Source organism: Trachurus trachurus, assembly GCF_905171665.1.
Source record: "Trachurus trachurus genome assembly, chromosome: 8".
NCBI classification, from domain to species: domain Eukaryota; kingdom Metazoa; phylum Chordata; class Actinopteri; order Carangiformes; family Carangidae; genus Trachurus; species Trachurus trachurus.
The window spans coordinates 14,793,924-14,937,103 of NC_139905.1; the positions used below are offsets into that span (position 1 = coordinate 14,793,924).

The 143,180-nt window shown below is 43.1% G+C and overlaps 12 protein-coding genes and 1 long non-coding RNA gene across 15 annotated transcripts in view; 7 read left to right on the forward strand and 6 right to left on the reverse strand.

The window, feature by feature from the left end:
- Positions 1–4,744: 4,744 nt before the first annotated feature.
- On the reverse strand, positions 4,745–6,145 carry LOC310989956 (inward rectifier potassium channel 2-like; the record flags this gene model as incomplete). Its single annotated transcript, XM_083977154.1, has 1 exon — positions 4,745–6,145. Exon 1 carries the CDS (start codon positions 6,065–6,067, stop codon positions 4,745–4,747), a length of 1,323 nt encoding a protein of 440 aa, XP_083833280.1. The 5' UTR covers positions 6,068–6,145.
- Positions 6,146–9,895: 3,750 nt separating this feature from the next.
- LOC310989863 (inward rectifier potassium channel 16-like) lies at positions 9,896–19,724 on the reverse strand (the record flags this gene model as incomplete). Its single annotated transcript, XM_083977015.1, has 2 exons — positions 19,650–19,724; positions 9,896–11,082 (listed from the first exon to the last, which is right to left on the reverse strand). The coding sequence occupies exon 2, from the start codon at positions 11,054–11,056 to the stop codon at positions 9,896–9,898; it is 1,161 nt and encodes a 386-aa protein (XP_083833141.1). The 5' UTR covers positions 11,057–11,082; positions 19,650–19,724.
- Positions 16,042–17,660, forward strand: LOC310989533. The gene is made up of 4 exons (XR_014595542.1): positions 16,042–16,191; positions 16,414–16,502; positions 17,030–17,221; positions 17,641–17,660. It is a non-coding gene; the product is annotated as an uncharacterized lncRNA (long non-coding RNA).
- Positions 19,725–22,355: 2,631 nt separating the features above from the next.
- On the forward strand, positions 22,356–24,535 carry LOC310989864 (5-hydroxytryptamine receptor 3A-like; the record flags this gene model as incomplete). The annotated part of the gene is made up of 9 exons (XM_083977016.1): positions 22,356–22,431; positions 22,529–22,671; positions 22,875–22,919; positions 23,010–23,116; positions 23,206–23,375; positions 23,502–23,617; positions 23,696–23,906; positions 24,004–24,156; positions 24,279–24,535. The coding sequence occupies 9 exons, from the start codon at positions 22,356–22,358 to the stop codon at positions 24,533–24,535; spliced, it is 1,278 nt and encodes a 425-aa protein (XP_083833142.1).
- A 513-nt stretch (positions 24,536–25,048) lies between these two features.
- On the reverse strand, positions 25,049–27,887 carry LOC310989638 (Golgi apparatus membrane protein TVP23 homolog B). The gene is made up of 7 exons (XM_083976765.1): positions 27,845–27,887; positions 27,622–27,689; positions 27,388–27,532; positions 26,954–27,043; positions 26,335–26,460; positions 26,126–26,254; positions 25,049–26,039 (listed from the first exon to the last, which is right to left on the reverse strand). The coding sequence occupies exons 1-7, from the start codon at positions 27,854–27,856 to the stop codon at positions 26,013–26,015; spliced, it is 597 nt and encodes a 198-aa protein (XP_083832891.1). The 5' UTR covers positions 27,857–27,887; the 3' UTR covers positions 25,049–26,012.
- Positions 27,888–28,966: 1,079 nt separating this feature from the next.
- Positions 28,967–31,759, reverse strand: LOC310990668 (proton channel OTOP2-like; the record flags this gene model as incomplete). The annotated part of the gene is made up of 6 exons (XM_083978140.1): positions 28,967–29,137; positions 29,236–30,086; positions 30,184–30,329; positions 30,927–30,985; positions 31,081–31,217; positions 31,330–31,759. 6 exons carry the CDS (start codon positions 31,757–31,759, stop codon positions 28,967–28,969), a joined length of 1,794 nt encoding a protein of 597 aa, XP_083834266.1.
- Positions 31,760–34,044: 2,285 nt separating this feature from the next.
- Positions 34,045–39,241, forward strand: ush1ga (Usher syndrome 1Ga (autosomal recessive); the record flags this gene model as incomplete). The annotated part of the gene is made up of 3 exons (XM_083977423.1): positions 34,045–34,208; positions 37,871–38,324; positions 38,441–39,241. The coding sequence occupies 3 exons, from the start codon at positions 34,045–34,047 to the stop codon at positions 39,239–39,241; spliced, it is 1,419 nt and encodes a 472-aa protein (XP_083833549.1).
- A 3,278-nt stretch (positions 39,242–42,519) lies between these two features.
- On the forward strand, positions 42,520–56,158 carry LOC310989926 (E3 ubiquitin-protein ligase TRIM16-like). Of its 2 annotated transcripts, none has more exons than XM_083977089.1 (6): positions 42,520–43,112; positions 43,306–43,401; positions 43,515–43,748; positions 55,008–55,179; positions 55,425–55,499; positions 55,586–56,158. In XM_083977089.1, the coding sequence occupies exons 1-6, from the start codon at positions 42,699–42,701 to the stop codon at positions 56,119–56,121; spliced, it is 1,527 nt and encodes a 508-aa protein (XP_083833215.1). In that variant the 5' UTR covers positions 42,520–42,698; the 3' UTR covers positions 56,122–56,158. The 2 variants fall into 2 exon arrangements, with proteins under 2 accessions (XP_083833215.1, XP_083833216.1); XM_083977090.1 differs by having other exon boundaries at positions 55,008–55,176.
- Positions 56,159–56,575: 417 nt separating this feature from the next.
- On the reverse strand, positions 56,576–58,039 carry amn (amnion associated transmembrane protein; the record flags this gene model as incomplete). Its single annotated transcript, XM_083976447.1, has 1 exon — positions 56,576–58,039. Exon 1 carries the CDS (start codon positions 58,028–58,030, stop codon positions 56,576–56,578), a length of 1,455 nt encoding a protein of 484 aa, XP_083832573.1. The 5' UTR covers positions 58,031–58,039.
- Positions 58,040–59,616: 1,577 nt separating this feature from the next.
- On the forward strand, positions 59,617–62,032 carry LOC310989985 (proton channel OTOP2-like; the record flags this gene model as incomplete). Its single annotated transcript, XM_083977188.1, has 7 exons — positions 59,617–59,669; positions 59,908–60,311; positions 60,390–60,526; positions 60,632–60,690; positions 60,764–60,888; positions 60,974–61,776; positions 61,862–62,032. 7 exons carry the CDS (start codon positions 59,617–59,619, stop codon positions 62,030–62,032), a joined length of 1,752 nt encoding a protein of 583 aa, XP_083833314.1.
- A 1,319-nt stretch (positions 62,033–63,351) lies between these two features.
- hid1a (HID1 domain containing a) lies at positions 63,352–70,146 on the reverse strand. 2 transcript variants are annotated; one of them, XM_083977241.1, is made up of 19 exons: positions 70,046–70,146; positions 69,215–69,364; positions 68,206–68,376; positions 67,761–67,877; positions 66,959–67,065; positions 66,731–66,847; positions 66,216–66,423; positions 66,064–66,120; positions 65,835–65,975; positions 65,636–65,726; positions 65,390–65,541; positions 65,206–65,284; positions 64,860–65,024; positions 64,513–64,740; positions 64,278–64,429; positions 64,121–64,207; positions 63,925–64,016; positions 63,616–63,774; positions 63,352–63,527 (listed from the first exon to the last, which is right to left on the reverse strand). In XM_083977241.1, exons 1-19 carry the CDS (start codon positions 70,109–70,111, stop codon positions 63,464–63,466), a joined length of 2,403 nt encoding a protein of 800 aa, XP_083833367.1. In that variant the 5' UTR covers positions 70,112–70,146; the 3' UTR covers positions 63,352–63,463. The 2 variants fall into 2 exon arrangements, with proteins under 2 accessions (XP_083833367.1, XP_083833366.1); XM_083977240.1 differs by having other exon boundaries at positions 64,121–64,228.
- Positions 70,147–71,063: 917 nt separating this feature from the next.
- Positions 71,064–75,903, forward strand: LOC310989360 (protein VCF1). Its single transcript, XM_083976396.1, has 3 exons — positions 71,064–71,613; positions 72,157–72,274; positions 73,578–75,903. Exons 1-3 carry the CDS (start codon positions 71,597–71,599, stop codon positions 73,797–73,799), a joined length of 357 nt encoding a protein of 118 aa, XP_083832522.1. The 5' UTR covers positions 71,064–71,596; the 3' UTR covers positions 73,800–75,903.
- Positions 75,904–101,517: 25,614 nt separating this feature from the next.
- Positions 101,518–143,180, forward strand: part of bahcc1a (BAH domain and coiled-coil containing 1a) — a gene marked incomplete at its 5' end in the record, with an annotated part of 60,666 nt that continues 19,003 nt past the window's right edge. The window contains 10 exon segments of the mRNA XM_083976764.1: positions 101,518–101,693; positions 129,434–129,612; positions 136,667–136,792; positions 136,993–139,392; positions 140,216–140,330; positions 140,444–140,643; positions 140,769–140,927; positions 142,423–142,599; positions 142,602–142,621; positions 143,091–143,180. The exon segment at positions 143,091–143,180 is cut by the window's right edge and continues 256 nt beyond it. Of these exon segments, the coding sequence (XP_083832890.1) occupies positions 101,518–101,693; positions 129,434–129,612; positions 136,667–136,792; positions 136,993–139,392; positions 140,216–140,330; positions 140,444–140,643; positions 140,769–140,927; positions 142,423–142,599; positions 142,602–142,621; positions 143,091–143,180 (3,642 nt within the window).

Genomic DNA, 143,180 nt, shown 5'->3' on the forward strand with positions numbered 1-143,180 from the left:
AATTGAATCCAACAGCCTTCTAGGAAGTGCCGTGGTTTTTTTTTAAGCCTGTCATGGTGTGAGGCTTGAAGCCAGGCTGCAGGTGACAGTGTGGAAATCAATAACTTCTGAATCCTAAAATTCCCAGCCAAAGTGACCTGACTGTATTAGATCTTAGACTTCAGCAGGCAGTTCATTTCCACTATGTTGAGTTATACGCTAAAAAGGTCAAAGCCATCATCAAACACATCCCAGACTTGTATTGGCTTTCATCCTCAGAGAAAGCTCTGTCCCACTTCCAGACACGTTGAGGCAATAAGTTATTTTGACGGAGTGGCAATAATTGGTTAACGTCACTGCTACTACAGCTTTATTTTACCGTCAAGACTGTTGGAAGAAGAGTGGTGCTCTTCTTGGAAGTAACAAAAAATAAATAAAAATAGCGCAGTCGATCGCAAGATAAATGTCACATCTGGTGGACGGCTGGAAACATCTGTGTGAAACCTGGATGTGCCTCAGTGCAGCCGTGGACTCAAGTTTGATAACCTCTTTTAACATTTGTCACAGCAGATAGAGCATCATAATCACTGGCTTGACAAATCACACATAATATATTCAAGACAGAATATCAAATCCAGCTGATTTTGACTTACTTCCGCTTGATAACCCATGACCTAGATGCCTGAGAGTCGCCACACTCTGCTCTGTGACACATGTTGTCTCAATGCGTGGATCTCCAGATCTGTTTCAGCAGGCACATACATATGTCAAACATGCACCTGCAAAAGAGGAGATTTAAAGGAGTCACCGACAGTTCATGCAGAGTCATGTGTTGCAAAGGGCCGTCTCGGTGAAATGAGATAGGGGTCATGTCATCAGTCACTCTTGTGTAAAGAAACACAGCTCACTTTCTTTGTAAGAAAAGATGAAACTCACCTTTCCCCCTCTTTTTTTTTTGTTTAAATAAGATTTACAGTACTACTGTCAGTGACGCCGGATGACCCAAGCAGCACACACAAGACATGAATTTAGGCCAAACACATACAGTTAAAGCTATTTATAAAGTGACCGGCTGATGTGCCCCATATAAGACCAGAGTCTGATCTTTCCTCTGATATAATACCCTGAATAATAAATATGTTCAGGAAAGACTGCACACACTTCCTGCTGAGCGATAAATATGCCTATAATTCTAACACTCTTTAAAATTATGTGCATAAACTTTCGCTAAGTGACAGTCTCTGACATGAACCAGCTGTTTCTGAGCTTATACAAGGGGTAACAGGAGGACAAATGCTACACTTCAACTGGTCATATCTTTACTTTTATTGGTTCAAGCTAAAGTCTGAAGCATGGAATAAGTATCATACGCCTAATATCAGATGAATCGACTTCTGTTTCATGTGTTGCTTTACTCTGCAGGGGCATTGTTTATGTTTGTATTCACCCATCTAATCTGAAGGTCAAGCTTGTGAATAAGCCAGTTCAGGGGAATTCGCCAGAGAGACGTCATCATGAGCATCGACAAGAGCTCTCTGGCTGACGCTGGCTGTCAATTCCTGTCCCACAGTGCATCCAGTACGGAATAAACAGTCACTATCCCTTTTAGGTTAAATGCCATTACAGAGGTTGCAGGACTTTTGGTGCAATATTGCTGAAATCAAGAGGATTGGTTTAGCTGAACTTAATTAACCGAATACCCGCTGACACAGAAGCAATTTAAAGGCAACAATAACTGAATAAGGTTTTAAAATCAAGGCTATTTTGTGTGAATGAATTTAAATTTATTTTCTAAATGGAAAACAAACAGTCCCCATTTTTTAGTCCAAGCCGAAGCTTTGTGGCAGTTTCATTGGCTAATGTGGAAAAAGCCCCGAAGCAGCACCCACTTCCTATGTAGAACCAAATCAAACCGGCTCACTGCCTCCCTGCGGACGTGTCTGATCAATAGAATCTCCGACTACGTCTCATGGTGGCAGAATGCAGCTGCGGATGGAAACAAACTAAATTTTCTGACAGATGTGTCATACTGAAAACACTAGGTTTATGTGTGATACAACAATATTGATCACATCTGTTGCTTAATAGTGTTTTTATGCATGTTAATGCTAGATTAGAGGAGCTGCTGGGTGATCGCAGAGTGCTGGCTGCATCCTGTCTGGAGTATTGGTTTGTTACACAATCTGTGTGTGTCCCTGTGGTTTTGCAGACAGTTCGCCATCAACAAACACAGTATATTACTTAAATTGAAAATCTCCGAAAGAAGCAACAAGGCTTAACACTGCAGGAAAGGATCGGAGGTGGTTTAAATGATTCTTTACCAAGTCGCTTTCACATTTACTGTATTCATCAAGACACTCCATGGTGCACAATACACTCATTTTCCACAGTTTACCGAAAGAGATTGGGAAAATGGAATGAAGCGTTCTTTCCATTGCTGTCACTGAAAATGACTTCCAGCGGAGCCGAATGATATAGCACGGGGTCTCTGAGGACTTTCACAGAGCGAGTCAGTTTGGTGAATTAAAGGAAATGATGGTGTGAGCTCTGACAGCTAGCAGCCTGGAATTTGGGCCACAGCTCCAAAATTAGAGGAGCAGCATGTGCGTCCACAGCTAAAACAGTCGAGCAGGCCTCTGCTCACCAGCTCCAGATGTCACACATTTTGGGTCAAAATGCGAGTCCTTGGAAAATTTGAGCTCTGTGGACGTGTAAACATAGAATGACGGGTACTAATTGATGTTGAGTTCGCACACACGGCATCATCTGTTGAACCGGATTTGTCGATAACAGTCAATGCATCCACTTGATAATGATTTTGTCAAGTTTTTATTGAAAAAAAACAACAACATAAACAGTTTTCAACAACTGCAATATCAATATACAGTATTTGCATTATAATTTACAAAAGATAAAAAAAAATCTGTACAATCTCTAGAGTTTGTGCAGGAACGTGGGAAGACCCAGGTAGAAAAATAAAGACCTAAGACAGGAGACGTGTCAATGTGAGAGCAGATAAGATGTTTTAATAGCTTTCCTTACCAGAGAAGCAGTACACAGTGTTCTGGATTCCACTGATGTTATCCAAGCATGAATGTGTCACAACAACACCTATATTTTTCAAAAATAAAAACAACAACGCTCAATCTTTGTGTAAGACTGAAGTCAAGTGTGCTATCCCCCATTCAGGATTCGTGATTGTAACTGAAGTAATGATCATCAAGTGACCTGTTCTTGAATAAGACGACGCGAGGGCCCATTCAGAAATGACATGTAACTTCAAGAGACCCGCAGCGCTGAGAGGAGAGGGTTTAAATAAGATGTGTCAAAACTCAACTGCACAACTGCCATGCCAAGAACACTGATGCAAATATAGAGAGGAGACTATGTCGAAATCTACTCAAATAAATCATTGTCTCAACAGCCAATCACTGTCAGATGAGGAAAAGTTTGGGGTTCAAATCAACATTACAGTTATCTCTTAATATATATGTACAGATTTGGCTTTTGGGGAATAAACAGCTGTTGAATAAACTACTGCTATTGGGGAGGGGGAGGGGAGCAAGGGGTGGGGTGGGGGTGGGGGTTCTCTGGTGTGGAAGAAAGTGCACTAAAGCTTTGGAAAACACACTGACAAAATCATGCTTGTCTACATCTAAAAATAGCATTATAGGCTTTATCTGCAATCTTCAAAATCAATACTTTTAAAAGACAAATAATACATTTTGGCTCCTAGATTTCTCTCTAAACGTACAATATGTAACTTAGCAGCACGTATCATCAACATTCATAACCTCGGCTCAGGCTCGAGCTTCCTGTCACATTCTACCACTGAACTGTATTGCACATTAGAACATGAAGACCTGCAAGAAGTGGCAGTATACCGCGCAGCGAATCACCTCCGAATGCTGCTCCCTGTGACATCTTATGCAGTGTGTGCTCAGTCGAAGCCGAAACCTCCTGAGTGTCTCCTCCGGGACTGAGACTTTTGTTAAGGCACACGTTGCAAAAGATGCTATACTTAGATGATAGGTTGAGGAGCATAATGTTACTTGTGCTCGTAATCTGTGCAAGACGTCACTTTCCTACCTTGCGCCAAGACCGTCACACCGAAGAAGACAAGACATACACTTTGCTAAGAGGCCAGCTCATTAACAAACAGTAGGCTTTTTATCTGTGCAGGTGGTTTAACTCCTCAAAAATGACCTTATAGCCTTCAAAACAAGTTTGTTGAACTTAAAATGATTAAAAATGCATATGTTTTAGGTTGGCATTTGAAATCAAATCAAAACATTTTGTTTGATTGAATCTTTTCAATTCAAATTGAATATATTAAATTATTTTAGCCAGTCAAAATCTCATGTGACATTTAGGCCACAAAAAAACAAACCTATTACACGCTCAATGCAAAATGTGCAAACTGGGAATATACACTTAAATAAATAACAAATGTAGACAACCCAATTGGCTATTCTACTAACACATTTAGCTTAATAAAGGTCTTATGCACAGAAACAGACTGCACAGTGTGTAAGTATAGGCATCTGACCCATTTAAGCCTCATGCAACCATTTAATTTACCACCATAAACAATGTTTGTGCGCTCTTGGTGTCTTGAGCGTGAGCTTCTGCATAGAGAATTTCATACTCAAATCAGAGTCTTTTCCAATTGTCACGGATTATTGACAACAGCGATTAGGACCAAAATTCGAGCAAACTTCAACATACCCTGTGGTAAGCATTTATCCCTTCTTTATCATCACAGTCATATTTCTGATTCAGCCGTCAAAGGTCTTGATTCTAAAGGCAAAGAGTCCAGATTGCATTCAGAGTCTGACACAACATCTGTGTTTGCGTCCTCAAGTACACCAACCTCAACACCACTCATCTGCCTGTTGTTGTCATCCTCCTCCTCGAACTCCTCCTCCATCTCCACCTTTTCGAGGGCCACCTCGTTCTCGTAACAAAAGGAGTTCCTCGAGCTGGAGGCGTCAGACTTCCTCTCAGCGAGTTCTCTGGCGCTACAGTGGGGCGTGCTGGGAACCTCGTAGGTGTTGTCAAAGCGAGAGTAGTCCACTTTGTAGTAGTTCTTCTCTTCGAACAGCACCGGCTCAAAGCGGTAGCCCCACAGAATCTCGCTGGCCACATACGAGCTCCGACACTGCGTGGTCATGGCCGTAGCCTCGACCATGCCCTCCAGAATCACCACGATCTCAAACTCTGCCTGCTCCAACTCCTGTTTGTTCATCTCGTAGAATGGGCTGTCCTCATCAATCTCATGCACAATGGTGATCGGTGACACCAGGAAGATTCTGTCAATGCCACTGTCAAAGCCCACGTCAATGTCTACCTGATCCAGAGGGATGAACTCTCCCTCGGCCGTGGTGCGGGATTTAAGGAGCTGAGCCCTGACGTGGGCCTCCACCAGGTGACTCTTCCTCAGGTTCCCCACGCGCCACATCAGGCACAGTTTGCCATCCCTCATGGCCACTGTAGCATAGTGGCTAAACACCAGGGTCTCATTCCTCTTTTTGGGCTTGGCCATCTTGGCCATGACTGCACCGATGATAAAAGCATCAATGATGCAACCCAAAATGCTCTGGAAGACAACCATGAAGACAGCAACGGGGCATTCCTCTGTCACATAGCGATAACCATAGCCAATTGTGGTTTGGGTCTCCACTGAGAACAAGAAAGCAGCGGTGAAGCTGTTCACATTGGAAACACAAATCTGAGTGTCATTCTCTAAGTCCCCATAAGAGAGGGCGACCACCCAGAAGACGAAGCCAAAAAACAGCCACGACAGCAGGAAAGAAAGGCAGAAAATGAGCAGCATCCAGCGCCAGCGAATGTCCACACAGGTGGTGAAGATATCTGCCAGGTACCGCTGGCCTTTCTCGCTCATATTGATAAACTGCACGTTGCAGTGGCCGTCCTTCCTGACGAAGCGGCTCTGATGCTGGTGCTCTGTGTGCACCTTGTTGACATTGCCGTTTCCGTAGCCATTCGGGACGGCAATAGTGGCCAGCTTCATGCCGTCTTCCTCAGAGGACACAATGCTGTAGCGATGGCTTCGCACACTCCCCATCACTTCCACCTGGGAGGGCTGGGCCGATTCTGCTTTGGAAAACAGTCTAAGTTTTTGGTAGAAGCGTTGGAGAAACAGTTTTGAATGATCCCGGGGACAAACTCAAGCAGAAAATGTCAACAACAGGACCAGATCCTGCGGGGTAAAGGGGAGACTGGACCTGTGCTTCTGCAAGGCGTGCTGTGCACCTTTGGCGAGGGCAGGTCACTCCTCTCTGTTTGCTGGTTTGGACCTCATCAGTGAAGTGGGCTGTGGAAATTACAGAGAGAGAAAAACAGTTTTAAAGTAATTGGCAGCAACCGGAGCAAAGATCAGTACGTGTGGGTGTGTGGTTACTTGCTGTCTGAATAATGGATTGTATACTCAAAGTTAATAGCACTCTTCTTGCATACACACACGATGCACTAGCCTAACTGTTAATGAAGTACAGTCAGAAATAACAAGTTAATCCTTTGTTGGTGTATTATCAGTGAGAAATCAAATATGTTATTCTGGCACTTGGATAGCTGACAAAGCGGGAAAGGATGTTTACCCTGCTTAATGTAAGTATTAATTAGGCAGGTCAGTCCACAGGGAGCTGAGTCAAATTACAGATCAAGTTCGTGTTAATCCTGTGAGTCACTGAACACAGATACAGTACAAGCATCAGCTGTGTGCAGGTGTGTCTCTAGACTGCAAATAAAATGAGAAATACTAATATGCTATTATAACATTACTGTGTACTTACATGGCATGCACTATACTCATTTATGAAGTTTTCAATGCAACATGTTATACCTTCCTTTCTCACTTAAGTGTATAAACGTATAACATGTTGCATTGAAAACTGCATAAATGAGTATAGTGCATGCCATGTAACTGCACAGTTATAGCATATATGTGTGAATGGCCAAAATTCACAATTCACAACTTTAGCTGACACCATTACTCCATGGAACTAGATTAAATGAACCCTGCAGCTTTTCAGAGAAGAGGAAGGACAACTTTCTCTGAAAGCAACAGTAACCTTGCATCATATGTAATAGAGCAACAAGGACAGTTAAATTAGAAACGCTATTGACTTGGTGTGTGTGTGTGTGAGTGTGTGAGTGCGTGTGTGTGTGACTCGAACGGTCCATTAAAATGCAACACCACAGGCTACAAAAGGCCATGGTCCACCAGACATGCTCTGTTAGTGCCAAAATAACTCCCCACCTCCACTTTGGAAACTCATCTCATCTCATCATAGTGTCGCTGTTGTGTTCAAGTGAAAGGGCCGAGAAAATAACCTACATGAGTGGACACATTTAAAAATAAAAAGTCTAGGAGCGTTTTTCATGGAAATATTCTGAATGAACCTAATGCAATCGTTGAAAAGAGAACTTTTGCTTTTTCAACATGGGCCTTTTTGTGCCTGTTGTGCAAGTGATCAAATGGCGTACAGGATAAGATGAGCGGGACGTGGTCCTAAATCCGCCTGCATCATCTTTGCTTTTCACAACTGATGATGTCATTGCTGGGTCGGCCACAAATAGCAACCTGTCACGTACACTGTGGGGGACATGGGGTCTCCATTCATTCACAGCTCCAAACATGATGATTTTGTGCAATGAATGAGCTTCAGAGATTTTACATGGTGTCCTTGTCGCCTAAAAAGGCCTTTTACATTTATTATGATTAAAGAGAACAATTTGTTAACATAATCCTAGTGAGAAGGACCATTTCAACTTCCTTATTACAAGTACAATATCCAGTTTACATCACAAGGATGCTGTCCTTCTGGGTCTTTTATTGCAAGAGTAAACATCAGACTGCATAAAAAACAAAGTATAATTCATGCTCCACAGTTGCAAGGAGGTAAAGATCAAGAGGATAGCTGTATGTCCAACAGAAAGCCAAGAGATCATGTTTAATCTAAAGTAGCACAGAAAACTTAACTGTTACGTCGAGATACAATGCAAATCAGATTTCTAACTTGTGTCTTTTCACTGCACTGACGCTGACTGCATCCCTCCCTCCATGTCACACTTTATTGGCTTCTTTCTACATCACTTATTACTGCAGGTTGGTACATGGTGACAGACCAAGGCTTCCAGAGGCTGCACAACCTGTGATTGTTTGTTTTGCATGTGTTCTCAATTAGTGCCAACAGCTGAGGCAGATGGAAACTGGTTACATAAAGCTGCTCTATTTTTTATTACACAAATCAATAACTATGGCCAATCATATGGCAGATGGTGTCTTTTGTCCTAAGCTTTGACAACACTTGTTGTTTTATGAGAGTGTAGCTATTTTTCAGCAACTAAACAAAAAAAATGCATGAACTTGAATTATTCAGAGTTATCATTTGTACTCTATAGAGGCTCTGTTCTGCTTGTACACAGATATAAATTAGTTCAGATCAAGGACAGGGCCAGTGTAGATCATCCGGCCCACAAACTGCAGCTACCTATCTCCAATTATAACACCAATAATAATGAGGAAATTAATAACAAGACATATGTTGTAAAAAAAATAATAATAATAATAAACCATGTTTCCAATAATAAATATGTTTCATATAGCCTAGGGGAACAGATTTAGCTGTTTTTGCATTGTAGCCTACACGAAAAAAACAACCATCAGTTGCATTGTAGACTGTAGTTAGTATCACTCTCACTCAGAAACAGGATAAAATATCTCCCTCTTATTGCACCTACCTGTTGGTCCTTGCGGTACAAATCTGTCGTCTTAGTTTTATAATAAGTCCCATAGGCGCCATACGCACGCTCCCCCTCAATTATTCCCGCTGCTCTTTTGTTGTCTTCTCTTAGTTTCCCGTCTGGCGCTGTAAATTCTGCCATAACCCTCTCCAGCAACACTGAAGAAGATATTTGTCTTTGCAAAGACAGACTTTAAAAAAACACGTGTGCCTATCACCGCCCCCTCTGCCGCGGCGACGGCCAATGAGAAGCTGCAGCGCCTGTTTGAGGCGCTGAGCCCTCATACTGGTCCAGAGCCCTGTGCTGTCAGTCAGAGTGGAAGACAAAAGGAAATGAAAACCCCAGAGGCCAAAACCTGACGTTCAACCCGGAGATAAGCGTCAGTGTGAGTGGAAAACATCCCTGAACAGTCGTAAAACTGCATCTGATTAGTGAAATGAATCAGACTACTGACATTAATTGACCATATTTGGAGTTTAAATGTCATGAGAAGTGCGATGTCTGTCCATTTGCGTCTAAGAAACGACAGTAGGCTACAGAACTACTCTGTGAACTCCTGAGTGCTCAGTAATGTAGTCAGTGAACACATGGTGGCAGTGTAGAGCCACACTGGCATCACATAATATGATACAGTGTCAATGTTACTCATGATGAGAAGAAAAACAGATTCAGATAACAGACTTTTACATGTACAATGAGACTTTTATTTGACCTGCATCTGTGGATATGCACATTATTCACACTAAGCATAAAGAATCTCACAAATACCAGGTAATGAACACTTTAAAGTCACATATAAATATATTTACAAGAGCAACTAATACAGTGGCCCTGAGAGCTCAACACACTGCAACTTAAGAAAACACATGCAAAGACACAAATGTGTTGTTTGGTTCACTATAACATCAGTATCACATGATTCAGATATTATTGCACATGTACTGTCAGCTTAGCCTTAGTTTGTACATCACTTTTTTGTGTTCCCCAAAAAACACCTGTTTGGTTGTGAGTTTGTGCAGATGTGTGAGGTTATTTTCTGAACTTTTGCAGCACATTTGTCTCTTTGCATGTCTTATGTTCATTTGCAGTGCATAAACTAACCTCATTAGAACAGTCCACTGCACCATGGAGTATTTCTGTGATTCAGCTACAAGGAAGTTTGGTGCAGCACCTCTTCAGTGATGTCAAGATTTGCCCGGGAGGTGTGTCCGTTCCTCTTGACTGATGGTAAGGAGGATGGACGGTGGGACTCACCGCCCTCTACGGGACATCTCTCTGGGGCATATTCCTCTGCACTGAGCAGGGGCACCTGCACCCACGTGGTCTCGTTGAACAGAGCGTAGTTCACTTTGTCGTGCTTCTTGCCCACTTTGAACATCTCCTGGAAACGCTGACCCCAGCGGATGTCTGCTGGGGTGTATGAGGTGCGTGTCTGGTGGAGCATCCCCGTGGAGTCTCCGGTGTAGGTGAACGATACCACCAGTTCAAATTCAGCCCCCAGCAGGTCATCAGGGCCCAGGCTGTAAAGGGGACTGCCGGGCTCCAGCTTGTGAACAAGGGTGACTGGCGTTGCGAGGACAATGTCCCGGTTCTGGATTTCCAGGTCCTGATAAGACATTACTACAAACCCCAGTGGTTTTTTAACATAGCTGACCAACTGGGCCCTGGCGACCCCATCCAGGATGTGATTTCCCCTGAAGTCCCCAAGGCGTGGCGACAGACACAGCACCCCGTCGCGCAGATTCACTACTGCACAGTTGCTAAAACCCACAGTCTGAGCTCTCTTACGAGCAGATGCCATCTTAGCCACAACGATCCCAATGATAATGGTGTCGAGGAGGCAGCTAAAAACTGATTGAACTGTTACCACAATAATGGCCCCAATGCAGTTCTCAGTCATCCCCCTGTGGCCATAGCCAATGGTCGCCTGGGTTTCCATGGAGTACATGAAGGCCCCAGTAAAGCCACGCACGTTTGCCACACAGGGCGTGTTGTTGTCGACGTCTTCGGTGTCGCCATTCACATGTGCAATGAGCCAATAACAGAGACCGAAAAAGAGCCAAGAGAGAATGTAAGAGAGGGAGAATGTGAGGAACATCACCCTCCAACGGATTTCTACAAGAGTGGTGAAGATGTCCATCAGGTACGGGCTCCACTCTCCAGGGGCCTTCTGGAAAACCACAGGAAACCTGCCATCTTTCTGCATGTATCGGAGCCGCCTGTCCTCACTTCCGTTCTGCCTACCCAGAGTGTGGATGGTGGTACAGCCGGTATCAATGACGACCTGTTCACTGCTTTCTGTGCTCATTTTGTCCAGGTCTAGATCTCAGTCTTCTGTGGACAGACAGGGATGAGATGGGGAAAAAAAAGCATGATTAGGATGACCGCTGTAGTTTCAAAAATGAATAACGTGACAGTTCATTCATGCACAGAAGGGACAGCGTTTTCCTCATTACATGTGACTGAAATGTAAAAGGCTCGCAGACTTTGTTTGTTAAGCTGAACCCTTCATGTTTGAGCAAGCGGCCTAGGTCAGTGTGCGCCTCGGGCCCTTTAGCAGTGCCCGGCTCTGGTTGTGAAAAATGTTCAGCCGGAGCAATGAGTTTCTTAATGGTTGATTATTCACCAGAAGTTCCATTACAGTCTGGACACGATCCAAGTCAGTTGTGCTAAAAGCTCTCTTTAAAACTCTAATGCCCCCTATTATAACCAAATGTCTTTTCACCCATTCTGCTTGTTAGAATAAAAATGCTTCAACACTGAATAAGAGCTGTATAAGACAGTGGTGGAAGTGGAAGTTTGAAAACAGATGCACACACCATGAGCAATTATGAAAATAAAAAAGACAAAGTCCATAATTAAATACACCATAAAAAGAGCATGATATGTCTATGTAATGTATTCAACAGATTAGTTAATTTGGTAGTTAGAGCAATAGGAGACAGTAGGTGGCTGATTCAGCCTGCAGGTGGCAAAGACAGTTATTTTTGACAGATGCATTGGTTTCATTTTTCTATAAGGTGAATTGTTGTCCCTGCCCAGTTAAAGACCTTGTGATCTGTGTGACCTTTTGGAAGACAGTGAATGGCAGTTGATGCATCTACTATTTCAACATGACAACACTTAATTATCTTTTCTTTTTTAAAAACAAACTTATCCACAGATTTCAGAACTACATACAGTCTTTATTTTGTTTTTATTGTGTTGCTGAATACAGAGCAATGATATCAAAATGCATTTTAATCACTGGTCCATATGTTTATTTGGGATTCAAACAAAAGATTTCTGTGTTGTGACCCTTTGGGCACAATGTTATCAAGTATTTCTAAACTTTCTAAACTCTCTCGTATGTTCTGTTTTCACCTGTCACGCTATATCTGTCTCCTTCAGGTATTGATCTCAGCCCATGACAATACATATTTAGTCACAACAATCTGACAAGATTAATCCCAGTTTTGGGTTAAGGGATCTATTTTCTCCGAGGGGAAGAGCCTCTTTTTTTAATCAGTTTGGCTTATCTCTTTTGTTTTGAGTTTTGGCAAAGTCTGGATGCTTCCAGATGTGACCCAGAACAATGGCAGGGAAACAAACAAATATACAGCAGTATTTTCAACAACAACCCCTATAATCACATTGAGTTTCTAAGTTCTATAAGTTTTACCTCAAGCAGCTGTAAGGTAAAATTATCTATGAAGGTGTTTGTGTAATCAATGTTTACTCCACAAGTCCTTTGAAAGTGTGTCTCGGTTAATTAAGCAAAACCTCCAACTTTAGTTTGGTGCAGTTATTAATCTATTTTTGTGGTCATGGGGGTAAATTATTAGCCTCCAACCACCTCTAACAGCTTTCACTCCCAATGTTATGGCAAATGTCAAACTTTAACCACACCACCTTCTTTTCAAGAACACATAAAATACACCAAAGTAAGAACTTTTTTAAAGATCATTTTCTTATTTGGCACATCACTAATCTGACAGCTGCATGAGTCACTGATGAAAGGTTTGTTATCAGCTTTATGTTTCACTGTAGAAACCTGTGTAATTGTACTTAGTAATCAATCACTGTTTCTTCAAAGCAATGTCCGTCTTCACCAGAAGGAAGTCAGACTTGTATTTCAGATTTTTATTGCTTAATTGAGTTACATGAGAGCACATAGTTGATGTTTATCGCAGTTCTGGTTTTACACCCCACACTTTAATTGTTGGTGACTGTAAACTGTGCAATAGTGCACTCTTGTTCCTGTCAGTCAGATAAATGTCAATCCAAAGGGGATTTTACTCTAGCTTGAATGGGATCCTCTTGGTGGGTGAACAGTAACTGACTACATAAGTAAACAAAAACAGTCTGAAATTAAATGCAAATATAAGAAAATATGCACTGTCACGCATGACAGCGCTCCAAAAAATTAACTAACATCCCGTTGGACTGCATTTTTTTATGCTCAACATAAGAGACAAAAAAAAAAACAAGTGTCAAGTGCAATTCCTGTTTGTTTTTTTTACACTGACTATTATTCTACAATAATGGTTTGGCAAGCGCTAATAGAATTGGATAGATTCAAAGAGAAAAATGCATAACAGAAAAATAAAAAGTTACTAAGTTGTCGAGCATTTACAAGTAGGTGAATACTTCACTCATGAGCTGCAGTGCAATAAGTTTAAGACTGTCGCAGGCTGATATGCCTCTGAATCCACAGACAAGGACAACAACAGGCTATAGGACAATCAGGTCTGGGAAAAAGGTCACGGTGCACCCACCAGCATTGATATCGCACAGTAACCTAATGAGGAGGGAAAAGTACTGAGATATAAACATAGGGCCTTAATTTTTATTCATGATAACTTTTTTACTTTCTTTTTCTTTTCATTTGCATTGTTTCATATTTGTTACACTGTAAGAAATGTCCGTAGAAATTACGGTAAAAAACTGTCAAATAGCAACAGTAAAATACCGTAAAATCAAAAATAGTATATCACTGTAGTAAATACACTGAATTACCGTAAATCAAGATACAGTAAATAACTTTAAATTTTACGGTCTTACTAAGTAGAAAATATGGAATTTTACTGTGAATGTTGTAAAAAGTTCGCAAAATTCACGGTAAAATACCATAATGTCACAAGCGTGTAATTACCGTAAAATTGACGGTATCATTCTGTCTGAATTACAGATTTTGCTGGTGTTTACGTTTAAATTTACGGTACACAACCATTAAATCATACCATCATTTCTATAGAAAGTAGAATGTTAAAAAGTATGGTATCAGGACAGGCTGTGGTCACGTGGGCATTGTTCGGGTCGATGTGAAGCACTTAATGCAATAGAAAAACTACATGTTGTCAAAACAGAATTAAGATAAGATTAAGATACTAAGTCAAAATAACATGTAATTGATAGCTTTCATGTGACGTCACGGCCCGTATGGAACGCCCCCCTGGCGGTCAAAACAATCCACTTCCCCGCTGTCCGCGGATTAGGACAAGGCAGAAAAACACACACTGCTCCCTGCTGCTTCAAAAATACCGGTGTTATGGCCCAACTGGTGTCTGATTTAACTGGTTACCGTACCGAACAACAGCTGTGCTGCACTTCCGTCCGCAGATTTGTCACAAATTCACAAATAAAGCCGCAGTTCACATGTTACTGCAGCCAATATGCTTCTGTGAGTGAACCTGTTCAGGCAATCTACGGACAGTCAGCGCCACACTTCTCTCACTCTGCACAACACTGCACACTATGACAAAGCCTGTCATGTTAAAGTTACGAACTAATGGAAACACTCTGAAAATACGCTAAACAACACCGGTCATCGTCCTCGCCGCGCCGCGGTCGGTCCCGACCCCCGTTACCGTGTCGCTGCCGCCGCGGGCGGTGCTGTTGCCGGTGTCCGGTGGCGGGCGGTCCCGCCGGGTACCATCGCCGCCGCCGCCGCCGCCGGTTCTGCTGCTATCGGACCGCCGTCATCGTTGCCGTCGGTAGCGGTGCGTAGCAAAGCTCCGGGGGGAGGGGGGGCAGCTGGTCACCGTGCAGCCCAGCTAAGGGCTCTGGTTTGTGGGTGAGAGGAGCAGGGAGCCTGGGCTCAGTGGGCTGGAGCTCGGACTGTGGAGCTCAGCGGAGCTGCGGTACCAGGACGGTGTTCCCACACAGGAAAGTTACAGGTACATTTCTACCACTTCAATGAGTTCAGAAACATTATTTTAAGATAAAAAAAAAACTACAAAATGGGGCTTTTAATCAGAAACCAGTTGAGCCATAACACCGGAGGTATTGGTTGCAAGCGGTGGAGGATGATGGATTCTCCACCAGGTAAATGTAAACATCGCCCAACTCGAGCTTCGGCAGGGAACTGGTCATCTTAAACAGCTCGTATACAGCAGCTGGTGTTGAATATGGGCCACAAGTGCCCAAAACTTCAAAGCTGTTTTTATATCTTTCTTTCTCGGCCGCTGACAGATGATTTAAGTCATTACTCGGTTGTTTGTCCATAGAAAGTCCATTGTGGGGCCACTTTGGAATGTTGCTTTTTGACCGCCAGGTCCCTGGGAAGTGACGTCAGTGAAAGCTATCAATAGCCTATATGTAACATATATTTCAGAATAAATGTGCAAAAGAGTTTAGACATAAATATATATTTTTTAAAAATACAAACATCTCTATTGTACAAACATGTAGTCTCCATAACATACCTACACACAGTAAAAAAAAAAAAAGAAAGAAAAAAGGAAAAAAAGAAGAAGCTTGAGCTTGAGTCAGCTCTGGCTTGGGTGACCTACAGGAGACCCAGCAGTAACCATAGTAACCCATTTGTTGGGTCAACGGTTGGTTTGCTGCGCGCCACCAAGATCCGTTATTTTTGGCCGGAGCGCCGTTACAACCTGGTTACAACCAAGCTGCTCTGTTGTCAGCCAAAGACGACACAAGTAAAGTGGATTAATTTTATTTTTGATGGAAATGCCCCAGCTTCAGTCTGCAAAAAAGTCTGACTGCTTCAGCAACGAGTGTCGGTGGATCGGACTGGACTTTCTCAGGTTGGATCGATACCAACTGTCCGTGGAAAAGCTACAGATGAACTGTAAGTATTTAAAAATGAGCATGGTTTGTGTTACTTTGGCCGTTTAGCACATGAGCTAGGCTAACGCTAACGATGGCTAGGCTAACGCTAACGACCGTTATGCTAATACAGCTAACGGTCTATTGTTATGCTAATAACGATAACGGTCGTTATGCTAACGCTAACGGTGGATCGTTAAGCTAATAACGCTGACTACTATAGCATGAGACTAGCGTGAGAGACAGGACCTGAGAGTAACCAGAGTTTTTGTGTTTTCTAATCAGAGTAAAGTATGTGGAAGCTAGCACATGGAGATAGACGGTCTGAAGAGGAGCCTTGCTCTCATGGAGGTGCAGAAGTTCCTAAGGGAGGCCAACATCATTACTGTTAAGGTAAAGTTATGTGTTACTGTGTTTGTGTGGAAGAGGGAAAATACACCAGCCTAAAACTGCCTTGTTCAGATATCCATGTAGCTACTTCTGTCCATTATCATTATTACTGAAGTGTTACATGAGTTCATTTTGTGTTCAACATATACTATATTTGTACAGAACCATCCCATCCTTAGTTGTACACATTTTTAACACTACAAAATCATTTTACCTTCTCCTCAGCATGGTGCAGCTGGAGAATGCAAGGCAGCCTACTTTGCAGGAATGTGGCATGGCCAGTACATCTTCAGCGTTATCAACACTCAGCTTCAGTGAGTACATTTAAATTGATAGGCTTCTGAACTGGTGCTGCCATTAGCCTAAATGTTTTTGTTTCTTCATACCTGTCAAATATTTACATGGCCACATCAATAATTATGTCTCCCATTTATGTCTACTACCCTATTATCTGGAGTTCCTTAAGGATAAATCCTCGGAACTATCCTTAAAAAAAAACATCAAAATCACTGATTTAATGTCAAATCCAAAGGATTGTGTGTTTTCAGCTGTAGCCTCCACAGTTTCTCCCTCAATCTCTCTCAATCTATTAGATCTGCTAAATCTGTTAACTGTTTTAAGCGCCTCCTGAAATCATATTTATTGGTTGGCCTTTCTATTAGATTTTTTAAACCTACTCTTCATTCACCATTTTTTTTTTTCTGTTCCAACTTCTTTTATTAATGTTTTGTTTGTTGTTGTTGTTGCTGCAGGAAGCACTTTGCAATAGTGTGCTATATAATAATAATTATCATTATCATTAACAATGTTTTCTTTGTTGTCTTTCTTTGTCTGGTTGCAGAGAGGTTCATGCCAGTCCACAGTAAACACCTGATTGAAGACTGCTGGTGAATTTTCAAGCAGGAATGATGACAACACCTGCCCAAAGTTTCTTCAACATTGTACCATGTCTGTATGAGACTCTGTCCCACCTGTCTTCAGTCAAGTCTGGACCCAATGACTCAAACACCAGTCTTGTCAAGGCTAATTAGAGGTAAGCAATGGTTTATGTCAGTGTAGCAAATGAGTAGATGCAAGCACAACTCAAACTTCACTCAATCGATCTCCCACAAATGCACGGTGCCAACAGCTTCATACAAACATACAGTAGAAAAAAAATCAGTATTACGGACAGGATTCAGGATTTTGGCTGCAATTCGACAAGGGTGAAACAAATACTGATGATCATTTAGTCCTGAAAAGTGACAGTTTCTACCTTTTACACTAATACAATAAAATAAATGAAATACTCCTGATGACCTGCAAAACTATATTCCAGAGTGCTGGTTTCATTCTATGTATAGCTCATTGGAGCTCAGTTTAACAACAGAAGGCTGAATTTATCTCTGTAGGCACCATGCTCAGGCACTGCATCAATCTAACCTTTGCTTTGTTTCTGTTTTCTGGCTGCAGAGAGGATCATGCCAGTCTACAGTGGACACCAAATGGACAATATATCAGTCTTCAAGCAGAACTGGTGACTGCTGGATGCTTTAAGTTCCAGTTTCTTGAACACCATGTATATGTTAAGAGCCCTCTTCAGCCAAGTCTGGACTCAGTGACTCATTAGTGTTGATCAACACAGGGCAAGTGGCTCCTTTTTTCATTATGTTTATTTCTTCTATCATGGACTATCCTTCTTCATATGTATGGACACACACTGTCTTTTCAAGATGTCAACACTGCCTTGTGAGTATACTGGACAAGTTCTGTTTTTCACAGAGAATGTGTATATGCAAAGAGAGGTTCTTAAAGTTTATCAATTATAGTCTGTACTTTGGTTTACAATGGGCTTAAAGGACAATTCCAGGCGAATTCAACTCGGGGGTGTATTAGTCTCGCGCGAGACCCAGTTGCCGTGCTTGGTGTGTTCAGGTGCAGTAGGAAAGCTACAGTTTGTGTCATAAACACAGCAATATCAACTCTTTACTTGCTTCAAGTAAAAAAAAACTTCTCAGCGCATGTTTGAGTAGCCACCTGACGCTGTCTGTGGAAAAAAATGTACACTTGAAGCAAGTCAAGAGTTGGTATTCCTGTGTTTATGACACAAACGATAGCTCCAACTGCACCTGAATACACCAGCACTGCAACTTCGGGCTCGCGCAAGACTCTGGGAGACTTTGAATTAGATCTAGTTTTACAAACACGTCGGCTTGCTTGAAGTAAATAAACTTCTCGGTGCATGTTTGAGTCTCCATCTTACGCTGTCTGTGGAAAAAAATTGCGGCTTTGAGGGCTGTAAACAGCCTAAACAGCGGAACTTACATCCACTCCCATTCATTGCTGCCGTGGCGATGCGGGGACAGACGCAACTACCGCAAAACAGGAGCGATTAAACTGAAAATCTTCAGATTCCTTCTTTTAGACCTAAAATGATAGGAAAATACACCCCCGAGTTGAATTCGCCTGGAATTGTCCTTTAATTGGTTATTTCCTTAATAATTTACCATTTGCATTTTCTGACTGTAAAATCTACGCCAACAAACTGTAATTCCATTATGTGTTGTACCGTATTTTTTACGGTGAAATTCTGGCAACCACAGCTGCCAGTATTTTACCGTGAATTTTGCAATAAAATACCGTACTATATCTTACAGTTTTACCGTGTTTTTTTTTTTTTTTCACTGATGGACTGTAATTAGGTTTACAGTATATCCGTTATTTTTAAAAGAATTTACCGTAAACAGGTTTATATTATAACTGTTATTTTTACAGCAAATTACCGTAAACAAATAACAGTTCTCTACTGTGAAATTTACGGTTGCCAAAACAGCATACCGTAATGTGTAATACATTGTGACCGTATTTTCTACGGTAAAATTCTGGCAACCACAGCTGCCAGTATTTTACCGTAAATTCTACGGAATTTTTTTTACAGTGTACTTATCACTTTTCCTTCACTTTTTGAATCCTGTTAGGCGCTGTGTCTGTGAGTCTGTTAAAAGCTACTGACATGTAGAAACACACTGGACCAAAAGGCTTGAGCCTCATCTCATTATTCCCAGAGAATGACTTCATGTTAGCCTTTGCATTTCTTCTGTTATCTTTAAGTTCCAAGAATTACATTGTACATGGTCTTTATGTCCCTGCTGTCTTTTTTATAATGTTTGATTTTCTTTTTTCCTTCCACCTAATGCAGCTGAAACACTGAAACATGATATTTTTGCTATTTCTACTATATGAATTTCCTTCAAATACAGTAAGAAATATATAATTTGTCCCTAAAAGTCTTTGACCACTTATTACCATGTAGGCTATTGGCAAAGACTGAATAAACATGGTGTCAAAAGTTATCGTCATGTGCTACTTTTTTGTAGTAGTAGTTGTTGATCTCTCTTATAATTATAGAAAGTGGAAATTAATTTCCTGTATTCTTGCAAGAAGCTCTGTATTAACCCTAAAAGATCACATACTGAACTTACCTGCGGAGAAGAAATCAGAGGACAGCAGGTGTCAGTCACATCAGTTCTGTGTTGTCGGTTGAAGTCACCTCTAAGCTCAGCTGGCTGCAGAGTGCTGGGGGTCAGCCTGGTCCTGAGGCAAAGTCTCATTTCCCTCTGATATCCCTGCAATCATTTCCCTCTGAAACCCTATTGGACGACCTGGAAGAATTTATGACCTATGGAATATTTTAAAGGTTCCCCAGGACAAAAATACCAGACGTCCTATGACCACTTGTTCCAGGTGAAATATAAATTGTGCAAGTCAAACAGCTCTCCTCAAGTCGACGGAGGCAAAGACATTTTGTCAATTGACAGGTTATGCATGTTTGAGTCATTTCTCTTTGGATTTCTATAATTCATTAGACAGAAAGTTAACCATTGCTCCACCAGGTGGAGACGCTGTCACCTGCACAAGGATTTTCTTTGTCTCAATTGTCCTCAATTTGATTCTGATAAGACAAGGAAGATCACAGCTGAACCGCAGGAACACTCTAACTTTGTAACCACATTTATTACGGCCATAAGAGCATCCAAAGCTGTTAGAAAGAGGTCAACAACACCAAAACAACCTTGTTGTGCTTTCAAAAATAGAACATGACACCTCACTTCTTTGAAACCACCTGATTCAATGTGCATTGTTTTGTTTTTTTCCAGATGATATGTGAAGAAAGAGATAAGACACATTCCTCTGAGAGATAACCTGCAAAGAACAGTTCATCAGTCATTTACAGACAACAGCTATATAATGAATAAGTGAAAACACAGACAGACAGACAGACAGGGAATAGTATTGCTTTCTTTGCTACAAAATATAATAATACTCGACTGTGAAAGTTAGACTGACTGATGTAAGTGTTTAAAGCAACAGATAACAACATACAACAAAATACATGGCAGGAGATTCGTGTCTGGCCAGAGGAACAAGTGCAAGAGCAATATAACAGGAAACTAGAAGTAGAAAAAAAAGTCTGCTCTATAAACCTGCGCTATCAGCAGACAAACAACAGCAAAACAGCAATAATATGTTACAACTCTGAATGTCAGACTGTGACTGTGTGGGTGCATGTTCGGGGTTATGCAGTTTAAAGTGAGGACTTGGCTGTGTTGCCAGGGCTATGCTGAGGGGTGGTGGTAGAGGCAGGCGTTAGAAAACAGCCAGAGACGAAGTGAATGTGACTCCGCCACTGCAGTGTTAATAGAGAGAAAAATGAGGACAGGCTGTGAGCTGTGTGGAAATCTCATGAAACAGTAAAACAGCCATTTTCCAGTCAAATCAGAGGCCTGAGGGCGATAACCTCAGTGGTGGTGACTGATAATTAGTCACAGTTCGAAACAATGCCAAAAGTTCAGATAATGTACCAACCTGCTTCTTTGTTATCCCTTTTTTTCCTACTACATGAACACACCGTTGCCCATAAAGTTGGAATAAAATATATTTGTACCTTTTCCCATGACATGATTGTGACAATGTGATTTATTCTTGATAGATAAAGTGTAAACCTTTATTGACCAATCTCTTCCTAACATATCACTGTGAAAATTGCACATTCAACCTTTATAATGGGAATAAAAATAGGAATGTGTCAGAAAATAAAATTATTCCAACTCTATGGGCAACAGTGTGTATACAGTGGAGAAAATAAGTATGTGATCCCCTGCTGATTTCACTTACTTTACTTTTCACAACCTTTATGATGATATTATTTCTGGATTTTTTGTTGATATATTGTCTATATATGTCTATCTCTGTTAAAACAAACTTACTATAAAAACTATAGACCGTCCATTTCTTTCTGGGGGCAAACTTACAAAATCAGCATAGAAAAGGTGAATGTTGTTTTGACTTACTGTCTACTTATGTTTTTAAGTTATCTTAATTATTAACTTAGTGTCCTCTATCTGTTGGTCTTGGTTGTCTTGTGTTTTTATGTGTATTCAATGCACATATCCCTCTGCTGTGTGTCCAGTTATAATTTATTAATAATTAAATTATGATATCATTATGACTCACACCATCGTCCCCACACTTTTGAATATGTGGAATACATATCGTGACAGTGCAGGTAGTATCACGTAATATTTGTGTGAAATTGTTCATGAAAAAACAACAAAACCTGAAATAATCGGCTCGCCCAGCTGTCCATGCTTTTTTAATGGCTCATTCTGTGAGAACACACGCTATCCCTCAGATGCACTGAAACCAGTCTGGACTCTTTGTCCTGCACCTATGACTGGGAGGGCTGCCTCTTAGTTGAGGTAAACTCATGTCTCCACTATTGTCTGCTTCATCGCACTCTCCTGTAATGACAGCCACAGTCCCATTGTAACGCAGAGCACCACATCCAGCTATAATGACAAATAGCAGCTGGAGCTACCTGTGTCCACCAGCAGGTAAACAGACAGTGGGAGTAATTGCACTATTGTCCTGACTGTTTGCACACTGAGGGATATGCTGAGCTCAGTGTAATTAATCATATAAAGGGATTCTTATGCAATATCGTGGTCTATCCACATTGTCCTGTGGTACACTGATGGGTGTCGTGAGTATGTGGTTAATCGTCACATTCTCAGGCCTATTTAAGAGTCATGCCCAGCTGGAATCTGAAGAGAGAGAAGTCAAACTAGCTGGAAACCTGCAGTTACTAGTCATACATGAAGTCTATGGTAAACTGATTCAGTGCAGTGATGCTTTCAGGGACATTCAGAGCTCTTACCCACAGTCTGTGGAAGGCTTTCTTCCTACTGGGTTTGCTAACGGCTGGTAAGTGTAACTTACATTTTACAAAACATTATTCAAAGATGTGACAAATACTTGGAGATTTATTTAACCATTGGTTCACATTTGTCTTTGATTTTAGGATGTGAACATGTTCAAGCCTGCACAAGTCGCAGATGTCTGGCTGAAATGTTGATTGGTAAAAATTTCTCATCTCAGCCACAGTATGAAAACTGCACCCAAATGATACATGTGCCTTTCTTGGAGTACCAAACTCTGTCAGTTGTAAGTATTTTTGTATAATACTTTTGAGATTTCCCTGTTTTGTTTTGTTCATTTACTATAATTTACAAAAATTAGACATAACTGACAGTGATCTATTATTTAAAATTATTTCATTCTGTAATTTCACCTGTTAAAGTACCTCTGCTGACTATGTTGAAAGTATATTTTGACCTGATGAAAATGCATCATCTTTATTCTAATAGGACACAAAGAATCTCCGCCTGATCAGTCGCCTGCAAGCAACACTTGTAAGTGTCAACATATTTTCAAGCGAACAAAAACAAACAGATATAGTCTTCTAATCACTAATCTTTTTTTTTTTTGATTTCATGTCACAGGTATGGAGAGATCCTGAGCTGAAATGGAACACATCAGTTTACGAATACGATGCAGTGGCCCTGCCAGTATCCAAAGTCTGGACCCCAGAGATCCGTGTGACAAATGGGTGAGTAAGTTCAAGCTTCCACCTGCTATCGCTAATTCACCTCATGGACAAGTTGATCTGAAACATCTGCTGCTTCCTATTGCGTTTAGGATACAGACAACCATGCAGCACAGCTCCCATGATCTGCTGGTGTACAACAACGGCACAGTGAAACACACGGTGATCATAAAGGCTGAGGTGAACTGTGAGGTCAATCTGTTTAACTATCCCTTCGCCGCTGATAATTGTCCTGTCGCAATCCAGACCTGGTCTGATGACGGTGAGCTCAGCACATCACTTACAAAAATACCACATGATCCTCTGCTCTTCCCTCACATCATCAGTTCATTTATCAAATTTCCCCCAGTATTAGTTATTTATTTCCTGCCTCTCTCATTTCATTCAGGATGTGGAACAAATATGGTATTAGGTACCTTGAAGATGGCTGACAGTAGCCACGGAGACTGGCAAACTGACTATGTGGAATACCAGCAACAAAGAGATGATCGCAATTACATCCTGGTAGGTTCATAAACCTGAGGAATACTCAATCATTTCTACACTAATTTTCATTTTTTAACCACCCACCATCCTCCTCAGGTGGCACTGAGCATCAGACAAGTCAATCCCTTCATCACATTGCTGTTGCCCAGTATACTGATCGTCTTAGCCGATGTGGGCAGCTGCGCCCTGCCACTGGGAGGCGGTGAACGTAACTCTTTCAAGGTTACCCTCGTGCTCAGCTTCACCATGTTTCTCATCATCCTCAATGAACAGCTCCCTGGAGACAGCCAGTGCAGCCCCATCATCCGTCAGTAACCCCGGAAACACACACACACATAAATTCACAATACACCACCAAAATATATGAACAACGTCACGGCTTGACTTAAACATCTCTGCTGCAGGAATCCACTTCTGTGTTTGTCTGGTGCTCTTGGTGTTGAGCATGCTGGTGTCCTTGATTCTGACACGAGTGGCGAAAGATGGCCTCATTACCTGCCTCTGGTCCAAACGGTCGGCGCCAAAAAAGACAGGAAATAAGGAGAAAGAAGATGAGGGTGAGGAAGAATTGACTATTGAAAATTACATATGAGTAGCATTTTTGGTTTTGATAGAGAAATGTGCTCTTAGACACTCACTCTCTCTTTATTCTTGTCTTTTTATACTTCAATCCCCGCAGAAGAAAAACCTGACATAACTGTCATCAAGCTGAATGGTTCAGATGAGGACAAAGAGATGCTCAGAAAGGTGGTTAACTTCCTCGAAGGCATGGAGGCCAATAGCACGGACTGTGCGAGATATCAGAACTTTGCCAACACATTGGACAAGATCTTTTTCTGGATCTATTTCATTTTGGGTGCTCTGTATTTTTGTGCCATGACCTCAGTGATGGTAAAGCACAAGTGTGAAGTTAACCATTTTGATTTCTGGTACTAAAACAACTGATTAACTCTGTGATCAATGTGGAAAAAAAGAAAAGCATTCAAATGCAATAAGACTGATGCACTCAGCAAACCTTTACCATACCATATTTATTACATACATACTTTATCTTTCTTTCACTTATTTGTCTGATACTGTGATGCTGATTTGTCCTTGTATGTGTAATGCAAATGTGTGATAACGTATTGTCTGAATCACAATGTATACAGCATCTTAAATTATTGCACAATACTGGAACACTGGCACATATAGCAAAACCATATAAAATCCAATTGTAAGATATAAAGGAGGTTGTTGGATCTACTCAACATATATGTTCCTTTGTTGCCACCTTGTGGTTGAAGCTTCCACTGCAGACAGACGGTCAACTGGTGAATTATCAACTTCTACTTGTTTGTGCCTGACATAAAAACAAGGCAACTAATGACAAGAGAATTCACTTTCAAATGTAATAATATAACCCTAATTTAATTACAAATGATATAAATAAACAAATGGCAGCTCAAATCAACAAATATTGCCACTGGTGAAGGCTATGTTAGATGATCAGAAGGGTAGTTAGTATTGCTGAATTTATGATGATTATTAAATCCTAATAAAATCATCGGAACTCCACCGTGTTTAAGTGTTTTAATTCAGATCTGCTAAAATATATCCTTCACAATGAGCCATTATTGAGATTTACATTTCAAAAATTATGATAAAACTTTTTTTGTTCAAGACAATTTCTCAAAGAGTCCTGCTGGGCAAATAAGCACTTAGTAGTACAAAACGTGTCCCAATTACACTTATCTCAACCTAGAAGGTACAACATCAATTATAACAAACTACACCTTTTTTACCCCCATTTACAATAAAGAGTTAGCATAAAATGCACACAAAGACACTCAAACAGTACTCTCACTATATGAACCACAACCTAGATGTAATTAGCTGGCACAATAAGCTCAAGTCAAAAGGCACATCTCATACATTTGACACAAGTTTTTATGCTTTATAATTCAGGGATTGTGTATGCTGACATCCCCTTCTTACTTACTGTAATATTGGAGTGAAGTGTAAGACTGTGGTCTTGTGTGTGCATGCGTGTTGTATGCTCTGATTCATGATGTGATCTTGTGTATATGTAATTTATTCTCTGCTCTTGCTTGCAAAATAGATATTTGACTCAATATGATTTATTAAATAAATAAAGAAATATTCCTCTCCACAAACTATGCACTGATGCATGCATCCAAATAAATGTATTTCATTTCATCTCATAAACTACTATTTATTTTGTTTCAATTTGTAGAAAGCTTTGGCACCAACTCTTGAATTCGCCAATCAGTGAATACAGAGGGAAACATACAAAACCCATACACCCTCAGAAAAGACCAGCCCCCAACAAGAGTCCAGCAAATACGATGTATCGACCCCGTATTGTTCTCCATCTCAATGCAGATGCTTTTTCACTTCTCACTCGTTGATGTCAAGGTCCCAGTGTTTTCTTCATTGCCTTTGATAAAAGATAAAAACAATATTCAACTAACAACCCATTTTGAAAATAATGGAAGAAGGGGATTATCATTGCAATTGAAATACCTGTTTAAAGATCTGGGCGCCGAGGTAGTTCTTTGCTATGCTTCCCAGGTCAGACTTTCCACCCACCTTGCATCTCACATAGCCATATAAGTTGGCCCATTGTAAAACCAAGCCCATTATTACAACAGCCTGTTGGGGCAAACAGGACATAATAGGTGAATGGACAGTTATAAAAAATAAACAAACACACACATAAATTTAGAACTGACCAGCCATTTAATCCTGAAAGAGATGAGGGTGCTGAACACAAAGATGATCCAGAAGATGGGGCACACGATAAGTCCAAGCCAGAAGATCCGTGACTCGGCGCTGGATGTTGTGTTCGGACCGTGTCTCTGTGAACAAAAAGTAAACAAGGTACATGATAGTTCCAAGAGAGAACAAAGCTGTTGTTTTATGTTACCCTATCTCCAACTGTCTAAAAGGGTCATGCAGCTAAATTACAGGGTAAGAATGCTGAACAAAAACGCACAATAGTGCTTACACCACTGCACAGTGCAGTCAGTATTTGAAATTATAGATGCATGTACCATATTGTCCACAAATTGCACACATGAGATACAGTCGGCTCTGTGTTACTTTAAATGTCCCTCCATGTACTGAGAATGCTATTAGCCTACTTTACAGAGGAACAGGGTGGTTTGCTTTCAAGGTCATGATTAATTGTTAAAAAGAAGAAGAAGAAAGAAACATGATGAAGCTGTTTAGTTTACTTGTTTTTCCAGATGCATGTCTCACGCGTGAGAAACCTTTTATCTTGAAGTGAAAAGAGCTCTGTGATAATACCAGCCAGGTATTTTTGGATGTACATCATAAGGGTCTCCTTACCTCCTTTGACTCGAACACCCAGTGGCTCTTTCCATCTTCATCCACTTGATTCCACCACCGGAGGCCCACCAGCAGTCTGCCAGACACATTCTAAACAACACGAAAAGCACATCTGTGAATCAAAACCTGGTATAAATCACAATCAGAACATTTGCCTACGCAAAATGATCCCAGGAAAATAAAGAGAGGACAAGACAAGACAAGACCGACTTTAATTTAAGTTAAACTAATAATGAAGAAATAAAAACAACAAATACAATTGTGTCTTAATTGTGAGGATTTGATGCCTTTGTTCAGCTTTCATAGAGATGAGACAGTTGGTCAATGATCAGGAGGAGACAACACAAGCGCAGGCATGTGGCCCAGGCCAGGGTATGTTACCTAAAGGTCATGTCATTTATTTCGATATATAAGACTTAACCTGAGCTGCTCACCTTGACGGTCCAGAAGTCACATGACAGCAGGAGGATGATGGTGACCATGCAGCCGATGAAACCACCGCTTTGCAAGTCGCACAGTAAGTAAACCAAGATGGCACTTGTTCGGAAGAAGAGGTGGAAGAACGACACCAGTGGCTGCCTGAAACACAGATAGTCGTTTTATTTTTGCAAAGTTTAAGACAAACATTTTTAATTGACTGTAGCCGGAAACGTGGCAGCACATCACACCTAATTTTAGACTTTGTCTGCCTGTTGTGGTCGTCATCTTCCCCGAAAAGAGGAGCGTCGTAAGACTCCTGAAAAACATTAGCACGTTAACGTTAACCACGTTTAAACACCTGTTCCCTCGGCTTAGTTCATAAAGTCGTGAATATGTATCTCTTAAATATCGATCATTCAAACAACTATTCGTCTCTACATTGTCACGAAATTTAATTTAGGGACCATTTACCTGTGTTTGCATTTTGAGATGAACACCTCACGGAACTTCCGGGTGACGTGGTAGTAAACAATACCTTGTGCGAAGGACCCCAGGTGGGCGTGGCCGTAATGCTGCCTGTCTCAAAGGTAAGCCCAAGCAGATGTCGCGCGACTGTAGTAGTAATATCTAATTATGTGTGATTTAGAATGAAATGAAAATGAAGTTCTTTCCATAGACAGACCTAGTTGAAATGTTTTTTTTTTTTGTTTTTTTTTATTGGTTTGATTAGTTGTTGACGTGTAGCCTATTCATCATCAGGGCTGCTGCTAGCAATAGCTAGCCTACTTTAATTATTGATCAGTTTGTTTCCTTGTAAATCCTGTAGTAGCCTAGCTACTATGTGAAATCGTGTGAAATGCATAGACTGTATATAAAAGAGTTCTTTTTACAGTCTATGGGTGAAATGCCAGTTTCAGTTGAGCATGTTCAAAATGCCATAGCCTACTCAAAGTAAACACAGATTGTTTAGCCTACTTAAATATAAGACTAAGACATTGTCATGTAGGCTATAGGCTAGAACTATGGGATATTGAAATAGTTTATTCTTTATTTGTTAGAAATTAGGTTTTAGATTAGGCTAATTTTCAATCTATAAACCAATCAATCAAGTGACTAATTTTGCAGATCTAATAACCATCTAGGCTACATCTCAGCCACTTAAGCAGAAACCAGGTCTTTTAAAATACACATCTTTAAATCATAATAATTGATGGAACTATAAATCATTCCCTTTCATCCAATTTTTGATTTGATTTGATTTTATTGCTCGCCTTTATTTATTGCACACAGCATAAAAGTTCAAGATCAGTTTCACAATGAAAGTGTTTCTTTGTGGGGTGGTTTCCCACCTTACATAAATACCTTGAATAGCCCTCAGGTTATGCAAGACATCACAATATACAGACAACATTATGAGAGACATCACAGTGATGATAATTATCAGTCATTATCTAGGCTACTTCTCAAAGAGAGGGAAATGGAAACTACGTCATAGTAGCCTATGTAGCATCATCATAACAAAGAACAATACTATACAAAACAGTTTAATAATGTCACAGAAGTTGGCTTGACGTGGTTGGTCATCTTGCAGTGTTATGAGGTCAAATAGACCTCAAACAGACTGGCAACTGCATGCATGCGATAAAATATGCCAAAAGGAAGTCCAATATTGACAACAGCAGCCCACAAGTTGAATTTGTAGAAATTAGTTTCAGTGTCGTGGTCAAACTGGGGACGAGCACCAAAAGCTGGCATGATCCACAGCTGTCAGAGAAGGAAACAAAGGAGAAAAGGTTTAGTATTTTGTGATTTTTTTTTTTTAACAGGGAGTTTGAAGCAGTGAAGGAGAATGGTGTACTCACTATGATGTTGCCCATCAGCAGAAACGCACAGACCTCCTTCAACACCCGTCTCTTCCATGAGAGTTTGGGTCTATGCTCAGGCATGTGGTCATGCAGGCCGAGCTCTGTGGGTTCTGGGCTGGGCTTTCTGTCCATGTCTGATCCTTCAAGGCTGCTCAGCTCTTTGCCCGGCTGCAGCACGTATGGATTTGAAAGCACAGTGACTGGGTGCGCGTGCGTCTCATGGAAGGGCTCCCGATGCAGACCTTCGATTATGAAAAGGTTCTGCAGGCCGAGCTGGATCACCATCAGGATAGCCCAGGCCAGGTTTAATCTGTCCAGATAGCCTTTGGCACCACTTCCAACCATGGCTACGATGGTGAAATAACTGATGATGAATTGTCCCAGCGAGGCTCCGACCAGCAGCCCCACATCCAGGCTGCGTGTGGGGTTTTTCTCTGACACATGGTCTCTCTGGTCCAACTTGTAGACAGCACAGCCGATCAAAGTGGAAAGGGACATTGTGGTCACAATGACTATATTCATGACAAAGTGCATCATTAGCGCGTTGTCTTTCTTGTAGTCATCATCCTCCTTTTTCATTTGCATCTCATACACAATGAAGGTTGCCAGACCTGCCACCACTAGTAGGACTCCCAGGACGGGACCCAGGTATACATCCTTAAGGTGGAATTTGATTTTATGATGGACATGTGTATCTGTTATGCGACCCACATTTTTCCACATGACATAGGCCAAGGTAGAGGCAAAGAGACTATACTCAATATTGAAGGGGTACAGGTAGTAGTAGGCCTCCTTGAAGATGCTACACGAAGCGTGGCTGCACTTGCATTCATTATCTCCATAGCTTGCTGTAATACATGACAAAAAAAGAGAGAAAAGATTTACATTGTAGAATTTCTATTGATTTAGTGAAGATATTTAGGTTTCTCAGTCTGCTTCATTTACCTCCTTTGATGTACAGGTTTCGTCCAGTGAGTTTGGTGATGTTGGTGTCGGGATAATCAGGAACAGTTGTTTGGTGAATGGACTCCTCAGTGACCTCCGTCATCCACACAACCAGATTTGTGGAGAGGGTGAGCATCAGCCCACAGCTGAATAAAAGATGAGCAAAACAATCAGAAACTTACAGAAAAAAAACTTTTAATTTACCATTCAGTATCCCATAATGTCAATTTTTAATGTCACATCTTATTATAATAGGTTTTTTTTAATTTGCTTTGACAATAATGTTTTATAGAATAATTCTGGTCGCTTTAGTTGCCTATATCAGTAAACTTTTGAGGTGCAAATTTATCAGATAAAACAAGTGTTTAAAGGACACCAGTCAGGATTGTGACTATACAATATACTGTAAATCAGATGATTAATTGATTTATTGAGAGAATAATAACCAGATTTGTCAATAAAAATCAGAATTAATCAGCCATGTACATACACATTGCTGTAATAAAAAATAATCGTATCATATCGTATTATATCGTATCATATAAATACGAAATCCCTATTTTTGGTAATGAAACAACATCAGTGCTGTAGCAGAGACTTCAACATAAAACCCTCTCGGTTTTTCAGCTTATGTTACAGGAGAAGAATACATTTTTACACAACAAAAATGAATACCCTCAGGTGAAACGTGTACAAAAACAGAGTGGTGGGGAAAAGAGGAAGGAAATCCAATAATTGCCTACCGTGTAATGTTCTTTTGAAGTTGCACGCAGTCTTTGGCGTGGATGCAAAAGTAGTATGTCTGAAAAATGAATTCAGAATTATCTTAATATTTTGCAACCATTAAAAAACAATGTGATTTGTATATCATGTTGGCATTTTTAGGCATCCCTTTACCTGCACAAGTAAGAAAAGAAGTTGCACCACTGGAAATGCAACCTTAACAGCAGAATCACAGTGGAGGTAGCCGACATAGCTGGCTATCTTGAAAATGTCCATGATAACACTGAGCAATCCAAATAGGACAAGTCCCCCTGAGGAAAAAAGAACAGTGAAATGTAGAACAGAGAACTTTATTTTTTTTTAAAGTTCATAATTTCTCTGTAAATACAACTTGATTCTAAAGCAACAGGAGGATTTACTTACCCTTGAGCCATATCGGTCCAGCATGGGCATCATGATAAACAACTGCATTTTTCCCCCTGGCTGTGTAGACCATGTAATAAATCATCCAGATCGAAGTGAGGAGGAGAAGGACAATAAGATAAATCTGCACATGGTAGATTTTGATGTTGACGTCGTTGTAAGCACTGCCACTGGACAAAGCGCTGCCCAGAAGTAAGATGTTTACACAGATGATTCCAGAAACTATCCATCCCCAGTTTTGCTCCCTCTCTTTTGCAACTCCACTGGAGATGTCCAGGCTGGATTCACATGTGTTCTCCGCTTGACACTGTGTGTTGTTGGAGAGGTGGTGGACCTCCTCTGTTTCCGTTCCTTTGGCCGTCATCCTGCATGGTTCACATGGATTTCCGTCAGTCAGGCAGTTGCAGGGATGCCCGATGTTCAAACACATGATTCTTCTCTCTATGGTCTATTCACAAATGAGTTGCTTGTTTGAATCTGACCGTACTGTATGTGAGACATTACAGGTTTAACAGCTACACCCACTCTCTGCCGTCCTTTAAAGACAGTTCCCGCCCAAGTGAAACTTTTCCACAAGAGCCAAATCAGCATAATTGTCACCCTGAAGGTGTTACACAAAAGAGCAGTTTCAAATCAACAAATGGTATTTAATTTCCTCTTTTTCTTCTTATTTAGGTAAGCATTGCATAATAACAAAGCTTTACTGAATAAGAATTCACAATCATTTTTCTGTGGAAAGTCTTTTACACCCTCCCCTTCCATCCCTGATAAAATCAGGAATAGCAAGTCAATTTAAATAGCTTTATAAAACATAAGAAGAGCTCCTATTGTTTAGCAAAATTGAGCTTTTATTCACTGTGACCTTCTGAAAATAAAGGAAAGGTTTCAGGATACCTGTAAGCCTACCTGGTGTTGTGTGATCCTGAGAGGCTGCCTGATCTGTCATGGCTTTTATACGCCTCCAAAAACCCAGTGGTTTACTGTACAAAGAGTCATAAATGTCAATAAATCTGTTATGAACAAAACCATATTATTACCAAACACATTGTGTTTTGCACAAAATATTCATGTAAAGTTCAAAAGATGTTTCCAGGAAAAACCTTTTCTAACCAATTCCATAATACAAGAAACCGGTTCCTTTATAGATTAACAGCAGTTTTTTTGATTTTGTACAAATAGATGCCAGCCATAAAAGAAAAAAAAGTTGTTTGCGCGAAATAAATGCTGATGTTGCTTAATGCTGAACAAAAACTGTTTTGCATAAAGCATTTCTGTATTCATTGATACTTTATAAGTTTTATATGTTCTTCTGTCTTTTTGTTTGTTTTCATTATACTCAGCTTAATCCCCGTCTTTTGCCCTTGTGCGTTACAATCTGAATCTGATCTAAATTCTCTAAGAAGGCGTAGCATGCTTTAGTTGCTTATCTCTTTTGATTCTTTGCTTGAAGGGAATACTTTCAGCTTTTTTAATGCTATTCGTAGCACAATAAAGAGATGTGCCCCCCCCTCATCTCCTCTTACAGCAGAGTGCCTGAGGTGGAGCACTTGTAAAGCCTGGCCGCTATTGCGGCCTATTGTTATGGAAGTTTCAAGTCTGAAACCTCCATTCTCTGAGGCACTGGTTGGACTGAATTTATTTTAGATCACTTTGTGGTCTTGTCATCTGGGTGGGGCGGAGAGCAGAGGTACTTTTTTTTATTGTTTTTATTCCAGCGCTCCATCATTGTCACATTGCTAATATCTCATCATTGAAGTTCACTATGAGAACAATGGTTTACTGAGAAGAAGGAAAACAATGATTCATCAGTTCTTAAAAATCTTCCCTGTGCAGTGTGCGTATAATGTCATTCACACACAAGAAGGAATGTGAATGACACATCTCCGGCAAAGCTTTTCCTTGATTGTCAGTAGCTGCTCATCGTTTCCTCAACAAGTTTGTGCAATTCTTCAGCTTGGGTAAAGCACATTATATTGTTATCTTTTCTCCATTGTGACGTTGATTGAGTTTGAAAGGGTGAAAGAAGGAAGTTGTTAAAGTCTTTTTTGGAACTATTAAAATAACCATTGTGTTGACTACAGTTTGATCCACAGATACTACTTTATGTAGCCTATTGTGAGTGAGTATCACTGGGGTATCACTATACCAAGGATAATGCCCTGCCTGTGCCAGACGCACACAGGTAGCCTATTTACAGGCATGAAATCATTCATAAATAGCAGCCTATAGTCAAATGCACACACCCCTAAGTCCCAGCAGGAGTATTGTGAATCATGTGAATCAACACAATTTCCCAGACAGACTTGTTGCAATTTCCCTTGGATTACTTTCAGTGTGTTTGTGTGTGTGTCTCTCTCTCTTTTTTTTTTCTTTTTTTTTAGACAGCCTTGTTATGAGGGTCTCCAAACTGTTTTGGACCACCTCGGCCACCGGGAGCACTGTTCCCCACTCTGTGCTGCTCATCCTGACCTGGCGTCCCTGGATACCGGGGACGCTTTCCCAGCGATCAGGAACCGCTCTGTGCGGGGAGACGGTTTGGACAAGGGCTCTACAGCCGCTCTACAGCCGCTCTGCCTCCACCACAAGCCCGCATGACGACGACGACGAAAACGACCGCGACGACGATGGTGGTGGTGGTGGTGGTGGTGGTGGTGAGGGTGGCGGCGGCGTTGATGAAACGGAATGGAGTCGAGCAGGGTGGACTAACTGTGCACCATGAATGACAGGTACCACAAGGCGGCCCGGGACGGCTACCTGGACCTGCTGAAGGAGGCCACTCGGAAGGATCTCAACGCACCGGATGAAGATGGCATGACGCCGACGTTATGGGCGGCTTACCACGGCAACCTGGAGGCTCTGCGGCTCATCGTGGCCAGGGGGTGGGTCGAAGGTTTATCATAATAGCTGCAGGAATGTGTGGGCGATACCTTGCAGGCTGATACAAACTTTACTTATCAGTTGACCCACTGTCATTTTGTGCAGGAAAACACCCCCCAGCACAAAAGTGAACAGAGTTAATCTTGACACACTTGTTACAGATCAGGTTATGCAGACTATTTCAACAAATGACCTAATTTCAGTGTTTTTCCAACCTTGGGGTTGGGGTCATGTGGGGTCGCTTGAAATGTCTAATGTCTCGTAATTGATAAAAAAAAAAAAAAAAAAAAGGCCTACTGATAAACGAATTATTATTTTAAAATTATGATTAAAAAACACCACACACAATCTTAAACAAATGTAATCTATACTTTCACTTTCTCGAATATAAATCGAGTTCAAATAAAATGCATTAAAATATCAGAGCTGGCACATCTTGATCAATGGCACAAATTTCTGGTGACCCCACGATCAGCCAAAAAAAGGTTGGGAACCACTGCCTTAATTCCTTTACCTTTTTTTTTTTTTTTTTTTTTTTTGCATTTGAAACATTAGAAAACTCTTTTACAAGGGATTAACAATGCATCACTTGCAACAGGTTAGTGTGCAGCAGTTAATTTCTAATGTCTACTACTCAAGTGAAGAGAGGCCTTGATAGGCTACTACAAATACATTGGCCCCAGGCTATGCTCCTGGCTAAAAAAACAACAACAAAAACCTTGAATTAGGCCTAAATAACCTGTTTGGTATTTAACCCAGTAACCTGGACAAGATTTTCAACATTTTAGGGTTAAAGCCAATTGGAATTGTGTCACTTTGGTGCCATAAAAATTGTAAGGTCATAAAGGTCACATACCTGGACACAAAGGCCATAGGTGAATGTAGGGTGTGTAACTTTTTCATAGTATAAATGCCATGAAGTAATAGCAGGGGCGGCCATGGTAGTGTCATGGCTACTGTAAAATTCCAAATATTTCTGTAATTGCAAAGTAAGATTAAACTGATCGTGGCAGGCCTATATCCAGAGCTCCTCCTATTGAGGTTTTCTAATACAATACGGTGATACTTCTGTAACCATTGCACACACCTTCTAGTGGTCATACTGTACACTTTAAGTTATGACCAAGAACACATCATGACAAAAGATACTTTGTCATTTGTCACATTTCCAAAGCTACATAGAATTATTGATTTGGTAAAGAGGGAAAACCTCAATAACATTTACATTCAAGGTCAGTTGATCAGTGCAACCATGCTCAGTATTTATAAAAACAAGGACATCTATGTTGGCCTATAAAAAGAACTTAACTAATACTATACACCTAATCAAAACAATATTTCAGTAGGGTGCATCATGTCACAGATATGATGCACTAATGCTCATGTGTCACTAGTACATCCTGAAAGTGAATTTTTTTTATTGGCTTCTCTTTTTTTATTTGAAAAACATGCAGTTTAAGGAAGTGTTTACAATCAGCCTCTGTGTGAAGACATGCTGGCTATTCATTCGCAAAATGCACAAATGTGTTTGGTATTCATGCTCAGCTGGGAAGAGGAAATGCACAACAACCCATTGCTTGTCTTTTCTGGTTGACCTGGTTTGCTTGCCAGCCAGAAAAATGGGGCCCTATTATGAATCTGCTTAATTGAGTAAAGTGTGTAAGAGGCTTACGGTAAAAGTGAGAAGACAACATTTATCAGTGCTTAGTTCACTGAATGTAAAATATCAGCGCCAAGGAAAGAAGCAACATCAGCAGCAAACCGATGCTTCCTGTGCTGTGTGATAATACTAAATTCACTATTTCCCACGGATTAAGAGCAAACAATGAGTCTGGAGGCATTCACCTGCCAAGGACATTGCATTCCTCCATTGATAGCAGAAAACATAAACTCCTGATTGCCATGCTGTACTAAATTAAACATCGATACAATAGCTGCCATAATATGTCACAGTGCCACACTCATGAGACCCGGGGATATATTGAGGAGTCGTTTAATGCTCCCTGATAATTCCATGGGAAAGATACAGTGCTGTTCTAAATTTGGCAAATATATTGCAGTGGGCGACCTGCAGGGACATCAAGCTGTCATTAGAGGTGAAGATGTGAACAGCCCATAATGTGATAAGAAACAGGGCAGGGATAAGGGAGAAGACCTGTCCCAGCTGCGGTCAACATTTTACTGGTTACATAAATTATGACACATAAAGCTATCATGTTCGATAGCCCCAACCAATGACAAGCATATTGTATAAACTTCAGTTCAGAAGGTGATAAATGCCTCATCTTGATGTAAAAATTGAGTGTAGCTAATTGCTGTTTATCTTTTCACATCAATTATATAACATTTTATAGCGCTGTTTTATGTCCCTACGTCTTTTTTCAGTTTAGGGTTAACAGGGTAATTTCTTTGTGTGATCATTTCTTTGTTGTCGCTTTCTGGGCTATTTGCCACACACAGTCGATCATGCTCACCGACGGCAACCACACCTCCTCACTACTAGCAACCTATGATCCAAAAACCATCCGTTTCTGTCTAATTGTTTGAACCCAATTCTGTCCACACTTAAAAAAAAGAGAGAGAAAAAAGCAGGTGCTGAAATCAGAGTGGGACTTTGCCAATCGCTGCCTAGGTTGAGTCTGGCAGATCTGACACACATTCCTCGTGAAAACCTCACAACGCAATGCATCAATAATAAATCTGCACTTCAACAGTAGCTTCACGTCCATCGCATCAAATATTTAGCAGTCTGTACGTGGCAGCATTGGAGGACAGAGACGAGACACAAGACAGTTCAGTAAACATGTAAAGTCAGGGCGTGTGATGCCAACCAGATCCTGAACAGAAAAAAGTTAAAAATGTATATTTTTATTGCACTGGCCACAAACAAGTTGTGAATCATGACTATATCCTTGTGATGTTTAATGGTACATCAGTCTAAACAAAATTCTACTAATGAAAAAACAAACAAGCCTTTAAACTGATTTGGAATTCAGGCTTATGATGGGAAATACACGTACAAAAGCACCATAACACATCTGTTCTTCATACTATACCCATCCACCTGTACCACTTTGTGTTTTGACTTGAGGAATTCAGTGTGACATCACCCGCCACATGCACAAACGGGCTGTTTGAGTGAGCCACAACCTTTTCGGCCTCCCCCTGAAACTGGATACAGGTAGTGTAGCAGTGGAGCTGGCAGGCCTATGGTCGTATTACAGGCCAACAGCAACAGTGCAGCACACGTAGAGGTAACCCTAAGGTCGGGGACTGTCAGCCAAGGGTAAATACTGCTGATGATTTTAGTCATGGCCCTGTATTTTGTAAATTACTTGTTCAGCATCCTTTAAGAGAACCCACATGCCATTTGGCTAGAGCTTTTAAAAAAAAAGTTGTTTGCCTAGGTATTAGAGGTAGTAGAAGGTCTGTGTTTGGTTTTCTGAAAAGGCAATATGGTGTTTTGACTATAAATTATTAACCGAGGAGGCCCCATTAATAACCTGCGGATGGCAGGTCAGTGCTGAAAATATAATCAAAACATCACATGCTTACTCATGAGTGAGTCATCTAAACAGCAGACCATGATTCTGAAAGAGATGAAAATATTTATAGTAAATCTGAGTGTAAAATTCATGTATGATATGTTTGTCATGGCCCACAGTGGAAACCCTGACAAGTGTGACATATGGGGGAACACGCCGCTCCACCTGGCAGCTGCCAATGGCCACCTCAACTGCCTTTTCTTCCTGGTGTCTTTTGGTGCCAACATATGGTGCCTGGACAACGACTACCACACGCCGTTGGACATGGCCGCCACAAAAAATCACATGGAGTGCGTCCGCTACCTGGATTCCGTCGCAGCCAAACAGACAGGCCTTAACCCCAAGCTGGTCAGCAAGCTGAAGGACCGGGCGTTTCGTGAGGCGGAGCGTCGGATCAAAGAGTGCCTGAAGATGCAGAAGAAACACCACAGACGCATGGAGCGAAAGTTTCACAAGGAAGCTTCTGAGGCCTCTGCGTCTGATGTCATGAGTTTTTCCAGTTACACCAGCAGCTCTATTAGCCACAAGCTGCGCAGCTTCAACGCAGCTACAGTCAGTGTGCCATATTCTCAGGTCAGGAGTCTTTTTCAGTACAAGACCCATACGTTTTCAAACCTTAACAGTGATAACATCGAAATGCCCTGATTTTCTTAATATTTACTGCTTTATTCTTGTCCTATTCTTGTCAGGCTACTCTTCATGCCACAAACCGAGGGAAGACGAAAATCCAGAAGAAACTGGAGAAGAGGAAACAAGGCGATGGGACATTTAAAATCTATGAAGATGGAAGAAAGAGTGTGCGCTCCCTCTCTGGACTTCAGCTGGGCAATGATGTCATGTTTGTCAAACAGGGGATGTATGTGAACCCAAAGGACCGTGGCCGCCGCAACGTTCGTGACATGTTCCCAAGAGACAATGATGATGCCATTTCACGTGCCATGAGCGAACCGGACCTCCACGGGCCTGACATGGACTATTCAGAGATCAGCACTGACTCCGGGCATGATTCCCTGTTCAACAGGCCCGGTCTGGGCACCATGGTCTTCAGGAGGAACTACGTGAGCGGGGGGATGTTTGACCTCCGTGGTCATGACGAGGCGAGTGCGAATCGGTCGGGCAATAATGTGCATTTACGGAGCCGCCTGCAGCAATACCCAAGTCTTGATGCAGACAGCATTGGCAGTGCACGCAGCCTGCAGGAGAGGAATGTGGAAGAAGTGCCCTGGGAAGAAGTTGAGTTAGGACTGGACGATGATGATGAGCCTGAATCGAGCTCTCTGGAGGTCTTTCTAGCCACACAGAGCATGAGTGATTTTTTCTCCATCTTCAGGAGGGAGAAGATTGACCTTGAAGCACTGCTGCTTTGCTCTGACCACGACCTTAAGAGTATCCACATCCCCTTAGGACCGAGGAAAAAGATCCTAGATGCTTGTAAAAGACGGCTAGAGACCATAGAGGACCCAGACTGCATTGAGGACACAGAGATGTGAGTGCTTAGATTTTTATTGAGATTACATTATTGTAGGGAAGAATTTGTTATGGTTTCCCTTACTCCTGCAGATTGGATATGATATGGAACAATATATTGTTATAAGTTTAATTGGCTACATTTTACAGTCCTTAGACTACCTTTCTTGATCGAACAAAGCTGTCAAATAAATGTAGCGGACATCCCTCTGACATAGTTTAGTGGGAATTATAAGAGCACAAAATTCCTTCGTAAAAAAGGGGAGTCTCTATTACAGAAGAAATTCATGGTAAATGACTAACTTAACCATCTCAGCCACAAAACAGACTGTTAAAATGAATGAATAAACTCTATGACGTGAATTAGGTCATGTGATGATTGATGTCAGGACATAACAATCTGCATATCTCATGACTGACCATCTTACCAGTGTTTGTAAACAATAGATCATAAATAATATTGGTAATGAAACACCTAGGCAACCTGAATGAAACACAATCAGATAGCTGACAAAATGTTATCTTAACTGTAGTTTAGAATTAAGTTAGGACTAGCATTAGGTGGCTTATATCTTGAGACTCAGATTAATGTAGTTTAAGGTTAAAGTTAGATGCAAGCAACATTAGTATTCATTTGTTGATACTTGATTGTTCAATTCAGACACTGTGAAGGTAAGAAATCAAGGGCTAGTGAATTAAACATAGCAAGCCACTAGTTACGGCTACTTGAATTCAGCTACAGTACCAGTAGGATACATGGGAGCAATGGCATTGGTGAGTGAGGATGGAGTCACCGATGGATGTTAACCAGTGTCAAAGTTACAAAATGGTGTGGTCCACTTTAGAGGTAATGATGAGGGAAATACATGAATACTTAAAATTACAGGTAAGGTTTTTCCTGCTTGTGCAAGTGAATTGCTGCATTTCTTGCGCATCAGTGACAAACAAAATGTTGACCCACACATAAAATCATTGATTTATAGCATTGCAAGTCGTCAAAAACTCCAAATTGTATCTTTAATGTTCAATTGCAAATCCTCTTTCAGTCTGTATCTGACAAAAAACACTTGCTTTCTCCCCTGGTGATCATCTGCCACACCTGTACTACAAGTACATCCATCCTGAACTGAAAATGCACTGCACATGTTGCTTGTTGTTGTTGTTGAGATCTATCCAGTAGGGACATGTGTTGTTAAAAGAAGTCTGTTTCAGTTTCTTCTCTTGTTTTCATTCTATCCTGCAGATAATAAAAGTTGGTGTGGACGGTCCTCCTGCCGTGCGCTCATCCAGCCTTAAAGGTCAGTGGTGCATTGTGGAGCGAATGTCACGTATGGACAGGGAGGACTTCATGATTCACCTCTCCTGGTAGCTCAGTGGTAACAAAGCAGAAAGGAGTCTGTCAGGATCAATATGTCAAGCAAGAAGAGACAAGTGTGAGATAAATTCTTAACAGGATTCTTGTACAGTGTCTTGTTAGCCTCTGGAGGATCACTGAAAGTACCTCTGTATGATGGTTGGTTGGTTGGGTGGACTCCCCTGCACTGCATGGTTTAGCAAACTGAAAGACAATCATTAGAGTGCAGTGCTGTGCAGTGTCATTGTATGCCACTACGGACGTGAGTTAACAAAGAGCTGATTGTGGGGTCTGTGTCGCCTGAATGTGTTTTTCCCCTGTGGGATGGGTCCTACCACCTCATGTGCCTGCATTGCTCGTGCCTGTGCATTTGTTTAAATGTTGAAAGTCATAACTGTTTGCAGTAACAGTGTTTTTACATACAGGAGGCCATGTCAGTTAGAGTGTGGCCCACTGGCAATGCAGCAATGCAACTGATACCACTGTTCTGATTCACTGTGGTGTTGTAAACTATATTAACACAGCATCATTAGATTGTTTTATAATGCACACTATACACAGTTGTTTATTTATTTGGAATGTTCTGTCCTTGTACTAGGAGGATTATCAACCTTTGTATATCACTCATATCAGCCTTGTTATGACAGTCTTCCAACAGTAGTTTGTATTAAGTGAGTAGTCTTCTTAACAATATAAATCTACAGCGAAGTATATGGCTTTTAAATACATATATTAACATTTTAATGTTATACTGTAAATCACTTAACTGTTTAATACATGTACTTTGCACTCCTCTTGGCACATACAACAATATTCCATCACCAGTAGAGAAGCACAAATTGAAGTACAGTACATTGTGTACTGTCTGTCAGATGCGTCTATAAAGGTCATAGCTATATTCACATTTCTGGGACACTAAAAGAAATGTACATAATTGCAATTACACAGATATTGCACATATTGTATTTTAAAGGGCTGATCATGATGCTTCTTTAACTTAATAGTTTTGTAATAATATTTTTTATGATTTTGTAATTTTTAACAGAATTACATAGATGTAAACAGGAGGCTCAACAACCTTTAGATCATAACGTGGAAGGAAAGAATGTAATGCAACAATTAAATATAATCAAAATAAAATGTGGATTTAAAATACATTATTCAATGTGTATAGAGTTTGGTTGGTATCAATAACCTTTCTCTGCTGAGAAAGTACATATTTTTCACTTATCACTGCATAAAAGTTAAATCCTACTTTTGCGGCAGGTCACTAATATTTACAATATTTTACAGGTCAATGAACATCCTGTCTCTGTCACTACCTGTTAAACAAAGACATAACTTTACGCTTGTTCCTGTCTGTGTATGTGTGAGAAAGACGGGCATAAAGAATGGGAAATATTTGTTTTGGCATCTTCAGCCACGGTGATAATCCTAACATGCCGCTTGCACACACAAAACTCAAGTGTCATTGCTTCCTCTGTGCTTCATGGCATGAAATCAGGAAGTTGTACCATAGATAAGTGGCGTTGTCTGGAAGTTCAGTGACTCTAAGATGACATTGTTATCAAAAGGAAACACTGTTCGACTTTATTGGATGGTTTAGCAGCAGTGGCCCAAAATCTAATTTGAGACAATGCCAGTTAGAGTCCATAAATAGTACAGATGTCTTTTTTTAATGGAGACAGAACCCAGATGCAACTTTTTCTTACCACCATTTTTTTTTAAAGGAAATCTTCAAACCCAACTGTACCATACAATGTAAAACCGGTAAACAGGTCAGGTCATTACCATGCACAAAATAAAGTGACAGGATGTTCATTCCCCTCCCCAGCTACATAATGCGCTCGTCATTTCCTCTGCATATCTCTCTAATCTGGAGTGTGTCTTTAGCTTAGTGAGGTTGAATACAAAGCAAGGAGAAGAGCAGAGAACAGGGGAGGGGTGAAAATGCTGGCCGAGTACAAAATTCCTTAGGCGTGGTTTTAAATTCTTTCCTTACACACTCTGAGGGTCCTTCGATCTCAAAAAAGAAAGAGAAAAGCAGCAATTATAGTAGAGCCGATCTTGTGAACGAGTTAAGGTCCACTAGATCAGATTTAGGTTGACCAGAGGAACGCTGAAACATGGCATCTCCCAGCAGTAACGGTGAGGAGAGTTTGGCAGAGGTTCAACACGATGCCGGCGTGAAGGAGGAACCGGAGGATCCTACGGCCCAGACGTCTGACATTCTGCTCCCACAAGATGTGTTGTGTGATTCCTGCATGGACAACCCCAGCAAGGCTCAGAAATCCTGCCTCACCTGTCTGGTTTCTTACTGCGAAGCCCATCTCCGACCCCATCTGGAGAACATCAAATTTCAGAACCACCGTCTCGTGGATCCCCGCCACGACGTCGACTGTCGGACTTGCGAGGTTCATCGGCTTCCCCTCGAACTCTTCTGCCTGACCGACGGCTGCTGTGTGTGTCTGGACTGCGAGAGCCAGGAGCACGAAGGGCACACAATTTCATCTTTAGGGGAAGCACGTTCACAGATTGAGGTCTCAGAAACACACAGATACACACAAACATCTACCGTAATATTGTGTTTCAGGTTTGCTTGACTTGTTTAGAACTTTTCTTTCTTTATCTCAAAATATTCATTGAGAATATGTCAGTTAATGTTTTGCAGTGGTTCTTAACATACAGCCTTATTTGAAATCCTGTTTCAGCATTTGTGATGATTGTCCGTAGGCTGAGATGCAAAAGAAGCAAGAGGAGATCAATCAGAGTGCATCTGCAGCTGAGAGAGCAATTGAAAAGCTGCACAGCAACAACGATTTAATTAAGGTAAGTTCGATAGGCAAACATTTAAACTTTGCCTATTTCTCTTGTTTAATGTAATGCATAGTAACTTTAAATTATGGTTTTTCTTTCTTTCTCCTGTCCCTCTGGCCCTTCAGTCTTCAGTGCAGGAGATTTGTGTACTGGTTGACCAGCAGTTCACGAGGATGCAGGCGACTGTGGAGGAGGCCAGAAGAGGCGCGATGGAGACGCTGGAGGGGGAGCAGAGACAAGCACTCAGACAGGCTGAAGGAATCCAGGCGCATCTCGAGCAGAGGAGAGCAGGGCTGATGAAAACTTTGGCTCAAATGAACAAACTTTCCAGGAGCAAGTCTGACGTCGATTTCCTGCAGGTAGAAAACGCATTGTAAGGCATTCAAGTTAAACCAATGCATGCATGGCCTGGAAAGTGTGAAGCCATGTTGGTCAAATATATCACATGATCTGGGATTAGCACAAAGTGTTCTCCCAGAGACAAAACATGTATTTTGGACTCTGCTGTATTGATAGTGTAAACACAGCGGGCATTTCTGCTTTTCAGTTATGTAACATAGAATAGTATTTTCTGCAGCTCCAGATAGTGGATAGTTTCTCAGAGCTCACTGCCCAAAAGGATGGAAGTGATTGGCAGGTCCAAGTTCTACCCAGAGTTCATTATTTTCAACACTTTCATGTGGGTGTGGGGTAGTTTTCTATTATATAAGTTACAAATTTTGTGGACAAAGAGTAGATTTTTTTTTACAGATTGTTTTCTGGTAATGGAGTGTAATGGGAGGTATAAGGTATGGAAAGGAGAAAGGTTAATACAATTTTGAGTTGATCTTTGTTTCAGCTTGTGATTTTTATGGCGGTTCATGATGGTTGTAGTGTGTTAGCGTGTTGTGGTTATGCTAAATTTGGAATCAAGTATGGATTTGAACTGTTTATAGAGGAACTAGTGTCCACTAACTCTGTAACTCTTGATTATGTAGCCCGGCAGTCTGAACAGCCATTCTAGTATCAGATTATTCATGTTTTCAGGTTTGGTGGCTCACCGCTGCCGCCTAGTGGCGTAACTGAGCGATAGGAAGTGGTGCACTGACGAGTGTTTCAGTCCGAAAAAACAACAGACACGAGTGTGGAGAGTGAGCTTAGCAGCATCAGCCAAGAGCTGTTATTAGCACAAAACAATAGTTCACTACTTGTCTTTAAAGTAGGAAGTAGCAAAGCTACGTTAGAAGAGTTTTTTGACCGTGGAAAGAGAAGTCGTCCGACGTCGCGGAGGTTCCTGACCTGTCCGACGACGTGGCTATTGAATATCCCGGTGAGTTAGCTGTTAGCAAACACGGTGAATTAGCACATCCAACTAGCACGGTGAATTAGCATTCTGGTTGATAACTTGAAAAAGGTAAATAACTTCGGACTGTGGATTTATTGTGTTAAAAAACCAGTCGGGATAAGCTTATAAGCTCATGGTGATATTACGAACGGTGTGTTTATTTTGAAAATGTGTAAATACTGTGGAAAAAATGCTAATTAGGCCTGTTGGTCAGCTAATTCAACAAATTTAGCAGACATGGTTAATATTATGTGGTTAATGTGTGAATATGTTATTTGTGAACTATTTTATTAAGCATATGATGCAAAGGTTAAGGTATATGTGAGTGTAATGTTATTATGTGAAGTATGAGGGATTGTGTGATAGTGTGTGTAACTCTGAGAGATAAAAAAAAAGAGAGAAAGAGACAACACACAGTGGACTTTTGATAAGGACAATTATTAATTTTTCCCTGCACGTTTTGTGCAGGCTGGTTTTTTTGTTGAGCTGTCTACAGACTGGATCGAGTGCTCAAGCTGCCTTCATCTTGCTGCCTTCTGGTTTCCCCCTCATCATTCCCCCCCCATCACTGCTCACTGGATCTCCAGTCATCATTCCCATCGTCTTCAGTCCCCTCTCCTCTACTCACCTCACAGCCTTCATCGTCTGTAACCAGGATGGACAGTCTTTCTCATAAAGGGTGGTAGGAAACTTGAGTGCACTCAAAAAAAATAACTGAAACATTCACAAACTTGGGTTGAGTAACCAAGGACTGACTCATACTCACCCTGTTCACACAAGTGTACTTTTTTGTTTATTGAGATCTCAATTCTTTATTTTCATTTTGTTTATTATTTTGGTTGGGTCCCAACAATTTATTTGTACATTTATTTGTACATTTAATTGTACATTGATACAAGGTTGAATGCAAGTTATCGCTAAATTTCATGGTGGTAATTAAGTTGCCATATTTGTTTTGATATTGATAATATAACTTCAAATTGGGCCATGTGTGTTTAAATTTGGTCATGCCCAATTGTGTACCAGGTTAAAGGTCCTCGTTACAAATATAAAAAGGTGTATTGAAGGGAAATAATCCATTTAAAGCTATTGTTTAACTTAAAGGTGAATACCGGATAAAAAGTGAAACAAACCGTTAAATATTGAAAGATTGAAACAGAAAACAATACAGTGGATTTAAACAGTATAACGGTTGGTGTGAGTTATTGTGGGAAGAAATAAAAGTGTTAATTTGCTACTTTACTGCTCTATTTCTACTTTCCGTCTCCTCTTAGAACCTAGACATTAGATATACCTGCAGGGTTGGTGGAACACACGCCAGGTGGGTTACAATAGTGGCGAGCTAGCCAGGAGCCTCAGGTGTTGTAGAAGCAGTTTCTTCCCTTTTTGTAGATATCGTAGTCTCACACCAACACTGATAAAGACATTTCTAAACATAGCTTAAAGAAAAAATGGAACTTTGTAACAAATTTAATGTTCGGGGACAAAATTGTCTTTATGTAACTGGCATTGAGGATTCATGCTCAGAGCAAGAAATTGCAGATTTCTTCAAAACTAATGGAGATATTGAAAAAGTTGTGAAGGTCCCAGATGAGTCAGGGCAACCTACAGGAAGAGTCCTAATAGAATATTCTTCAGACAGAGCAATCTCAAGATTAAATCCTGATACTGTAGGTAAAATACCAAGCCCCGAAGACTCTAATGTAACATGGCATGTGAGGACCATACGAGAAATATGTCAGGGTGAGCTTGGAAAGGAGCTTGCACACAGATACTTAAGTGAACTACAGGCTTTACATTGGACCAGTAGAGAAGGGTTTTTCACTATGCTTCAGAGCCAGCTCCAAAACCTCCAATCTGACATTGAACCTCCTCAGGAAAGTGTGGTTCAACCTCACCCCTCTAGTCCGCCTAGCCTTACTCCTCATGTCGAGACCCAGACCCATGAGAGTCAGCCTGTAACTGTGGGATCTGCACATAGCCCCACATACATGACTGATGAACCCGCCCCAGACCACAGTCATGAGGTTCCAGGCACCATACCACCTCGTAACCCTTTTTATCCTCCTCCCTCAAGCATACCCAGCAACCCAGAACATGTTAATGAGAGCATGTTTAACCCCCCACACATCCAAAAAGTGGTGGTTGAGCACATAATGCGCAGTGAGTCATCGCCCCCCAGCTACAGCCAGAGCAGGATTCGGACATTTTCTGGCAGGCTTCCTAAGCCAAATGGAGAAGTGGATTACGACGCCTGGCGTACGCAAGTTGAGCTCCTCCTTTGTGACCGCTCCCTGTCTGAAAACCTTAAGGTAAGGAGAGTACTGGAGAGCTTACTTAGTCCTGCCTCTGATATTGTTAAATCTCTCGGCACAAGTGCACCTCTCCAGTCATATCTTGAACAACTTGAAGCTGCATTCGGAGTTGTAGAAGATGGTGAGGAGCTGTTTGCAACTTTCTTGAGCTCCAATCAGAATTCTGGAGAGAAACCCTCCACTTACCTAAATAGGCTTCAGGGTTTATTGACCAAGGCTATTTCTAGAGGGGGAGTTGAGGCAAAGGATTCAAACAAACATCTGCTCCGACAGTTCTGTAGAGGGTGTTGGGACCAAAGCTTGATTGTAGGTCTTCAACTTGAGCATCAAAAGGGTAGCCCACCATCCTTCTCCGAGCTGCTCCTTTTGCTGAGGACAGAAGAAGACAGACGCTCTGCGAAACTTGAAAGGATGAGAAAACATTTGGGCAATGCAAAAGCTTCTTCACACATGCACTCAGTCTTTAGCATGCCTACCTATGATCACGACCCTGATGTTGTTGTTCCTAAGAAACAGGATAACACACAAAAGTTAGAGAAAGAAGTTGCTGAGCTAAGGAAACAAGTAGCAGCACTGACACAGAAAGAGAAATGTGGCTCAAAGGAAACTGCTAGCAGCAGTAGCCCCATAGTTAACAAAAACAGTGTCCAGGGTGATTGTCTCATAGCAAGTGCAGCAAATCCCCGACCAGCCTTTAAGGCTCCCACCTATCCCAAGCCTTGGTTCTGCTTTAAATGCGGCCAGGATGGTCACATAGCAGCTAAGTGTGATAATGAGGCAGACCCTGTTCTTGTGCGCAAGAAAAACTCAGAACTCAAAGTCAGGCGTGAGAATTATCAGATGACACAAGGACCTTCTCAGCGACCTTTAAACTACTAGCAGCTCCTGCTGTGGGACAACTGGGAGCTGATAACAAGGATTTGTTAAGTCCCATGATGATGACACATAGCTCAAAAGAGAAACCTGTACCCAGTGCTTTAAGATCTGACAGTGAAGTCTATTCCAACTTACCTGCTGGTCTTATTGGTCCACGTTGTGCTGCCACTGTATCGATCGAAGGTGTGCAATGTGAGTCCATTTTTGATACAGGGTCGCAGGTTACAACCATCTCTGAAACATTTCATGCTTCACATCTGTCCTCCTTACCTGTACGACCCATCCATTGCTTGCTTGAAATTGAAGGTGCCGGAGGGCAGACTGTACCCTATCTTGGATATGTTGAAGCCAATCTGACTTTTCCCCACACTGTCACTGGTACAGAAGTCGAGCTGACAGTCTTGGCCCTTATCGTTCCTGAGTGCCACTTTAACAGTAAAACACCATTGTTAGTTGGCACTAATGTTCTCTTGCGGCTATATCAGCATGCTATAGAGCATGAGGGCACCAAGTTTTTAGGGAGGTCAGACAGCTACGCCCTACTTCTCCAACAAGTAGCTTCTAGCAATAGAACTGAAAGTAAAAAATGCACTGTTAAACTACATGGTAAGAGCCCCATCTCCATTCCTCCCAAACAGAGAGTTCATGTCTTTGGAGATGTTAGAATAGGCAAGTCAAATCCCAGCACTTCCTTTGTTCTTGAACCATCTGAAACAGCCTCATTACCTGGTGGGCTAATGTTGGAATGTGCACTCTTGAACATTTTTTGTAAGGCTGCCAGTAAGGTTCCTGTTGTCATTCAGAATGTGACAAACCATAATGTCACCTTGCTGCCAAACCATGTCATTGGTGAGCTGTCTGCAGCAGTGTGTCTTGGTCCTTTGAGCTCCGAACAGTCTTCCTTATCTCATTCTGGGTCATCGGATGAGGGACTCGGTGAGCAACTTACCTTCGACTTAAACAATCCACTTCTTGGAGAAGAATGGAAAAAACGCATCACAGACAAGCTTAATTCCATCCGAGATGTCTTTGCAACTGATGAGATGACAAATGGCCACACCAACGCAGTCAAGCATCACATTCGGCTAAGAGATGACACTCCTTTTAAGGAGAGACCCAGACCTATCCATCCAAGTGACAGAGAAGCAGTCAAACAGCATCTACGGGAGCTACTGGATGCTAGGATAATCAGGGAGTCCGAGAGTCCTTTCGCGTCTCCTCTTGTCATAGTCAGGAAAAAAAACGGAAAGATAAGACTGTGCGTTGATTACAGAAAACTAAACGCACGCACCATTAAAGACGCGTACGCTCTCCCTAACATCGAAGAGACGTTCTCAGCACTTAGTGGTGCGAAATGGTTTTCTGTGATGGATTTAAAATCTGGTTACTACCAGGTAGGAATGGTAGAGGAAGACAAGCACAAGACTGCGTTCATTTGCCCTTTAGGCTTCTATGAGTTTAATAGGATGCCACAAGGCATAACAAACGCCCCCTCGACCTTCCAGCGTTTGATGGAGAAGTGCGTTGGGGATCTCCATCTAAACGAAGTGCTTGTGTTCTTGGACGACCTCATTGTTTTCTCGGAGTCCATTGAGGAGCATGAGGCCAGGCTTATGAGAGTGTTGCAGCGCCTTAGAGACTATGGCCTGAAATTATCTCCAGAAAAGTGCCACTTTTTTCAGTCATCAGTAAAGTATCTTGGCCATGTTGTTGACGCTCAAGGCGTTCACACTGATCCTGATAAGACCTCGGCTTTAAAAAACTGGCCGCGTCCCACAAACAGAGAAGAGCTTGAAAAGTTTTTAGGGTTCGCCGGTTATTATCGACGTTTTGTCGAAGACTACTCTAAGATAGCCCGGCCCTTAAATGCTTTGAAAGCAGGCTGTAATCATCCCCGCAAGAGAGGAAAGATCTATAAGAGACCTTGTCCAAAGGGGCCTACAAACTCTCGTGTCCCTTTTAGCAATGAGTGGACCTCTGAGTGTGACCTTGCCTTTAAAACTCTTGTTGAGCGCTTAACATCTGCTCCAGTCCTTGCATTCGCAGACCCCAAGCTCTCTTATGTGTTGCACACTGATGCTAGCGGAGAGGGCCTTGGGGCTGCACTTTATCAACAGCAAGACGGCAAGTTGAGAGTGATAGCTTACGCTAGCCGTGGGTTATCCAAGAGTGAAAAGAACTATCCGACCCACAAGTTGGAGTATTTGGCATTGAAGTGGGCAGTATGCGAGAAGTTTAACGATTATCTCTATGGGTCGGAGTTTGTCGTTCTTACCGATAACAACCCACTCACTTACGTGCTCACTTCTGCCAAATTGGATGCAGCAGGCCACCGCTGGCTAGCGGCCTTGTCGACTTATAACTTCAGCATAAAGTATCGAGCAGGTCTGGCGAACAAGGACGCTGATGGGTTGTCCAGACGACCAAATGGTCCACCAATAGAGGATGATGTTTTCCTAAGAGAAAGGGAAAGGATTGAAGGCTTCAAAGCACGGATCTTGGATACTGAGCCTGAGGTGATTTCCAGTGCGGTCATCTCTGCTGTGTGTCAGCGTCACTGTTGTCACATAGGTCCTGATGAATCAGATCATTCTGTTCTTGTTGAATCTTTGGCTCTCGATGCTTCAGCTGTACCTGATTGTTTCGCTCATTCTGGACAGGATACCTTACCCGGCATGAAAAAAGAGGACTGGTACAGATGCCAGAGGGAAGATCCATCCCTCAAAAAGGTCATTTCCTTCCTTGAAGCAGCACGGAAGCCACACTTCAGAGAGCTGAGTGGTGAGTCGTCTGAAGTCCGGCTACTCACAAAAGAGTGGAAAAAACTTGAACTTCAGGATGGAGTATTGTATAGGAAATGTTTTGATCATGGCAACGAAGTCCATCAACTTGTCCTTCCTCAGAAATTTAGAGATCGTGCCTTAAAGGGCATACATGATGAAGTTGGCCATTTAGGTGCTGAGCGTGCCCTCAGCCTTGCTCGCGCCAGATTTTATTGGCCTAACATGGCAAAGGCCATTGAAGAAAGATGTCAAACGTGTGAAAGGTGCTTTCGGAGGAAAGCTAGGCCACAAAAAGCCGCACCTATGCAGAACATTCAGACCACGTATCCGCTGGAATTGGTCTGTATGGACTATCTATCAATAGAACCTGACAGTCGCGATACAAGAAACATCCTGGTCATGACGGACCATTTTACAAAGTTCGCGATAGCGATACCAACCAGAGACCAAAAGGCCAAGACTACTGCCAAGGCGCTTTGGGAGAACCTTATAGCTCCTTATGGTTTCCCTAGCCGTCTCCATAGTGACCAAGGCAGGGATTTTGAGTCCCACACCATAAAGGAGTTATGTTCTCTCATAGGAGCGGAAAAGGTGCGCACCACACCTTATCACCCTCAAGGGAACCCGGTGGAGCGATTCAATCGCACACTCTTGAGTATGCTCGGGACCCTTGAGGACAAAGATAAGCATCATTGGAGGGACTACGTGAAGCCACTTGTACATGCGTACAATTGTACAAGAAACGACACGACTGGCTACTCACCGTACGAATTGCTCTTTGGAAGACAGCCTGCGTTGCCAGTCGACTTCGTCCTGGGAACCAATCCTGCTGGAGGATCTCGCAGTTCTCATTCAGAGTATGTTCGTAATTTACGCCAGCGCCTGCAGGAAAGCTATACATTAGCTGCTGATCAAGCTCGTAAGAGAGGAGAACAAAACAAAACCAGATTTGATGCTAAAGTGAGGACAGCCGAACTCGTCATAGGAGACAGAGTTTTGGTGCGGAACGTTAACATTCGAGGAAAGCACAAATTGGCAGACAGATGGGAGAGAACGATTCATGTGGTGGTGAGAAGGATCAATGAAGGGCCCGTCTACATGGTCAAACCTGAGAGAGGAAAGGGTCCACATCGCACATTACATCGCAATCTCCTTCTTCCCTGCGGATTCCTGCCCGTCAATGCAGTTTCTGAAGAGGAACCTGAGACAAAAGTGTCAAGGAGGAGAAGTCTGAGAAACAGAGAAGCCACAGATCAGGAAATGGATCAGAGTGATCAAGAGGAGAATCCGAGTGATGAAGAGGATGGTTATTGGGAAGAGAGGGTCATAGAGGTGACAACAAAACCCCCCATCGTGCAACTTGCAGGAGACAAGACCAGACAACCTCTGGCTGCTCTCAACCCTCAGGCCATTGAATTCCCCCCTCAGGTCCCTAAACCTCTGTCTGAGGAAGTGCAACCTGACTTCCCAATCCATGCCCCTGAGCCACAAATTGAGGCAGTTGTGACATCATCTGATCATGTTATCATAGATATTCCTGAAACTGACATGTTAAACCCCCCTCCACCATCTGAAAATCTGACACAAGAGTCATCAGGGCAGGCACAAGACAAAAATAACTTACCTGAGTCAGAGCAGAGTTATAATGTTCAGCCAAGACATGTAGCTTTATCTGAAAGTGAACCTGATGAACCCAGACGTTCTGCTAGAGAGAGACGTCCGCCACAAAAGTTTACTTATGATGAGCTAGGAAAGCCGCTGATTCTTGTGCTTAGTTCATTCTTTGAAATTTTACAAGCTTTACTTCCCCAGTCCCAGATCAGCCCTTTAAATATTCACTGAGGTGCATGCATGCAGGGACTCATGCGGTTTTAGAGGGGGAGAGTGTAGCCCGGCAGTCTGAACAGCCATTCTAGTATCAGATTATTCATGTTTTCAGGTTTGGTGGCTCACCGCTGCCGCCTAGTGGCGTAACTGAGCGATAGGAAGTGGTGCACTGACGAGTGTTTCAGTCCGAAAAAACAACAGACACGAGTGTGGAGAGTGAGCTTAGCAGCATCAGCCAAGAGCTGTTATTAGCACAAAACAATAGTTCACTACTTGTCTTTAAAGTAGGAAGTAGCAAAGCTACGTTAGAAGAGTTTTTTGACCGTGGAAAGAGAAGTCGTCCGACGTCGCGGAGGTTCCTGACCTGTCCGACGACGTGGCTATTGAATATCCCGGTGAGTTAGCTGTTAGCAAACACGGTGAATTAGCACATCCAACTAGCACGGTGAATTAGCATTCTGGTTGATAACTTGAAAAAGGTAAATAACTTCGGACTGTGGATTTATTGTGTTAAAAAACCAGTCGGGATAAGCTTATAAGCTCATGGTGATATTACGAACGGTGTGTTTATTTTGAAAATGTGTAAATACTGTGGAAAAAATGCTAATTAGGCCTGTTGGTCAGCTAATTCAACAAATTTAGCAGACATGGTTAATATTATGTGGTTAATGTGTGAATATGTTATTTGTGAACTATTTTATTAAGCATATGATGCAAAGGTTAAGGTATATGTGAGTGTAATGTTATTATGTGAAGTATGAGGGATTGTGTGATAGTGTGTGTAACTCTGAGAGATAAAAAAAAAGAGAGAAAGAGACAACACACAGTGGACTTTTGATAAGGACAATTATTAATTTTTCCCTGCACGTTTTGTGCAGGCTGGTTTTTTTGTTGAGCTGTCTACAGACTGGATCGAGTGCTCAAGCTGCCTTCATCTTGCTGCCTTCTGGTTTCCCCCTCATCATTCCCCCCCCATCACTGCTCACTGGATCTCCAGTCATCATTCCCATCGTCTTCAGTCCCCTCTCCTCTACTCACCTCACAGCCTTCATCGTCTGTAACCAGGATGGACAGTCTTTCTCATAAAGGGTGGTAGGAAACTTGAGTGCACTCAAAAAAAATAACTGAAACATTCACAAACTTGGGTTGAGTAACCAAGGACTGACTCATACTCACCCTGTTCACACAAGTGTACTTTTTTGTTTATTGAGATCTCAATTCTTTATTTTCATTTTGTTTATTATTTTGGTTGGGTCCCAACAATTTATTTGTACATTTATTTGTACATTTAATTGTACATTGATACAAGGTTGAATGCAAGTTATCGCTAAATTTCATGGTGGTAATTAAGTTGCCATATTTGTTTTGATATTGATAATATAACTTCAAATTGGGCCATGTGTGTTTAAATTTGGTCATGCCCAATTGTGTACCAGGTTAAAGGTCCTCGTTACAAATATAAAAAGGTGTATTGAAGGGAAATAATCCATTTAAAGCTATTGTTTAACTTAAAGGTGAATACCGGATAAAAAGTGAAACAAACCGTTAAATATTGAAAGATTGAAACAGAAAACAATACAGTGGATTTAAACAGTATAACGGTTGGTGTGAGTTATTGTGGGAAGAAATAAAAGTGTTAATTTGCTACTTTACTGCTCTATTTCTACTTTCCGTCTCCTCTTAGAACCTAGACATTAGATATACCTGCAGGGTTGGTGGAACACACGCCAGGTGGGTTACAATTAGTTGAATGATATGAATTTGTTCATTTCAAATGGGTCGTTGTTGCTTTTAGAGTAATTCCGTTTCAATAGTGATATTGATGTTCCATTTTGTATTGTTGGAAGTGAAATTCCAACTTTTCCTAGTAAAGTTAAGTTGTTTATGAGTTGAGGGCTTTGGACAATATGTTTATTGGGGTTGTGGGTTGTAAGCACTGAAAGCTAATGATTAATCCGAGGTGAGGTTTTCATTTTAACTGTGAACGAGAGCTTTGTCCAATGTTTGAATCATCCTCGCTCTTTTTTCTTTTTTGAAGCAAGGCTCTGACAGCAGGAATAAATGTTGTGTTACAGATCCCAAGCATTTTCAGCAGTGTAGTTGATTTGTTCCAGTCTGTGTAGTGTGAGGAATCTGTTAATGATGGTGAAATTAATAGACAAGCAGATGTCATTGCGGCACATCTGGATCAAAGCACAGGCTGTCTCGGGGCAATTCTGTTGTTGGCTCCCTACAGTGTTCGAAATATGTGAAATATAGATAATTTTCATAAGTAGAGAAAATGCGTGGCCCAGAAGGTGTGAGGCCAATTTTGGTTAGATGTGTGTCACATGATCTGGGATTAACACAGAATGTTTATTTTGGACTCCACAGTGTTGACAGTGAAAACACAGATCAGACAGTTCAGCTTTTTGGTTATAGGGGTTGTGGATCAGAAGCTTCATCTCACATCATCACACCTGATACATGTTACATTTCTTTTGCTTATTTCAGGAGTATTCAGAGTGGAAGAAAGGAGTTGCTGACATTCATGTGCCCAGTGTTTACATCAACCGCATGGACTATCTGACCTCTTATGTCCAAACAGTAACTGATGCTACAGAGGAGCTGTGTGATCTGATTCTCACCTCCTACAGGGACAAACTGAGCATGTTTTGTAAAGGTGGTGAGTTTATACTGTGTAATTCACCTTATATAATCTGGCTTGTGGCGGCTCAGACAGAATTCTCTCAGATGGCCTTTCCCAAGTGTCATGCATGGCTACAAAAAACACATTATGCTCTTAGCAAACAATGAACATGGTTGGTTAAACATTGTACATGCATAACATCAGGATGTCAGGCTAATAATTATCAGCTAATGATATATATTGCAGAAATTCTCATGAATAACCTTTTTTTTCGAAAATAGGTAAAAAATCCCAGATGCCAGAGTCTCAACCTTCACCCCTGCCTGATCCTGAGACCAGAGAGGACTTTTTGAAATGTAAACACCCCAACATGTCATGTTGAATAGTACCTGCTCATTTGCCTTATCTATTATTCACATGTTCCATTTCCTCTATATTGTAGACACAAAGAGTTTGACCTTTGACCCAGACACTGCCCATAATTTCCTGCGTGTGACCAAGGACGACATGCAGCTCACCAACACCAGCCCCTGGCAGCACAGCTACCCAGACCACCCCGATCGCTTTGAGTACTGGCGGCAGGCGATGACTTCACAGAGCATTTACCTGGGGAGGCACTACATCGAGGCAGAGCTGAGCGGGGAAGGTGCTCATTTGGGAGTCACATATAAGAGCATCGATCGTAAGGGGGAGCAGGACGCATGTTGCATCACCGGGAACAACTTTTCTTGGTGCATGGGAAGGAACAGCCGAGGTTTCTTCGCCTGGCACGCTGGTCTGGAGACGGCCTTGGAAGTTACTGATATCAAAAGAATTGGCTTATATGTTGACTTTCACCAAGGCTCTGTGTCCTTCTATGATGTAACCGGTCCTATGAGGCTGCTCCACAAGCACAAGGCTGATTTTATAGAGCCTCTATATGTCATTGTCTGGTTGTCAAAGAAGGACAATGTTGTCTCTCTGGTTAATGAAAGATGACGCGTCCCCCCCATGTTTTAGTGACAAATTACCTGCCACCACTGTCCGCTTGTAAAAAGGAAAATAATGGACTATAAATGTTTATTGAGGTTACATAACACAGTGCTTATGTGGAGGATTTTTTTCACATACATGTCACTGACACTTTAATTTACCACGTAGTCATAACCCAACATCAGCATACAGTGAGAAACGTGTGTTGCAGGTTATGGAGGTGTGTTAGGAGTTTACTGCAGCTTTATTACAACTTAACTGCTCTTTAATGCGAAATAAACAAGGACACAATTGCTTGCCCATATTTCTTTTATTTGTCTTACAAGTTCATTTGGTTATCTAAAAGCTTCAGTGTTTGTCAGCATTTATTTCAGTTTATTTATAGTGTTTATGAAGAGTAAAAATCATCAAGTTGAAACAGAAGTACTTTGGAAATCATCAACAATCATTGCAGTCGGCTTCAGGCAGTAAAATCAGTTTCATGCTCATCAAAAACTGGATTTACAAAGCACACACCGGTCTGAGTCATGGAGATTGAATTTTGAGTTTCAGCCTCATACAGTCCAGGAACTTCAGTCATCATGTTGGGCTTGTCAAACATGGGGTTATCATATCCGTGGTCAAGAGGCCCACCATGTTCACCAACATCAGTATTTCTCTTGAATCTGCTCAGAGAGGGCATCGAAGGCATGGATGGCATCGAAGGCATGGATGGCATCGAGGGCATTGAGGGCATTTGAATAGTTCCCCTACGGATCAGGAAAACCACAACGACAATGAGTGTAATTATAATTAAAACTCCAAGCACAACTCCAATCACCGTCCCTGCACTGCCTCCAGACTGGCTGCTGCTGCCAGAGGAGGCTTGAAACTCAACCCCACTGATTCCAAGGTTGGAGCCATGAGAGCGGGCATCCTCCACTATTTCCCGTGCGAGAGCCTCTGACAGTTTTCCATTTTCTTTATCTAGAATAGCCACCTGGATCTCATTTGAGAAACTGAAAGGGATGATCCCCAACCACCGTTGTGAGTTGAAGACTTTGGACATGCCCAGTTGGATAGTTTTGTATTTTGGATGGGTGAGAAAAAGGTGATAGATCCGTTGTCTGTAGGTTTGCAGGTTGAAACCTGGGGCATACTGAATGCTAACAATGGCACCGCACACCTCACAGCAATGACCTGCAGGAAGGAGAGGCTTCTTGCAGTTCACAGAACCACAGGTCACACTGCGACAGATCCGTTCACGGTGAACAGAGTTCCCACACTCACAGCCGGAAAGATCTTCACATCCTGGGTTCCCGACAGTGACGGCAGAAGATCCGTGAAACTGCAGCCGGCCTGAGCTCGAGCTGAGATACTGTGAAAACTCAGATTTGCTATCAAACTTCTTCCCTTGCACAGAGACAGATTTTACACCAAAGCTAGACTGGCCAGAGCTGGTGTCCACTCTGAAGGAGGAGAGAGCTTTAAAAACTACATCATCATACTGACAAGGGACACTCTCTTCATGTACAGAGAAGAGGAAGTTTCCATTCTGCAGGTCATCCAGAGTGGCAGCCCCCTGCCACAGAGTTGGGTTAAACCACTGCAGAGAGTCTGAGTCCTTGAACTTGGTAGTCGATCCTTGTCCGCAGCCCGGGTCTTGTCCTGCCACAACATAAAATCCAGCTCCAGAATTCAAGATGAACTCTCCATTGACTGGCATCCTCATCTCCTGCACAGCATGCGTGGTCTCCACAAACACAGACACTTGTCTTTGGGCTGAAAATTGAACTATGTCGTTACCACATGGAACAGCTCCTTTGTCCCAGTTGGTCTTATTCTCATAGTTGGTGTCAGGGATCCACTGTTTGTACAGGGCATTTGCAGCCCCGACAAGACAGAGGAGAAGGAGCATGTCCGGTGTTTTCAGCATCTTGAATGTTTGTGACACTCTGAGGGAACATTTAGGAGACCTTTGTGTCCAACCTTGTGACCAACACCTGACTGCTCACAGCTTAACAGTAAATTTGATGAGCTCTGAACCTAATTAACCTGCTCAAGCAGGAGACCTGTAAAAGATTTACTTTTTGGGCAATAATAGACCACTCCCTGCATAAAGACAGTTCAGTGGTTATCCTGATTTGGGCATATTCTCCTGCCTTTCCTCTTCTTTTAAATAAATAATAATTTTTAAATAAAAAGGTTTGACATGACTGAAAAAGGACAAAGTCTGAAGTCTTAAAAAAAATAATCTTAGGTCTCGTCAGTGTTTTGGAGGCATTCTGGAAATGCATGTTTCATCTGGTCTTTGTGATTGATCAACTGTTTAATAAATCCCAACATTTAGAATTTCAAAAAAGAAAACAAAACACTGTAAAAGCAGTACATCTTCTTCCAAGAAATTCTAGACAATTCTCCATTATTAAATAATTCACTCCATCATAACTTGGTAAATGAACTAAACTATCACATCATAATATACAGTACAGAAACATATCTATGTGGAAGTACAGTTAGACTGAATTTAAATGTTAATTCATTGAATTTTATAATGTCTCTCAGGTCAACAGGACATTTCCACTGCCCTTTTCTTAGCCCAGGAAGAATAGTCTGAAACCTGAATTTCTTCTGAAGCAGCATCTCACCCGTGACATAGTTGCATACTATTATAGATAGGTGTCTTGCTCATAGAATAACAATAAGTGGCCATGCGGGAATGAACAGGGAAGCGCTTATCCGGAAGGTAAACCTTGTTTCTCTCTCTCTCTTTTCATTGTCCTTATTGTGCACAAGTTCACTGAGGCTAAGGCATAAACACACAGTTAATCAGGTCTCAAAAACAAATTAAGGTCATAATCGCCTTTATGTTTTTAACATAAGATAAGTGCTGTATTTTAATTCATCACAATCTTTCAGGAAAGTTACCTTGGTTCTTCACCATTTTTTGGGTGGATTTGGAATTTTCCAAAAGTAAGCCAATTAAAATATTTATATAATAATAAAAGCTAGGCCTACATAGCTACAAACATTTGGTTTTCAATCTTACCTTGACCCAATTACATTCACTTCCTACTATTTTTTTTTTTTTTTTTAATAAATGAATTAAGCAAAACATTCAGGATAGATCTCTTTTTCTAGACAAAAATGAATAAATAAATAAATAAAATAATAACTTTTAAACAGGATATGATTTACTTCCCCTTAAACCATCAGTGGTGATCGGAACTTTGCTTCAGGATGTGCTCTGGGTGACGCACCGGTGACAGCTAGACGACGGTTAATTAGCAGAAACGAGCTACACCTGTTCCTCATTGTTTACTACTTGGGACAAGAGGACGCTTATCTTCCCGCGCGACAAGACCTGCAGGAAGAGGAACGCTATTTCGAAGATTTTCTGTTCTCCATCCGTCTCTCCTATCAACACCACATGTGAATTTTAACGCGTTTAAGAGTCCTTAGACTTTTCTCTGCCTTTGTTGCTGGCCTACAGACTCCAAACGTTAAGGAGTAGGCTACATCATGAAAACTGTAGCTCAGCAGATGTTTCGGACCTGCAACAAACTTTTCTCTAGGTAAACTAAATCAACAGTTTAGAGCAACTACATGCCCACAAAACCCTTTATTTTGAAGGAATAGAGACACCCTTCAAATTGAATTAACCATGTAAACAAAAAAAGAAATTCTATCATACATTTTCTAATGTAACCAATGGCCTACTTTTACATAGGCTACTTTGTGGGGTTATAAAAAACACATTGTTTTGCAACATTGTGATTAATGCTGTTTGACTGTACCAATTCCCTTTCCTAGAAAAACACCAAATGATGTTGTGGAGGCCCATCCCTCCAACATCGCTACAGCAGCACAACTGGAGCACATCCAGCATTTTCCTAGTCCTACCCACCCTCCCAGTGTGGAGGCCACCAGGGAAGGTGCTGTCCACCATGTGGCGGTGGTGATGGAGAGGGCCCACCATGGTGGTGGATGGCTTCTGTCTGGCATCATCTGCATCAATATCCTGATCCTGGGCTGTGCTCTGGTCAGCGGCAGTGCCTCCAACAGCGTGGCTATCACGACTGTGCACCAGCAAATCTTCCTCATTATTCTCCTCCTCCTCACAATGTTGTGGATGCTGTTTTACGCAGGCGTCACGTCTCGGAAGGATCAAGCTGTATTATACAAGGACAGTCATGCAGGGCCTGTGTGGCTCAGAGGTGAGAACTCTTTCTAGGCCTCTGTTTTACTTGAATATCTAAGCATTTAAAGTTAAATTGCTTTCCTTTGTATTGCAGTTGGACTTGTGCTGTTTGGTCTGCTGAGTTTACTCATGGACATCTTCAAGATTGCCAACTATGTTGGCTACCTTCACTGCGACTCGGCTGTTAAAGTTGCCTTCCCTGTTGTGCAAGCTGTATTTTTGATGGTTCAGGTTATAACATTTTTGATGCACTATGCAATGGTATTTTCTCGATCATGCAGTCTTGGATGCATTTTGGATGAGTAAGGTTAACTCAAATGACCTTTCTGTTTTTAGACATACTTCCTGTGGATTCATGCAAAGGACTGCGTGCAGCTTCACACAAATTTCAGCCGGTATTTTTTTGATTTATTACAGTCAATTCTTTTAAATGTCGCAGAACATGCTCACTGTTTGTTGTTTTTTCAGGTGCGGGCTCACTCTTACACTTTCAACTAATCTGGTGGTGTGGATGGCAGCAGTAACTGAGGAATCAATTCACCAAACTGAGATGCCTGATTTCAATTTCAGTGCCTCTCACAAGATGTACAGGGGTACGTTATATTTGTCACTTCTTACTGGATGGATTAATTAATGATTCAATTTTTAAAAAAAAGATGACTCTTCTCTTCTTTTCAGCCAGCTTCAGTGATAAGAAGTGTAAATGCAGCCACTCGGTGTGTGATACCTTCAAGGAGGCCTACTACTACCTGTACCCGTTCAACATAGAATACAGCCTCTTTGCCTCGGCTATGGCCTATGTGATGTGGAAAAACGTGGGTCGACTTGTGGAGGATCACAGTCACCACAACGTTAAGTTCCGTCCAAAGGATGTTTGTTTAGGACCCTTAACAGGAGTGCTTCTGGTCGTGGCGGGACTTGTTACATTTATAATATACGAGGTCGACATACTAGAGGAGGAGGAGACGAAAAACAGGGCCCTTCTCATTCATTTTATCATGAATATAGTGATAGTGAGTCTGATGTCCATCTCTGCCATGATTGGCTGCATTTTCTACAGGCTGGATCGTAGGGAGCACGTATCAGAGAAAAATCCCACTAGAAGCCTGGATATGGGGCTGCTGGTCGGAGCCTCAATGGGCCAGTTCATCATCAGCTATTACACTATTGTGGCCGTGGTGGCAACAGGAGCCAGAGGCTACCTGAATGCCCTCAACCTGGCCTGGGCTGTGTTGACGGTGCTCCAGCTCGGCCTGCAGAACTACTTCATCATTGAGGGGTTACATCGGGAGCCTTTCTATGTGATGCAGGAAGATGCTCTGCACACCAATGCCCACGCCTTCCAAGAACATGTAGAGATGAGCATTGTGATGGAGACCAACAAGTCCAGCTACTTCCTCACTTCAAGTCTAAATAGGCCAAGTTGGAAGAGAAGAGTTTTGAAGGAAGTCTCTGCTTTTCTACTGCTCTCTAACATAATTGTAAGTTGTATATGTATGTTCTTATAACTGCAACAAATCCAGTTTTCATATATCCTGTTTCATTACTTGTTTTATGTATTGACAGCTGTGGATCATGCCTGCTTTTGGTGCTCGTCCTCAATTTGATCATCCCTTGGAGATACAATTCTACAAATTCACAATGTGGGCCGCTATTGTGAATATTGGACTTCCTTTTGGAATCTTCTACCGTATGCACTCTGTTGCGAGTCTGTTTGAGGTGTACGTACTCTCTTAGCTGAACCTGTTTTTCGAGAGCACTTCTGTGGTAGCTTTGATTTTATATACTAAATGTTTTAAGTTTAATTTGTTATACTAATAAATTATTTTATAAAGTCATCATGCACTAGTTGTTATTGACTTCCCTAACATTTAGATCTCCATATGCTTAAGGTCAGTATTGTGCTGCAGTTTTAACTGTTAGCAGGTCATGCCATTTGCAAGTACTTATTATCACTGAGTGTGTAATTTAACAAGTCATTGCAGTATGTGGTCATATGAGTAATTTAGTAGTCAGGTTTAAGGTTAACGCAGTGTTTCTCAACATGTCCCCTAAAAACAAAGTAAAACCTGTTTTGACCCCTGCCCTGTTAAGATCTTAACAGGGTGGGGGATTTCCCAATTGAAATAATACAATTCTAATAATAAACCAATATAAAACATCAGTCTGCATGCACATATTCAGGTACAGCAAAGATAAGAGAAAAAGCTTCAGCTTGATTTTAATTGTCAGTGTAAATGTGGGTGGAGCGCTCTGGTGGCCAAAATGTAAAAGTGCAGCTTTCATTTCACAGCAATTTGTTGTCAACCTCACAAGAGACCTCACAGTAGCTGGGCAAGTAATATGGATGATATGTGTAGATGTGACAGTGTTGGTGAGCACCCACCTGGTTCGCACAGAGTATATGGTGACTCTTAAGTATTGCTTAAAAGTTGCACAGCTGTTAATGAGTATCAATTTTAAGCATACTTCAGTCACATAATACAGACGCTTATGAATATATATTTTCAGGAAAATTTAAGGAAAAAATACAATTTTAAACATCAAGCATTATAAGCATAAGCCAGCCAACTTAAACCTGGCCATACACATAAAAACATACAATCTGTATTATTGTCTCCAAAATCTTGTAGTTACATTATCACATAAACTACAACCATAATAACGAATAACTCTTACAGAGTGCAAGTTCACTTTAAAGCATGGCAAGTACGACAACGTGAAACACCAATATTGTGCCAGTCAAGATATGTTACAAGCCTCTGTTGGAAAGCACCATATCTTCTATAACAGGTCTGACTGACAAGTTAAACATTTCCTCTCTTGTATATATGCTGTCAAGATGAGCACAAAGGCTCCAGTCTTCTCAGTGCTTTGACAGACATTCTGTGGTCTTGAGGTCTGAAGAAATGTACAAATGCAGTTGTTTATTGGCAACAACGAAAATCCTATCCCCTGCCCTCTTAGTCTGAGCATCATCTCCCTACTCATCTGAATAACTCTCCAACCCAAGTCATTGGTGTAAGGGGCAAGCATTATGAAAACAAATGATTATGTTGGCAAGTTAAACACAGTGAGGTTTACTGGGAAACCAGATGCTGAGGGGAAGAGGAACTCTGGTGGTGAAAAGTCCCATGTTTTTTTTTCTTCAGTCAAAAAGCCGCCTATCTACATCCTCTGAATCTCAAACAGGCGGACATCTGTGTCATACCAGATAGGAGGGTCCACATTGCTGGAAGAAAAACAGATTTATACATTAGTTTTAGTCAGTGTGGAAAGATGACTATTTGCATAATGCTCAGCTCTTATGTCTGACTCACCGCAAATAGACAACACCCCACATGTAAGTGCGAAACCACATGGCCGTGCCTGCGTTGGCCTGATACTTTCTGATTAGGATGGGGTGAGGAACTGGCAGTAGGCCCACTAATGTGCCATGCTGGAGAAACTTCAGGATCTCTGATTCATCTGTCAAACCCCTGCAGGAAAACATGAGCATAAAACCTTCTGGTACTATTTCAAAAGAATATCAGCCTTTACATAAAAACTATTTTTGTCCAAGACAAGAGAAATAAAGAAATTTAATTTAACATTTTCTAACCAAAAACAGAGACATTGTGTTTACATACTTGTCAATGCAGATCTTCTCCACCTGGGGAACTAACACTTGTAGAAGACGCATGATTGTTTGCAAAGGTAGCTTACACTTCCAGGAAAGCACCTGTGGAAACGGAGATAAATCTGTATCATTTACTCACTGTGTTAAATTATATCAAACACATACAGACATTTAAGGCAAGGATGGGAGCACAAGCTGTTACTGACCCAGTCAGGTGTGGGAGCCCAAAACGATGTTGAGGATGCACTTGACAAACGTCTTCTTTCCATTTCTTGCTCAGTGTAGAAAACATCCTGATGATGTGAAGGGATAGAGTTACCATCATGCCATTCAATCATCACATACACATAGAAACACACTTACTTCATTATCTCTGCCCGAATTTGACTCTGTATCACTGGTTCCAGCGACTGCACTTTGGTCTGGGTGCGCATTGTGTGGGGAATCTCCCTTGGGGACGGACACCATGGTGCCATCCTCTGACACCTGTGATTTCTCTGTGAGTTTATCAATGCCTAACAGGAAACAGAAAAACAACAACATTCCATAGCTGTGTACAACATAGACTCAAAGAGTACACAGCATACACAGTCAGTACCTGGCATGGCAACCAGACTGGTCTTCAGTGTACCAGGCTCTGCTGGCACAGCAGGGTGAGAGCCCTCCATGGATACTGTCTCCTGGGAGCTTGTGCGGGAAATTACATCTGGCGACTTCCTCTTCCTCTGCAAAGCCTTTTGAATGGAGGACGGATCAGAGGGCAGGTTGGCCAGCTGGTGGAACACGTTACGTTTGCGAATGATGGCGTACACCAGGTTGCAGTTTCCTGGAGGTGCAGGAATGGACAGGTTTTTTTTTTTATACAAGCTGATGTGTCCGCACAAGGTAAGAAACAAAAGCTCTTTCTAAGTTTCCAATGCTTGCAACAGTCAAGCTTTCTCTCACCATCAAACTGGTACTGGATAATATTGTTAAAAGCCTCAAGAAGGAAGAATACAAGGTGATGGTTCTGGGCAGCAGAGAATAGAAACCAGGTAGTGGAGAAGGCCTCCAGCAGGTGGAGCAGTTTATTTGCTGCAACCATGGAAAGACTCTTCAAGTAGGGAGACACTGTAGAAGAGACAAAATAGATTTTCATGAAAAAAACAAAACAATAATTGTGTTTACAATAACCATATTTCTTTTCTTTTCTTTTTTTTCTCAATTAAATATGCCAAGTGAAAGCTATTGAGAACTCATGTTGCAAATGAAATCCCTGCATTGTCCAACAGATGGCGCCAAAGCAATTTACCATTGACGACAATAGTGAGCAGACAGTCAAACAGAGGCTGGAGACGCTGGTGGCCTGTGGTGATAATCTTGTGAAACACCTACAAAGCAAACAGAGTGACAGCAGTGAACACGAGCTGTTTCTTAATTAGAAAGCAATTCACAACAATACTGTTCCGGATTATGAAATATAGCAGGTGTCTCACCACTATGAGCAGATCTGCATGAGTCCCTGTGAACACAGGGATGTCCATAGGTACATGGACGGAGTAGGGCTTATTCAAGCGCACGCCAAAGTTTCTCTCCCCACTCAACAGCAGCAAAATGAACACGCCAATGTGCATGAGTCCAACACGGGCTGCACCACAGAGAAACGCATCAGAATAACTTTACATGTGACGCAGAGGCTTGTTAGTGGCAAGGACACTGATGGACACTGGTGTGAGACTTACACTGGTCAGCCCTGGCATCATTCAGGTAGTAGAGTATCGGAACCAGAATATCCAGGACATCACTGCTCTTCAGGACAAAAAACAGGAACTTCTGTAATAGAAAAAAATAAAAACAAAGAGGTCTGTGTTGAACAAAGAAAGCACAGACTTTAAACGCTTTATCTGACCAAAGTAATTCTTCATTATAATTCTTCCGGACCTTATTGAAGTCACACAGCTTCCAGAAGCAAACCAACAGCTCTTGGTGGAACTGGATCTTCTTTGTGGAGTTAGGCAGATACGTCTGAGTCAAAGGGTTGGTCAGCAAACGAGCTAGGCCCTTCAGTACAAAGTCAAAGTCCTGCCAACAGGAGAACACAACACTTTTGGATAAATGTTTTTTTTACTAGGAAAAGCTTTGGTTATTTTATAGAAATGTTTATATGTACCTCCTCTCTGTGAATCCTTGACAAGTAATTCACAAACAGGTTTTCAGGGCCTGTAGACTGAAAAAAGATACAGAAATTCAACTGGCTGAAATGAAACATAGTTTCCATTGTTTTCTTTTCTTTTTTTCCTGCAGTCTAATGTGTCGTACTACCTCTTGTTCCTCCATGCTTGATGGGGAGGCAGGGCGGTGGGGAACCCCTCCATCGTGCTCCAGCGTCACAATAAGGATCTGCACGGCCTGCTCCACGAGCTGCTCCCGGTAGTCAGAGAAGAGCAGGTGGTTGTACGGGATACCGTAGCCCACCGGGTCATAGGCACACACCACATTCAGCAGGGAGGTGAACAGAGGCAGAGCATGCCTACGGACAAAGACATGGACTCCAATGTTAGTGAATCATGGTCCTCAGTCTCGTTTCTTCATTAAAATTATAATATGGGGCCTACTGTAATTTGTTATTGTAATGAACTGTCCTTTGTTGGTCAACCAAAAAAAAGCTGTGAAAATGCATTTGTGTATAATATCTGCATGATTATGAAATAAGGTGGAAGACATAGTAAAATCATAGAGAGAAAAGTTAATTAAAGGTACACTTAGAAGCTTTTATTTTGAAACTTAATCACAAAATATGGTTGAATGGTCTGAAAAATTTGGTTTTTGTACATCACCTATTTTCTGTAGAACAGAAGAAAGTCACCCAAGGATTCAGGACACTGTTGTCTGATGATGGAGGCAGGTACATGGCCTCGGAGAAGCAAGTTAGTAACAATCTCAGCAGCTCTGTCCTGAAGAGGGTCAGAGAAACGTAAAGCTGGTCAATCCAACATATATGGCAGAGTAAACACTGTTTGTGATGAGCACAGCTGGACACAGCTGGACACAACTGGCCTACTCACCTGTTCAGATCGTGGATGTAGTTGAGAGGAGGGGACTGTGCAAAGCCCACCCCTGCTTCCCAGATGTATTCACAGCTGTCTATAGACTGCATGTTCTCTACCGAGTCCTGGACGGAGTAAAAACAAACAAACAAAAACATATTTTTATCTAATATAGTTAAGCTTTACCATCTAAATCTATTTCCAGGAATTATTGTTAATATATAGTGAGGGTTGGACAACTAAATGTCAGGATTATGGGGTTATTATTGTTAAATGCATAGCCTTGTTTGTTTGTTTTTTGCCATACCTGGACGTATGCTCCTTTGACACTATCACTGAACATAGCTTGTTTCAGAGAACAGACTCATTCAATGGAGCTCTATGAAGAGCTATACCTGAGTGGATTTCCCAAGATATGGTATGGGTAACAACAGGGCAAACAATGAGCATAGTACAGTTTACCAACACTTACATCCCTCAAGAGCATTCACTGTGATCTGTAGAGTTGCAGTCTGTGATGCAACTCCTTACTCATGAGGAATTTTCCCTGGTGACGAGTATATCAATCACCTTAATCTTTTTCTGTACACTCTCTTCAGAGGAACTTGAATGACAGGTTAGATGGGCAACTTAAGACCAGGAAGGAGGAAACTATGCTAAAAAAATACATTTAACCTTTAAAAATGATCAAATTACAGCTAGGGGAGGAAAATGTGAACTGCTTATGTTCCTCTGTGCCGCTGTTATCACAGTGTGGCAGCAGCACTTGAGGTGTCATTTTGATGACACTGGACTTCCAGTGTTTTAGGACACTACTCACGGGGCCTCTCTTGTGGCTGTGCACAGTGAAGTCAGGGCAGAAGAGGAGGTCGGCGATGGCCAGGAGGAGCGACTCGGCCAGTGGTCGAGCTCCGTCATCATCATCCAGCTCATCTGTCTGGGAGGGAGGGACATATCTATGAGACTAAATCCAGATGTCCCATTCATTCATTGAGAAACACAATGACGTAAATGGCAAAATTAAAATGTATTCATGACTAAGTGCAGCTTAAATTACATAACAGCATCATATTGTTCCTGCTCTACAGGGAAAAAAGGTAAGTACCTCCTAAGAACTGGAATGAGGAAACCAGTACAAACAATCAGCTGAGTGACAGAGAACTGTGTATTTTTGTATGTGGTATATTTTTAGTAACAAACAAAAGCATGTTATTTTGCTGCCTGATTAGACATGTTTAATCCTCCCATCTGCTCTACACACTCACCCCAGCCCGCCCGGCGCCCGGCACCGTCGACCAGAAGAATCCCCTCCAGTCCTGGTCCTCAAAGATGTAGGGAAGGATGCGGGTCAGGATACAAGTGCAGTTCAGGACCACCTGCTTCTCCCTCTCTGTCGGGCAGCCAGACTCTGCACCCTGCACCAGCTTCTCCACGGCCTGAAGAGTCAAGCAATGAGAATGTGTGGTAATGGCAACCTGTAGTAAGGCAGGTACCCTCTTTGTTTGTTTTACCACCGGCCGATACTCAATTTTAACTCAATTTTAGTAATCCAATTTGCTTCAGCAACATGGGTGCTGGTTCGCAGTTGGCTAATGAGGTTTTGCACAGTGAACATGCACAGTATGATACAAACATATTTGTCTCTGGCATCATGCTTTTCCATTAGAACTCATCACAGTTTTATAACATCACCACTAACCTTTAATGGAATATGTTTCATTTGTGCCATCAACTGGACAATTCTTTTGTCTTTGAGAAGCAAAATGTCTGTTTATACTTGCTATTATTTACACTGAGGAGTGCCCTGCATGTTTACATTGTGTTTCCTTTAACAATGAAAATATTTTGCTACTGGGACGAGGACGTTTGCTGTTTTTTTGTTTTTTTTACTTAGATTTAATTCATTATCTACATTTCATCAACAGCATGCTGCAGCCTCTGCCGAAAATAGTTAACAAACCCCTTTGAATCAACCCTTCATCAAGGGCCCTTCTCTCCTCCTCTTTATTTAATTAGGGCTGCAAGCACCCAGTATGCCTGTTTTGTTTCTGATAGGCAGCTTCAAATGGAAGCTGGGAACTAGAGACAGGAAGCGAGGGGGAAAGGAAGGGGAATTGACTCACATATTCCTACATTTGAGAGTATGAGTTACTGACAGATACAAGTGCTGGACAACACAACCCTGCATTGTTTCAAAAATAATGCTGTCACACAAGCATGCAAAAAAGGGAATTATATTGCATAAATAGCACTGATGTTTTCTGTGAGCACTACCTTATAGCAGAGGGTTGCTAAATTTGAGGGGGACTCCTCTCGAACAGCTCTTATCTCTGCAGCTGGCACCAGTGCAAAAACATCCTGGACCGTAGTGGTGGTGTCTGCCCAGAACTGGTCCCAGAAGGCATCGTCTGTGGCTTCCACTGGCTGTAGAAAATATGTTTACATTTCTTAGAAATGAGCCAAGGAGAATATTTCATGTCACTGAAATTCAAAATAAACACACGCCTGACTGATTTTGTATTCTGTTGTAGTGCGTTAAAATATATATTTTTGCCCTTTTCATCATAATCCATACGCGATTGTTTAGTCTTGTATTGTGCAGCTCACACGGGGCGTCACTAATGGCAATGTAAACAACCTCTGTTCTGAGGGGGCATTATCTGCCATACTGATCCAAGAGCAGTCCACCTGCCGCATCTGCAAACGTGGTCATTTCGAGACCTGCGTCACCAGCTTTGATTCAGCTACGCCATCATTTATTTTATCGCCAAAACTACAAATGTACAGATTGAATGAGGGTTTGATCTGCGTCGCAGAATCGATCGTCATTAAATACAACAGTAGCCTAGGCTATATCAAAATGACAATATGCAGTTTATTTGGTGTTCGGTGCATGCAGCCTAATCATCGATCGTGTTAACATTTAGATTATGTAAAAGAAATGTTTATTCTAAGATCAATATGCAAAACAAGTGTTGTTGTTGTTTTCCTCTACAAAAAAACGCGTTATCTCATCTGCTCGGTGATGCTGCTCGGTGCGCTCATCGGCTCTAGGTCTCTCTCTCCATGTCATCCTTTATTCAATTGTATTGAAAGCGCATATACCTGTGTTTTGGTTGTCAGCTGAATCACCGCTTTCCTGAAGTTCAGCTTTGAGTCGGTGCTGCCCATTGCGATTATTTCCCTTTATACTAACAGGACCGCTGCTGCTCTGAATCCCTGGTAATCTCACCTCCGTCTTTCGCTTGAGTCATTGGCGGAGGCGTTTTTTTTTTTTTTCACTATTGGCTGGCTGGACAGGCTGCACTACAGGGTGTAACTTCCGGGTTGAGAAGATGTCAACCTTACAGTACGAGTGGATGTTTTTGTGGCCAGCATTTTGAATACGAAAATAGAATATTTTTCTAATGTCCTTAAATAGCATACGGGGATTATAAAATAACCATTAGCCTACTCTTTTATTGGGAGATGGGCTTCTGCTCACTCTCTGTTATATAGCATACCTGTTTTTATTGCAACACACGGCATTTTCAACATATAAAGCAAATATTACATCTCCCTACCTAATGTGTGGGGTAAATATTTCTATTGTAGCCTAAACAGCGACATCTTTTGGGGGTGAAAAAAACATATTGTATCAGGCCATGGGCTAAGATTTTCCAATTGTGGTGCTGGTTGAATACTGTTAATAGCTTTAAAGCAGGACACTAAAGCTATGGCGTTTGGTAAACTTACGCGAATCATTAAATTTATAACCAGTTCCCTTTTTTAGCAGGTAGGCACATTCACACTACTGCGAAATCGGTGCAAGCGTCTTTTCATGCTACCTTCAAGTGCTACTCGTTAAATAGTATCCCCTTTCCGAAATCAGATAAGGCCAACCTTAAAGCTTAAAACATGCCTATAACCCCACACAAATCAATGGGGTGTGGATTAATTTTGCAACAATTATTGTCGGTATAACTGTTACGTCCACTACTCTTTATATCTCTTGATCCACGGCAGGCTCTACTCGAATTCACAAAATTTCACAACATATACGGTTCGTTTGTCCGACGGCCCGTGAAAGCACCACCGATTATCTATGTCGGGTTCGCGCAGCCGCAGTGTCATGTAAACACAACTACGGCGGTTGGCTGTTTCACGGGCTAATACCGTTAGCTAAATTGAGCTAAAAAGGAGCTGTATTTTTTATTCCGGCTGCGGCAGAAAGATTATCCCGCCTCGCATGAAAGAAATTACACCGACGCTGCGACCTGCGCTGTGGTCAGCTAACCTGCTAACAGCGTCAGCTAAGAAGCTTTAGCCAGCGGTGACGTTAGCGTTAGCTTGTAACCAATGATAACGCGCTTGGGACTAGCTAACCCGTTAACCCCGACCTTCTAGGTTCATTGAACGCGTAATATTTTGTACTAAATCGCTTTATGTGTGTTACGTGTTAGCTAAGATGACGAATTGCATCGCGTCATTATTCAGCGTAATTAGCTAGCCAGAAAAGGTTAGTTTTTGCTAACTCAGGTGACGCGGGCCATCGACTGACAGGAAACAAGCAGCTACGTTTTCAAGTCGACAACATCGAGAAGCCGCCGGGACCTCCAGTCTAGGTCGGAGCAAACATAACAAGGAAACTCGTCGTGGTTGATTTAGTGTCATCATATGTTGACTGAAAACAGGTGAGCACGCTCTACTGTAGTTAATCTAAGGTCGAAACATATATTCTCGTATTCTCAATCAAATACTGGAGTAACGTTAACGTTAGCGTTATTGTGGTGGGCCCTCAATAGCCGCTACCTGCTGCCATTTATATGTCATTGGAAAATGCTTACAGATGATCGTCAATCATAAATGCGGGCAGCAATTGTTAACGTTAGGCCATCAACACATCCATTATGACTTTGACAATGATTCAATTTGCTGTCTTTGTTGAGTCACCGTTACCGTTACGCAGCTAGCTTTTTGGATACGTAGCTCGCAATGCAGTCAGTCATTATGTAATGCTTTTAACATTTAATATGATGTCACTATAGTGTTATGTATACGCTTTTGCATAACCGGGTGGAAAGATGATCGCAGGAGATGCGATGTATTGTGTCCTTGCTTTAACCTACTCTGGTCTCAAACGCTTCTTCACACTCTTTTATAAATTGGCGACACATAAAAGTGTGACCAACACGGTGATGGCATAAATATATGTGTGTTAATGTGTGCCCAAACAGGAAACGGCAGCGCAGTGGTGGTGGTGAGGAGAATGGCCACCTGGTGCCCCAAGCCAAAAGACAGAGCAGAGCTCATCCTCTTTCTCCTGAGCCAGGCCGGGATGCCTGGGACTCTGAGGTACAAATTTATGTCAATTGATATAATTTAACAAAAAAAGAAGAAGATCAAACTGTAATTGAAACTGAGAAAACACTTGTCCTTGATTAATTTTGGTGTCAGCAGTTTTAGTTTTTTACTCCTGAAGTTTAGCTCACTTGGTCTTAGTTACACAAACAAAATGAACTAGGTGTTAACTTAAATTCATATGAACAGGTAAGTCATGCATACCATATTTTGAGTGTTGCATGTACCCACACAAATGTGTTGTATTTGGTAGCTGAAGACAAATCATGCAGTAATTTACTGTACCATGTGTTAGTGTAACTTACTTTTGCCAGTGGTAACAGTAAATTCAAAGCAAAATGGATTATTATTATTAACATTATTAATGAAAACTGCAACTGGGTATCAGATATCACAGGTAGTAACATCCTGGCAGATCCAAGAGCTAAAACGAGCATCTTGTTCCTGTATTACTTAATCTGTGGAACCTCTTTGTCTCTTCTTGAGACACTGGCACACTTTTTAAATCATGTGAAATCCTCATGTCATATGGTGAAGAATGTGTTATTGCAGTTATTTTTGCCAAATTACACAGATAGCACAGAAGATTGCTTTCTTGATCGACGTGTGTAGTCTAGAAGCTCTGCTTTTACATTCATACTAAAATAAATTGCATGTGCTTGTGCTTTCGAAAAACAAATGAACCACATCAGACTTTGCTTGAAAGCCGATAAACAGCATGTCACAACAACACAAAAGACGTTGCAGCCACATTTTCAGTTATCTGTCTCATTGCAGATAATTGACAGAACAGATTTTCAATGAGTACAGCTGTCAACACAGGTCAAATAATTGCTCAGGAGCTGTATGCCCATAAAATGACCTGAAGTATTGTTGTTTTTTTCCCACTATTTCTTTAAATACTTTGGCTGTATATTCGGCTCACAGAGCTGAGGCTTTAAAAGCATGCTTTTTTAACACACATCAAGTTTCAGTACTTGATGCGTGCTTCTGCTTCTGGTCTGCTCATATCCTGCCTTTGCTAAATTGTCCGTCGTACAGTCTGCATCATAGTTGCACGTCTTTCATTCCAGCATATGTATGTAACTCTTTTCCAAGGCATCATGGGTGATGATGCCATTGTGTTCTCTCTGCAAAGGCCCTCAAAACAGATTTGAGTGGTGGCGTTTCACAAATTGAATGCCACTTTAGCGTCTGACATTTATCTCCAGGGATGTTGACAGACTCGTATCTTTCTGGTCATGACCAGTGGACTAGGTTCACTGGCACACCGCTAATGATGACATCTGCGTTTCAGTCATCCAACAGCGAGAGCAGCAGCAGCATCAGCAGTCCAGAACATGCTGCTGGGAGCTGTGGCAGTCGGTGCGCCGTGGGCCCCTGCAGTCCCCTCAGCTCCGGCGACTCCTCAGAACTGGCCGGCCCTACAAACCTAGTGACCTACCTGCAGATCAACCGCATCCTGAAGGAGGCCCACTTCCAGAGCCTGCAGAGCCGAGGCCACCTCAGAGACACATGATGACTTAATGTCCTCCTGTCAGCCACCAGAGGACTGAGTCCCTGAGGCATGTCGGAGCACCACATGCTGAATCACTTCACACAGCTCTTCCCCACCCATCTCCAGTTACTGTGATATCTCACAGCTCTACATATCTGTGGATGGAGACCAACTCCTGGTCAGGTATCTGGAGGGTGTTCATCATTCAAATAAATCAAAGTGATAATTATTTTAGCAATAATAACTGTGTGATCCACTTCAACATTTTTGTGATCCACTTAATTTCTGACCAGTCTGGTTTACATGCTGCTCTCAGAGCCATTACAGTGACTGAGTGATGGTGATGATGATGATGATGAATCCCCGTGTTTTGTCGTAAATGTTGTTTGAAAACAGTGCTACTCGGGCTGCCCAAATGGCACCAAACACAATTTTAGGCCGGTCAGTGTGACCCGTTTAGTCTTGTAGGGTACTTGGTTGTTTTATGCTGAATCTGATGTCTGTGTAAGTACACGGACCAGTCTCAGGGAGGATTTGCACTTGTCTTGGACTGCTCATTTGTTGTCATATTCAGACAGTCACTCCTTTACAAGGATGCTGTGGAAGCCATGGGTGTTAACTTGGCCAAGGAAGTTATTTTCTGTTCTTAATTTGTTAGGTAATATTTAAAATCTTGTTAAAAAATGTTGTTGTTATTGTTTGAAATTTCACTTAAATGTCATGGAGAGTCAGGAAGCCATAGAGTGAGTGAGTTGGTTTTAGCACGGATCATAAACTGAAAGGATTCCATAACACTGCCAGACAAGGGGGCTTTGAATAAATTAGCAAATTTTCCACATTGGCCCACAGTGAGGGCTGGTGTTGTCCTGAAGTCTGTTCCCCTGTTGATGTGTGTTTCCCCGGACTGTAATCGGTTCTTACTGTACCCTCACCACTGAGGAGCAGGGGGTGGACAGGAAACACACTTGTAATGGGACAGAACCCCTATCAAACAGGGTAAAAGTGTTTGGCAAAGAGACTGACAGGGCCGGTTATACCTTTACAGATTTATTTTTGACCAACGCAGCAGACCGCTGCTGGTATTTGTCCTGATGTGCCCTAACTTGTAACAGTGTTACCAAGGATGGTGGGTACGCCCGGCTGCACTTTACCGACTTGTGGCTTGGGGGTCCACGAAGCACGTGAATCAACATAAAGTCGTTAGTGAACCTTCCAACCATTAAATCAAGTTTTTATTTTTATTTTTTTAGGACAAACCATTCAAAGACCTCGATGCTTAGGTCCAAATGGGCCGCCATACTTGAGCTACACCAACCTGGCACATTCAAATTTTATAAATATTAATATTCTACATCCTTGGCAGTGGTGTTGCTTTCTAGCTATTATTATCACTATTATTATGGATACAAACCAATGTAACGTAGATATTGTATAATGATGCGATAACTCTGTCAAGATCATGAGAATAATTAGAATAAATTGATTGTTATAAAGTTAAGTGAGATAAACTGAAAAATGTACAGTGATCACAACAAACCAATTCATGACCGCAAATAGAGAACAAACTTTAGTAACACCCATGAAGTCTACAACCTTCCAAACGTCATAAACAATTATTATTATTTTTTTTTTGGTATTGGGCACTGTTTGATGTGGCATTTGAGCATGTAGGTAAATTTAGTTCTTCAGTCCAGAGGGGATACAGTTCAGCCTTTAGTAACAAAAGACATTCCCCTGGCTTTGTTTGCAATGTTACTGGAGCCACTAAAATGCTGTTTTAGTTGCAGACGAGCCTTTCTACCTGTGCACTACCATTCGATGGTCTCTGTATGAATGTCTGTGTGCACTGAACATCCAGGTACAAGCACTGACCGTGAGGCTGTGCGTCTCTCCTTTTCTTAAAGCGGGATTGGTTTCGTTGCTGAATCTTTATCCCAGGAGTAAGCTCAGCTGTTTATTTTTATTTCTATTTTTTCAGACTGGTGTGTCAGAAATGAAAGCTCTTTTAAAGATGGGGTTTATTTTTTTTTCAATGATATATTTTTTGTATTTAGTAATGTACATGACATTAACCTGCCATTGATTTTTTTTCTTGTAAATATCCCTTCATTTCAAAAATAAAAAAATAATGTTTTTGAACAAAGTCGATCTTTACTCTTACATGTAGCCTATGCATAATTTTTTATTCTTCAAATTGCTATATACTGTAAGAGGTGCAGAAGTTGAGGCAACACTTTGGTATTTCTTAAAATTCTATAGTGAGACTCGAATATGGTGATGCTCGGAGAGTCGGGATCTGTATTTGAACCGTGCTTCACTGAGGAAATACCTGTTAGGTTCAAGCTATGTAATGTATGTGCATACAGGAATTCCCTGCATCCCCCTTTTCCTCCAAATAGCCTGTAATGAATGACTCCCCATGCATTGAGACCATCATTAATGAGATATGACCTGTGTCTGTGGGAGGAGCAGTGAAAGGTTTCTTTAATTAGCACGCTACATGTCCTTGTCTTGTCACACACACAGTAACAGATTACATACATTAATGTACTGCACGTAACCACGGTTACCTTGCCGGCTACTGTGGGTCCTCATTACTTGCCTCCCTTGCGCCGCCCCCCTTAACCTCGACTGAGTTCAAAATGACGAATGAGCCAATGAAAATTCATGCCTTCTCATTATCTTGAAAGACGGTTACCAAATATACAGCACATCAATGTATAGAGAGGCACAATTAGCGAGCAGTAAGTGAACATTTCATCTGAGCATCATCTGAGATGTGCCTCTTTTGAACAGACGTTTGTATCTAGCAGCAAACATCGCATTAGAGGCGGGTGAGCGCTATGTAATTAAGGTGGTGAGGATGCAATTAGCAGCAGTGTAGGAAAATATTTTCCCAGCGATAATCCAAATTTATCTTTGGAAAAACATTATGGCATATTAAAAGAAATAATTTAATTTACAATAAAGTGCAAATTCAAGGAAGCCTCTAGTTGGGGCTTTTGTTTTTTTCTAAACTATTGATGTTTAGTAATCATGTTTGCATGTCATACACACACTGTAATATAAGTTAGTGTGTGCGAAGAACGTAGTGTAGAAGTCATCCAGTTGGACAGTTAAGTGTTTTAAGTAAGTGTATACAAGGGTCTTCCAAACATTGAAATTATCCTGCACATCCTGTTTAAAATAACAGCTTAGTTTGGACTTTTATATGTGCTGGCAGCATGTAAATAGTAACAGTAAATGTCATTCAAAGGATGTAGAAGCACAAAACATAAAAATAAAAAAATCTTCACACAGAACAAAAAGTAAAACCCTCCAGGCTGCTTCAGCTCTGACTTGTCTTTGATACAACCCCAGTATAGCGCACAAGTTATTTTGTTGGCAGTGGACGTTCTGAGCCCAGATGTTCATGGAGAGAGCAGCAGAGGGCAGCACACTCTGAGTGTTAGCTGGACACAACTGTATTCCTCGCAGTCTGAATCTCATAAATGTTGGGAAATTCTAGGATCAAAACGTGTGGGATGCGTAGAAGATATTTATCTTTAATCTGTTTTCACACACACACACACTCACATTCACACGTACTCACACACCGTCCTTTCTATACAGCGCGCAGATATGAAGGTGGGCGGTGATGAATGGCTCATATCAGCTGAGTGGAGAGGCAGGAGAGAGTTAAATGAACTGTCCTTGTTCTGGGGTCTATGTATGCACATACATTGTTATATTTTTACCATGGCCAGCGAAAAAAAAAATCTGGGTTACTCTATGGTTCCTTTTCTTCGTGTCCTCTACGCTAAGATTCTCATCTCTCTTCAAAGGCAAAGTGAGCATCAGCTACACACACTACAGTACAGACAAGTGAACACACAGTTGTATGTTTTCTATTTATCATTGTCCACTTTACCTCTTCCTTCACACTTGCAAATTAAAACCACCTTTCCCTGAATCATCTCAAGTCTGAGATTACTTGGAAAATTAAAAGGAAACACAGGTCACAGGACAGTCCTTCAGGTGTTTGGTTTTTGGAATATTCATAAAGATAAATACTGTCAGGGCTAAAGGAGCATGACAAAAGAAAGCGAACGTGAGTTAAAACTGATCTGGTCACCCTTGCCTCTCTTTGCCAGACTTTGGCGGAGTTGTGTTTGGGCAGCTGTTGCCTGGCATGAGATGGTGATTGGGTTGGCATCAAGTATGCTGCTTTCCCTTGCCAGCCAACACAAACATCTGCTTTGCCTCCCCACCACCATTTCGCTCGATATCAAACAACAAAGCTCGCCTGCTCTGCTGCCCCCATGGCCATCCTAAGAATTAATGACCCGCTGAGCACATTAGCGGTGCCCTATTGCCCTGGCCTGGCTGGATCAGGGAATAGGGAAAGCTGTGGCAGAAGAACAAGGAGAGGGAAGGGTTAGTGGGTCAGGATGATAAAGTACCTCACAGGTCACGAATTAAGATGGATAAGATATTCAGGTGATATTGGGATGGTTACTTCATTTGTCCAAGTCCTTTTTGTTTTGCTGCAGGCCTTTATCATTACTTTTACAAACACGTTAACAGACTAAACTGGATTTTGTGCAGAATTACTTTTAGGAAGCCTGGTATTCTTTTTGCATGCTGTGCCATCTAAGAAAACCACAGTATTACGTTGTATGTTTAAAAAGTTCACCAGGAGGTAGAGGAAGACAGTCAAGTTGGAGAGAGAGAGGGAGAGAGGTTGTTAAAATACAAAATATATGGCTATTAAGGCACAGCACTCAGACTGAAACAACCTGCTCTTAAGTGAAAACAAAAACTGAGGAGGATCCTCATCCTCATCCTCTGTGGGCCAGCCTACGCCGCTCCTGTTAGCGCTCACTCTTTCCCCAAGTGTTGCTGTCAGGGCGTGGAGAGGAGGACTGGGTTATCTCACTGACTGTAGCCTAAACACACTGCCCCAACACAGCTTAGAAACAGTCGTCATTTCCCTACGCAAAAGAAAGCAAACAGTTCAGCTGCACTCTATGGAGCTGTCTGCAGTTTTAATGCTTTAAACGGACTGAGCAGAGAAAGCAAGATAACCGACGGGCTCGGTATGCTCGGGTCACTGTCTCCGGTTCCACTTTATGGCCCCCCTATTCAATTTCACACAATGCGCTCCAGAGACAATGTACAGTAGACTGTTTTCATTGCACAGCGAAGTTACAGTCAAGGCCCCGATCAATCATAATAAATGTTCACCCCAGAAGACATAAAGAAAGGCTGTGAGCAGATTCGTGTCCAACATGCAGGCCACAACCGGTCCTCCTTTTATGGTTCCTTTTGAGAATATTCCCACACCCTGGCTCGTATTTGTAAAACGCAGTGTTTACGTGGTTCAGTTTTGCCCTGTTCATCTGTCAACACGCTCAGGCTCAGGCTTTCAACCCAGAGAGTGCCGGGGAGCAGAAGTGCAATAGTTTAGAGAGAGCCGTGTTAAGTGGGACTGTTTAGGGTTGGCTGGGTAGAGCATGCACTCAGCGCACCACCGTATAGACTGCTGTTTTCTAAATGGGCCCTATTAACCGAATAGGAATGGGCTGTGCATCGGGTCTATGTTGTTAGCTCTGATAAGACATGCTACATGGCTCGCACAGCCTGGTGTCGTATCCACATGGCTGACCTGCCACACTGGCATGTTTCATCACCAGAGGAGTGATATGGCGCCTGCTCACAGCCACCAAGGTGCAATTTGTTGCATTTAGACTATAACTGTCAGGAAGAGATATACCCTCACTTAAATAGCCGCCCATAATCTGCCCCTCTCCCTGTATTATCCTAATTGAACCCATGGGCGGCCAACGCCATCAATAGCTGAGCTCATCTGCAAATTAATAAAACATGGGCCCTCACCAAATCTATGCTTGTGATAGAGCTTGAAGCTACTTAGACACACTAAAGGAGAGTGTTTGTGATTGTTATTTGCAAAAGAAATGGAGGCACAATAAATGTTCTCATTTTGTCTTTCAGCAGTGATAAGCGTGAGTTCTTATAGCTCCCATGGTCCTACATGTATTCCCCTTGAGCTCCCATTTCTCCTCCTTCCTTCCTTTTCATAATGGAAATGCTTATTAAAGTCATCATCCACCATTTACCTAAACATGTTTTTTGCAATGATGTTAGATCAGAGGCTACAGGGCCTTGTGGTGCTCAATCCAGCTGATTCAACAGGTGATCCCCACACGGAGTGTTTTGTTTTCTCCTCACTGCTGACTGTTGTGGAGCCACGTATTCCTCGGTCAGAACTGAGACATGCTGGCACCATCAACAAGTGCCACGTCAGCACAAGCATGGGGGGGCTTTTGACTTTGTGTTTATTTTGACTGTCTGGAGTGATGCCCAGCATGATGTGGGAGACGGCGAAAGGGGTGGTCATCATAATAAGACCTACATCTTAATAACAACAAATCCTGGAGGACACTAAAAAAGCAGCCAGAGGTTATTAAAGACATCTATCATGTCTGTTGGGCTGGCAGTCACTCAGTCACCATCCCCTCCTCCTCGTTCTCCTCCTCTCACCATTGATGATCACTCCTCTGTTGAACATGAAACCGAGGCCGTGGTGACCAAACTTTCATCTGTTCTTGTCTTTTTCCTTCTCCTCACTGCAGTCTCATTTTGTAGCACAAGTCCCTTTGTTTTCACACATACAAAACCCAAGACAGACTTTTAAAGACTGTGACCTCCTACTGTTCCTCCGAAAGGAAGGCCAATCCCGAAGTGGCATCGCACTCCGAGGGAAGGCAGGACTCCTACAATATCAACACAACGTTACCTGGCCTTGAGTGCACCTCAAAGCTTTTGGTCTATTCATGGGCTTATTTTACAGCTCCGTCAGTGTGCAGCACTGAAAATGGAGGGGGGGGGGGGGGGGGGGAGAGAATGCCTCTCAGGACATGAAGAAAGGAATGCTGTAAAAGCTGGAAGGCCATGACAACTTGATGAGCCATCAAGACTGGCTGTGAACAACCAGAAACATGGAGGGAAAAAGCTGACATCACAGAGCTCGGGTATATGGAGTCATGCATATATGGACAAAATAGAAAAACAAACCGACTCTCCAAAGAAAACAGTGAGTAATCCTTGGACAGAGTATTGTTTGGGCATGCACATGCATTGCTGAAACACCTCGATGCCACAGTGAATGATGGAGCGCACTTGTCTATGCTGGACTGGTTACAAAGAGGGGGGCCGGTGTAAAAACATGAGAAATCATCAAACCAGAAGAGAAACGAGTTCCCATGAACAATATACACAAAGACGAGTCGTTTCATCCACAAAGCTTTGATGGTTGTGCTTTAATACTGCAAACAAAAGAGGAGAAGTATTAAAAAAAATCAATCCCCCCTAAAGACTGTCAGCTGTTTTATTACACACGCTGATAAAGACACAATAAATTACACAAAAAGGATAATATTAAGTTGGATTTGTACATGATAAGTGGTTGTTGTATTTGTAAGTGCTTGTGTTTAATTTCACAGGCACTGTTCTTAAATGTTTCCATTTAATGAGACTGTGTGTTCCACTGGATTTCAGAGGGAAGTTTCAAACCTTTGCACATCAGGTTCAGTTTAGTTATGTCGTGAAGGAGGCCTGCACAATACTTGGTCCAGAGTGAGGACTGCACTGTCTAATGTCTTCTTTGGGTCTGGAGGGACCTTTTCAGAGTTTGAATAAATAGCTCTGATGATGTCATCAGGGTTATCTTGGCTCAGGCTTGAGATTTCACATGTGAGACAGTAAGCCTGCGTTATACACTGGAGGTGAAGAGTTTAGAAGAAGTGGGCATTTAGCAGGCAGAGTGTGGTATAATGGTAGACGCTATTGAGTTGTATAATGGAAATTGTAGTGTTTGGAGCTCAGCCTATTCTAGCAACCATTGTAGGATATCTTGGCTTCTGCTGCTTTAATCCTGACCTTTTCTTTAAATCTGTCTCTTCTGAGTCCTGCACTTTATGGAAGTGCAATACTAAATAGCTAGAATACTACTAACAGTTTGACATTTTGGGAAATATGCTTTTTCACTTTTTGCTGGAGAGTTAGAAAAGATGAAGAGATGGATATCACTCTTGTGTATGTCTGTTAAATATAAGACTAAAACTAGCAGCTGGTTAGCTTAGCTTGGCATCGAGATTGGAAATGGAGGAACAGTCTGGCTCTGTCCAACGGTAACAAAATCCGCCCACGACCTCCGTAAAGCTCTGAATTAACATGATAAAATCTGTTCAAAAGCCCAAAGCGTGAAACAATGACAATTTGCCATTTTATGGGAGGTTATGTGTCAGACTACGGCTGCCACATAACCTCATTCACAACTCCCTCCATAATGGGCACTCAACGGTTTCCGCAATGGTGAGAAGTAAAGTGAAATTTCAGGGAGATCTGTGAAATGTTCAGCATTTGCAAAAAGTGGTGTACATGCACCAGACACTGCCACTGTGGATTTTTTGAGGGCATGCTGTGGTGGATAAATGTGTACACTCTGAATTCTGAGGCTGCAACCCACCGAGGACGTGGTCTAAGAAGGATGCTTAGCCATCGTAAAAACGGCAAAAGCCTAAACAAAATGAGAGCGTCTAGCTTGTGGAGGATTTTCACTTTGCATCGCCAGCTGTGCCCATTATTACCATTGTGTCGCAAAGTGTGGCTCCTGTTACTTAGCAACCCTGAAAAAACATTTTCCCCCACAAAAACTTGCAGTTTTAAGGCCCTTGGTTTTAACAATTGAAAGCTAGGGCCTTCATCTTTAAAAAAGAAAAAAAAAAAAAAAAGCCTCCAAAATGCCTTGTCTCACCACTGTGACACAATTCCTCAAATAGGCTACAGCCTCAGAGGAATGTCGCTTCTTGTCCTGGCTGAGTCCATCAGTTGTCGATTTGACAATTTATTAGCGGGTTTGGGATAAAACGGTTTTACAGCACTTTGTTTTTTGTTATCAAGATTAAATAATATAAGTTCTTAATTTGTGAGTGTCTGATGTGCTGGTAGATTTTTTACTCAGCTAATCTAACCAGGTGTTAACTAGCCTACTGCTACAGATGCAGGAGTGGAGTAGGCTAAAACCTCTCATCTAATTTTCTGTCTGAAAGTGAATAATCCTTTTTTCCAAAATATTAAACTTTTGCTTTCAGAGAATCACTTTTAAAAGGCAGTCACTGCTTGAAAAGATATTATATGACATGTTAATGGGATGCATTGTTGGAACTGAGACTGCATGACGTAGTTTGACCAGCTACATTAAATGCTCCCTACAGCTTTCTGCATTAATAATTTACCATTCTGAAAGAGACTATTCTTCACAAAGAGCGCTGCTACTTTTGATGGCTGAGCAGCATATTTCACTGCTTATAGTTAACTGCAACTTCTTTTGTCATGTTGTTCATGAACCTGTCACAATAAATGTCATTTTTAGGACCAAATCGGAGTCTCGACACGATGCCAAAACAGAAACCTAACACAAATTTGTCTCATCAAGTGTGGCTTCCCCAACACTCAAGTATCATGTATTGGGACTGTCTGCATTCTATTTAATGATTTACTTCTTCCAAACTTCAGTGGAAACATAATATTTTACATCCCTTAGACTGTCTTGTATAGTGCAACAGAGCGTTATGTCAACTTTCATTACTGGAATGGGAGTTTTTTAAAGAGTAAACCTTGGAGTTTGTCCAGGCAGTCTTGTTGAAATTTGCTATGTTGATTAACATTTTTTATATAGATAGATTTTTTTTTTAAAAAAGAAGTCACTCGCTGTCATTGTCACTATCCATAAAACGTGGAACCCAAAGGACATTAAGTGGAGGATTTATAGCTGCCATATATTTGAGTGGAGGGCTGCTAAACCTTATGAAGTCTCTCTTGGCGCTACAAGGTTTTGCTTTCTCTGTCTCGCTCTGTTGGTTTTTTCCCTGTTGCTTCAGAGTGCCTACAATTTCCCTTTCTTTATTTTCATTGGCATTTAAAGAGCACGGTGCTCTGTTGAATGTAGTCATTCAATAGTGAGCTTTTCAGCGCGCGCACACACGTGCACACGCCAACACACAAATAGATTGGAACACACACACACACACACACACAAAGAAAGCAGCCATGAACATGCAGAGAGTAGACCCTGACTCTCCTGTTCAATGCCACTGAACGCTGGAACCCAGCAAGTTTTTAGACGTATACCAGATCTGAAAGCATTTCTCCCTGTCTGTGCTCCACATTGTTGGGGGGCATTAATTGATTGGCTTGGTTTCTATTCCCTTTTGTGAAGTGGCTTTAGTCCTGGCTTTATGAAGGTTGCTAAAATCTATTCAGACCATTCTCTTTGCCTGGTGGAGCACAGCACAGCGGTGGAGCAGCCGCCGTCTGCACCTTTATTGGTGGAAATCGCCCTTGCACATTTTAATCTGCCATCTCCTGGGGTCATATGTCTCATTAGGTTTTATATTATATCATCACACAAAAAAAATGACTTTCCTCTTTTTATCCCTTCGATCTTTTGGCTTTTCAGTCACCATCACATTTTGTTAGTTCTTAGATATTTTTGAGTGGTGTGTATTATTATATTGGTGTATGGCATGTTTTGAAAGAGGTCATTCTGGAGCATTAGTAGTGTGATTCAAAACGTATTCTGCAGTTTCAGTTATCTTCCATGGTTTCATGGCTTGACAAAGATGAGCCAGAGCATTAAATCCAGTTACCTTTTTTTCAATGTTGTTGATGATTGGTGTGGGCCTATGTACCGCTGCATTAAAATAGAAAGGTATATTGTCAGCCTTCTGAATTCACCTTGTATGAATGCTGTCTGTGTGTCAGCGTGGATGTGCAGATGAATAGAGGCAGTCATCAGGATGTAATTGACCACACACAAGATCAAAGTGTGTTTGTGCAACAGCATTTTATGATCTACTTTTTTAAATGCAGCAATGTGACAAAATGCTGGAAGACTATGTACACACTCCAAAATACGTTCCAGTAATCAAAGATGGAGCTGTTTTTCCTCGCATGAAACAGGCAACTTGCACCTTGAGGCTATCAGGAGCTCCAATAATCCTCCTGACAGAGAGTAATCAAAGAGGGGGAGGGGGGTGTCAGACTCAAATCATCAAAAATAGTGCTGTCATTTGATTGTAAACTGCAGTCTTCTCCCTGTTTTTTTTCCAAGACAGTCACACATACACACACGTACTGTAACAGCTCATGCAGATGGTCCTATATCCACATCTGGCAACAGCTGGAGTCATGAGCACATCTGTTCCGTCCTGCGTGGAAACAGAGAGGGTTGCTGCTGCTTTAATACTGACCTTCTCTTACATATTTTCACTTTTCGATCCTCTGTAGTACCACAGTAGAAAAAAAACCTAGCACCAGCGGGGTACTCCTACGTTTCCCCTGATACAGACAGAATGCCCTATCGTGCTCGCCCGAGGGGAACAAATGTCTGCCCAAATCACATCGTTTACACTCTCATACACATCGTTTCCCCTCCTTCTTTGTGTTCTTGCTTCTGTGAATTCACTGACTTTCATTGGCTCCCTCCCTCTGTTGTTTTACCTCCTCTTTATTCTCTCTTGCTCTCTCTTCCTCTTACTTCTCTGCTCATCTTCTTTTCTTCCTTCTTATGTCCACATGTTATATCCAGGGCAGCTGGTGAATCGCCTTGAACTGCTTTCTTCTGTTGGGTCACAGACGGCTAAGCTCAGCAGCTGTGTGTGTGTGTGTGTGTGGGGTGGAGGCTGACACACACCAAAATTTCTATAGCCGCAAAGATATGTGGTCCTTTTGTTTGATGACATTTCAGTCCAGCATATACGTATATCCCTGTGAGATCTTAGTATGGTCAGTGCAGGTGGCAAAACAGACAGAAAGGACGCAAAGAATTTCAATTTTTTTTTTTAACTTTGAAAGAGTAAAAATGCAGCTCAAGACACACTGCCTGTCTCTTACTCATTTAATTTCACTCTCCCATTCTTCTTTCTGGAGATCCATGAGACCTATTTCCTTTCTCCTCCATCACCTTCTACTTCTCTACATCTTACTTTTTACTTGCCCCATTTTGCAATCAATCTGCTGTTCATCTTATCTAATGAGCTCATTAGGGTGTCTTAAGCAATGGTGATTGATAATAATGGCTGAGAAATGTCCCATTGATTCACATCTATATCAGGCCTGTAAAGTAAAGGCTCTCTGCATTAAAATCATAGGAGGTCAGCTGAAGCCTCTCTTCTATCCATCTCCAACATCTGTGTGACAAGTCCTTTGTTTTCAACACAACGACCCCTCCCCCGCAACAATTCATGACGAGTGAAACTGGTTCGTAGTTAACACGTCTGCTCGGCGTGATGTTGTAACATCTGCGTAAAGCCGCCCCTAAAAGTGTGAGAAAGCATTGCCTCTTGGAGGATCTGTCAATGAGTCCTTTGCTGTGCTTTTTCTGCTTCAACGGGCTTACAATTTATAATATTTTGCATGTTTACAGAGGCCATGTGAGTGAAACTGAAAGTTAACTGTAGACATCATATTATCCCAGCCAAAAAAAACAAAGGAGACGTGTTGCAGTTGGTCAGTTTGCTGGAAGTCTTTAATTTTTATGGCTGGGCTTCTTAACAGCCATGACTGATGGAGCTATTTCACTTTAAAGCTGTAAGAGCTCCTGTTTGTAATGCAGGCAAGTTTCTGAGGCCACTGGCAATATGTCTAACGATAGCTTTATGTATGCCATTTGTATGTTTGCATTTTGTGTGTGAATGTGTGTGTATGAGCAACGGAGAAAGAGATGGAAAAAGAAAGAGGGGAGTCGGGGGGTGCTAATGATAATTTCGGAGGGTCTGTGTGTGTATGTGTGACAGATCTTGCACCCACATGAATAGCGCACAGTCAGCATGCAAGCTCAAATCACTTCAATAGTTTCACATCAACCAATTTAATGGCACAATCCCGGCCAGTGAAGTTTTTATTCCAAATCCTGTCCTAATGGCCTTTGAAAGTCTGCCACTTCCCCCTGGCTGACAGGTTGTGCATTTGGATCTAATTGAATCCATTTACATCCTGCACAAATAGAAAGCACATGGAGGCCTACCCACCTGGTTCTGATCAGCTACCGAGTTGGGAGAACCACACTCTTCGGAGTACGCCCAGTGCCAGCAGGGGATACACTACGCAGCGCAGTGAAAAGAGAGGGAGGGAAGGAAGAGAGAACACCTTTTGATATTTTTCTTGGCACTAATTTAATTCAGTCTGAGTTCAGTTACCCCTTCACATTTTCGCTGTATTCCTTGTCTGGCAGGCTGTCACCCTGTAGCTACAGTTGTGTGTTGTGTTACCACAAGGGGGAGTCCAGCAATACCCAGTCATGTATCATCACTGTGTCTGCTGATGTGGACCTGAAAGCATTCATCTACAACAGGGAGGAGATGAATTACGCTTTAAATTTTAGATTTAGTATGTGTCTTCGAGGTATAGGCTGACATATACTCTTTGCTAGATTAATGTTGCATAAAATATAAATCCATTCAGACTACCAAATGTAAGTCTCACAGAAAATTCACAAGGGGTTAGACAAAACACTGAAGTGAATCCTTAATTAACATTTTACATGCTACAGGTGTGGAATATAGTGTGAAGGGCAATTAGAAGAGTTTGTCAGCCAATATGACAGTGACCACTTGAGAGTTTGAAGAAACAGACTAAAAGAGTTTAAAAGGGGCCAAATAATTTAGTGTGTAGGCCTATGTGAAAAGAAATCCTCAGTCTTATAAAATATAATAAAATGATTTTAAGACTGACCTGTAGACTATATACAGTGGTGACAATTTTGCTAAAAGGCTACTTATAGCACGCAAAGTTGTATTGAGCAGCTAGCGGTGTTTTAAATGCTTATAGTTGCTCAAACTTGTTTTTTTGTTAATTTATGGAATAGGCCTACCCCAATATTGTGTTTAATTTACAAAGCCTGTTTTCACTTGTTGCCTAAATTATGATGTTCCCATATCTATACTTTGAATTAAGATAAAGTCAGCAGCTGGTTAGCAACCTTATTCGCACAAGTCTGTAAACTATAAAATTGCCAGGCTTGATTACTACAGTCAGGGTAAAAAAAAAGAAAAGAAGAGATATAACAGACAGGCTAAGATCAACTAAAGGGCCACTCATTTTTGTTTTCTTACACAGTAACTAGGCTATGTTGTTTTAGTGATTATAGCTGCAGTTTCATGAATTCTGGAAAGCTGGTGTCCACATCACGAAACGTCTCCCTGCACACTGGTGGCTTGTGGTATGCGGAAAACTGTTGTGAATGTGCATCACAATATAGTCCAGCAGTCTCTGCGTGGCCTACATTCATGCGTGCCTGTAAATGGATATGGTTAATGGGGGCAGTGGGTAACATCATGACCTTCATCAGGTCCCCCTCATGGTCCATCCCAGCCCCACCTCACACCACATCTGGTTTGACCATCTCCACCCTAAACCCCTGCTAGCCACCCCCGCCTGCACCTCATCAATCCTCTGTGTCATCATTGCCACACTTCTGGCAATTGCCAAAGTAAGCCATGACACGAAGACGTGAAAATGATGAATGGACTTTTCCGGACAGGAAGCAGCGATGGTTGAAGAGACACCCCACCCTCACTCATCTTTCCAATCCATTTTTCACTTTCTTTCCTCTGCCACGTCTCTCTGTTGTCCATGAGTCAGTAGGAACCAAGCGATCACGTTCCACAAATATAGGCCTCCAAAATATGTGGTTTCTTTTTTTTTCTGATTTTCCAGAGAAGGTTGGGTCTCTACAATGACTTTGAATGACCACTCTTTTTTTTCTGTATCCAGTCTCGTTGTGTTGATTGTGAGCAACACTGAAGAACCCGAAAATACTCCCAAATTTTATTTAATTTTTCCCTGAAAACTTTGGACTGGATATTAGGAACATAAACCTGACATTCATCCATGTCCCATATTTCAGTTTTGGCAATACAAAACACAGTAGTTCAGTTCTCAACTAGTTAAATCCAATCTCCAACCACTAGAATGACAGCAAACTGCAATGTCTATAAATCATCTATTGTTGCATTGTTGTGTCTGCCTGCCCATAGCATGTCCATTCAATGCTTTACAATACTGTCCCTTAGTTGCTGTAGTTTTATTGGACGTTGATGTGAATAGAAGTCCCACTGTTTTCCACAAGAGACATTATCAATCTCGATCGCCATAACTATTAGCTTGCGCTCACAGGCTTTTGTCCAACACTCATGTATTGTCCCTGAAAGCTGTAGACGTTTCTTTAATGGCTCATGACTGAGATATTAGTCTCAAACTTTGGTCAGACCTGGTTATTACCTTTTATAAATTGTAGTAATTTTCTCTGTCATATGTCATATGATTTTAATGTTTGTGTCAGGGTGTGTGTTAAAGCTTTAGGGCCATGTTTTCGAACAGAGCCAGCTCTTAAAATCCCTCCATATAGTCACCACTTGCATTTGCCCTCATGAACTCCAGCTCCCAATATCAGACCGAAGAAACACTGCCTTGTTTCTTTGCTCCCTCAGGGCGAAGTGGCATTGGTAGATATTTAAGAGATTGCCTCCTTTGTTTAGGGGACTGAAACCTCTCCTTCTCTAGCCCCCTACAGCTCACTATATGAGCAAAATGTCTGTGCTTTAATATTTCCATCATCCATACGTCTAATTTAAGACAGGGAAAGATTTTTGTTTCCATCAAGGAGGTGATGAATAAAACATCCAGTCATGTTAAAAACAAGTTTTCTTGAGACCATTTGTTTTCCAGGCCTTTCAAAAATAATCCTCTATGGAGTTGCACAGTTTGTCTGACATCAATTATTTTGAATAAGACAAACTGCTCTCATTATACCCGCCATACACAGCAGGACAGATGTGAATATTCAATAAAAGACATAAAACTAGAGGTTCAACACACCCCCTCAAAGTATAAGTTTTTGGAAGAGACATATAGAGACTCATTTCTCTGCAATATTACAGTGTGAATATGTTGAGAGATTCCCTTTCATGTAATTTGATTAGTGGACCAGGATTCCAGCCAGCCCTCACTCATTTACTATATTCAGAGAGAAAACAATTAAGCTATACATGTTAGCTATCAAGGAGACAACGCACCCATGCACAGGCACAGTGATAGATAAAACACGCACACACTCACATGGGCGCACATACACACACAAGTCTCATTTAATCCTTTATGATGCGCCTTGAATTTGTAATGATTTTAATTAGGAAAGGTGCAGTAGGAGTCTGCTCCGTGGCAATGCTGACACTCCAGGGTGCCTGGAGCCAATTAAAAATATGTGCTGATCAAACAGCCTGCCCTAGCCATGCACGACTATCCCCGGAGCCTCTGCTGCTGCAGAGGGACGGCCAAGCTCAGGGCCTCTTGCTCCCACCAAACAGGCTGCAGCGGCTGAGCTACGCCCGTCACTTTCCACCCGAGATCTGGTGCAAAGGCTCAGCTGCTCCCATTATGGTGGGCAACAGACGTCCAAGCAAGTCAAATGTACTATATCAGGTATATCACACACCTATTTGATCTCCACAGAGGTCCTTTGTTTCCACAGGGGAAGTGGCTCACCCCGATTTCTCCCTCACACTATTTGAGTGAGAACATCACATTAGATCAGAATTATCTGACGATTCAGCTTAATTACAGTGATCCTTTTTGTTTTGAGCAATCTGCCATCTTACACACAGCTACGGTTACCCAAAACAGACACATTTGTATGAATCTGGGAGCAAGTCACACTTTCCAAATGTTAATATTCTTCAGGAATCCTTCATCTCTGTCATATCCTCTCCTCTGTGAAGTCCCTAGTCCCTCTATCATTAGGCATCTCTGTCCCTGGTGATTAATGATACTAATGAGCATGTGCAGCCATTCACTCTGCCACACATTATTCTGCCCTTTGGCTTAGGCCATGTGTCATGTCCTCCTGAGGACACAGAACAGGCTTCCCTGGTCAAACAATAATATTAACTTATATGTTTTGCAATATCTTTTTCAGAGGGGCACATACACAGAGAAACGTACATATAGCTTTCACCATCTTTTTTCAATGACTACAAAGATATTACATTTCTGGTAAAAAAGAAGAAATAAAGGGAAAACAACAGAGAGAGATACATTCACACGCACTGTCGCCTTGGATTAATAATCAGACAAGTCTTAACTGCTACACCTTCTGTGTAAATAATTCTCAATGCAAATCTAGTAGTTTAATCAAATGTGACAACCTACTGCTATGGCTGACCTGCTGGATTTGAGTGGAGCCTGCAGTGACTTGGTGTGTGCCATCATAAAAGATGGATCTCTGTTTTTTCATTCCTTCTTTCTCACGCTTTCTCTCTTGTAGAAATCAACATTTAAACTACCCAACAAGAAAAGCCATTTGTGCATTAATGGTAGAATAATTATCTTCTACCATCACTGTACTCAGAGGATTTAAGAGCACGTGTTGCTCATTGAAGCGCCTGTGTCCTCTGCTGTTTCCTCGCTTTTCCACTTCAGCATTGTCGCGATGATCTGCCGTTGTTAAACTTTTATCTTTGGCAGACGTTGCAGCCTTGTCAGGTGGGCAGAGAGAGTGATAACTGCATATTTGAAGATCCATAAAAGGACCTCCATATCTTTGGGAGACCTATCAGCTGCGACACTGAAATACGGCTCATCACTTTTATGTCAGAACCACAATCGGCCGTTGGGATGTGAAATTAATATGACAGAAAGGCCATCTGCTAGGAGACAGCACGATGGTGACCAGGAGCACTGGTTTAGGCCATGCAGAGGACATTTTTAATTGGACACTCCATGCGAAAAGCATATACATGTCATATAAACTGATACGTTATTGGTATGATGGCTGAGCTGGATTTATGGCAGCAAGCAATGAGAGATGGGGAGAGAGAAAAAAGAAGTAGTGCTTTGAGGTGGAGACTGGGACACTTTAGAGATCCGTTCATAATCAATGCACCACAACAAATAACTGAAAATAGGGGCGTAGTTTCACTTTGATTGTTGAAAAGTTTGCTTGTCGTCTTAACATTTTTCCAGGCTATGACTTTCCTCTCACACATGGACATATGAGGCTTTTAATTACTTTTTAACTAAGCCTCACTTTCACACATGGGGCTGCAGCCTGCTGTGCTGCAAGGCCCTGAATCACTGAATCCCTATTGATCATACATCAGGAACTGGTGGCTTGGTCTCAGCACCTTCTTGACTCAGCAAGTTTAAAGAAGGGTGGGTGATTGGAGGATGCTGACGGTGTTGCAGTCTGGTTCCAGTTTCTGGCTGCAGACATGTTTGTCTGTCAGAGTTTGACGTTGGTTATGGTTCTTGGGCTGATCCAAAACAAAGCTTTGGTGGCAAGACTTGAGTGTAAAAAACAAGTTTGTATATTTATTGATTAATGTGTAGCTGCTATTTATCCTCACAACAGCTTTATGGGTTTTTATTTATCATATTATCTGTGATATCCCACATTCAATAATTTGAGTTTGTCACTGAAAAAGACATTAGGATAATGCTGTGATTTACAGTTAGGAAAAGTGGCCAGTGACTTGCTTTCCATTATCCATTACTGTGAAATTTCATGAGAGTCTGATGTCCATTGTGTCTGAACTCATCGGCCTGCAGAAGATTTTAGCGGCCTGTTAGCAGTCAGCTTGAAGCAGACTTTACTGCATTACAGAATATCTTATATCACAGAAGGACAAATACTCTTCACTTGCACCATTTCACTGCCAGCTGAAATTCTGTAGCATTCTTTCTCAGAGAAATCAAAATATCCTGATAAATCAGCCCTAACAAGCATTCAGCGTGTCGTAAGAGGGAGAGGATAAAGCAGGAGTTGTGTGAAATGAATGCAGGGGCTCTGTGAATGAAAAGAGGAAGCCCAAAGGGCTGAGCTGACTTAGCCATGGACAGACCTGGGTCTGGGACCCTCAAATGATCTTCATGATCGCTGCCCAGCTCAGCCATGTGATGCTTATGCAATGCTCCTCCAACCTGCAGCTGGGGGAGAACTGAATCACAACAAACCTCCTTTTCTTCTCCCAAACAAGAGCTTTTTAGTGACAACAGCCATCTTGGTCACATGACCATGGGAGCATCCTGCAACCCCCCACCCACCCCAGTGTACCCTAGCACCCCTCGCTGCAGATGTTGGATAACAACATGGCTGATGAGTTCAATAAAGGAAGCACAATGTTCTTCTTGTGTGTTGTGGGGCCTGCAACAGATGTGTTAAACATCCATAATCACAAGACTTGATTAAAAAACACAACAATGTAATGGGCGATACAGTCTGGGGCACTGATTGTTGGAGCTACTTCAACACAATGTCAACCAAAATGTATTAATTTATCTTTATTTACTCTAGGGGAATTTGTGGGTATTCCGATACCACAACAAAAAAAACTGCTGGTGTATCCATCCTTATAAAAAAAACTACCAATGATCCATATACGTAGATGAAATGATGCATCAAGACAGTGTGTTGGTCCGAGCCTCTGTGAATTAGTCCAATAGGTTTTACCGTAAACAGACTCTTTTTTTATCCATTGACAGTAGCCTCCAACTGTTGTTGGGATTTACAAACGCTGTCATTCCCATTGTGGGCCTGCAGGGCTGCAGAGGAAACGATGAGGTAATGAGGGGGTTAAAATATGACGTCAGGTTGCCTGGGTCGGTGAACTTAAAGGTAAAGAAGGGCAAACGTGTCAGAGGATGTGACAGGGCTGTGGGCTTGTGATGATTATATTCTTCATGTAGAGACAAATACCCAGCATGCTCCACCACCAAACCTTCTGTGAAAGCAATAAGGGACTCCAATTGTTTTATTAATTATAGGGCGATCAATATAGTCATTTTTCAAAATAAGACGTTTGACCCATACTGGATTGTCTGTGCGCGCTCCATATCAGCCATGATGTTGCCTATCTCGTAGTTCTGCGTATTGTCTGTCCCCACCGCCTTCTACAGACACTCCTGCTTCCAATGAGCTTATTGTTTTCAGTCAGAGGAAGTATGATGTGAATTCACGAGACCTGGTTTGAAACAGATTGTCTTTTCGCCTGTTGCTGAAAATTGGAAAAAAAAAAAAAAAAAAAAAAAAGAATCTTTGAGCTGCCATTTAGTTATAAGTAGCGTCGTCTGGGCGAGAATATTTCTAAAAATAAACTGTACAGGTTTATTAGTGTGGTTAACTAGGATCAGGGTTCTCTCCTTGAAGTGAAGACAGATCCATGTAGGGTGCAGTTTCCAATACAGTGCCAGTATTCAGTAGGCTTCTGGTTATGCCATATGCCACTACAATTCAAGCAGTTCTTATGTAGCACCCCCAACACACTCACACTCACACACACACACACAGGCACGCACACACACATGCATAAAGCTCTTGATTATGCCAATCCACCCATGATTAACATTAAAAAAACATTTTATGTTACTACACACAAACTGCAAGCTGTTAATTTTGCTTCCAAAAATGTTATGTGTGTAATTTATGCATAAAGATAAACCTGTCCATGTGATTCATTACATCTTAATTAATATCGACTGATATTCAATCAGGTCATGCGTGCACGCACGAGTGCCCACCCACACACATACACACAAACACAGAAAACACACACAAACACACAGTTCAAAGGCTATCCGTCCTTAACCACCTCTCCATATTATATCAGACTGCGCTTTGAGGACTTCACCAATCCTAATCCGTGCGCTCACCCAGTTTTGGAGGAAATAGTAGGATACATCTTACATTTCCGCATTTAGTCTATTTATAGAAGTATTTTTCAGCATTTCTAGCTTTATTCCAAAATGACACAACAATAAGATCGCAGATATTTCCAGAACATGAAAACATATCTCATTGTCAGATGGCCAGCCATGTTCATATATAGTGCTCCTCAGTGTTTTTCAGTTTGTGTGGAAATCAAAGCTTATAGGCAGCGAGTTTGTCTATCTTTAATATCCAAGGGCCCATTCTTCGACTAGATGTGGGTGGGAGGCTCAGACTCTCAGTCATCAACGCTTCATTGATCAAGGACAATCCTCGTCGTAAAACTGGTCTTTTTCTTAAGAAATCACTCACTCCGCATTAATTATCACTCTGCTTGCTGTGTGTGTGTGTGTGTGTGTGTGTGTGTGTGTGTGTGTGTGTGTGTGTGTGTGTGTGTGTGTGTGTGTGTGTGTGTGTGTGTGTGTGAGAGAGAGAGAGAGGGCGAGAGAGAGCGCGTGTGTGCGTGCGCGTGAATGCAGCTCACCATGTCTTTTGACTATTTCACGTTGCATGCACTCACTTGAGAGGAGCCCATGATGAGATGAAATTCCAACACCTTCTGCTAAAACACCACGTTGAGTCTTCAAGCAACAGCAGCAGAGCTTTTGTAAAAAATCTCACACGGGGCAGTGGACAGTGAATATGGTCCCGTTTGCAGGAAATGACATTATGGCCCAGAGGGAAAAATGGCTCAAAAAATAAATAAATAAATGAACAAATGAAAAATGCTTTGATTCCAACACACCATAATCTGTGCAGGTAAAGATAAATTCAGAAATGTATTTCTAGGATTAAGCTGTGTGAGTAGGTTGGCTGAAAACCCTTTGGACTGACAAATAGCACCAAGCCAGCTCTTGGGTTCATCTGCTCCAAAAACACATTAATAAAAATAAATATATGAAGAATAATTTGTATTTTTTTCCAGGCCATCAAAAGTGATTAAAACTCATATGAGTCAGGGACCATTTGCACACACACAAAAAAGTGGTAATCATTTGCCATAAATCTTGTCATAAACATTAATAGCCTACTTGTATGTTTTATTTTCATGATCTGGCATCTAAATGAGACATTCATCCAAGAATATTTTGCAGAGCAGAGAAAAAATGAACAGTGGTTTAAATAAACAACTGAAATTAAATTAAATTAAAAATATTTCTCTTCTTTATTGTTTTTACCGTGTAAACATGAAATTAAAATGTTTACAGAAAGTGCATGGCAGCTTTTGTTAACAACAATTACTACAAACAATGGGCCCTGCAAAAAAAAGGTGTTACCAGGAAAAACCTAAATGAAAAATATTTGTTAATTCTGATGAATAATTGGGGGTTGAAAAAAAAACTAAATATGCAGGATTGTGTGTACAATAAATGAATTTTTAAAATATATTTAGGTTGCACCACACATAATGCCCTCTAAATTGTCTTCATACATCCATTGGCTATCTCCTCCACTGCAAGCACTGCAAGCATTTACACCCTCATCTGAATTCACCGACTAAACGCAAACCACAACTATTACAAACAGCATGCGACGATCGACTCCCAAATTTACTCCAAACAAATTACTCCGTTGTTGCGCGCGCGTGTCTCTTTCTTAAAGAAAATAAAAACATAATTATTGTTATTATTTAACCGCACTAACCGCGCAACGACAAACCTCATGCAGACAACGCTTTAAAATGGTGAAAGGCTCCATGAAGATTCTCTCCATTAACGCGGACCTCGGCGGGGCGATCCACAAACCGGAGCCGTTCTCTCTCTCTCTCTTTCCCTCTCTCTCTCTCTGTCCGCTCGCCCCTCACGTGCAGCCTACAACCTGGATTGTTTCGAGGCTCGTTTCACTTGTTTTCATAACTTTTCATTAAGATTAGGCATCGCCGCTCTGCATTTATCCGAAAACTAACCTCCATTATTTTAAATATCCAACATATAATTTCCCCCCTCTCTGCAGTATTCCCTTTGATTCACGCTTGACTCATATGGCTTCAGGGCCAATAGGGGTCCGCCTTTGGGGCGCCTCGAAACCGTCTCTTCTTATCCCCTTTCATCATCTAACCCGGGTCGCCTTGAAACCGCAGGGCCAGTTATTGCCTTTTTTTTTTTTTTTTTTTTTTCAGACAGCCCAATGCGGACTGGCCAACAGCCAATCAGAGTCTTGTTTACACTCTGTGACTGACAATGCTCTGGCACAGCGCCAGCCAATCAAAAGCGCCCATACAAGGGGGGATTCATTTGTAAACATTTAGTATAATGTAATAACCAAAGTCCATAGTAATAACATGGAGGGAGAATATTAGATGTCTTGTCTGCATGATTTAGAGAAGAGTTTAAAGATATTGGCTTTGAAGCTGTTTGTCAAAAAAGTATCTATTGGCTCTAAAATACAGAGACAACAATAGTGACTGATGTGTATAAATCCCCTGAACTGAAAATGAAATAAAGCTATTAATTTTATACAGAGACTTGCTGCTTCAATGTTATGTTACAATTCATAGACTATACTTGTTTTGTTTGGAAAAATTAAAAAACCTTTCAAACATCAGGCTACTGCAAAAAAAACAAAAAAAAACAATGCCATTCTTATATTTCCCTTTGTATAGGCTACTTATTTTTTATAGCTCTTTTTTATATTTTAGTGATATTGCTCACATGTTTATATCCCCAGGTAAATCTCTGCAAATATGTAAACATTGTTTATTCATTTCATTTGTATGGCATTCTCAGTCTTTGTAATTTGAATATCTATCTAGAGATTAGATATATATTTATTTTTTCATGGTAAGCATGAATTGAATTGCATCTGTTTCCTTCTTGTTTGGTTTTGCATTAATTACATTTGTTAGGATCAGCCTAGATGTAATTAACCCTTTAAAAAAAAAAATCTGCTGTGCATTCAATTTTTGTGCTGCAGCCTGTTCAGAATAACAGCTCCTGATGAATGTCATCTAAATCCTACATCTTTTTGATCCAAACATTATCACAAGTAATGGGCCAATAACTTCTCTTTGGCTTTTGTGTAAATTGAATTGCAATTGTGCCCATTAAATGCCCACGTTTACGTTATTTACATTGTAATGGCCGCAGCCCGTAGACCTGCTTTATCCACGGTGCATTTTGAAGCTTGAGCTGAGGCTGCACTGAGCTCTATTGTGAGCGATTTAGACCATCCCGTGCTTTAAATCTGGCGCTTTTCACTCTGTTTAGTTTTGCCAGTCACCACACCATTGGCCTGCGCTGCCGCCCAATCACAGCCAACCGTATCTCTCGGCGGGCGGCACGAGCTCATTAACATGCAGGTATCCGACCAATGGGAGGGCGTGTTTACCCTGCCCTGAGACGCGAGGTACGCAGTTGCACCGGGAGAGGAACCGCTGCTCGGAGATCCGAGCCGCGATCCAGCCAGGCCGGAAGCCCCAGTCCCACTGCTTCCATAGACTGAACCAGCAGGCTACTGCACAGCCTCAGATGGAAATACTGTAGGATTTCACTCTAGCCACATGGTTTATCTCAGATTTTGATTTTAAATGGGCGTCGCACTTGGTTTTGCACCTTCCCTCTCTGTGTTTTGTGATTTTATAATTTATTGTTATGCAAGGATTTAACATACCAGTAAGTAGTAATTTTACATACTTTAAATATATTTTTTTTATTCAATTAAATATTTTAGGGCCTATTTCCTCGCTGTAAAATGACTGTATTTTCTCCAAAGGGCTAGATGTGACATGCTGTCCATTAGACAGGGTATTGCTTTAATTTAAAAAAATATATAACAAAACAGGATGTCTGCTTGGTGTATCCTCTGTGCAGTAAACACATAATTTAATAGGCTACAACGAGCTGCCAAAATACATACATTTTAGTTTTTTTTATATTGTCATCACTATTATTATTCGTGTCAACAGTTATGACATTAATGACATTTTTTGTAATTATACAATATATTTAATTTCTAATCAACGCCTGAGCCATTTGCTGGTGTTTTGTTTTTAATTATCCTATTTTTTTTTAGAAAGGGACATATTTTTCTTCTTTTTTGTGCTGATAGTGGAGATTTAATAGCCCCTGATAATTGTTCAAGCATGTACATAAATATATATATATATATATATTGCAGATTTGGTATAGGGTTTAGACGATGGTTGTAGTCTGGTTGTAGTCATTTTAGGCTCAAAGCGAAGATTGACCGATGCACGGCGATTACCGTAGACGTGTTTCCTCTCGCCCCGGCCGAGGTGCACTCCCTGCCGGCTAGTCAGTCACGGACGGCCGCCTGGGCTCGCAGCAGCATCAGACCGAGGCTATACAGCGTAATTTGATTTATCATGTGCGTTACTGCTTTCGGTTGGAGCTTGTAAATGAAATTGACACCTGCATAATGAATTGCATTAGGGGCGTCGATCATGTGGAGGTTTTTAAAAGAAATTATAGCGTGGATGTGGCGACAGATTTTGCACATTTATGGGGCAAAATGAAAGAAAACAACCACGGTTGTTTCCGGTACTGCAATTAAATCCATGCAAATGTACATTTCCAACATTTACAAAGCAGCATGCTCGTGCCAGCCTCGTAAATGGTAAATAATTTTATTCCCAGGTTGTTGGTGGATAAGAGTGGGTCTGAATGCAACAGCATGGCGAGGGGAAGGTAATGGCTGACTGCATAGCACTTTCTCAGTGTGGAGACAAAGGCAGTCCTCCTGACGGGCGGCCATTCACCTTGGATCTTTATACAGTCCACAAACTGAGGTCTCAGCTATCGCGTATGCTACAACAAGGCTTCTTTAACGTTTTCTAGTCAAGGACCCACATGCAGGCACACACAAGCCTCAGCTGATAAGACTTTGTCCCAGCAACCTCCGTATGGAAGGATTTTATTGTTGTTGATGGTAGCACTGAATTGTAGGCTAGGCTGTAACTGGCTACATGGGGAGATAATAGTGCTGAGTGTGAAATAGCCTATATGATCAGAATAGGCCTGCTCATTCTTATACATTACAGAATTTAGATATTTATTTGGTAATTGAATTATGGTAAAAAAAAAAAAAAAAAAAGAAAAAGAAAATGGAAGAAGAAGAAGCTTTGATCTTGCTGGGGATTCTCTTCAATCCTCTCAAGAAACCCTGTAATGACCCCAAACTGAGAATTTATAATACAAAACCACACACACACACCCTACTGTGTTGAGAACATTCAGCCATGTAGGATTTCTTTATTTATTTGAACTATAAAATCAATCTGTCCTCTGCTAGCCTGCTTTTATTTTTTAATTACTCAAAGCCATCACTGGGGCACAGAGATGGGCTGTCAACGTTTAGGGGACTGTAAAGACAAAAACATATATTTTTACAGTGAGATTACATGTCATTTCAATTCATGTGAATGCCCCCCACCCCCCCAACCCCCACCCCCACCTATCTCGACGAAATAATGCTATTTTTGTGGCATGGCAGGCGGATGTAGCTTATAATGTATTTACTACTCCATTTGATTACCTGACCTGAAATAGGTCAAGGCAGATGAAGACAGTGAGAGTGCAGTTATTCACATGCACACACACACATTCACGGGCGCGCGCACACTCACGGGCACACACATACACACACACACAGAGGAAGGGAGAGAGAGAGAGAGAGAGAGAGAGAGTCCATGTCTACAGGAGCTGATGCATCTCTGTTATGAAGCGGTATTTTAATTATATTCTTTTTTTAAAATATCATGTCTACTTCATGATTTGTTTCCAAACTTTCTGAACGGCCAGTACTACAGGATCCTTTTATACCTGAGGGTCCAGGAAATTGCTTGATGCACGATGCATATATATTTTTTTTTTATCAAATATTATTTTTTATTATAGATTTTTTTTTATGTAGTTTGCAGATGGTGCAATTTGGGGTATTCGTGTTATTTTATGGATCAGGTTACTGCAGTTTAAAGTGTGAGGATATAACGTGAGGTGTGATGAGAGCTGGATGAAGGTGATGGGAAGAAAAACGCCTGTATCAGTCCGAAACAAAAGGACGAGCAGGAGAACGCAGGCAGCGTTGTTCACCTTGAGATGTAGGCTTGTAGGCTTCCATCATGTTATCCCACCCAAGCAGGGACAGCACACTTCCTCCTCTAACAGCAGATTCATCACCGTTCCACTAAAAATAAATAAATGCATTAATTCATAAATAGTGGATGTTAATATGCTTTGCCATGTTTGGGGGGTTTTGAGGGAGAGATTGACAGCTGCTGACGTGGTATCGTTGAATGAGCTGTTTGGATAATTATTATTTATTAGAAATATAGAAATCTAAAAAAAAAAAAAAGAAGAAGAAGAAGAAAAGAAAACGTGCCTGTGCTCGTTGTGCCTGTGTCTGTGGAATATGAAGGGCTCTTCTCCATATGATGCATATCAGGCCTATATCCCAGGCTGATCAATAAGCTGAGGCTGAGTCTGGCTCAGTGGGCTCGCGGACGCCTCGCTGGTCGCTCGTATCATTCGGTGACTTATTTTGCAGCATCAGTTTTAGGTCGATGAGGGTGATCTCAGCTTTTTTGCAAAAAGAAACCTTGACATGAAAGGAAAGGTATAGCCTGCTACAACTGAAGTCAATGGAGCGGTACTAATGATGTTTTCTCTGACATTTTTAAAGGAATATAGGCCCTAATGCAATGTCAGTATTTTATTATTATTATTTTTTGCACCGTGTGATTCTCAAACTGGGCTTCTCTTTTTTTCTTGATAATGAAAAGTGCTTTGAATTTCTCCTTTGACAGAAAAGATGATCGGGGGCTACGTTTTTGGCTGGAGAAGCCTGCAATCGACTGAATGCAACACATAGATCTGAAGGAAAGGATTATTATATGGGTTGCATTTGATTTTCCTGACCTGCCCTATCCGGAATTCGGATTACTCGACATTCTTCGGAATGGAAGGACGGGATTTCGCTGCTCCGGCGCACCTCCTATCAGAGCGGGGCGCCCTGGTGCACCGAGCCGCCTCTCGGATCGCTCCCTCGGGCCACAGCTCTGTACAGCATGCCGGTCCCTTCCCGCCGGGGAAATACTACCCCTCGCACATACCAATGGCTCCTCACTCAGGTTAGTCAAACATCTACGCTGGTGTGGGGGGGTTGTCACACAAAAATGCAGCTTCTGAAATGTTTTTGGTTTTTTTTGGTTGCCATTGCTGCAACATTTATCTGCCTCAACTGTTGTTAAGCATATGCATTTATCAGCGTGCACAGGCTATGGCTTGTATGTGTGGTGTAGAACAAAGCTGATTATTGTGTTTTTTCTTTGCACAAAAGAGAAGAATAGACGAGGCTCCTCCGCTTATATAAACGGTTTCTCAGGTGTGGCTGTTGACAGACTTTCACTATTCAAATATCAGCGAATAAATCATGTGAAATTTGATTTACACTAGGCCTGCGATCAGGAATTTTGATTAAGCTGAATCTACATTTATAGCTTAAATATCTCAAAGGTAATAAAGGCATCTTAGTTAAACAAATAGCCATTTGATAAGTTGGGTAAATGCCATGGTATTTAAAAATGGCATTTAAGATCTGTTTTAGTTTGCACGTAGGGGAGTTGGACAGAGCACACTGGCACTGGTCTCCCACTGGCTCTGGAGCAGAATCTGAAATGAGATTTTGTCATTTCACGTTAAATTGACAAGTGTCACACCGATGCCATCTCTTAACCGAGGAGCCCGGAGCCATAAGCAAATCACTGGAAGAAGCTGGATGAGCAGGTCTGCATTGGCTTAGGAGCAGTGTATGGAGGATGTAAGGAAGAGGAGCAGGGTTAGAAAACCCTGCTCCTGCACTGGAGCTTCAAAGTGTTGGGGTGCAAATGTGTTCACAGTGCGTGCACCAGGTTTAACAAGTGACTGGGTTGATCTTGTGTATACCCAAATGTGTTCATTTATAAAAAAAAAAAAAAAAAAAAAAAATCAACATTGAGACTGCTGAACCCATACCCCATAATCCATAGCAGCTGATTTATTTTGAAAATACAGGATGTGAACACAATAAAAGAAGCACCTGTGCAGCTTTTGTAGTCTAATGGTCCACAATATAGCCCTCCAAAATAAAACAATAGTAATAAAATGTTTAGCTTTTCTTTATTTATGGTTATTTTTGTGGGCTTCTGTGTGTAGATGTTGGAATGCATCTAATTAATACAGGGTTTTAATAAATGTGTTGTCTGAAATAGATTATACTAGTGGTTTTGCTTTTTCCACCTATGTAGAACAAAATTGGTCTTTAGATAATTGTCATCAGTGGCATATTTATTTCATCAAACACACAAGGCTCTGGAGAAATTTCAGAGGTTTTTGTGTGGTTTGGCTTCAAAAAAAAAGAAAAAAGAACATATTTATGGTGAAGCAGCTGATGAATCTGTGGTCACTGGAAAGCAACAGGAAGAGTAACTTTTATGTAACGCATATCAGCTAAATTCTGTGGGCTACATGTAGGTGGTAAAATCCAGCATCACTATGTTTTGTTTTGTTTTTTTTGTATGGCATTTTATACATTTATTTATTTGTGTGTTTATTTCTGTTTTTTTAACGTCTTTTTTAAACTGATCTACTGTAGGCAGTATTATGGCAGGCAAATCAAATATATTTTGAAATTCATTGTGTTTCAGAAAGATTCTGAATTCATTTGCAAAATCGTGCTAAACATGAGGTATAATTAGTCATTCAGGAGAATTCATGGGCGCTGTTCACCATTCATCTCCCACCATTCATGTTTGCTTTTGGCAGTACACACACACACACACACACACACACACACACACACACACACACACACACACACACACACACACACACACACACACACACACACACACACACACACACACACATAGAAACACAGAAACACACACACACTGCCTAGGTCCGTATGTTTTTTTTTTTTTTTTTTTTCTTATACATGTTTTGTTGAGAGCATGAAGGCTAATGCTGGCTACAGGTGCCAACCAGATTTGGTGTTCCTTTTGTAGTACTGTGCTGCACCAACATGAAGACCTACCCTCCAAATGTCATCACTGTTCAATGAGCAGCACAGGTGGTTTATTGTTCTCCCCCAGTCTCATCGGTTACACATGGGTGTGACTGGAGAGAAGTCTGTCTAATATCCCCAAGATTTGTAAAAAAAAAGAAAAAAGAAAGAAACCCCTCCCCCAAAAAAACAGTTAATTCTTTACATCTCAGGCTTTTGATAGATCTGATCCGTTAGAATTATTTAGTTATTGCGCTGTGCCGATGTATGAGCTTTGATTTATTATTTTAATAATATTTGAAAATGTCAAGCATGTCATAATGCAAATAGGTGGATGAGACATGAGGCATAATTCACAATTATTCATGGCATATATTTTTAGGACAGTAATTCATCAAAACAGTACACAATGTAATTTTTATGTTAGACAAGAAAAAGAAATTACCTTTTGAATGCTATTTTCATTCGTTAGGTCCAAATTTAATTTGAGCAAAAACTAATTAAGTATTCATTTTCACTGTATTTACTTTCAGCTGTTCATGTTTTTTTTTGTTTTTTTCCTCAGGTCAGTCATAGTGTGTAAGAACAGTCAAACGCTCATGGGTCGTGTGACCAAATTGGCCCCAGACTGTTGTTCATCTTGACAGGGCAGGGTCATTAGTGTCCCTTCAAGTGTCCCGTATGCTAGCAACATTAGCACAACTGAGCATGTTGTTTGCTGAGTGTATTGGATCCCTCCAGTTTCTCTGCACTTTCCCCCTGGGGACTAACTTGCACACTGGTTCACATGAATACTTTACAAAGAGCATGAATATTTCAGGGTTGATGTAAAAATGCATTCAGTGGCAGGTTTCTGATGTGGCTCCTTGAAAGGGCTCCTCTGACTTTGCAGAGGTATTTATTGTGAGCGCTCCCGTCACCCTCACTGCTGAAAAAGAGTGATGGTGGTTGCAACACCCTCCCTTGGCATTGTTTCTTGCCGGGTTACAGAATTTCTTTTTCTTTTGTGTGTGTATGTGTGTGTGTGTGTGTGTGTGTGTGTGTATGATATTTCCTTTCTCTCTTCTCCACAGACTGGTGAGTTTAGTTACAAACAGGCAACAACAGATGCAAACTCCCATACCTTCTTGTCCACTCAACCATGTTACTCACCACTGGTGGAGATTCTGTCAGTGTGCATTTGCCTCTGTCCATCTTCACCTACAACAAACCGGTCATTTGTAATGCATGTCAGGTGGTCGATTTATAGTTTACACTTGCACTGTGTTCTGGGAATGTGACATTGGAGCAACTTCTCTCTCTCTCTCTCTCTCTCTCTCCTTCTGTGTGTGCTTACTGAGACACAGACCTGTTAACATATCTAATGTGATTTAATTCAAGCAGTTCATTTACAAGGACTTTGAAATAGTAATTTTATCTTCTCCTGGCGCTGGCGCAGGGGTTGGAGATGGTCCTCCTCACTTGGCTGTGAGGCCCGGGATTCAGATGTTGGATAGTGTCAGAGCAGGAGACACAGTGGAGCTGTCTTTACTGCTGGCATTTATGGCTGGGGGCTCATCTTTCAGCCATATTGTTCTGATTAGTGTGCTCAGGCTGAGGTGTGGCTGTGTGAAAGCAGCGGGGGGTTCGGGGGCTGTCCATGGCTGAGCTCTGCACTAAACACCCCATGTAATCAAAGGTCATATTTGTGTCATCTCTCTCACTCGGCCTCCCCTTCCTTTACATCTCCTCTGTCTCCTGTTCCATAAGCCGCGCTCTCTCTCCTCCCCTCCATTTCTCCGTCTCCTTTCTTTCCAGCAGGAAGACCCTTGTGTCTGGGAAGCGATGGTCTTCCTGCCACTTCTGTTTTAGCCACCCTCCCCTGCCCTGGGCCATTGTTGCAGACCCGAGCTTTGTGTGTGTTTTACGGCTGCTGTTAAAGATAAAAAACAGTCCCTTCCACCCCCTTTATTGTTTTCTGGTAGGATGTCCCTGGCATTCCCTTGGTTTTTATGTCCTAGCTGGATATCCGAACAGCTTCCCCCTTCAAAGGTTAGCTGTGCTGTCTGCCTTCTCCCTTTTTTTTCCAAAGGGGAATAAATAACTTTACTGAGACTTTTATTGAACGTGTCATTGCTGGAATATCCCATGGGTGTGTGGTTGTTGGGAAGACGCTTCAAAGACAAACACAGGTGTTTGGTGGAGTTAGCAAAGAGCTGGTTACAACCAGGGTCTTTAAAAGAATAAACCTGAGTGGGTGAGGGTTGTTTGTGTGAAGGGAGGCTTCTTCTCCTTCTTCTTGGCCTTGTAGCTCTTGTGTTGTGAGCACTCTCAGTTTGTACCCAGCTCTATTTTGCTTTTACCTTCCCACACCCCCCCTTCAGTCCTTGTTGACCCCAGACAAGAGCGGTGACTGGAGTGTGTTGCATGCTCAGCGTAATTATTCAACACCACGGCACCCAGCCCCACTGAAAGCCAGTGGTAGTCGATCTTTCTTTTTAAATCTAACAAATTTTAGGCGGGATTTGTTGAGAGGAATTCACCAGGGGAGACATACCTGGCTGAAAGGAAAACTGACATCTTGAATAACCCATCTTAAATATTACATTAAAGGGCTTCTTGTATCCGGGAGCCGCTGCGGTGGAAGTACAGTGACAGAACGTGGGTCTTAGGCCAAGTTCCATTTGGCTCCGGTCTTGTGTGTTCGCTCACTCGCTCCCTCCTGCTCTCGCCCTGCAGCCCTGCAGAACAGAGCGAGAACCTTGGCCCGCCGTCGGGGTTCGTTTGTGGATTGTTGTGAGATGACATGGTTCGGACGCGATGTCACAAGAGCCCCCATGAATAGTGGAGGTGTTGCTTGGTATCCTACACCTGGCTGAAATAGCACCTTGCCCGACGCTGCCACCATCTGTCACCTTCCCTTGACACTCCCACTGGAGGCCCAAATGACTTGCAAGGGCAGTGAACAGTCTTAGAGAGGGGTAGTCCTTTCCATATTTGCAAAACACGTCCGGTTGGTTTATATGCTCCAGTAGAAAAGTAGTAAAGCATCATTAAAACTTTGGAATACAGACTCTCCCTTAATATTTATCCTCACTTTTGGCTCATCATACCAGGTGTCCAGTAACCAGCATCTGGAATTCATCACACTCAGGTAACTGAAGTGACAGATTTGATGCCAGATAAGATTTAATCAGCTCTTTTTTTTCTTTGCAATTTTATGCTCATCATCAAAAGTGTCCACAGAAACTAGAAGCTTGGGCTGAGTGGAATTTAAAGGAGACATATTATGCTCCCTTTTCACAAATTAAAATAGTTCCCGGGTGTCTTAAAGACATGGCTGTGACATGCTGTCATCAAAATACCCCAAGGATCAAACATCACGGCTCTCTTTTCATCCGCTCAAAACAGCCCTGTTCAGAATGACTGATCGCCCCGCCCACACCCCTTCTACTGCAGGTAGGGGTGGGGTTATGCAAATTTGAAAACTAGTTACATCACTGGAAGACATCTGAGGGAACAGCTCATAAAACCAAATGGATTTCAATCTAAGGAGCCTGCAAATTACAGATTTTTTTTTTTATTGGTTCTCACATTTTGGGGGCCAGAAGGCAAGACAAACACCCATTAAGGAGCCTTAAAAAGTGATATATCCATAATATGTCCCCTTTCCAAAAAACAAAACAAAAGAGGATTTTGGCTTGCGAGTGGCCACGCTGCCTCAGAGACGGGCTCTTCAAACAGACCGCCACCCACACTACACCGTGTGGCATGGTGCCACAGAGCCCTCGCCTCGAGCACGGGGCGTGTACACAGGACAAACACAAAGGAGACCCACGGGTGAGAGCGACGGGCAGGGTAATACCTTCCTGTATCGGATTTCGGGGCATAGGATTTCAGAACCTTCCCGTCTATTTTTACACTCAACATGAGGAAGTGAGGAAGCTGCATTGAGAATCCAACAAGGCTAGGAAAGTCTTTTGTTCACTTCCCATGACGAGCACACACACACACCAAAACTTCCAAAAAGAAAAAAAAAATAGAATAGCTGGACCGAAAATATATTGTTGCGAGATTGAATAGACTGATACATTTGCCCAAAGTCAACCACTGCTGTTTTGTTTGTAATTTGGATCTCTCCTCCCTGCTTTGCTCTTTTTCTCTGTCCTTCTGCCCCCCCCCCCCCCCCCCCCCCAGCCTCCCTCCCTTCCTCCCACAGTATCAGGCTGCTTCTCATCAGGCAGCCCCAGGCCCACCTCAGCGCATGGCTGTATTGCATGTGACAGCTGTTAGACATTATTAACGGCTCAAGCAGAAAATCCAGATTACTTGTTTTTTAATTTCAATTTTATTATTGTAATCGTCCAGTGAAAAGAACAAAAAAGGGCCGTTGCCCTATTGTTGTTGGCAGATTTGTGGTTGGTCAGTGACAATACTGTACACACATGAGTGTAAAACAGCCTAAACAGGTGCATTGTTAACCCTCTAACGTCTGAGTCTGTCCCTGCTGAATCTCCCGCTAATGTTCCTCGCAAAGGATTTCATGTTCGCGATGCAGCTTGTGCGGCAGTTTCCACTTGCGTTCACAGCAGCCTGTAGTGCTTTAATTGTGACGGAGAGACAGAGGAAAAAGAAAATCACACATTTCTCATCTATCAGATGATGTTCAGTTCAGCATACAGGGTCCCCATCCAGTTCTACAACAACAACAAAAAAAAACAATCAACAAAGAACTTTCTGCTGTAGCACAACATGCTGTTAATGCAGGGATTCATTTTCGAAAGGGAAACAATTATACAACACAGTGGTTGTTCCTGTGCTGCGCTTCCTTTCAGCTGCTGTTTGTTTATTGTTATTGTATATTCTCATATTCTCTGCATTCTGAGCTTCCCCATTTCTATTGGCTGACCATGATCCATAAATGTAGATGGTAAGTGGTGCGGGGCCAGGAGTGAGGGCAGATACACTCAAATAATGGGCCACAATTCGGTGACTGTCAGCGGAGCGGCGGGCGGCAGTGACACACACACACACACACACACACAGCACCAAACAATGAGGTGTGCTGCTAAATATATGCAGAGATTTGCCATTAAATATACATGCAGTATGCCTCTCAAGGATGTGTCAGCCCTTTTGTGAGAAAACAAAGATTAGCATCAGGAATTCCATTTTAATAAGTCTCTTGGGACCATCCAACCAGCTGCCGAGTCCTCAATCCAAGGGGGACTTGTTGCTCTCTCTCTCTCTTTCTTATTTTTCTTCCTCTCTCTCACTCTCTCTCTCTTGCAGGGATTTCTTGTGCTCCTTCTGACACTGATTAGAACAAAATCCCGCTCTCTCCCTCCCCTTTAGCTTTTTTTTTTTTTGTCAAATCACTTGTTTTACACCACGGATTCTTTCATGTCTACATGTTCTCTCTGATGATCCATGTCTGTACCCTGTCCACTCCTCCCTCCCTGCGCCCGCCGCCACCTCCTACCCCCCCCCCCCCCCTTCCCTTTTGCATTTATTGTCCTCAATGTTTCTCAGACTGGGTCTCTCTCTGCCCCACTACCTTGTTCTAGTTTTTTTTTTTTGGTCCCCTCTGCCTGGTGTGACCACTAGGCTACACTGCCTCCTCTCTCTGATACTGTATGTGTCCTGAGGATCTGGGGCAAATGACTGGGTCCTCAGCAACAGATGTGTGCTTGTCTGCTGGTGCTGCATGCATTAGCTTTCTCTGCTTGCCATGCACGGCCACTGACCTACCCTCTGGTGAACGTGGTGGGGGGAGGGGGACTGAGTGAGTTTATGTGTTTGCCGGAGAAAGAGGGAGACAGACACAGAGAGAGAGAGAGAGAGAGAGGAGAGAGCGACAGACTAGAGACTAGATGCACATTGTCACATGCTGTCATACACTTACTGGTGCACTGCAAGCAGACGCACACACTCACACACACACATACACACACAAACGCACATATGCACACACTCAAACACTCACATGTCATACACACTCACACATCTTGCTTCCCAGGAGGCTGTGAGGCCAGTGGGACAGAGCAAGCTTGAGAGTCTGGTTCATCTGTTTACATCTAATTATAGAAACAGGACTATTTCTGCAACCACTGCTCCAGCTTTTATATTCTTACCAGAGAGAGAGAGAGCGAGAGGGTAAGAGAGAGAGAGAGAGAGAGGGAGGGAGAGAAGTGAGAGCGAGGGAAAAAAAACAAAGCTTTGACAGCCTTTTCTCACAATGGCGAACGGTTATCTCATCCCCTCAGCGCTGCTACAGTCTGCAGACTCTCCGTACAGTACAGCAGGAGACAGTGGGGGAGGGGGAGAGTGTCTTGTATTGTAAACCCTCTCATCCTCATGTAACATGAATGTGCAAATTTACGAGAAGTGAGCAACACCCCCCCCCCCCCCCCCCTCCCCCATTAGTCTCACTGATACGTTCAGTTGACAATTACCCCGATAAAAAAGAGAATAATTTCTTCACCCCTGCCCCCGTGGGCTCTCGCTTTGGACCCGGTGGAAAGTGATGTCCATCACAACAGTCAAAACAAAAGGAAGAAAGAGTTGATGTTGGGGATTAGAGTTGTATAAAATGTATCTACTATTAAAGAGACAGGGCCAGTGTGGTAGTTAATCCTCAAGCTGGTGGCTGATATCCAGCCGAGTGGCTGCTGTTAGCCAGGGGCGCCTGGAGAGAGAGAGAGAGAGAGGGAGGCAGGGGGGCAGGGAGGGAGGGGCCTCTGTCAGGGAGACACTGGGGGCTTCCTGTGATGCCAGGTGAGAGCCAGACCAGGGCAAGGTTGTGCCTGTGGGTCTGGGGCCAGACCAGGTTGCAGCCTCTTGCAGTTGCAGGTGTTTTAATAAAGCCCCCCCCCCCTCTCCCCCTCCCCCAAGCCCAAATGCAGTTTCACAGCCTGCTGGATGCAACCTGAGCCAGGTGCTGCCCATCCCCCACCCCAATACATAAACCACTACATAATGGCAGCGTGTGCTTGCCTTGCATACACTCCACGGCCATAACTACCCTCCCCAACCGCCACGCCACCACGCCATCCCCTTTATTCAGACACATGGCAGGTAAATTAATTGGCCGTGAGTATGTAACGTATATACCGAGATAAAGATGCGCTGTCTGGCCGAGACGTAGCGTAACGGCCATAATGATGGCTCCATTGTGTTGATGTTCAGGGGGGTAGTTAGCGGCACAGCCAGCGGGGCCCTTGCTGGAGGGTTGGATAGCCTCTGATTAATAGTGGAGAATGCTTTGAAGTGACACCCAAGTGCACCGGCTCACAGGCTAATAGCAATACCATCAGTATAGCGAGCTCTCCCTCTTCCTCAGTCTTCATTAGCTAATGTTTCCCTGGCGCTATCTCGCCACCCTCCCCTCACACGCCCGCCTCATCTACCGAGAGCCTTTAGGAGCTGTTGCGTTTTTTTTATTTTGGCAATTGTTTCATGATTTCACTGTCATTTCTCTCTGTCACAGTTGGTAAAATAGGAGATTTGTTTTTTTTCCAAGAAGGCAGAGGAGAGTATAGGCAGACTGAGAGGAGGCCTTTTACTCACAGGGCTCCACTGCACAGGTGAACTGTGGCACGGCCTAAAGACTCATGGAATTGATGTGGCACAAGCGGGACACGGCTGAGGACTGTTCCCAGGATCCATTTTTGATCTCCCACATTGACAGACAAGCTACAGCTGTGGGTGTGTCCCTGTGAGTGTGTAAATGTGTGTGAGTGTGTTTAGGAAGCCGAGGTGGGGAGGCAGGGCTGGGTCTGTCAGCTGTTGGAGTAAAGTAAACTATTAGTGGTGGGAGAAGGCAGTGTTTCCAGTGAAGAATTAGAACCACTTCTAATTGCAGTGAGGTTGGGCTATGATTACATGCTGGCTAATGCACTGACAGACCTCTCACTTGGCTGGCTCTCAGAATGCTGCTGAAATGGCTGAATGCCTTTTGGTTATACAGCATAATGGGAGGGTGTGTGGACGCACACGTGTGTTTGCTGTGTGTGGGTGTGTGTATCTGTGATTAAACTAGATTTTTAAGAGTGTTTTCTTTTCCTGCCTCTTGCGTGATTTTGTGAGTTATGCATTTTGCTTGCCTACGTGTGTGTTTTGTGTGTGTGATAACTGCTTCTGGTTTGTTTCCCGAGTGCCTGTCATTATTTGTAGTGGAGGCAACTTTTCCTCCCCAAATCAAAACTCAGCTAGCGCAACTGTCTCCCCCCGAACAGTATGGAGGAAGTGTGTTTTTGTGCGTTTGAGTTTTTGTGTACACATGTGTTGTGCTCCGGAGTGTGTGTGTGTGTGTGTGTGTATGCCCACGGGAAAGAGCAATCAAAGGAGCTGTGCGGTGGAGAGATTGTATAAAAGGAGCGAGAGCGGAAACAAGAGTGGCAGGCAGCTGAGAGGGCAGCATGTGGGGGTGGACGGGGGGCTGATGCAGGTGCCTAATTCTGCCCCAGCCATTCTCTCTCTCTCTCCACTTTCTGCACGAGGCTGTTGGGCGATGTAGTAAATCCACCTGCTTCGGTTACAACGCTGATTAGCCGATATATCTGTGACAGCAATCAGAATAATAACACACAGCGATGGATTTATGCAGCATTATACTGCAAGTCTTTTGCATAAATAAGCAGGTAAGAGATCTGAGAAGCTGTGTTCATCCTTCACCCCATAATTTTAATTACTCTTTTTTTTTTTTTTTGCTTGCAGAACAGCTTGTTCTCAGGTGTGCCGACACCCCCGTTTGTGAGAAGCTGTGGTTTACTGTTTTGCTGGCAAGTGCTGTAAATCACATCACATTCTCAGCATATGGAGCAGACAGTTATGGGAGTTTATCTGCTGTTTCTTCATCAGGCCCATTAGGCCTGCGTTATCTCTTTTTTAACTAGACAGAAGGAATACAGATAGCATTGTGGTTTCTCCGGGGGTCAGTAGGTCAGGTAGAACTTTCAAAACACTTCACAAGAAATTTTGCTGTGTGACTCTATGCTGATTACATACTGCGTTAGTCAGAGGTCACAGAAAGGCTTGAGACAATTCAAGAGAATGCGTTTTCGCAGAGGGAGGGCTTTTGGAGGTCAGTGTTAGCCGATGGCTGCTCAGGGATCAGAAACGGACCTGATTACACACACGTGGATTTGCGTGCGGTTGTTAGGAAACAAAACATGACGTGTTTGTTTTGATGTGGAATTTCTGTACTTTCCCAGCTAATGTGTGACAGACCATTTAAGTATTAGGAGAGAAGTGGTCAGCCATGGTAACGAGGCTTAACCAGACCAGAGCCGTTCGCACACATGGAAACTTGGACGGATCAATACTATGTCAATTGGGTGGTTGGGCAAACTGGAACATGCGATGGCGCTGCAGATGTCTGTTATGTTAGAGAAATGATTTTATTCAAGAGTCTATATGGTCCCCAATGTATGAATCCTTTTTTTTTCTTCTTTTTTGGAGTGTGCGGGTAAATGTGTGTATCCCCATTTGACAGATCTTCTTTCAGAAAGTGGAGCTGCTTTGAGGATCAATACTGACACACTGTCTACACAAGTACACAACACACATACACACACTTTTACGCTTACTGTCTCATCTGTCAGTTGACAGAGTTTTCTCCAGCTTCGTAGGTTCTCTTTCCAGCCAAGCAGATGGTGAACATTCAGAATGAAAGCAGATCCTAAGTCCTTTTGGATCTCCATCAATCCGCCGGTCTCTGGGACCGTCCTGCACGGGGCTCAAGTTTCTTGCCACTTCCCGGCTCTCCAACCACCAGGCCGTAGCCGCCGCCTTTCCCTACACAGCGCACATATGTCCAGTCTAACGGCAGTGCTATTTAATCTCACATCCAACCGTGGTCCACATTCACTTGTGCAAGCACATTGGAGCTGAAAAAAGGGGGATGCTGACGCTTGTTCCCATTGCTGGCTCTTTTCATCCCCACCAACTGCAGCAGATACCTCCAAACACAGCAGGGTGCCTCTGCTCTCCCACATCCTTGCCCAGCATGAGACTCCCCGCTGTGCGCATATAGAAAATGCTCTGAAGAGCTCATTTCCCTTGTCTTTCCTCGTCTGTCTGTCTGTCACGCTTACCTGTCTCAGCAGCTGTACCTCCCCCAGCCCCTCCACCCTGTGTGTTTTATGTGACAGAATGGGCAGGATTTATTTCAGCACGCGTGCTTGGACCCTTTAACAGGCCTGGTTTGAAGGCGCGCTGCTTTGAAGCCTGCGCCACTCTTAACTGTAAGTGATTTTTATGAGATGTGCTTCTGTGCCAGTCAGCTAGGCCGCCGCGCCACAACCAGACTGGTGGAGAGCAATGGGGATGCCATTCCAGCAACACACCATCTGGGAGAGTGTGCACAGTGGAAGGGATAAAGTTTGCGTTCTTGTGCATGTGAGCCTCCACATATGTTTGTGTCGGTGTGTGTGTGTTTGCGTGCATGTAAAGAGAGAGGGGTGGTTAGCGCAGGCTGTGAAAGGAAAAAAAGTTTGGCTTTTTGAGGGAGGCCTCATACTGCCCCGGCCCGCGTCTGCTGATTTATGGGCTTGTGAAGGAAATCTCTCATTTGTCACTTTTCATCTCTTTTCTCCACGTCATCCTTTTTTTCTCTCTCTCTCAGTGGAATTCAGCTTTTCCCCCAAGTCTCCCGGCGCTTCCCAAGAATAAGGGAGGAAGAGAAGAGAAAGGGAAGCAGCCAGGAGGGAGCTGGTTTCTTTCTGGTTAAAGCCATGCCCAAGAAAAATCATAGTCTCAGTAAATATTCATAGTTATACATGATGCTGACTTGTTGACATGCTAGCATAACGTAGTTTGCTCGTGGTAAAGATGCATGTCATTAGTGTATACTTTCTGCCAGTAAATAATTCAAAGCGTGTTATGGTGCTGTCCCTGCGGTTTGGGCATTATTGTTGGAAATAGAACAGGAAAAAAAAAAACATTATATGTGAATCCTCTGAGCAGTATCATGGCTATATGTGCAGAGCATTTATTGCCACAGGGACACATACCCACAGGTTTGCTGCTGATACCTGCTAGCCAGTACATTACCGCACTGAGGTCACAGTCAGGTCACCTGCAGTCTGGAGCCTTATTGTGTGTGTGTGTGTGTGTGTGTGTGTGTGTGTGTGTGTGTGTGTGTGTGTGTGTGTGTGTGTGTGTGTGTGTGTGTGTGTGTGTGTGTGTGTGTGTGTGTGTGTGTGTGTGCATGTTTATGTGCCAGTGTGCACCTTACTCAGGTGCTAGCTATAAATCTGCCTCACCCTTCTCCTGGCCTGCTGAGGGCACGGCAGGAGTGGTTGGGGTTTCACCCTTTTTTCAAACTGGCGGGGGGTGTGGGTGAGGAGTGGGAGAGGGGGAGGGAGTGGGTGAGTGAGTTAGTAAAGGGTTAGAGGGGAAGAGAGATAAATGAGGGAGGGGCCCTAATGAGAGCCCTGGCTCACATGATTATGGGACTGGCTGATAGAAATCAGGATCTTTCTCAAAGAAGTCAATTAACCCCCTCCCCCCTTCCCTAATTATGCATGGATTGCTCCACTGGCTCTTTACTGATAGGGCTGCTCAGCTCAGCTCAATATGCAGACTCATGCTGCCTGAGTCTACTAGGGCTTGTGCGTGTTGTTGGAAGCATTTGTCAACCCCCTTTTTTTTCAGAATCTGTTGGCAGTCCGCTTTAAGCTCAGGGTTATTCAAAGCCATTAGTTAACCCCACCCCCCTCATCTTTCTTCTCACCTTACAAGCAGACAGCCAGTACCGGCCAGAGCCAGGAGGGGGCTCCACCTCGAGAGGCCTCTGGTCATTAGTGCATTAGAGGCCAGATGATGGCTGAACTCTGTGGTCAGAGTAAATAAGCAGTGTTGTAGAATGTCAACACGACCAGGCGGCTCCTTCACAGCACCCAGTGTTGACATAACTGCTCTCTTATCTGAGGAGTGCAAAGCCCAGCCCCACAATAGAACAGTGTGCCAGAACAAATTCAGTAAGGAGATAGAAACCACACTCTCCAACACACACACACACACACACACACACACACACACACACACACACACACACACACACACACACACACACACACACACACACACACACTGGCTGTGAGGGAATGCATCGCATTGGTCCTACAAGTCAAAGCTGCCACTGCTGATGCTTGGATCTATGTCACCCCAAATCGATGCACAACACCACTACACAAAAGTAGTGTACCAAAACTGTTGCAGGGCTAATCATCCTGCCAGACCGGTAGTGTTCATGTGAGTTCATGAAAATAATGGGGTGTTTAAGGAGTGCAGTAATCTGGGTAAAGGACCTGGATTCGGCTTGGAGCACTTGCTCAACCTGGCGAGCGATGACGGGCCGGTCTGACAGTGATGAGACGAGCTGCGGCGTCCCCGGGCTTAAGCGAATGAGCGGTTTGTGGAAGTTGCAGCTGCGACTATCACTTGTGTGTGTCAAGCAAGAGGAGAGAGAGAGAGAGAGAGAGAGAGAGAGAGAGAGAGAGAGAGAGAGAGAGAGAGAGAGAGAGAGAGAGAGAGAGAGAGATAACAAGGGAGAGAGGGCACAGAAAGAAAGACGACAGCGGTTTGCTTTTCAAACCTTTGTTTAAGTACCTGTGTCACATTTGCTATTTTTCTGTGTCAAAACATTTCACTGGGCCTTCTTCCCCTCATTGCCTCACATCACCCTAATAACTCTTCTTTATTTTCCTTCCCTGTCTCTCCACGTCCCTCCCCCCTCTCCCTCTCTCTCCATTATGGCCCCCGCCAGATCTTAGTCTGTGCTTTGGCTTGCTCACACTGGCGTTGTGATAACCTGCTGAAAGCTGTTGCTCTCCCGTGGATAAGAGGACACCCAGCTGAGGTTTCTCTGCGCTGCCTCCCGTGTGTGTGCTTCCTCTCTTTAACTCCACGACTATGACTCGCTCACTGCTCATTTTGCTGGTCAGGCCCCCGTCACATAGCTCGAGGCTTTCTGGCCCAACGGGTAGGCGCTGACATGTTTTATGGCCGCCAGAGCTAAGCATATATTAAAGAAAAATAAGAAAAGCCAACATGTGCTCTCATAGGCACAGTGTTCAAAGCCAGTTTAATGGTTACTCTGGGATGGTGGGTTTTTATTTGAGACCCAAAACACTGCCAGTAGTACCGTTGCGCATGGCCTGGTTGGAAAATATATGATTTTAATTTTCATCTTGCTAACATGTATATATAAACTAGTGGTATTTTTTTGGTGTGTCTATCCATTGAATGTGTATGTGTGTTTGAGTATGTGTGTGTGCGGTTGGGGATGTGCTGTGGCAAACAAAACGAGCAGCTGCAACACATCTGTTAACTTCGATCAGATGCTGCAAGCCTCTCATAACCCCACTAGGCCTCCGTCCTCTCTCGCCGCCATTTCTGAATATGACAAATACAGTGTGTGTGTGTGTGTGTGTGGGGGGGGGAGTAGGGAAAGGCGGGTGAGGGGGGGAAATTACCGTCCAGCCCACCCACCTGTCCAGCGGACTAGATGTGATCATTGCTAAAGGAGATAGACGGCTGCAGTGGTAGCGACGCGGCCAGCCAACCAGACAGACAAGCCATGAGCAGTTGATCAAGATGATGCCCCCACCCCACCCCACCGCACCCCTCCCCCCTATTCCACCCACCCTCGTCTCCCTGGTTTGACCTTGGATTGTGCTTTTTCTACTCAGCTGGAGAAGAGGCTTTCTTTTTTTTCTCTTTTTTTTTTTTATTGCCGTCCTGCTCTATGTTACACTTCATCTGCTCATTTTCGGGTGAAGATGACCTCCCCTCCTCTGTACAGATTGCAGGAAATGCTCTTAATTTTACTCGTCTCTGCTCAAGTGTGTTGCTGCAGATGTTGAGCAGGCCCCAGCAGCAGCATTCCATGGATGACCAGTGTCAGCGGTCAGGAGACATAACTCAACTTTAAAACCCAGTTTGTCAGATGCGTTTCATGAAAGAATTTACTGTGTGATTTGGCTGACCTTGTACGCACTTGAAATTGTGGTCTGCTGCTACAGTGGGGGAAAGAAAGGTGGCTAACTGTATGGGACTAACTACAGTGTTGTCCTCGTGGCTAAGAAGATTTGCAACAAAAGCAAGGAGACATACACACACACACACACACACACACGTGATTGTACAGCATGTTCTTTACAAGGTAATACTGTATATCATTTGGCCTTGGCGAGCTAAGGTCCCCCTCTCCCCATGTCTGTAGGTTATCAGAAGAAAAATGCTTACATTTGTCTTGGCCAGCGCTGCAAGAATTAAACATTTCTCCTTTGTTCCCCTTGTGAACCAATGGGAAATTATATTCAGGGCTGCAGTAAGACCTTGGGCTGGCGGGCTGGCACGGCGGCTCTCTGCTCCGTTATCTGCACTGTTCTGTCTCCGCGCCTCTGACAGGATACATCAGACGGAGAGAAGCCAGAGCAGGGAGCTGCCTTCTGTTTCTCTCACACGCATCACTCCAGGACTTTATCATATTACTGGCCAGTCCAGGAGAACTAAAAGGACAGCAGCAAAGCAGCCTCTTCAACCAGGCCCATCGAGTCTAGCACTGCTCTCCGTGACCTACAGGAGGCGCCGGGCCACAGATGGAAGACAAAGCAAGGGGAGATGGGAGGACAAGAGAGAAGAGGACATTCCGACAAGCGCTGGTTGCCAGTTCAATGCTGGGATGTTGATTTATGGGCGGTTCTGACAGAGGGAGGGACCAACCTGTGACTCCCCATAAAACAAGACGTTCATTACCCTCCTAGGCTTCATGAAATCTGATGGACAAACAAGAGCCGAGAAACAGAGCGCTAATGGGACGAGGGAGAGGGCGGAGAAGCGGTTTTTAAAAACCCAAAAAATGAAGAGAAAGTGTTTCCATTTTCAAGCATGTGGATGACGGCAACTGAGGGAAGAGAGTGAGGTGATGAGGGAGGACAGAAATATGGAGCTGAACAGCAGGGGGAAGGAGGGAGAGCGATGGAGGGATGATGGAGAGGGTGTGAGGACGGAAAGGGAAAACTGAGAAGGGGAATGAGTGATGGGGCTCAAAGGAGCAAATGGAGAAGAGGGGATGAAAGTGAAAAAGGGAAGACAGCAGGCAAAATCTACCCCAATGAATCGAGCTGCTTGCAGATTTATGTGGCGGTGTGGGTATCATTATACATCCAGAGGAGATCGGGAGACTCAAGCAATGTGACGCCTATGGCATTGGCTGTGTATGTGTGTGTGTGTGTGTGTGTTTATCTGCTTATGTATTGCACCACACTTTTGTTCTCCCTCCTTGCACTATTCGTGTTTCCTCCAAAGCAAACTGACTTCTGAGTTCAACAGAACACACTCGCCTGTGGTGAGGTAACATCCACCCACATCCACACTCCACTTTTCCAAAGCCTATCTATCCAGCACCGCTGGTTGAGAGAAGAGAGGTTTAGACCACCCAGGACTGGGTTGTCAAAGAGCTGCTTTGATGTGGCACAAGCATATGTGCAGTGCATGGGTACAATCTCTGCTAAAACACACTCACAAAACACAGTTTTACTGCCTCCTGTGCGGCATCATTACTCCTCGTCACTGGAGCGGTGGGATGCTCAAAAAGAGGGAGAGAGAGAGAAAGGGAGAGAGCGAGAGAGAGGCAGCCACCTCCTGTGCCAGGCAGTGCCAGGCTGAAATACTGGAGCCGTATGGTCACCCTGAGGGAGGGGAAACCTGCCCAGTCTAACCACATCTCAATTAACCAATTAAGTTCAAAAGTTAACAGGGGACTAATTAGAGAGAATAGTGCTGAGCACTTGTTTTAATCTGTCTTTTTCCCACTACCAGGCATGTCTGTGTCCGTGACCTGGCTGGCTGAGCTTTGGCTGCGTCGGCTGAAACATGGCACGCAAGCGGCCGTTAGTCACCCATCCATTCCCATGGCCAGAACATAAAACCAATGGATTTAGACAGATCAGTCATCAGCTGTAAAGCAAACCAGATCCAGAGCATTCCATTTGATGTTTCCAGTGGAACAGGAGAACCATGAAAATCCTATTTTTGGATCTGGAGATTGAGAGACCTGTAAGAGAATGTAGTCAAAAGTGGAGGACAGTTTTTAGTCATATCTAACGTGGCCATTTCCTGTTCGCCCCCTCGTATTCGGTCCTGCAGATGGGTTTTAATGGATGCCAAATGGGAGGTTTAGTGCCTCGCTATTGGCCTGTTAGAGTCTCTTTTTAACACCATCATATTAAATGGCTTGTGTTTAGGACTGGAGGCTACGGCGTGCTCCTCTCGTTGACAATATGCCTCGGGCACAAAATGTTTGTAACTTACCACTAAAAGTACAAATTTTATCCCTGTGTTCAAGAGGAGGAGGGGGATGTGGGGGTTTGGGGGGGTGGGGGGGGTGTTGCTATATTGTCTGCTACCACCAATAAAAGATATGTGGGCTGTATGACACAATTGTAGGGGGGCTGCTTTGAGCCCCGAAGCCAAATGCAGTGTGTTTGGAATCAGGCTGACAGCTAGATAGAGAGAGAGAGGTGAGAAATCCCTCTTTGACTCTGCTCGTTCTCCAGCGGGGATATCTTTGTGCTCTGATTTTTTTGGGGGGCTTTATTTGAAGGCTGTGACAATTTAAGTTCCTGCATGGTTGATTAGCTGTATGTGTGTGAGAGAGAGTGTGTGTGTGGATGAAGGAGAGGGTAAGAGAAGTCTTGGATGTCAGGATGCAGTTTGAGGGGTGAAGGACTCCCCTGTTGTAAGTGAGGCCCCTGGAGGATTCCTCCCCCCTTCCCCTCTTCCTCCTCTCCTCCCCTCTTCATCCCCCTTACACTCATCTCTTCCTCTGTGAGATTCACAATGCTGGGAAGAAATGTGTCATTAACAGGGGAGACCAAAATAATGTTTATGGGCTCAAGCAGCACTGAAATCATTTTCCATATCAGTGGAACTGCATGGGCCCTGTGGGGGAGTAAATCTGATTTTCTCCTCTCTGTGCCAATGGGAAACATCATGGGAAAGAAAACAGATTGGATTGTTAGAGAGATGGCCTGACGCAGCTGTGGGCGGCTCTTTGTGTGTTTGGGTGTGTTGCTGTATGTGTGTTCGTTTGCGCGTGTGTGTATATCATGAGACCGATACGAGGAGTGAAGGGAAGAGAAAAAGAGAAAGCAAAATAAAAATGCGGATGCTTAGCGTGTGTGTTTGTGTGTGTGTGTGTGTGTGTGTGTGTGGATGAGAGAATGAGATGGATGAGCCCCACTATGGTAATCACAATTTCACGCCTCAGGAATAAAGAGCCAGGACGCAACAAACGGCCCTGAAATGCTCTCATGTAACAATGGGTCAGTTAACAAGCACACTCACCGAAGTTTGCACAGATAACAAATGGTTCTCCTTGAGGAGTGTGTAGCTTCCCTGTATACAAAGAACAAAGTGCTTCTGGCCCCTGGAAGCTCTCAGCAAAATGTCGAGCTTTTATCGGCCGGTCCGTAAGAAACGCTTGCGTTTTATCTGAACCAAGAGACAGAGGAACGGCTGCTGTAGCGCCGGGCAGCATGGAGGGGGATTTAATAAAGTAAAACGCTGATGGAAATAACAAGGTGGTGCTTGGAGAGAAAACACTCTGTAACGAGCGGCAAGTCCAAGCGCAACTACACTGGTCTGGAGTAATATGCGCAACATCATCAACATTTAACTTCTCAGAAGAAAAAAGGACCGAGCGACAGAAACTGAGAGCGCATGCAGTTGAACTATTTTTTTTAAAATGTTTTTGATGCTCCTTTTCTTGTACGTGCTATTAAATCTGTGTTGTGGGCGTAGGGAATGTGAGTGTGCATGTGTGGGTGGGTATAAAAGGAAGGTAATGGGCCTTGAGCTCATTTGTCCTGGCCTGGTCCCGGTGCTGTTTCAAATCCATCCTCCCACCTCTTGTGTCCCGGCCTGGAATGCCTGCTTGTTCTCTCAGCAGATGAGGCCAGTGACTCAGCACATCATCACACTTTCACATGGATCACAGAGGAGACCTCAGAAACAGGTCCAAAATGACAAGTCCAGACCTTTGGCTCGGCCATTAGTCTAACCATTGGCAACTCTATGTCCAGTTTTCTTGAGCAAGGTTAAACCTTTGCTTTACCTTTTACCTCCTCACCCTTATATCGAAGTCTTCGTCTTACCCTGTGGCCTTCACCCACCCTGCTCAACCCCCTTTAGCCGGCTCTTACTTTCTGTCAGAGGTCTTACTGTCTCTTAAACGACACACTTCCTGGCCTACTCTTCAACAAATAGCTGCACTGATTCTGTGTGTCCAGCTCTTTATTTACTGTGCCTATAAAAGGCTTCTTCAGCAGCAGCAGCAGCTCTGGCCAGGTAGTGCCATATGCTTTATACCTGCTTCGCCGTGAGAGACTTGTTTACAGATAATGAAAGAGCGTGAGAAAAAGAATAGACAAAGAAAAAACATACAGTATATTAGTGGGATGTGTGCATGTTTTTTGACACTGCTCCACCCCAACCAGAACAAAAACATCCCTCTGAGACATTTTCTCCTATCTGTTTTCTCTGTAGCATCCTCGCAGCCTGTGTGGATCCATTGTTGCTTTCAGGCTCCCTGCCAAACTGGGACAAGCCAGTTGGACTAATTTGTTTAGGACTCGAATTTTCTTATCCCCATCATGTCAACTTGTATATTGTATAAACAGCTGGGTGAAGTGGGCGGTGTGCTTCGGCTGACCTGCCCAAGCCCATTTTATTTGCATAGCACTTCAGCACAAAAAAAAAAAAGAAATCTCCCAGAATCACTTTTACCCCGCCATCACTTCAATCGCGAGTGAGCGGCTGACCATGAAGCCACTCTGCAAACACGGCCTGTCAACTTCAGTGAGACGACCACCATATGCACACACACACACGCACACACACACACACACACACACACACACACGGAGGATCGCATATGCTCAGCAACACACACTCCCACACACTCTTTCGCTCTCAAAGTTTCTCACACTTCCTCGCACCCTTATCTCCACTTCTAGTCTAAACTCTCGCCCCCTCCTTGCCCCTCCTCTGGATGTTGCCTTGTAGTGCAGGCCATCTCTCTCTCTCTCTCTCTCTCTCTCTTCCTCTCTTCCTCTATCCGTTCTTCCAACAGCTTCTCCTGCTCCCTTTCCACTTCTCCCTCCCCCGCACTGACCACATCCACTAAACTCACTCCACAGGCACGCAGTGTGGAGAGTGTCGGAGGCGTGCGCTGCTGCCACTTTCCCCCACCCCTGCACTGGGCCCGGCTCCAGGACCGGACCGCCTGCTTTCTCTCTCTCTCTCTCTCTCTCTCTCTCTCTCTCTCTCTCTCTCTCTCTCTCTCTCTCTCTCTCTCTCTCTCTCTCTCTCTCTCTCTCTCTCTCTCACTTCTGCTTCTGATCAGACCAGCCTCCTACTACAGTTGTAGGGAGGGGGGGGGGGGGCTACTCCTTCAGTCCCACCATCCAATCTAACACAAAAGGATAAAGTCGGAAGGAGTTTGTAAAGCAGGGAGGGCAAGCGACCAAAACAAAACAACAACAACAAAAAAAACACTCTCTTGCTACGGTTGTTTCCAAAGTGAGGAGGAATTTGGCTACCAGTTGCGCTAATGTTTTCAAGATGACTTTGACTGTTTGAAGGAAATCCCCCCACTTTAGTAGCCATTTGAAATTCCTTCTGTGTTTTATTGTGAGGAAGTAGGCGCTGGGTTAGTCAGCGGCCCTTCAGGGTAGTGTGTGCAGTCTGTCTGGGGCCGCTGGTGTGTACAGTTGCCCAATCCAATCCAGTTTCCCCTATGTTACTGGAAAAGGGTCTGAAAACTCAAGTTGTGTGTTTATGAGTGAATATGTGTGTGTGGAAAGTCTGGCTGGCTTCTTCTTGGGCGTCTGAATTCCTTGGGCAGAACATGGAACTGCATCGGTAGGAAAGTCTGATGAGAAAGACACTGAAGTGGGAGTGAAACTCTCTTACCAACAGACATCCTGCTCAATATGTTTTTACTTGGTAAGTAAACATTCAGATGTCTATTTCTTCACCCTGCCGTCTCTCCGCTTTTTAAAATCTTCCTTATATCAGCCAAGTGTTAAAGAGCCAAACTATTAAGACTCGCGACTCAGAGATTCTTCAGTTTCAAACGAGTAATTCTTCTATCTATCGCACCAAGAACATGTCCTGGTGTCTTGTCTTACTGTGACAGAGAGTTACAGCAGTGGCAGCCACAGCTTCTGCTGCTAGCCGCTGGATTGAAACAGCCCTAGAGACTACTAAATGTTTCTTGTTTTCTGTTTGATCATCTAACCCTTGATGATATCTGATTTAATGTATTTGAAACAAGACGGAGGAGAGTGTGTTTTGCTACAGAGGGAAAGTATGTGAGCTGTGATCATTCAGGGTGCGCTGTGAAGAGCTCCAGAGCCTGGCTGCCACATGGCACTGACCGCTGACTGTGCAACCTCAGCTGCCTTGCGCTCACTGACTCCTTCTGTGACAGGAGGTCTTATAAACTAGTGGTGTGTCTGTGTGTATGAGAGAGCGAAGGAGTGTGTGTGTGTGTGTATATGTGTGTCTTTTCTCTCTCCTGGCATTTCTTCTTCTATCCTCCCTTCTCTGGCGCTTGCTGATCATTGAGCTGTGGAGAGCAGGTTGATGCAGTCACACCTGCAATTTTCTCTCTGCCTCTCTTCTTCTCTTGTCACCATCACTCTCATCTCGTGTTTTCTGCCTGGTGTCCTTGTCTAGACGACACGTCCATCCGTCCCTCCAGGCTGCCGTCGGCAGATAAGACAGAGAGCTGAAGTCTACCTTGGCTCATTTTTCAAGAGCAGACAGGGAAATATGATGCATGGTGGAATAATTGTACTTTATCTTCTCTTAGACAATAGGTAGAACCGTAGATATACGCGCGTGTGTGTGTGTGTGTGTGTGTGTCTCGTTGTGCTCAAGCACACAAGTGCATATGAATGGGTGTGCATTTCTCCAGGAGGAAATTTTGATCTGATTCCCAGCACTCAAAAGAACAACGTGTTGTGGGTGGGTGCTTGTTGTCTTCTCAGCCCCTCCTCCCCCCATCACTTCTTGGCCCACACAAAGACGAATCCTTTTATATCCCATTATTGTATAATTCCTTTTTAAGACACCAAACAACCACTGATCCTCTGGTTACATAAATGTGTAGGGGCAGTCATTGGAGCAGATTAGTGACCCAAACAGGGCAAAGATTACGAGAGCCCCACTCCCAGCAGCATAACAATTGAAACCAGATTAAACCTGGGGTAAAGGTGTGTGTATGTGTGTTTGGGTGGGATTTCAAGGTAGGTTGGGAGGGCTGTTGTTGTTGAGCATCACACTGACCAACCGCATCTGCCCACTGCTGTTGTAATGGCTAGCATTCAGCCTCCTTGCCTCAAGCGCTGTTTCTCTTTCGTTCCCATGACAACTGGGCCTTCTTCTCCCTGCTCCGCCTCTCCTCCTGCTGCTCACTCCGTGCCATCCTAGGCGGGGAGGTGGGGGGGGGGGCACGTTACTGTGTGTGTATGCATTTGTGTTGTTGTTGTTGTTGTTGTTGTTATTATTATTGTGCACAAACTGGACTCCTTCACCCTACTCACCCACGCCGGAGCGATACAGTAGCACTAGTTAACACCTCCACCTCCAGAGGTTCTGCAATATTTCTGTGTTTGTTTGTATGTTTGAACCCATTTGAACGCAACGTTTTTAGAGATGGAGTCAGGGTGGGATGTTTAGATGTCAGGGAGGGGGGTGGGCATCCCAGTGCCCCTTTCTCTTTTAATTATCTAATAGGATTAATCTTCATCACTGTCAGGGATCGGCGCCGATTAGGATGCACATGACCCGATTTTCTTAAGAGCCCATGCAAGTGCATCGCTAGCACCACTTAAGAACCAGAGAAATAAATAAACAGGGGTTTCAACAAAAAAAAACAGAAAAAAAAATGCAGGCAGAGAAAACACAACTTCCAAGGAGCTGGCATAGCAGTGGCAGGCCCCTTGGATCCATGTCACCATTTAATCAGCTGTTAAATAAACAGCCATGGTGAGTGCTGTCATGCCTCGGACCTTCACCCCACTTGCTCTGCACTGCTTTGGTCAGCACCCAAATTGGAGCCGCCTTTGCATGTGTGCTTTCTCACCAACACCTCTGATTCATTAGGCTTTCAGTGGGTCCAGGGAGGAAGTTCGCACCAGTGCTGTGTGACTGGTGTGAGAACATTCGGATGAACTGCAAGACAAGGACAGACATTTGCGCAGCAACATGCACAGTATAATTCTCCGCAGGAGGCGAACGATACACACAAACACACAGGGAGGGGTCACTTAGTGAGAGTGACAGGTTGCGGAGTCAGCAAGCAGACGGTGTGACAGAGGTGAAGGCCACTGTTTTAGTATTCTGTACCTGCCGCAGCTCAGATTGGAGCAGTGGTCAGCCCCTCTCCTTGTCCTGACCCCACGGCTTAACTGGATTGTTTAGAAGCTTGATCCGGTTGTGTTGTGGGAGGGTTTCATGTGTGAGTTGATCTGATCCTCCTCCCCTAACATCAGTTTAAATTTCAAAGATCTCCTTGCCTGACATCCAGACATCCCCTTTGTATGTATTGTCCCTCTTCTCTCCTTGTCTTCCTGGCAGAGGCTCTCTCCTCTCTCGGTGTGTGAAGAGGGGTTTCGTGGCCTCTCCCTGTCACTCTCTATGTCTCTCTCCTCCTCTCTCTCTCTTTCTGGGGTGAGGCTGTTAATAATGCAGGAGGATTAGCTGATTTATGTGAGCCGGAGGCGCTGAGGAAAGCTGGGGTTCCTGAGGGCGACACACAGAAAGAGGAGGAGAAGTAGGAGGGGGGTGTCGGCGAGTGAGCAATGTGGAAGGCGGTGCCATACAGGAGCCCTGGGTGTCTGGATGATGGGGGCTGGATGTGTGCCTGGTGAGCACGTTGGCCATAATCCACCCCCTCCAGTCCCTCCCCCTCCGACCCCCACCCCACGCTCCACAGAGCTGTGCCAGGAGCGCTCCGCAGGGACAGAGGTGACAGGAGGTGGCAGCGGAGAAGGACAGAGGGGAAAAGGGGTGGGGGGTAGAAAAGGGAGCGAAACAAGGATACTGTAGTATGTCATCAGGCTAACTCAGTGCCTCACACCTACATGCACGTTGTTGCTATAGCACCCATTCCTACTTCGCTGAAGGCCTTGTAAAGTCCTCCACATCATTTCTGTCTTCTTTGTACTGCAAGTGTTTGTAATGGAAGTGGATGTTCGCTCATTGTTTGTTTGTCTGCACTTTGAGTTTTATCTCTATACCACATCAGAAAAATACGGTTGATGCAAAATGTTTCATAAAAATAGCAGAGAGGAACAGAAACATATTTGTTCATCCCCAGGGGAAATTCATGTGTCCATGTTTAAAAATGCGGTTTGAAAGATAAACTGTTCAATTATGGTAGAAATAATAGCTAATAATAGTTCAGCGGTGGGGTTGGTCCAAGTCTGCTGAACACATAATAATGTTTACTGTGAAATATCGCAATGGATGGTGACATCATGGGGGGAGGGTGGTATACCCACAATGCATTATAATCAGGGAGGTAAGATTTTAACAGACAGCAATTTGAATGAAATTTCAGAATAAGAATTATCCACAACAATATTCAATAATCCTTTGTTTTCTTAGACCATCTACTTAAAGTTTTTGCCAGTTTTTCTCAGTTTTTCTCAGTTTCTTTTACAGACAATTTTTCACGAGAATTTTTCCCGAACCTTTTTACACTTAAGTTTGGCCAAAATAATCCATCCTTAAAAATGACTTGGAGACAAAATTGAGCACAGTGAGAGCAGATCTCCAGATCACTTGACTTAAATACTGCCCACTGATTCTCCAAGCTGATTTCTCAGATCAGAGTGTGTTCAAGAAATACTAGGCTACTGGCAATTGATATCTTCAGATATAAACTGTGAATGGATGTACTATACATTCACTGGCCACAATGCAGTAAGCATCAGTAATAGACACTGGTATCAATAAATAAGGACCTTAATTTCAGAGACTATATTGCACTGAAGCATTTACATAGTAGGTTTAAATGCAGAGGTGACTGATTGTTTTTCTACAACTTTGTGATGGACCCATGTGTGAACAGTCACACACACACACACACACACACACACACACATAGAGCTGGTTTTCAGGTAGTTTTTGAGGTAAGGCTCTGTAAGGTTGGGGATTGTGGGGGATTTCCACCTGTCTGGGGCTGTGGTGCAAAGTGTGACAGAGGTGTATCAGCATGTCTGCGAGAAAGTGTATCCATGCCTATTGTGTGTGTGTGTGTGTGTGTGTGTGTGTGTGTGTGTGTGTGTGTGTGTGTGTGTGTGTGTGTGTCTGTGTCTGCGTCTGCCTGCCTGTGCTCTGGCCCATGAGCCATAGCCTATTTGGTGCAGGAGCAAGCGGCAGACTGATGGGTTTATCCCTGCTGTCTGCCCAGAGGATGTGCTCACTCACTGCCTGACTGATTAAGACTTCCTCGCAATTGTTCTCACAGTCCCAGAAAAGGATCGATTCATGTTTGGACTGATTCATGTTTAAAGAAAATCAAATCACACAGCGTTCCTTGTTAGATCAGCTCGTCATGAGGGGCTGATAATGAATTTTTACCATGTCGCTCTCCCTTGCGTTTTCACAGCTAACTCTGCGCGCGCAATGTATGAAACACAAATGTGTGTGTTTGTGCAAGTATGTGCATGTGTGCTCTCATCCAGGAATCCTCATACATATGCATGAGACTTCACGGCAGTGTGACTTGGGGGAAATAAATGTGCAAAGAGCCGGGCACCCGGGCCCCTCGCTCAAGTGCACTGGCGGGCGCGTAATGGGAATGCAATTTAAGCAGTGGTTAATCAGTGTGTTTTCTCCAGCTTGCCCAGCAATGCATAATAGACAATCAGCCCCCAGTCACACGGGCGGTGCTACGAATGGTCAATTACTCATCATAGTCTTGTTAAACACATAGTTCAGCCAGCCAGGGACAGATTGCTCTGTTGGTGCCATCATTATGGTAAAGAACAAAGCAATGCAATGCTATGTGTCAGACAGAGAGAGGGAAAGAGGGAGAAAGAAAAGGGCCACTGTGACGAAACAGAAGCAGGAAGGAAAAAAGGAGTGAAACACCAAAATGGAACCGAGGAAGAAAGAAAAAGTCCAGGACAGTCAGAGTAAGAGAGAAAAGCAAGAATGAGAGAGAGAGAGACAGAGAGAGAGAGAGAGAGACGGAGAGGAGGTGAAATGGAGCAGAGCAAAAAGAGAGATTGAGGGCATGAAAGTGAGAGATGGAGAGCATAAGATAATGGAGGGAGGGAGAGAAATTGAGAAAGGGACACTGGGGAGCGGGAGCAAAAGTGTGTGAGAGCGAGAGGGAGAGAGCCTGAGAAAGTGTGTGCTCAGCTGTGAGATGAGACCTCTGTCTGCCCATGGGGAGAGGCGGTATGAGGGGAGAGAAGACGAGGGGAGAGAGGACTCTGCTGTCAGTGAGGGGGAGGAGAGTCTCACACTCTTCCTCTCTCTCTCTCACACACAGACACACACACACACACACACACACTCTCTCTCTCTCACTCATTCATCCTCTCCCTAGAGCAGCGATCAAATCTGCCTGGTTTAATGATTCCACCTAGAGGGCCAGTGGGCTCCATCCTTCTACATCTACATCTAGATCTGATACAGGTTTTTTTTTTTTTTTTCCTCTCGCTCTCTCTCCTTTCGGTCACAGCGTACATGCACTACTCTAATTCTAACCATGTTTTTTTTCTCCTTACCTTTGTCCCTGTGGGAATGCAGGCAGTGGATTGATGGGCAATTCCTCCGCCTCCTTCATGGGGACCTTTCTGGCCAGTAGTTTGGGTTCCCCCCCTTCCCACCCGTCTCACCCTTCCCGGCCGCCCTCCTCGCCCTCCTCACCTTCCTTCCGGGGCGGACCCCACTCCAGCGCCTCGCAAATCTGGTTTCCCCATTCGCATGAAGGTACCTCAAATGACACATGTACACAAACACACACCCCACAGTTCCTCATCTGACCGCATCGTCTGGATGAGGTGATATTCATGTCTTGGCAGTATTGGGACAGAGCTTTACAGAGTGTAATGTTACTCTTGATATTGTGTATTTTTGGGTAGTGTTAAGTTTCCACCGAAGCGCGGCTTGTAATCGTGTAGCAAGGGCCAGGCTCCCACCCTTTTATTTGTGGACCGAAATAAGCCTTGGCCCAGCATGTTTGGGATGGAGCACCATGCCATGGTTTCTGGATGGGGACACAGGGTCAAAAGTTCAGCCAAGGAATCTTGCAGTATTCGATTCACGTCAGCAAGAATGTCAGTCAGGGCTCTCTGAAGCAGCACGCGCCAATGCAGGCCTGTAAAAAGTTGCAGTGACTGCAGAGCTTTCAGCTGGTGTCTCCATCTCAGCTTAATAGGGTGGTTCCCACCCAACACTCAGCATCACAAAATCACCCAGCCACACACTCACACACACACGTGTGCACTGTCAGGCAAATATAAACATACACGCGCCGAGCACAGCGCCTCACATTTCTGCTTAGATACAGCCAGTAAAGTCAGACAAGGATAAAGTAGAGAGATTAATCTGCTTGGGTATTTCGGGAATTCAAATGCTAAGGATGACAGATAAATGTAAGACCTACCCAGTGCCACCCACAGATACATTAACGCATGGCCTGCTCTCCTGTGACTTCACTTCTGTCGCTTTCAGATTTACCTGCTCATAATCTTTTTGCTAATTACGCGATGTGATGGCCACCCAAATCAATCCAGTGAACCGCGGTCTTTGAAGTTGACAGACTCTTGTTATTTATTTAATTTCTAAGAATAACCCAGCTGTTAGCCCATAGGGATGAGGAGAGAGAGGGGATGGGGAGCATTTATTTGTGGTCACTGATCAGCGGCGCCCCAGTTGCGTGATGTGTTGCCGGGGCTGATTGGGCGCACCACAGCTGAGATGCTGTCTGCTTCTCCAAGTGTGTTTAGGCCAGTGGATGCCTCCCAGCCACCCCAACCTCCCACCCTCCCTTATCCTCCAACCAACCCTCCCCCCTTTGCTCTCATGTTCTGACCACCAGGGGTTGAGTCAGTGGGCTGCTGCTACAGCGGAGAGAGAAGGTGAAATTCTACGCCTCTTCAAATAAACATGGAGACAGGAAGAATAGATCCGAATAAGATATCAGCTCAGCCAGGAACATTTTCCCTCCAAACTCATTTTGTGGGCATCAATGTTTCTTTTTACCTTATAGTTTCAGGGTTTCATTGTCAAAGACGTTCTTCTTTTGGAAAAGTAGAATAATATTAATAAGAGTGATGATGATAATGCCAAGCCTAATAAAAGTAATGGAGGTGATTATGACTGGGATTATTACTCAGTTGGCAATGGAGGCCATTATCTCTATTGCAGTTTAATTGCATATAACGCACTAAGAGCATGATTGAATCCAGACTGTTCATCAACCACATTCAGCTGTTCCCTCCTCAAGATAATTGCATATTGTCTTTTTCCTGTTTTGCATAAAAAGCAAGTCATCAAAATGAGCGGCACAATTACCCAGACTCTCGCCTCCTCTCTCCGGGTGTCAGCAGAACCCCACCAGCAGCAGAGCAGAGCAGGCACTGACTTGTGTGCGTGTGTGTTGGTGCATTAGTGTGTCACTTGTAACCTTAAAAAATATTGTCTGGGTTTTTTTTTGTCTGCTTGCATGCAAATCTAAGCATAGCAGCTCGAATATGTATTCAAAGATTATTGTATGATCTTGGTGTCTCTGGCATAAACCTGTCATGGTGCAGAATGTCTTTGTCTGTGCTATTATTCTGACACATTTTCCACAGATTACAGAGCTAAAATCTACCATGTCTCAAGCAATCGATAACAATGATCTCATTAGTCACTTGCTAACCAGTCACTTAGTGTGGATAAATGCTTTCCCATAGTGGACTGTGAGTGTATGATGCTGAATCACGAGCACATTTAACAGATATCTGTCTGTTTGTTATTTATTTTCAACCTTTATTTGATAAGTAGATTAAGACCAAATTCTTCTTTTCTGTACAATAACCATCATATGCTTTTATAATGGAATTACAGTGGAGATGAAGAGAGGCCAAACATGTTTTTGTGTGTCTACACAGCATTCCTATCTGGACATTTTATCTCAATAATGGAAAATATTAAGGAATGCTTAATCTACGTTTGGATCTATAACCACATTGTGGTAGACATCGAGGATGCATTTGGCAGATATATTTTTGTTATTTCACTGAGTGCAGAAGTGCATGAGAAAATGTGTGTGTGTATTTTCATTTATATATTTATTTATTTTTGGACATAAAATAGAAACTGAATTTGCACCAAAAACTAATTACACGATCCATGGCCAAACTTTCCAGTAAATTAAATTAATTGTTTTAGTGCTATTCTACAAATGAGCCTGGAAAAGAAAACCTTGTTTATATAGATCATAATAATAGTAATAAAAAAAAACAGCGAGCGAACTAATAGTTCTGACAAACATGGCTACTCTGCTTGGTTTATTTTGATTCTTTTTTTTTTTTAATATTGCATCATAAACCTGTGACTGATGCCGTCATAACCTGCCTCACTGATCTGCTTGATCAAACTCCTATTTTATGCTCCTGCAGTTACAAAATAGAACTAGAAAAAAAAGTCTATGGCAGCGCATGCATTGTCTGATTGGCTCCCGAAACACAAAGTAAGTCATCGCTGAAATTAACATGACAGACAGTTGGCTGAGCAAAAGTACTTTGACCATGTCTTTGAAACAAAAGTCCAATTAGGATAGAGCTTCCAAAGCTCAGTTTCTGGGCTCCAATGCTCAAATCAGAGGGAAAAAAGATGTGTTTTTAAACTTAATCCGCATTAGCGTGAACATGGTCTGAGTACATATACAGAGAGGGCCAGTTAAGTCATGCATACAGACCACATTTCTATTGGGAGCATTAGCGACAAACCATTAGCTGAGTGACACATTAAGCACACCTATAAATAACATCACCACATAACAGAGGTGGTTTGGTCCTTTGGATCAAGATAACTTTGGCAGAAGTCATCGAATGTGGTACAGAGAAGTCCTGTGTTAACTTTTGCTTAAAGATTTATTGTGCTGGGAAAAGGAGAGTGTACAGTACGCTGCCTTACAAATGCTGAGGTATTTGTAGAAGGGGACAGTGCCAAGAACTAAACCATTAGTGGCTTTCATGATGTCAGAGGGTAGTTTGGATTAAAAGAGGTTTTTTGTTTCAGATTCTCTTCTCAGATTGATTGCCAAACACTAACAGCCATTGTGCGCACCACACATGGGATTGTGTGTTGTTCATTTGATGAAGGGAGATGCGGACTCACTGTCACAGCCATAGAGAGAGGAGTGGCACTAAGAAGACAGAGATAAAAGCCAAAACAAAAACAAAACAAAAAAGGAAAAAAAGAACTAGATAGAAAAACAGGGACAGGTGTAGTGTAGTGAGTGTTTTATTAAATGTAATGTAAAATGTTTTTCATAACACCTGGTAAAATGGATTATGCCCACTGAGCTTTTGAAGGATTGATTTTTGTGTTTGGAACTATCTGACTTTGAAAAAAGAAAGAAAAAAAAAAACACTGGATCAAGTCAACAGAAAAAAGAAAAAGAGAAATTGAAGAAAATAATAAAAAAGAAAGCAAACTAAAAAAAAAAAAAAAAAAAAAAAAAAAAAAAAACCTGCAGGCTCCTCACAGGCCTGAGGCCAGCTGGCTGTGGTCCAAATGACTTCTTACGCTATGCCAAAAACAATCGCAGTCTCATATCTCTGTCCACACATACCACACAGATAGACACACATGCGTGCACACACACAATTGCCGGCACACACCTGTCTAATCCACTTCTGTTTGATACGCCTTTCCAAGCCTATCTTCACTTGTCCATCTTTCCTTCTGTGAGCAGTTGCTAGCTTTTCCTTTTGTGGGATTTAAGCTGCACCCCCACCCCACCCCCCTCTTTCTTACATAGTCCTGCCTCTTTCATTCACTCCCTCTCTCTTTCTCTCTCTCTCTTGTGCCAGCCTGCATCCCTTCCTTTCAATTAGTCAAACCTGAAGAGATCCACCACGGCACTGCCCCTCCTCCACCAAACATCTCTCATCTCCTCTCCTCTTCTCCTCCCTTTCTGTGTCTTGATGGTTCTGTCACTTTTTCTCAATTAGCAGACCTGACAGGCAGCTCAGCCTGCTCCTCTCCTCTTGGTCTTCCTCTGCCATGCTCTATCTCTGTCCCTCTATCTCTCTATCTCTGAAATGTTACAGCCATCTCCCTGGAGACAATACACAAGTCAGCCATTATGTAATTTGGATTTTAGTACAATTGAAAAGGCCCCTCATCAACTATTGTATTGGCTGGCGTCTTCAGAGCAGGTATATGGGCGCTGGAGAGAGGACGGTAATGACGTACCCTGTCGTCTGCCTCTAATTCAGCGAGGCTTAATGCTCTGCCTCTGCCTCAAGGTGCTGTTCTATATCCAGCCCCCCGCTTCTCTCATCCCACCATGCTGTGAGAAATACCTTCAGAACTTGTGGAAATCCCTCCCTGGGATGCAGCTCTGTTTGTTCTGCCTCTCGCCCCTGCTCCGCCCGTGGAAAGGAGGGCATGCGCTGTGAACTCCCCTCTGTCATTCACTTTCCAGTGCTGACTTGCTTATGTGTGTGTGTGAATGTGTGGAGGGAGCAAAAGAGAGTGAGGCTGCTGTGCAGTCAGCAGACTGCACTAAGACCCTGCTCACGTCGCCTGCAGCAGCAGCAGCAGAAGCAGCAGCTTCCCTTGTCCTGGCCAGATTAATGGCTGAATGGGCTCTGCCGTGCCCAGCAGTCCCCCTCTTGCCGCCCCAATGGAGGGCATGCTGAAACTGAGCGGGCTGGCATTATCGGGCACAGCCAGACCACGCTGTGAAAAGGGATTACGCCGTCAATCGTCACGCTCACAAACAACATGCTGCCGCAGAAAAAAAAAAAAAAAAAAAAAAGCCCCTCTCCCAGCTTGGATAAAGACTGCCAAACAGCTCTCTGCTTTTCTCCCTCCCAAAACCAGAGAAAAACGTCTTGCTTAAACAAAGGATCCCCCCTCCTCCATCTGTAGATGAATTGGCATAAATGTGTGCGCTTATTAATCATGACAGCAAAGAAAGAAACAGAGACAAAAGAGGAGAGAGGGAAGAGAGATAGAAAAATAGGTGAAAGAAGAAAAAAAAGAGAAAAAGAAGTGAGGGTATGTAATTATCGCCCCATTGCCCTCCTCAGAAAACAGCACCTCCTGTGTTATTGCTGGGCTGTTTGCCCTCTCTGTGCATTTCATTAATTAAGATGGGAGGATGCGGAGGCCGCTCTGAGACGAGGTCATTAAGCCCACCACAACACTCCTCCCTCCCCAGAGCCGGCTCACAGCATCGGCCCATTGTTCCATCGGCAGAAAGTGAGACATTCAACACTCGGAGCTGCTGTAAAAACCGCGGCACTGTGCAAACACACACACACACATACACACACAGAGGGCCAAATGAACTGCATCTGCGCTTTCCGGGATCAGGTCGCGCGCTTGCCAACACAAATACGTCTGTCTTTCATTTAGCTCGTAGAGCCGTGTTTTCCTCTCCTTCTCCCCCTCCTCCTTGCTTCACTCCATCTGTGAGTTGTGTTTGAAAGTGAGGCTGGAGGGTGAAACAGGTGCAAAAGCAGGGAAAAGGAGACGTGAAGCACCTGGACTTCTGTAGATGACTTGGAGGTCACAGAGATATATGTGAAGCTGGTGGACAGTTAGACGACCTGTCTGTCCTGATCACAGTCACACGGATGAGAAAACAAGCGCAAACACAAAATAATACCACATGTTTCTGGATACTGGTTTACTATAGCGATTGAACAAAGTTTTCTTTTTCTTTTCTTATATATTCACCTGTGTCTGTCAAACTGTCAGCATGAATACACAAAAACTAATAAAATAATTTGTATCTAACCTGGTGGGTAGATGGGGCATGTGCTTAAAAAGGAACCATTAAATTATGGGGCAGATCTGGCTTATTTACAGTTTTCTCCTCTGGGTTCTGGTATATGTAACCTTGCTGGGCTGTTACCAGTATGTCGGATGTAGCATATGGCACAGGTTCAATCACAATATAATTATTTATATAAAATATATATATATATATATATATATATATATATTATTTTTTTTTTTTTAATATCACTCACTGGATTAGTTGTTCAGCATTGCTGTTTCTAAATCATTTCAGCACATACCCATACTGCCCTATTTATAATTTACAGTACTTTGATTTTATTATTAAATCTTTTCATGCAGTTGTGTGAAAAAATAATCACACTTGAGATTAGCTAATTTAATTTCTGTTGATTTGTTTGATGTTGTTGTTACCTAAATGTAGTAAGTACGTTGTCATAGTGATGGTGCTTCTTTATCCTAATATGGGGGAAAGGCTTTCATCTCCCTTCATGTTTTCTTTCTCCTCCACCTCTGTCCGGCTGCAAAATGACTCTAGTGTTTGGTTGTGGTGTAAATGTCCTCCAGATGGACTTGATGCAATAAGCCCAGGTGTACTGGCTTACAGGCCCAACATCCACACAACCTTTTACCCCTGGCGTAGGTCAGTAAAGGTCAGCTGCTTGGCTCGCACTTCATTGCAAACACAAGCTTCAAATCCATCTTTATCACCACATTCAGATAGACAGAGGTGTCACTGCCAGTTCTGAGAGAGAGATAAAGAAAGGCCCATATGTTTCAAAGACAAATTTCATACATCACAGTAATCTCCAAGCTTGTCTTGTATTGTTTACATTCTAAACTCGGGCAAAAAAAGCAAACATGACAGGCAGAGCCAGTACTTATTTGCGTATGAACACCACCAGCTGCATTGGACCTGAAGGATTATACTGGGTTAGTCTGGATAACTGCATCCTGGTGGTTATTGTCCTGTCTTATCAATTCTCTCCTTCCCTCTCTCTGCTATCTGTCTCAGCAGCTCCAGGGTATCCTCGATTCTCAGGGAGTTTGGCCCACACTTTCCTTCCCATGAGCCACTTGGATCACCATGCCAACAGTGGAGTTCTCTATGGGCAGCACCGTTTCTATGACACCCAAAAAGGTGAGGCGCGTGATGATTAAAATTCAATCAGACAGAAATAAGACATTTAAATCCAATTTATACAACATGGTATGTTGTAATTTGATGTGGGACACTGATATAAGGATGCCTAGGGACACTATCATGAGAGCTGAATAATCTAATTCTGTCATTGCCTTTTCCTCTCTTGACTAATGTATTTGTCCTCCCTCTTCTCTTAGAGAACTTCTATCTTCGAGGTCTCCCGTCCCAGCCTCCTCTCATCTCAGCCAATCACAGTCTGCCACCGATGTCCAGGGCAGGTTCAGGCCACTCTCAGGGGTCCTGCAGCAGAGACAGAGATGGAGGGGTGGTGACAGGTCTACATAAGGGTCTTAAAGAAGGGTCTGTTGAGAGAGGAGGGGTACCAGTCAAGGACAAGGAGAGGTCCAGTAGCAAACAGGAGGCGAAAGAGAGACAGCAGCAACAACAGCACCACAGCCACCAGCCATCCCAGCCTACACACCACCACCATTCCCACCCCCATCAACAGCACCCACACTACCCACAGCACCCTCTGCCCCTGGAAGAAGTCAACAGTCGGGCCCTGGAGAGGCACAAGGCAGCGCTCACGATGGAGTACAACAAGGACCACCAACAGAGTATGGGCAAGCCCCTAAGTGCCTGCTTGCACAATGGCAAGATGCAAAACGGAGATACAGGAACTGGAGCGGGGGCTAAGGCCTCCATGTCCAGCTGTGGAGGGGAGGGCACGGCCTTAGGAGGTATGGGTGGCGGGGGGAGCAGCCAGGGGAGACATATGGTGTCCAGCGGCAATGGTCGCTGCACCAAAGAGGGGATAAGTGGGGAGATGAGGATCAGCGAACAACCTTCAGACTGTCTGGAGAGAGGTCAGGCACCGCTCCACCACTCTCTGTCTTACTCTGTGCCCCCTCCCTTACACATGGGCTCTGCTGCCGGCGGGGCACACCCCCACCCGCATCCTCATGCTCACCCCCATACGCATCCTCACCCAGGGGGCTTCCACTGCCTTCAGCTCCACCCCAGCCACCCACACCACCCGCATCATTCCCACCATACGCACCACCATCCAGACTTCTTCTGCCCGCCCCCCTCAGCTCCTCTAGCCAACCCTGCCTCGCATGAGAGGGGGCCAGCCAATGTGGGGCGAGAACCTAAAGTCACAGGACCTACGTTTGTGCCATCTGTGGCGGACCTGGGGGACAAAACTAGTGGGCCATTCCAGCTTGGTAACCCTGACTGCCAGGGTGCGGGTGGAGGAGGGGGAGGCAGCAATGCCAAGGACAAGGTAATAGAAAAGAATGGAGGTGGTGGGCACCATAGTAGTTGGCACAGGAAACAGCAGCAGCAGCAGCAGCAGCAGCAGCAGCAACAACAACAACAACAACAGCAGCAGCAGCAGCAGCAGCAACACCAGTACAGAAAGGCAGAGAAGGCCCCAGACTGGATGCAGTCTCACCAACAACACCTTCAGCCCTCACAGCTTCCTCCACCTCCCCAACAACAACAACCTCCACATTCCCAACAGCAACACCAGGTTGTACGATCGCGCAGTGCTGAGTGTATCAACAGTGGTGTGGACATGGATGTGTTCAGACCCTCGCTGCCCCAGGGTCCCAAGGCTGGACACTCTGTTCCTCACTCTGTAAACACTTCTCCTTACAGAGACTGTTCCCATTCAGGACCCCCACCAAACTCCTCCCCACTTGGAAGTAAAAGCATGGGTCAGCATACTGGGGCTGCAGCAGCCCATGGCCCTGGCCCAGGAGGTAGCTGCTCCTTACAAAGAGACGGCCAAAAGGTGGCCAGGATACGCCACCAGCAACATGGCCGACCTGGCCCAGATGCTCCATCTCCTGCTGAGTTAAACCAGGGGACTAGTCAGGAGCTAAAAAGAAAGATGGACATGTCTCCTTATGGGTACAGCAACAGCAGTGGGCAGCACCACCACCAGCAGCCCCCGGTGCCAACGTGGGCCATGAGGCCTCCCCACCACATGTCACAACCCGAGGAGGAGCAGAGGAAGTCCTACATGGAGTTAGGGAACGCTGGTGGACAACACTCCCAGCAGCAGCAGCAGCAGCAGCAGCAGCAGCAGCAGCAGCAGCAACAACAACAGCAGCAGCAGCAGCAGCCCTCTATGAGCCTGCCTCCTCCCCAGCCTCCCCCTGCACCTCCTCTCAATCAGCAACAGCAACAGCCACAGCAGCAACCTGAGCCCCAGGGTCCAACCCAGGGGGAGAGCAGTGCAATGAAAAGCTTACTGAAGTACAGCAACCAGCAACAGCCACTGCTCCTCTCGCAGAAAAGCCCCTTTGGGGGGCTGGGAAGCCTCAAATCAGGTCCTGCTGGTGGGAGCTGCGCCCTGCAGGGCAACAAACAGACACTACCTTCCAGGAAGGGCCCAGCCAATGACAACGAGCGCCCTGATTACAGTGGGCGGAGCCGGGATATGGGGGAAGCAGGTCACGGGGAAAGTGAGGTGCGGCAGCCGCCGGTGGGAATTGCGGTGGCGGTGGCCAGACAAAGGGAGCCACCTTGTCGTTCGGCAGACAGTCATCCAAACAGCCGGCAGGGCAGGGTACATCCTTCTGTGAAAGGTAAGCAGTCGAGGTCACTGTCGCATAAATGAGATGCAGGGAGCAGAGACGGGTGTTTTTTTTTTCTTATCTACGACCTGTTAATGTCCTTGCTATGAAGGGTAAAAAAAAAAAGATATAAAGCTGGAAAAGCTTGAATAATGTTGAACATTTTTGCAGTGATGACATAAATAAGACTGCAATAAGACTATGTGGTATATAATTCACACCAGCTTTTAGATCATGGGTTTAAACATGATTTCCTCCATAGTAAAAAAAACCAAAACATGCCAATCAATTAGTTTGATTAGTAGTTTTGATTTGGTGTCTTGTTTTTACCCTTAAACAACAATATGGAACTCCATATATAAATGGCTATTTGGATTCCAGGACATAAAATCTGAGTAAATCTCAGAAAAATCAGTGAATTAATCAGCCACAATGAAAATAAATTCTGAAGCAACAATTTCTAACTATGGCATATAACCTGTATAACTGTGTCCTTGTTTGGGTTGGTACTCACTGCCACATCCATGGTGTCATTTTGAAAACAGTGGATAGCAGAGAAATCCTGTGATACCATATACCATCTCTTGATATAAACATATCAATGGAAGACTGATTTCATCTCTGAGGAACACATCCATGTATAGTAAAACCAAAATGCCAAGTCAACGTGGCTTTAGAAGAGTATGATATAAAATGTGTATGGTGCGGCAAAGGAATAAGTACATTCACTATAAGTCTCGTGTGAATTGTGACAGTGTTTTGAAAAACGGTGGGAGACTTGGGAATAGAGTAACATCACTAAAAGCTAATGGTTAAATTAATGTTTGTCTCACAGGACCTCCCCGCTCTATGTATCCTTCTGATCCAACCGCCGAGGAGGAGAGGAAGAGGATCAGTGGGGAGCAAATAGGTCTGAATTGCTTGGACAGAGAGAGAGATACATACATCAGGTAAGCAGCTGTGAACCCTGTCCCTAATACTGAATTCATATCAGTTTGTTGGAAATTTCCAATGTACTGGTCTTCGTTTGTATCTCCTCATCTTTTTGTCCTCTTGATGTCAGGGATAATAAGGAAAGGGTGGAGTTCGCAAGGATCCATCCCTCCAACAGCTGTCACGGTGACCTCACCTCTCATCTCATGGTCCCAGGCGGGACTTCCCTCCAGTCTGGCCAATTAGGAGATCCTGCTGCACATTCTGCTCACCATCATTGGATGCCAAGAACTGGAAGCCCATCCCTCTGGATGACGGGACACTCTTATGGTAAGATAATATTACTATTTTTAGAACATAAGTAATGGTGATCATAATATATTTGTAGCTTTTATTTTTTTAATATGAGAAGCGATGGATACATAATCTAAACCGACATCTTCTCCATAAAGCAGGTATAGGTCACACAGCTCTGCACCAGAATCTGCCGCCAGGATTCTCTGCAGCCATGCCAGGGCCTCTGCAGCCGGTCCTGCCTCTGCCTCAAGACCCCTCTGCCCAGCTGGTGGTCCTGCCCACTGAGCCTCCAGCCCACCCTGCGACCCATCACCTGGGTATGTCAAAACCTTTCTTTTTCCACTGAAAAGCCAAGTATATTTATAACACACTGTCAACAAATTTGTCTGCCAAGTACACACAAACTATGCATGCACAGCCTCACACACACACGTTATGTAGCCTCTCTCTCTGCCCCACACATATTCATTTTGAAAGAGAACAAAATTCTACTCCCTGTCTGTAAATCATAGACATAGTACACACACACACACACACACACACACACACACACACACACACACACACACACACACACACACACACACACACACACACACACACACACACACACACACACACACACACACACACACACACACACACACACACACACACACACACACACACACACTTACTTCCTGAACACCACCTGCTTGGCCCAGCAGGAATAGTGCTCTCAATGGGTCAGGCTGCACCCACCACACACACACACACACGTGCATACACACGTACAGACTGAGAACAACATTAGAGGAAGTGGATGTGTGAGAGTACGGGAAACATTGCTTTCTCAAAAGTCCTTGTAGACACGTACTCAGCGAACAGGCGGCAAAATTTAATTAGCTCACAATCTTCAACGGTACGTTTCCCTCTGCACTCCACGGGAGTTTCAGCTGAGAAAGGAAGAGCATCCTCAAAAGCTTTCCCACAGGAAACATTTGCGTATCCAAGTTTATGTCACCGAACAAGGATTTCTGCGGTGTCTCGGCAAAAAGGGGATGGAAGAGCGATTCAATTTGGACATAACTGTTAATGAGAAAGAAGTGTATTAAATACAGAGAAGAGAAGAGATGCAATTCTTTTAGCATGAACCCACTACTACCCAAGTGGGACCTCTGTCATACACATCACCCACATAAAGTTGTACTAGTCCTTAAAGTAAAATAATGAGAAAGGGCCAACCACAGACATGGGAACCAAGCTTCCTGCTGGGCTCTCTCGCAGACCACCTCCTGGTTTGGCCAGGCAGGTGGGACTTTTCCTTGAAAAGCCTGCGCTGAATGCTCCGGAGAGACAAACATGCATTTCTATCCCAGTGTTTTGGCCTCTAATCAGCCCATAACCATCATCTGTTCGCATTTCATCATTGTCATGACTTTTTTACAGCATTCCAGTAAATTCTCTAGGCAGTTCTTAAGACACAGCTTTCTGTTCAGAGCTGGGGAGCGGGGGTGTGGGATTACTGTTGCCTGGGGAGATGTTGTTCTGTGAAGTCAAAAATCTTTTTTTTTTCCCTTAAAGATTTGTCTATGTTGTTACTTTAAAATTCGAATACAGTGATTTTTAAATTATCTATAATGGTTGCACTGTTTTTGAAATGGTTGTGTGGGAGGTAGATAATGAGAGATATGGATAAAACAATGTCGTATGTTTGTGCGTTGAGCGTATATATAGTCTTGGTGTGTGCGAATCCAAAGGAAAAGTGTGTATGTCTTTTTGTTCTTAAGGTTAGCCCCCTCTGTCACATTCCTCCTCCTTTTTTCTCATTAGATGTGATGGAGCAGCCAGGGCTGTGGCCCCCTGTGTATGGCGCCCGGGGCCCACCCTCCCACATGCAACATCCTGCTGTGTACTCCCGGTCCCAGTTTCTACGGCAACAGGAGCTGTATGCTCTCCAGCAACATCAACAGCTCCAACATCAGCATCAACATCAGCACCAGAGCCACCAGTCACAGCAACCACAACCACAGTCACAACCTCAGCAGCTGCAGCAGCAACAACAACAGCAGCAGCAGCAGCAGCAGCAACAGCAGCAGCAACAGCAACAGCAGCAACAACAGCAGCAGCAACAGCACAGAGCTATGCATGGCATGGACATGCAACATCAAGCCACTCACAATGTACAGGTGATGATACAGTATCTATTCATCTATACAAAATAGATCAAGTTTCAAGCAGACTCAGTGAGTCATGAATCAGCTTAAATTCTCACATGACTATTTAATCTATTTTTAACTCCAGTAATATTTTCTGGGATATGCTGATTTTCTCACAGGGATGAAGTGAATCACTGAATATAGGCTGCAGAGCAAGTAGCTTTTTGTGTCAGTGACTAAGAGTGCGAGGAATTTGTTATTACACTGCTATTCTGCAGAGATCCTCAGGAATCATGTGGTGCTCCAGAAATGAAAGTTGTTCTCTTTTTTTTAATGCCATAGATGCAGAAGAGGCCGAATGAGCCCTCAGTTGAACTGGAGGAACTCATTTCGGAACCAAGAACGTCCAAACCCGCGAAGCCCTACTCTTAC

Coding starts and splice junctions, on each gene's coding strand:
- hid1a (XM_083977240.1), bottom strand. CDS start 70,111: ATGGGCAGCACCGACTCAAAGCTGAACTTCAGGAAAGCGGTGATTCAG. Junction 68,377..69,214: donor TAGCAACCCTCTGCTATAAG/GTAGTGCTCACA, acceptor TTGACTCTTCAG/GCCGTGGAGAAGCTGGTGCA. Junction 65,727..65,834: donor AGCTGTGTGACTTCAATAAG/GTCCGGAAGAAT, acceptor TTTCTATTACAG/AAGTTCCTGTTTTTTGTCCT.
- LOC310989926 (XM_083977089.1), top strand. CDS start 42,699: ATGGCATCTCCCAGCAGTAACGGTGAGGAGAGTTTGGCAGAGGTTCAA. Junction 43,749..55,007: donor CTGACGTCGATTTCCTGCAG/GTAGAAAACGCA, acceptor TGCTTATTTCAG/GAGTATTCAGAGTGGAAGAA. Junction 55,500..55,585: donor CAGAGAGGACTTTTTGAAAT/GTAAACACCCCA, acceptor TCTATATTGTAG/ACACAAAGAGTTTGACCTTT.
- LOC310989638 (XM_083976765.1), bottom strand. Junction 27,044..27,387: donor GTGACTTCTGGACCGTCAAG/GTGAGCAGCTCA, acceptor CGTGTTGTTTAG/AATGTGTCTGGCAGACTGCT. Junction 26,255..26,334: donor CTTTCAGGATTAAATGGCTG/GTCAGTTCTAAA, acceptor TTGCCCCAACAG/GCTGTTGTAATAATGGGCTT.
- LOC310989360 (XM_083976396.1), top strand. Junction 72,275..73,577: donor GGGATGCCTGGGACTCTGAG/GTACAAATTTAT, acceptor TCTGCGTTTCAG/TCATCCAACAGCGAGAGCAG.